This window comes from Ascidiella aspersa, chromosome 5 (genome assembly GCF_963924565.1).
Source record: "Ascidiella aspersa chromosome 5, kaAscAspe10.2, whole genome shotgun sequence".
Classification (NCBI taxonomy): Eukaryota; Metazoa; Chordata; class Ascidiacea; order Phlebobranchia; family Ascidiidae; genus Ascidiella; species Ascidiella aspersa.
In genome coordinates, this window is record NC_139451.1 from 32,837,533 (window position 1) to 32,977,594 (window position 140,062).

At 35.8% G+C, this 140,062-nt stretch overlaps 11 protein-coding genes, 1 non-coding gene and 1 pseudogene across 14 annotated transcripts; 9 read left to right on the forward strand and 4 right to left on the reverse strand.

Annotated features, from left to right (window-relative positions):
• Positions 1-13,583: 13,583 nt before the first annotated feature.
• LOC146146416 (complex III assembly factor LYRM7-like) lies at positions 13,584-13,976 on the forward strand. Its single transcript, XM_083390755.1, has one exon. The coding sequence runs from the start codon at positions 13,590-13,592 to the stop codon at positions 13,974-13,976; it is 387 nt and encodes a 128-aa protein (XP_083246881.1). The 5' UTR covers positions 13,584-13,589.
• A 382-nt stretch (positions 13,977-14,358) lies between these two features.
• On the forward strand, positions 14,359-15,098 carry LOC146146417 (cyclin-dependent kinase 2-interacting protein-like). Its single transcript, XM_083390262.1, has one exon. The coding sequence runs from the start codon at positions 14,409-14,411 to the stop codon at positions 15,033-15,035; it is 627 nt and encodes a 208-aa protein (XP_083246388.1). The 5' UTR covers positions 14,359-14,408; the 3' UTR covers positions 15,036-15,098.
• A 315-nt stretch (positions 15,099-15,413) lies between these two features.
• On the forward strand, positions 15,414-20,262 carry LOC146146418 (uncharacterized; annotated as a pseudogene). Its single transcript, XR_014498726.1, has 6 exons — positions 15,414-15,569; positions 15,892-16,096; positions 17,700-17,803; positions 18,219-18,393; positions 18,804-18,856; positions 19,844-20,262. The product of XR_014498726.1 is annotated as an uncharacterized LOC146146418 (transcript).
• Positions 20,263-20,534: 272 nt separating this feature from the next.
• Positions 20,535-28,202, reverse strand: LOC146146419 (single-strand selective monofunctional uracil DNA glycosylase-like). Its single transcript, XM_083389561.1, has 10 exons — positions 27,590-28,202; positions 26,896-27,090; positions 25,302-25,379; positions 24,620-24,697; positions 24,035-24,187; positions 23,392-23,504; positions 22,613-22,734; positions 21,752-21,890; positions 21,244-21,334; positions 20,535-20,903 (listed from the first exon to the last, which is right to left on the reverse strand). Exons 1-10 carry the CDS (start codon positions 27,653-27,655, stop codon positions 20,814-20,816), a joined length of 1,125 nt encoding a protein of 374 aa, XP_083245687.1. The 5' UTR covers positions 27,656-28,202; the 3' UTR covers positions 20,535-20,813.
• A 1,457-nt stretch (positions 28,203-29,659) lies between these two features.
• LOC146146420 (uncharacterized) lies at positions 29,660-35,195 on the reverse strand. The gene is made up of 2 exons (XM_083390173.1): positions 32,837-35,195; positions 29,660-32,466 (listed from the first exon to the last, which is right to left on the reverse strand). The coding sequence occupies exon 2, from the start codon at positions 32,464-32,466 to the stop codon at positions 30,418-30,420; it is 2,049 nt and encodes a 682-aa protein (XP_083246299.1). The 5' UTR covers positions 32,837-35,195; the 3' UTR covers positions 29,660-30,417.
• Positions 35,196-35,786: 591 nt separating this feature from the next.
• LOC146146421 (complex III assembly factor LYRM7-like) lies at positions 35,787-36,595 on the forward strand. Its single transcript, XM_083389733.1, has one exon. The coding sequence runs from the start codon at positions 35,834-35,836 to the stop codon at positions 36,218-36,220; it is 387 nt and encodes a 128-aa protein (XP_083245859.1). The 5' UTR covers positions 35,787-35,833; the 3' UTR covers positions 36,221-36,595.
• LOC146146422 (cyclin-dependent kinase 2-interacting protein-like) lies at positions 36,595-37,278 on the forward strand. The gene has a single exon (XM_083389732.1). The coding sequence runs from the start codon at positions 36,652-36,654 to the stop codon at positions 37,276-37,278; it is 627 nt and encodes a 208-aa protein (XP_083245858.1). The 5' UTR covers positions 36,595-36,651.
• A 260-nt stretch (positions 37,279-37,538) lies between these two features.
• Positions 37,539-42,824, forward strand: LOC146146423 (uncharacterized). 2 transcript variants are annotated; one of them, XM_083389729.1, is made up of 7 exons: positions 37,539-37,838; positions 38,530-38,734; positions 39,464-39,567; positions 39,975-40,148; positions 40,559-40,611; positions 41,596-41,827; positions 42,135-42,824. In XM_083389729.1, the coding sequence occupies exons 1-7, from the start codon at positions 37,539-37,541 to the stop codon at positions 42,291-42,293; spliced, it is 1,227 nt and encodes a 408-aa protein (XP_083245855.1). In that variant the 3' UTR covers positions 42,294-42,824. The 2 variants fall into 2 exon arrangements, with proteins under 2 accessions (XP_083245855.1, XP_083245856.1); XM_083389730.1 differs by having other exon boundaries at positions 37,713-37,851.
• Positions 42,825-43,352: 528 nt separating this feature from the next.
• Positions 43,353-53,963, reverse strand: LOC146146424 (single-strand selective monofunctional uracil DNA glycosylase-like). Its single transcript, XM_083389418.1, has 10 exons — positions 53,693-53,963; positions 52,966-53,181; positions 51,115-51,192; positions 50,408-50,551; positions 49,832-49,984; positions 49,247-49,359; positions 48,412-48,533; positions 47,550-47,688; positions 47,191-47,281; positions 43,353-46,759 (listed from the first exon to the last, which is right to left on the reverse strand). The coding sequence occupies exons 1-10, from the start codon at positions 53,918-53,920 to the stop codon at positions 46,670-46,672; spliced, it is 1,374 nt and encodes a 457-aa protein (XP_083245544.1). The 5' UTR covers positions 53,921-53,963; the 3' UTR covers positions 43,353-46,669.
• A 4,677-nt stretch (positions 53,964-58,640) lies between these two features.
• Positions 58,641-79,922, forward strand: LOC146146425 (uncharacterized). The gene is made up of 13 exons (XM_083390756.1): positions 58,641-58,676; positions 58,860-59,481; positions 59,983-60,045; positions 60,538-60,600; positions 61,372-61,434; positions 61,586-61,648; positions 61,801-61,863; positions 62,027-62,092; positions 63,529-63,627; positions 64,097-64,186; positions 69,419-69,481; positions 75,704-77,035; positions 79,815-79,922. Exons 1-13 carry the CDS (start codon positions 58,641-58,643, stop codon positions 79,892-79,894), a joined length of 2,703 nt encoding a protein of 900 aa, XP_083246882.1. The 3' UTR covers positions 79,895-79,922.
• Positions 79,923-82,509: 2,587 nt separating this feature from the next.
• Positions 82,510-106,238, forward strand: LOC146146426 (ribonuclease inhibitor-like). The gene is made up of 8 exons (XM_083390757.1): positions 82,510-82,743; positions 84,696-84,851; positions 87,368-87,523; positions 90,756-90,911; positions 95,447-95,602; positions 100,621-100,776; positions 105,394-105,549; positions 106,161-106,238. The coding sequence occupies exons 1-8, from the start codon at positions 82,510-82,512 to the stop codon at positions 106,236-106,238; spliced, it is 1,248 nt and encodes a 415-aa protein (XP_083246883.1).
• A 10,121-nt stretch (positions 106,239-116,359) lies between these two features.
• Trnat-ggu (transfer RNA threonine (anticodon GGU)) lies at positions 116,360-116,434 on the reverse strand. Its single transcript has one exon. It is a non-coding gene; the product is annotated as a tRNA-Thr (tRNA).
• A 695-nt stretch (positions 116,435-117,129) lies between these two features.
• Positions 117,130-130,189, forward strand: LOC146146428 (uncharacterized). Its single transcript, XM_083390077.1, has 14 exons — positions 117,130-117,225; positions 118,011-118,073; positions 118,225-118,287; positions 118,439-118,501; positions 118,654-118,716; positions 118,869-118,931; positions 119,083-119,145; positions 119,298-119,360; positions 119,513-119,575; positions 119,739-119,804; positions 120,913-120,972; positions 122,106-122,160; positions 125,963-127,294; positions 130,083-130,189. Exons 1-14 carry the CDS (start codon positions 117,130-117,132, stop codon positions 130,160-130,162), a joined length of 2,193 nt encoding a protein of 730 aa, XP_083246203.1. The 3' UTR covers positions 130,163-130,189.
• Positions 130,190-140,062: the final 9,873 nt, after the last annotated feature.

Consider the following 140,062-nt stretch of genomic DNA (forward strand, 5'->3'; position numbering starts at 1 on the left):
TTCTAAAGTTTGCTAAGGCTGTTCAACTTTTTAAAACATTTTTAAATGAGATGTGTTTTGGCAGGGTTCGATCCATGGACCCTGAGAACAAGTTACCTCAACTGTTAAGTTTTAATCATAGCATTAATCTAGCAATAATAAACCAACACTAACTTAATAAGTTAAACACACGTAGGTCTCATGGCGGCCAGTAATAATGCAACAGCGTTCCAATTCCTTATAATTAGGCCGCAATGACATAAGTTTCTGTTTATTATGTTGCTCATTTAGATAAGAACTGCGAAGAATATTCTTGGGTCTAAGGCTGATACCCCAAACCAGTTACTCGTCCGATATTTAAAGCGTTGAATCGGCGCCAAATTGATACAAAACTTTAAACTTCAGCTGACGGTAGAATCTAACCATATTGTAAAAACATTCTGCTTTGCCCATTTATAAAAAGTAACTTTCCAGAGAATCTCGGTGCTGTCTGCTATCTTAATTTTTCAATAATTTAAACTAGGGACACTCGATACCTGTCTTTTATTCCAAAACCACAAGTATCGCGATGTCATTAGACACCACATGACGTCACTACTATGCCCAAATGAGCTTCAAAGGTAAGCTAAAATTTGCTGACGGGAAACATATTGATAAAATGCACTTAAAGCTTTATGTTGGCGTTTGCGTAATTCATAAACGTATCAAAGAGGTGAAAATGCTTTACATAGAGCCAAGTGGTCGGATTGAAACACAAAGTACTAGACGGGACTTAAATCGTATATTTTACGGTTGGGACAAAATAAATGTTAAATTAAACTAATTTTAGCGTCGGCCATAGATTTAACCTGATATATTTGTTTTTCTTAGCAAAGCAACGTTTTTTACTGAAAAATATTAAATAGCAAGTATTAGATAAACCTAAAAACAACCACAGCAGCATTGAACTAAGTCGCACATCTTACGATAGTAATTGGACAAAAGTAATCTGTTTGATTTGCTGTTGGTGTCATTAATATAGTCTACTCCCCTTCCAAAAACTATTGCTTAATTTGCCTTTCTAGTAAAGCAGAAATATATGCCCGAAAAACAGCGTTTAAATTGAAAAACAAAATAGAAGTCAAACCTTAAAGCAACAGCAAAATGTCAAGGGGTGACAAAGTACATCTTACGATTTCAAAGGTGAAATCAACATCTGTGATCAGTTGGAGCTCAATTCTCGCTCGTGAATCAAGTCAACAAACTCTGGCGCTCAACAATCGTGGTTAATAAGTAACCAGGGTCGCGACACCTTTGTGCTCTATTGTGACACAATAATCGGCAATAATGGAATGGATTAGGGCGTTTTGTTGGTTGATACCACACTGACTTGTAAAGAAAGTTGAACCGGAGGTTATACGTTCGAAAGCTGATTGCAATCTACAGTAGACTGTTCAGTATCGTTACATGTGAAAAGCACGTTTAGGATTGTTAATTCCCTCCTATTTTTGAAGTAACATTATAGGACAATATCTGCAATCAATATTAAAAAAAAAACAATAAAAAATGACACAGAAATATATGTTTAAAATTACCAATAAAGAATTCTATCAATAGTAGTTAGAGCTGCTATCTGAAAGTATATTTAATAATTACACCTTGAAAAACGTTTTACGGTAACGTTTCATACAAAAGCTTTACAAGAAACCCTTTCTATATTATGCATTTTTGTTAGTTTTTATGCTGGCCAGCCAGTTGATTTATACAGACCAGCTATACGCTGTTTTCGAATTGTGATTAATTTGGGCTTAAAGCAGGAACATCTCACTACAACCAGATGTCCCTTTGAACGAACAAGCCCTAAAGTACATAATTCACCACATAGACCGGGTTTAATCTAGGGATGTCCTATATTACCGGTTCGTGGCATCAATACTCGGGTAATATTCGATACTACTGTGCCTGCTGAAAATTTAGTGAATTTCGACGAAATGTTATTTTTAACGAGAAGTTACTTTTTCACGAAAAGTTTCTTTTTCACGAAAAGTTTCTTTTTTACGAAATGTTACTTTTTTACGAAAAGTTACTTTTTTACGAAATGTTACTTTGTCACGAAATGCTACTAATAACAACATATAGCCAAGTCTACAGTTGGGGCACAAAAGCCTGTTTTGATTTTCAGTATAAAAACAAAGCGTTACTCCAGTTACTACATTTCTTTAAACGCCCAGTTTAAATTATATACCAACTATTTCCACCAACTTTCCAATCAAGCAGATACGCTACATAGACCAGTCGCATAACTTGCTTATACGCCTAGAAACACTTTTTAAACTAACCTAAAAACGAAGAATATTAACTTGCTTCTTATGTCTGTGGTAAAAATGATCTGATAACTAAACGACATATATAGCAACACATAGCTCCTGCCAGTTCACAAAACGAGACTTTTTTTGCTTTTCCAACAATTTCGGGCCAAAAATCAGCAACAACTTTTCGCTGCATTTTGTCATTTCCCTTCGTAATAAAACTGCTTGTTCGATGCGTGAGGCTTTTGTCGCCAAATTGCATTCCAGGCTTAAGCAGACAAACTCACATCGATCGCAAGAATTGCAAGCGGTCAGCCCAATGCAAGATTGGCTTTCCATCTATCGACCAGGGGTTCGGTTTCAAAGCAAGGTTGCCGACAAAAACACGCGCCAGAGATCAAAAACAAACAAAATCGGCGACTTTTGGTGAGCGTGGAAAAGCACAGATGAAGCCACAACGCCAATTTCAACTGTTTTACCGAGATTTTATTTTTGAATTTATTGTTTGTTTTAAAGTGTTAACTGTTTTAACCATCAACATTTTTTTTTCTATGGCTAAAATCGCGTCAAAAAAGTAATTGGGCGTTTTCAACAAGGAATCATAAAGTAAGTTTGTCACCTTTAATCATTTAAAAGTGGATGATCCCAGATATGCATATGGTCAACTTCATCTTAAACATGCTGAGTAACCGTAGCTTTCAGCTCCACACAAGTAACGGTCAATGCAGTAGGACTCGAAAGCTGAGGAATGGCGTACCACAAGGTTCCGTCCTTGCTCTTATGTTATTTAACATATATATTCACGACTTACCCGCCACCCAGTCGAAGAAATATGGCTATGCAGATGATCTTGCAATTCTACTCAGCAAGCCAACATGGGGCGAAGCCGAAGAAGGTCTCACCGCAGACATGGGGATCCTGTCGTCCTACTTCAAGAACTGGAGACTAAAATTAAGCATGGGGAAAACTATGGCCACAATGTTCCACCTAAATAACAGGGAAGCCAAGCGTACTACAAACATCCGAGTCAACAATACGTTGTTGCAGCATAATGCTAGCCCCACATACCTCGGGGTCAAGCTTGACAGAACGCTGACGTTCAAGCATCACGTCGACAGCGTCAGGGCGAAGGCAACCGCTCGCATTGCGCTTATACGCCGCCTGGCCGGTACTGCGTGGGGAGGCTCAACTAAGGTGCTGCGTATATCTGTCCAGGCACTGGTGCTATCCGCTGCTGAGTACTGTGCCCCCGTGTGGTGCCGAAGTAGCCACGCTAAGAAGGTAGACACTTGCGTATCATATCTGGCTGCCTACGTGCCACGCCAACCGAGCAGCTGCCCGTGCTGGCCGGCATAGCACCGCCTGACATCCGCCGAGAGGCAGCGACCCTAGCCCTATGTAGAAAAGCGCCCTGCAACGAACAACATCTACTGCACAGAGTTCTCACTATTAAGACTTGCCATCAACGTCTAAAATCGAGGCACTCCTTTGCTGCCCAGGCAAAGACGATGCTACAGGTCGTCAGAGATGGCATGTCCAAGGACACCTGGGTAAAGAACCGGTGGACGGAGAGGTGGTCAGCAGCACCACAAACAAGATTACATCGCTACATAGACAGCCCTTATGAAGTAACAGGCCTGGACCTTCCACGGCGACAGTGGGTTAATCTTAACCGCCTCCGCACTGGAGTCGGCTGTTTCGGAGCGTCGATGCTGAAGTGGGGCTTGACCGACAATCCGGCTTGCATATGTGGCGCCCAACACCAAACTGCGGACCACATCGTGGAGGAATGTACCACCCACCGCCCACCCCATGGGGAACGAGGCCTCAGAGACCTCGACAATGACACTCTGAAATGGCTCTCGTCAACAGAGCTCCGTGTTTGACACACGAAAGAAGAAGATTTAAAAGTGAATAAGTATTCAGTATTCGAAGAGCTTTCAAATTCTGGCGATGTAAAAATACATTCTAGGTCTATTAAAGCATGAACTTTTATCGATTTGTGGTTTTGCTTTAATTAGAAATGTCCGGTAAAATTTGCGAAGCCGATATACGATTTCAAGTGGTAGTATCGGTACTCGTCCAATACTGGTTATATCGGTACTCGTCCGATACTGGTTATATCGGTATTCGTCCGATACTAGGGTGGTATCGCTACTCGTCCAATACTGGTTATATCGGTACTCGTCCGATACTGGTTATATCGGTACTCGTCCGATACTAGGGTGGTATCGGTACTCGTCCAATACTGGTTATATCGGTACTCGTCCAATACTGGTTATATCGGTACTCGTCCGATACTGGTTATATCGGTACTCGTCCGATACTGGTTATATCGGTACTCGTCCGATACTGGTTATATCGGTGCCAATCTCGTTAAAAAGGTAAATTTCTTAACGATAAAGCAAATTTTAGCCTAAAAACCAAGAAAAAAAAACGTAAGACGTTTGAATTTTATCGGTTTTCTTACTTGTTAAAAGTAATGACAAATTGGTTCCAGAACGTGATACGTCAAGTATGGGACATCCCTATACTTTGATTGTTTCGTGGCACCATAAGTAAACCCTAAACACCAGTAGCCTCCAGCCATTAATAATAAAACCTAAAGTAGTTTAAAATCATTCACGTTAATTGGTTTACCCGCCAAGTTAGACGGTAAAATGACGCGAGACAAAAATCAATACAAGGAACTTTTAATTAGCACAATTGTTGCAAAGCGTGATCTCTTGGGGTTGAACAGCAGCACGCACAGATTGCAAAGCACCCAGAAAAAGCAGGATTGCTCTTACGGATGTCCGATAATATCAGATCCCAGCCGATACCCGATAACTCTAGGCTTGTGTCCCAGTTGATCCGACACCAACTTGAGCTTTTTAGTTATGGTTTGCGAAATAATCTCGTGTTTCCCACTTTAAAAGGTATTTATTTCTTAGCAAATAACATATGAACAATAAAGCTAACTAAGTTTTGAATCGCTAAAGCATATTTTTGCTTAAACAACTCGGAAAGCATTACGTTTGTACGTTCCAGTTGCCAATTTTGTTTATTTTACCACAATAATGACGTCACTTGGTTAGTTTTGCCAAAATTTCGAGTAAAAGACTATCGGATGAAACACAAAGTACCAGGGATTCTAACTTATATTACGGAGCGTTAAGAAAGCCTTGCCTTCAGCGGGAATAGGAAGTACCAGGGATTCTAACTTATATTACGGAGCGTTAAGAAGCCTTGCCTTCAGCGGGAATAGGAGGTGATTAAGTGGAGTTGTGCATACGCTGGGTGCGGAAGGCACTTGGTTTACAAAGGGCGAACACCTCAACTAGCTTTGATTGATTGTTTAAAACCTTCGCCCTTAGCACACGTTGTTAACCTGGAGGTGCTACTGCCATGTTTCTGGGCAACTCTGCTTTTCAGTTTTGTCAAGTTACTATTTCATTGTTTTAAGTTTTTTAAACAATTGCTGCCATTGATAATCTGAATACGTTAAAACTGCAATATTCATAAGCTGTTTTATGGACAAAAAGGCAGTTTAAATATACAAAAATCCAACAACAATTTATAGCTACAACTTGTTGTTCGCGGTCACATTGCCAGCTTTGTTGTAGTACGCATGTGTGCATTATTACGAAGATTGTAACGCTGTACGAAGCACAATAATTCACCGCAAGGTTCCACGTTTGGTAAAGGTTAAAGGTCGAGCGTTCGTGGTTAATTTGGGGTCAAAAGGTTACAACAGATTCCAAATGTGTTTGACTTTAATATCTAAACAATGCTTTTTTGAAAAAAAAAATTAACTTACTATTTCGAATCGGTAATGTGTACAACTATACACCAAAAACGAAGCTGAACTTAAACATCGATAATTTCATTTCATAACATTCACTTTTGGTTCAAGAAATATGCACCACGATGCTTTTTACGACAGGCAATTCAGAATATATATTAAAATTAGACGAATTCTGCTGCAGTTCTTTGAATGATTCAAGAATTATAAGTTGTCCATCTGGTTTTGATTTACGTTTAGCTATAGAACACCTTCTACAATCTCAAAAGAACCATAATCCAACATGGAAGTGTTTAGCGTGACGACCAAGTGCAAATAACAAACATGAAAGGAGTTAAATCGAGCTACTTTTGTTAGCGAACTTTTCGGTCAGATCTGGTGAATATATCGATCACACACGATGTTGTCATGACAGGCTTCCTAACACAAGGCACCACACTTTGCCGCAGGTGACAATAACCAGGCTAGACTAAGTTAAGTCGCTTGATCATAAGCTCACGTATCACGGTATTTCATCACGTATCGCATTGCTTTTCACGATTCACCAAGTGATTTCACGTATTACTTAATTTTTATCACGAACAACATTATCACTTTTCACATGAACAATCTTAGATATAACGGTCTATGTTAATCATAAATTGCAATTTTTAGAACGTATCACAAAATATAATCACGAATCACGCAGCAAATAAATATATCACAAAAAACTTTCGTGTCACGTATATATTATTCTCTCGTATAATAAATCGACTTAATCACGTTTAACAGAGTATTCACATCTATCATGGAAGAATATCTTGTTTCACAAAATATGTTTTAGGTTTCACAAAAATGTTTAGGTTTTCACAAAAGAATATCTTGTTTCACAAAATATGTTTAGGTTTTCACATTTAATCTCGTATTCGTCTTTTCGGAGGCACGAAGTAATCTCAAGAGAAAGGGGAAAGTCACGAATTAACAATTTAGCGCAAGGGATCATAAACTCGCGACATATTTTGTCGCAAAGTTTGAAGGTAAGCGATTAAAATGATTCTGACACAAAAAATAATTTAACTTCAACAGCAGCGGTTTTGATTTTTAGAGCACATCAATAAGTCACTTGCGATCCATTTTCGTGAGCTTTTTTGTTTACTTTTAATATCCTTTGTTTTTTACGACAGGTTGAAGTTTACACGAGATCCTTTGGTTTTGATTTATCTTGCTACGTGGGTCATGCTTGACTGCACGTATTCAGCCAACCGTAAAGTCCGTATGATATCGCCCGTTTTAGTTGGCCATCCCAAAATGACGGGTTTCATTTTTCCACCTTTAAAAAAAAAAAACAAAAAAAAAACGTTTTTTGAAAAAACGTGACTATTTTTCCCGAAAACATCAAAGGTTGAAAACAGATTAGCCGGTTGCTTTTATAGAGAGCAAAAAATTAACAAGCTAGATAAAAAATGCTAACGAATACATGAAACGGTGGCCCAAAAAAGTGCAGACTGAATTTACGTATTCATACCAAAGTTTTGATAACAGGTAAAAGCCCAGTCGGAAAAAAAAAGTCACAAGAGGAAGAAAAATGTAAGAGGAAAAAAACGAAGGCTTTGTTTGAAGCCACAAAATAAAATCTAAAGGGTAAAGAACGGAGACTGCTGACAATGTCAAGGTGTCGGAAAAATGTTCCCACAAAACTAAAGTTTTTTTGGCTGAGCTTTGCGTTAATCCAGTAAGCAAGCCTGGGCTTAACCACCCAAGCGCTTGCAACAAAAAGAAGCAGACAAAACAGACGTGCGTGAGTCTGGCTTACGTGATGCGATTTCAAACGAAAAGCATTCAGCGCGCAGAAATTAAAATGGAATTAGTGCACAGAGAGGTTTGTGTGCGAGATGAGGCTATTGTAAGGAAAGTTTACAGCACGGCTGAAAAAATACAGGCGGGTTGCGGTTTAAAAACTTGTCTAGACCAAGTTAAAAGTGGAATAAGCACACAAAAACAAGTAGATTTTATACTGGATTACCTAAAACTAAACCTTTTTGTAATATGATCATTTTTCTTAGTCTTTCTATGGAATACATCAACATTGTGAACAAGTCATTTTGAAGAACAGCGCCAAGCCATTCACAACAAATAACTAGGGAATTCCCAGACCAATTGCTTTTGCAAAGTCAGTTTCAATTTCAGTCATAACCATGCATTCCATATCTAGCAATATATCTCATAATCAACAAAACAAACAGTAAGCACACTCAATATTATTTTACACTCAAAATTAAAGTGAATATCACAAATTTATTGCAATTCTTCAATTAAAATACCTAATTTTGATAAGACTTAAGTCAAGTAAAGTATACTGGAAAAAATTAATTAGAAAGAAACGTGTGACTACAGTTATAAATGTTGGATGTGAAAAACTTGAAGTGTCATGTTTTTAAACAGTAAAATCCACAGTAACACAAATTTTGTACGCCCATAAATATGTATTTTAAAGCACTGAGGATCTTTTAAGAACACTGTAAAATAATAAATTATAAATATGGATGCTAGATCTGTCTAGTGTATACATACATTAAAGCTCATTACTTTTACAAATATTCACAATCACAAATAACAGAAACAAATACACCCTTTGATTGTGCCTAATTTGGCATGAATGCAAAAAGAACAAATTTTGACATTAAACAAAATTTAATATAAATATAAGTTTAATAAATCATTTAAAGCAACAATAGTTCCATATTACAAGACACAAATTAATATTGCACTAAATATGTTTTCATTTAGCTGTGATTGGGTATAATGTCAACACAATATTTACTATGTTAAATAAATCATAAATTGCATGTATAGTATAGAATATGGCCTCTTAATCATTCACAAAGTAACAGTGTGAATTGTGATACTTCAAAAAGCAATTCCAGGTACTTGACAAATCATTAAGTGATACTGAACAGTTCCTCAATAAATTATAAGTACAGAAGCTTTTAATGAAGAATGTTCACTTTACTCCGGTGAATCAAAATAACTTGCCAAACATAATTTACAGGATCTTAACACCTTGACAAAGTATTACTTGAATGCTGCTTTAATCATATCGATCAAAAAATTACAGGCCAAAACATTTTATAAGTTGTACTTTTAAAGCTGTACAACAGAACTTTGTGACATATTCTACAAAGTGCTGTTAAAATTAACTTGCCTTTTCTTTCTTATGAAGAAGGATGGCTGTAAGTTGAATATCAAGCACACAAGTGTGAAGCGTACAGTGTAAGCTCTTGACAAACTAAACTGGTTGTTTCTGTTGTAAAATATTACTACATTAAAAACTATTATTATACCAAAAGCCATTGCAGACTCTTCACCGAATCTGTCGATCAATGCTGCAAGCAGAGCAGGCTAGAAAAACAAAGGGGCCGAGACCGTCGCTCTACCAACTGAGCTATGCAGGCTCAGAGAGGAGCGAGTCGAGAAACAACCATACGCCAATGCTTGCTCAATCTGTTAGTACAAGCAACCTCATTTAAAGGGATCCACAGTACCATATTATTTATTCAATGAAACATATGCACACACATATGTGTGTTTATAACTGAAATCTAGACTTTCTGAAGCTTCGTTTTGATCAACGATTACGGCTTACATATTATTAGTATAGCTATGTAAGCTGTAATCGTTGGTCAAAAAGCAGCTTCAGAAGGGCTAGTTCAGATTAGAAACTATCCATATGTTTGAATAAGCATTGATAAAACATATATCTCCCAGCGGTATGTATCCGACAGTTAAGAAGCCAAACCATGCAGGGCATTTGCATTTAATGTGTATCCTGTTTTCACAAAATCTTATTCAACTTCTATAATAACAGCTCTGCATCCGGCAAAATAAAGCCAAAGAAATCACAATAGGAACTACTCATGGTGTGGAAGTGAATTGTAAAGAAGTGTGGTAAGCAGCAGAACCGAAACAAACGTTTCAGACAGCCAACATTGGCCCTTTGCCAGCAAAAGGCCCTCCAGGCTTGCAACCTTAAATGTGGCAATTAGAGACCAAGGTATCACTGATCTCTTGCATGACTAAACTTTATGAATTGTAACAGCAGTTGACTTGGAGCTGCATGACCTTTTATATTAAAACGCTTTGGTAAAATTTTCTGAGTAAAATATTATTTGGTGGCACACTTTTTTATACACTGTTTTACATTATTGTTTTACACTTTTACAAGGTTTTAAAAACATTAATGTTAACAAAAATGTTCAAATTATGTATTTTTAACTATTTTTTTTCAACTGACTATGCTTTTGAAAAATAACTTTAAACCCCATAAACAAGAACAATTTAAAAAAAATATGAGGTATGTACTCAACTTGTTAAAGGTTAAAAAATCTCAATTTAACAAATTTATATTTACATTTATCACGAAAAAGTATTTGAGCAGCCTTGGTCTTCCTTAAAATATTCACAAAATAATTCATCTACTATCTGCACAAAAATCTTGTAATTAGCAATTTCCTTCCAACACACGAGCAAAGTTGTGCATTTCACGTCAGATAAATCTTTTTGATTAACATTGACTTTCTGGGCATACTAATCAGCTTTTAAAACACAAACATGAATATTTTATTTTCTTAACAAAGGAATATACCGTAGTGTAGTCTACATTTCCTTTTTATAGAACTGGCTTTGTCAAAAACAACAATTTTAAACGAGGAAAAACAGATGCTTCACAAGATAATGTCAGTTAACACTTTAAGCATATGACAAAATAGGGTAGGATTTTTATACCTGTTTCAGTTTCAGTAAACTAAGCAAAACTTATCACAAAATTTAAATGCAATAACTTTTAATGCTTGTGGCACCCTAAAGAAATAGTTTAGTGATTTTCTGTAAGGTCACAATAAACAAGATTGCAACAGCACATATTAATTGCACACAAGGTTAAAAAAGCATGGTGTAGACCGATAAGACATTGGTCTTTAAGGCGAGAACCTACGGCTGTGTATAAATCTCTTACACCTTCCTTGTATGTATATTTTACTCCAAAGAAGCAGGCCGCTAAACTTAATTGACGCCTGGTAAAACTTTCTTATTACTCTTTAGACAATTTAACAAACAAGGATATAATTTAACAAAAAAACCTTAATGATTGCAAAAAAATTCTGAATAAAATTTGGGGTTTAACTTAGTTTTACTGTCCACTGATTTGGGTTTACACTTTATTATAATAACAACATAGTTATTTTATTAAGTATCATTATAAGTTATAAATGGGCTAGGAAGATATATTTCTTAACACACATTTCCAAAACAATACATTCCCAAGCATAGGTTGTGACAATATAAAAAAGAAATAGTGCTACACAATTCTTTCACCAATACAGAATTAGACTTGAACATATAAATAATTATAACAAAACCAAATGTCCACAACACCACTTCAAAAAACAAATATGACACAGCTCTTTGCTTGACTCTGAGAAAAAATTTAAAACAGAGATCACGTTCTGTGAAATTTGAAAGACATATCTCATAAATAGTAATGCTTATAAAAATTTAATAGAACAAAATGTGATACATACTTCTTGTGACGACTTGAAATTACACTTCTACATAGAAAAACACAACTAAAACATGGTATAACAACTTGTCCCGAAGAAATATCAAGAATTTTGCCAATGCACTTAACAACACAATTCAAGCAGAAGATACAGCACTAACAAAATATTGTGCTTCAAAGTAGCATCAAAAAAATGAACTTCACACGTAAAACCATAAGTTGTAACCACTAATGAAGATTATTTAATACTAGCACACTAAACAACACATTTGAAAACATATGTTATCACAAACAGTGTTTAAAAATATGTTTAAAATAGTGCACCACGCTCTGCAAGACTGCTCTAGCATACTAAACAACATCCTTCAAAAAACAATGAAAAAATAATGTGTTTCAAAGACTTCCACCTGTCAGTATAATAAAACACGTTTTAAAACATTAGACATTACGATTAGAAAAAATGTGTTTAAAATAGTGTACCACACATCTTAAAACATAAAATGCACACTCTAGCATATTTTAAGACTGCTAGCATACTAAACAACATATTTCAAAATATTCAAAGTCACAAGTAGGAAAATGGGTTTGAAGCACTAAACGGAAAACTAAACAAGCATTTCAAATCACAAGATGTAAAGGCAACATAATAATGTTGTTTAGTATGCTAACATAAACTAATAATGTTCAAACAAAACCACACATTTCAAAGCATATTATTTTTACAAGCACTTAATCCCCCTAAAAGGCTGCTATTGGCACTAATCAGACAAACGAGCACACACTAACTGGCATGCTGCATTGATGTGTCTGACATGACAGGGTGTGTCTGTGTAACGTGAAATGTGACTTTACACAGCATATGCTGGCCACCACACACTGCACGGGAAAGCAATGTCGCAAGATAAGCATGATGTGTAAGCGACCAAACCCTCGAGAGGCGTTGTGAAACGGGATTTCAATGTTTATTCGATTCCTGGCCCAAGGCTACTAATCTACACGTTAGTTTAGCGAAGCATTTTTCGCCGCTGGTCTACAATCCCATCACATTATTGTCTTGGTGTTTATATTGCCAACATTATTTGGGTTAAGGTGCTGGTTAGCGTTCGGCTTTGGGTGGGTCAAGTATGTATTCTACCATAATTCTTTCTTTCTTTCAATTTCATTTTTGAAAACTCGTTTCGTAACTGCAAATAATTGTGGTAGGATTCAAGCCGCTATTTTTCGTATCTTGCTCTTTATTTATATGATCGTCTAAGCTCTTATATCAACCTAAAAACTTGAAATATGGATTCAGACTGGCCTACAAGCTACAGTTTGTTTGTTTAAAGTCGTACTCAGCTATAAACAACACTAAAACGAGCTTAAAATTGCGCACACAACTCACTTTGCTTGCAACATCAGGCGATTACTTCGGCTCGCTCATGTTTTTTTTGCGAAAAAATGGCGACGTCACGATTTCTTCAGAATAGCTCCATGCCGCCGCTTTAAATACAGTGGCGAGATTGAAAGATGTTAAATTTCTCGCGGCGCAAAATTAAGCGTCACGTTGTTTTTAACTTTTTATAGCTCCTTAAAAGAACTTTTTTTGTGTGCTACAACCTCCTGATCATTTTTGTTTGCCTTTTGTGCTACAGCCCCCAGATCGTGAATCTCAGGCTGCGCCACAAATTATGGAATGCAGTTGGATGAAGTAATAAAAGTAAACCAACCAAAGAATTGCAAGAAATGTACTTGTTTTCCAACTACTGTACTTTTTCTTGAATATGTTAACTTTCCAAAACTCAAATTCTATCGGCCCTGTGGTCATGTAATAAATATTTAAACGCATTGTTTAGGATAAATGCAGGTTTTTAAAACTTTATCAAAACTGCATTATTTAATAGAAACTTTAAAACACCAACACACATTCTCATCGAGGGTTATTCACCGTGGGAACTTATGTTGTTCAATGCGTAATGTGAAAAAGTCATTTTTTTAGCGTCTGTATCGTAATATTTACTTAAAAATGGCGGCTTCGCAAGAGCTACGGCGCAGAGTGCTTGCCGCCTTCAAAGACCTGCACCTTGCGAGGCTCCAAACCTTTCGCGGCGACCAAAGAGCTTTAGTGGCCGGGCGGGCAGAAATCAACGACAATTTCCGCAAGAAAAAGGACGTTAGTAACCCGGCTGAAATCGAGGAACTGATCACGATCGCTGTTGATTCGGCGCGAATTCTGCGCCAACATGTTGTTCAACTGGAGGAGGTCGGTGATAAGAGGTTCAGGGCAAACGTGACCGAAGATACTTTCAAAATCGACAACGCAGAGTTCAGGGAAGTGACTGAGAGCGAGTTGTTGGGCGCAAGCAAAATGCGGAAACGGAAATGCGCCGACACTAAAGATGAAGCAAAATGAGATCAATTTGTGGAAAAACTGGGCACCTTGATTTTATGCCCGGTGTTCAAAGACTCTTAAAAACCACCTAATTTTTGCAACTTACATGTTATTCGTAGCCCCAGTATACAGTTGGATTGAGGAGCAAAAATGCGTTGGCATAATATAATGCTCTGCATAATGTCATCAAAAAGCCATAATTTTACCGAAATGCTAGGGATTTTTTAATTACCCTATTTTATACTTTCCTACCCAGCTACGACTAACCATAGCCTGGAATTTCGGCAGCGTTTTAGGAGTTCTATCAACACATAAAAAAACTTAAAAGGCATTTACAATTAAGAAACGGTTTTTGTGTTTTGATATTTATCGATTTATTTTAATGTTTATTTTTCAGGGTTTTTATTTTGGTAATTGTTGTGTTCCTAAAGCATTTGCTTGTGAGGATCCGAAATGCCGAAGAAAAAAAGCCTCGGGCAAATACAAGGCCAACTTACTGGTCTGCCACGGCAGGTGAAAGACTTGGTGGCCGACCTGCACAACCTCGTCCTTAAGTGGGATCGACTCAATCTACAAGGTTTTCAAAACCTTAAATCAGTCTCTGACCTAAAGATTCAGCTTCTGGGTAATTCGGATAGTAGTGTTCCACCAGAAGGGACCGAACATTATTCTACAGCTCTGGAAACTTCCTGTGGCGCTCTTTGCAGGACTTTAGATGAAATGGACTCGTTGTCTGAAAAACTTGTAAAAGCAAGTCAAAAACTGCTGAAGTTGCAGAAGCTTTCGACTGACGGACCCCCGTTTCTATCCTGGAATGTTTCGAGCTTTGCAAGTTGTGCAAAAGAAATATCTGACATGCACACCAAGCAGCTTCAGATGTTAAGATGCATTGTTGAGAATGCAGCGCACATAGAACACTTTGCAGCAGCGCCAGAAGAAAAGGGGGAATTTCCTCAAAGTTGCCGGGACGTTTTGATGTTTTATTCGTCGTGTTGGTTGCATCAGCCATATATTAACGAATCACAAAGAGATCTTTTATTGCAGGAAATGCTGATGGAATCGGGCCACACTCAAGTTTGAACTTAAATCTCTAATTAATGTTGCTTTTTACGCTTCCATTTTTTTAATATTGTTTCTAAAAATGTTGGGCATTTTAGGTGTATTATGTTTTTCAGTTGCGTTATAAATGACCTAACAGTAAATAGAGTGATATGCTAAAATTACATTTTTGGGATAAATTACATCCCTGATATGTTACTAACTATAGCAAAAGGCCTAAGTATTAGTTTAATTTGATTGCAAGATTTTCTCTGCAAAATAATACATAGTAAAAATACATCGATGTTTACTTTCTTTCAACTAAGCTGGACAATTATTTTAAGTAAAGAGAAATTAAACTTGTATTTTTTGTACTATTTTCACAGTTTAAAGTTAGGAAAGTGTAACAATGGCATAAAAATGTTGTTAAATTTCTCAGCGCAAACCGTTTGGGTTGCCAAGTGTCCTCACCAGTTTAGCACGGTTGCGTTTGGGAAACTTTTTGGAAGCAGCGAAGACTCGTTAGTAACAGCAGGAGAAGATGGAATTGTGAGGATTTTCGCTTGCCCAAAAAGAGTCATGTCAAATCCTTTCCTTCGCAGGTTGTTTTAAAAGGTTAACCATTGGTTGTTATTTGATGGGTAAAGATCCTTAATTTAAATCTGTAGTTTAGTCATAATTTTTTATAATTTTAATAAATAGCGAGATTGATAAAAAAGTTTGGTTAAAGCAGGACTAGATAGTCATTTTGAAACAGCTGGAGTCTGAATCCTTTGGTTAGAGTAATCCATTCAAAGGGTGTCGAAAAAATGTTGCACACTATGCAATCCCACCTTAAGATGTTCAACAATATTGGTTCCAACAAAGATATGCCAATGCATTTTTTTTTATTTTTTAGCTAAAACGTTCACTGGAAACAAAATGTGGTCCGGCCTTGCACGTCAAACTTAAAGACTTGACACGACTCTCGCCTTGCGACATGCTGGTGGCTGACACTAGAGGCACTGTTGTGCTGTTCTGTGATGGACAAATACTGAATCGGAGGGGTGTGTCAGGGGGCGTGGCATCACAGATCACTGCCATGGAATTACAGGAAACCGCAAGTAAATCAAATTTCTCGTCCGATTGCCTTTGAGATTTATGGGGTGTGTCCGATTAATGAGTCTTCATTTATATAATTGCCAAGATGAATCGACCACACTCCTACAAGATTTGAGATGGCCTGTCTTCGTGAGGCCATTCAGGTCCAATTCTTCCCTTTAGTTCAGATACATGAACAGTCAATTTTTGCTGTCTTCAGTCAAAGCTGTAAAAGCCTCCTCTGCACTAGGCAGTACTGGGTGATACTGGTTGATACTGGTTGATACTGGTTCAGTCACAAAAGCACTCAAGTTTGCTGTCTGAGTAGAAGCTATAAAAGCCTCTATCTCTTTATATTGATTGAACACGCTATTTATAGACGAGAATCAGTTAAGAAAATTTCTGCGATAAAGAAAGATTTACGTCATTAATTCTTATAATACTTAACAAAATATCACGTGATAACAAGGCGTGGTCTAAACCTTTTTCACACTTATTTCTGACGCGAAACATACAAATTTTACGTCAAAATGCGATTGCGAAACAGCCTCTGCCTCCAGTTAAAATGTCAACAGTTTGAAAATCACACAACCGGGGAAACCGACTAATGTTCAGACCGCGGTGTTTTGAAACATATACAAAAAAACGGATGTAAATACCTTGACGCATAAAAATTGGTGTCAGCAATTTGAATTTTTTTGCAAATTCGCTGCAAATATTATGTGGTTGCAAGAAATCTACGTAACGGAATTTTACCGAAAACTTTCCGCTTATCGTTTGCACATTGGCTGCAAGGAGTAACGTAAACATTAGAATATGGTTACAAAGAATTTAGGCCATAGATTTTTACTGAAAATTTTCCGTTACGACACATCGATTAAAAACAAAAATTCTCTGTGTAAACACAATATGACAAAATGGCTTCTACAGATTAAACAACCAATTAATTATTAACTTAGTAGAGTTTGAAAGATTTTTTTATCTTTTGACAAATAAATTACTTTAAATGAAAACTGGTTATTCTTTACACATAACTGAAACCTATTAAAATATTATTGGGAATGTAACATCCCAGAGAATAGTAAAACACTTTTTGAACGAATAAATGTTGAAAAAAGAATAGATATTCAAACATTCAAAATGTTACTTATTTCTGTATAAGCTTTAATATTTACCTACTGTGTCTGTCCAAAACCTCCAACTAATAAAGTTTGTTTTTTTATGGATGGTATTAGAATTAGAAAGCTGGTTATTTCATTTTATAACAAAAGTATTTTGTATAATTCTTTCTGAACATTAACTGCTATAGGTCACTTTCACACTTTCCATCCACCTTAGCTTAGGCAAGGAAAATTTGAAAAAAAAATTTTGGACCAATTTTTTGGCAATTAAGCCTTTTAACGAAAAAAAAAGATTTATGCAAAATGTGCATGCCAGGGTGTTGAAGCTGCTTAGTATTAATATTGGCGATTGTGTAAAAATCTAAAATTCTTGTGAAACTTCTTAGCAGTCAGTAAATCATAATTGTCAACTTTAAAGCACTACAATTTTACTCTTGCTACCATTTCTGTGCCTTGTAATTACCCATTGAATATTATACACCAATAACATTTGTTTGTTGTTCAGTGGGACTTGTAAATAGCATCATCGGATACGACAACGGTGAACTGACTTGTTTCAACACTTTCTCAAACCTTTGGCATCTCCGACTTGGTGATTCATCCATTCAAGTGAGTTTAACAAGATGCTTATGAGCTAATACTTAAAATGTCAGGGGTGTCTAACTACCGTCACTCTGTGGGTTTTTGATATTTTCGATTGCTAACAGCAAGTTTCACTATTTTATTTAAAATTGAAACGTCAATGTTATGCTTGTAATACAAAGCTAATTTAAAAATTTGCCAGATGCTTTTATGAGCCTGTGTCAAACTGTCAGGTTAAATTTTACTAAACAGATTTATTGGAATTTATTGGCTAGTTAGTTATTCTTTGCTTGATTAGTTTGAAATATTTCAAATCTGGAACAGCTCAAGTGCAATTTTTATTCAGCCTAACTTAAAAAAAAAAAAAATGATCGTTAAATAAAAAAAGTTTTGTTTTTGTTTAGAAAAGACAAACTTTCCCAAAAAACTGTTTTGTGTCCAGAACAAGGGGAATTACCCTTCTGTGACGTGCATTCTGGCACTCCCAGTGGTTACCCAAGATTCGGGGGAGGGGGGGGAGCGATTACGTCATTGTGGCCGACTCCCGTAGCAACCTCTACGTCATCCAAGACGGACGAATATTACGCGTCATCAGAACTCCTGTCCCCGTCACAACCGTGAGTAGCGAGGGAACGCGAACATACGCGAATATGCGCGAACATGTCCGAAGCATGCGAAACTATTCGAAAATACTCAAAAATGTGAAGAATTTAATGAAATTGTGCGAAAATGTCCGGATGGGACTACAGCCTCGAATATTTTCCAAGTGCGCAAAACAAACTGTGTAAAACGCAAACAAAATAAAAATGGTCGAATTTGCGCAAAATGTGCAAAAAACAAATAAAAATTAGTTTTTAGTTAATCAAAGAGGCGCAAAAATAAAAAATAAAAACTGTCTGTCGTAAAACGCAAACCGTAATTGTTCCCTCATTAATCCATATTAACGAATCAACAGTTGAAATTTATAACCCAGAATTATGGGTTTTAAGTTGTTTTAACGTGTCTACGACTCTTTTGTATTTTTCAGATGACCGCTGGTCGATTTTTGGATGTTGAAGATGGAAATGCCAGCAGCAAAAAGTAAGTTGTTGCTTGTATTTGTATGTGCAATAAGTTTAGCAAAATCTATCACACTATTTGATAAACTGAACTACTCAGAAAACTGAACAACAAAACAATCTAAAAATAAAACTGTTTTTTTAATAATTTTTATAGAAATCTTACTGAGCGTAAGACAACTTTCCATGGCGTACCAGTTAAGAAACGCTGATATAAACCGGTGCTAGATTTTGCTTCTTTTGTTCAGTTTGTTCCATGTCAATTTCCTTATGTAGGCATATTATCAAGCCATTTAAACTTAGTTTTGCGTCATTTTTCTAAAATAAGCGCGCCTTCGATACCAAGGTTGCCGCTCCGCAAAGATATTTTTGAGGAGACCAGTGTTAAAAGTTAAACTGCTTCTCTACACCAGGGGTCGCCAGAGCACAACACGCGGGTCAGATTTGACCTCAGAGTTAACTTTACTGACCGCGAAATCTATCCTAAGTTATAAATATAAAGTACAGTTGGAGCGTTGTCGGGTGCAATTTCAAACTATATTTTGATGAATTATTAAGCTGAAAGACAACATATTAAAGCTTTAACATTTTTTGTTGCATGGTTATTGGTTATTAACGTAAGTGTATGACTTATAAATTAATCTACAATCTTTACAACCATGTTTCAATATTGTTTACTTAGCCTCCATTTCCTCAATGTCCTAATTTAAAAATCATAAAAATAGTGTTTTTATAAGCAACACCTCTGTGTGATTAAGTGTATGACAACCTGCACAATCATGTTTCAAGATTATTTACTGGAAATTATCTACTTGCAGTTTAACGCAAATAGCTTTGGTTGCTCCAACAGTTTTGCAGAATCTGGTTGTGCGTTGACTTCCTTAATGCTCAATGCAAAAAGATGGAATATAAAAAGCAGTTTTTCAGAGCAACACCTCTGTGTGTTTAAGTGTATGACATATAATCTACAATCTTTACAATCATGTTTCAATATAATCCTCGATTGCAGTTTAACGCAGATAGCTTTGGGTTGCTCAAACGGTTCTATCTGGTTGTGTGTTGATTTCATCATCGACCCCCAAGGTCCCTACGCTGACGTCAGTTACCCCATCACCCACATCAGGGGGGTACCGGCCCGAGGTAACCACTCCGGGTGGTCTGTGGAGGGGAATTCCCGGCGCTAGTGGTTCTTCAATACGGAAAGGTGGGAACCTTGGCCTAGAATTTGTTTCCACCTCAGTGAAGGGCTGGGCTTAGACCACTGCTGAATTGCTCAGATATTTCCGGCCTCTTCTTGGACAACTAGATAAATTCATTGAATTAGAGCGGAATGCGGCTAATTCTTATTCTAATCTAATTTATGAATTGCCTGTGTGCTGTAATTCTAGTTCTAATCTAATTCGAATTTTTCCAAAACTGCTACTTTGTCCAACGGTATTTTAGTCACTCAGTTGAAACACAGAATTTTAATTAAAACTCTTTGGTTGGAACGACTTGTATTCACATTGTTATAAGAATACTTGCTAGTTCAAATTCTAATCTAATAGAAAAACTAAAATGCTCTAATTTCAATTCTAATCTAAATTTAAAAAGCTAAAATAAATCTAGTTGTCCAAGTCTGCTTCTTGGCCAATGAAGGAATCCAGCTAATTTCTTTACTTTTACTTACTTTCTCTTAGTTAACAATTTTTTTTCTCGTTATTAATATTATTTTTGTAATCTAGACCTGTTGTGTATTGCAACATGAACAATTCTTTTTTCACGAATAAGTAAGTTTAGTTTGTTTTTCGCTTTTAGTAACCCTACACCCTGTAGTGTATTATATCTAAAAAAAATTAACATTATTGCAAGTAAAAAAAAGGGGGACGTAATATATTCTTTGGAACCGGAAAGTTATTATAAATGTGCACAAAATTATAAGACGCTTTATGAAATCCGGGGAAGATGAGTTGGAACAATGGTAGGAGGTTGCTGGAGGATTATGTTGAAGAGCAGGAGGAGGTGATGAACTGTAGGATGCCACTCTCGCGCAGTTGCCTAGTAACCACTTCCTCCCAGCCGCGGTTGGCCTGGCAACGAAACAGAATTATTAGTTAAACGGAGATAAGTGAGTGTGTTTATTTACCCTTAAGTTAAGCCCTAATTGCCAATTTGTGTGATTGTGGGAACAACACAATGACCAATAAGCTTTTCTTGGACATAATCTAAAATTATAGTCAGTAATTTAACAAAACACTATCTCGCAAGAAAAAAAATGCCAACATTAAATTGGTGTAAACAAGCAAAAAAATATCGTGGGCAAGTTTAGTAATTCCAGTTGTAACATAATTAAGAGTATTAAATAACTGGAAGCAAATGTCAGCTCTTATCAAACAATAAAGCCACACAGTTACGTCATAATAGGTTTACCTGGGGCGAGGCGGGGGAGGGGTGCAGGATTCTCTCGACCCGAATACTTGCTAAAGATTCGTCGCCCGAGGAACGGAGCACGTGGGCCGCTCTGTTACACATACACGCACATTAGGTGGGGTAGCGAGTTGTATTTTTAACAGATTCAGATTCAGATTCAATTTATTTTTGTGCATGTTTGCAAACATCGAAAAAAAACAAAATAACATAAATAATAACACAAGGACAGCGAAAGGACCATTCGGTCATCGAGTCGAGCTGCCCCTCAAAAATAAATAAATTTAGTGGCAATATTGAAAGTTACAATAATTGGAAACAAAAAGTGCGTAGATAAAAAGTATGTAGATTTTAACGGTTTTATATAAATTTTTGAAATAAGAAATGGATACGAAAAAGCAACACATACACAGTATATATACAGTAGCGATTGTAAACGTTATTTAACATATACACACACAGTTATTACCCTTATACAGACGTAATAAGACTTACTGAAGATTATTATTACCTGTCGGCCGCGTACTTTCCAACTCCGACGATGATCTGAACTCGCAAGAGCCTTATAACCTCAAGTAGTGCGCTGTCGCAAACCGCCTCCAATGCTCTACGGTTTTCTGCTGGGAGCGCAGCAGGTGTCACGTTCTTACCTGGAGGAATTATATTAGGTTTTTCACAAACCTAAATGTATGCGGAAAATCAAGACTACATTTAGAGCTGTACATAGGTGTTGAAAAATGAATGAAGATATATTTGAAACGTTTGAAATGTTATGTACTTTGTTATGGGATTCGATATTTCGACTAAGTCCAACTAAATTGGCCTTTTACATAACTCTTGTTTTGCTTTATTTTTGTGGGAGAAATGTTACTAGGTAGAGGCACAATAAAACTGCCCAGGCTAATAAAAAACATCCAATTGAAAAACATTTTAGTGTATTAAGATAAAACATGAATGACTACACTTGAAAATACAATTTCCTTAGGTTAATAAACGTGCCAAATTCAAAAAAGTTTGTATGTGGAGCAATTGAAACATAAACACAATGACTAATAATATTGTATCAGAGTCAATACGAGATGCCAAGTGGTAGTATCAGTGTCGATGCGATACTGAAATGATTAAAGCGTTTCAGACATGATTCATGGTCCAAATAGTATTTTTAACTAGGGAAACAATACTAAAAAAAATTAATAGAAACATTAAAAAAAAAAAAGGCAGCTATAGCTTCACTTTGATTGTGTTGCCATAGTAATGACGTCATTTCGTTTCCATTTTGCCAAAAAAACAAGGGTAATGGGTGAGGAATCGAACCACTGAACACCCCTAAGTATAACAAACTATTTGGAAGGTGTATCATCAGGTAGCCAACCTGTTTTTGTGATCAACACTAGTGGGCAGTAGTTTTGTACGAAGCAGTTCTCGAAGAATTTATCCGGTGTTTGGCAAATCTTCGACATATAAGCCCAGAACCTCTCTCCACTCACTTCTCTCCTGGAAAAATCAAGATGGAAAGTGAATGTTAAATTATTGGAGGTAAAACGATTTTAAGAAATAAAGAGTATGTAATGAGCTAGTCTTAAATATTTTAAATAATTATTTTGATATAGGTTTACACCAATTTATATTACAAAACAATGTGTAAGGGTTGTTTACATTTTTATCTGACTGTTTCAGTTCAAATCCTGTGAGGCTACAACTTGCTTTAAATTAAACAAATTTTGAACTTTTAATGGGTTTTAATAAAGTTATGTCTTAATTTGTATACTTTTGAGCAAAAGCCAAACAGCTAAATGCAATCTGGACCATTTATATTGCGGTCTGGCAATTAAAGGTTTATAAATATTGATAAAGAAATGGAAATGAATTATGCATGAATTGTTGCACACATGTTATCCCTGAATATGGTGAAAATGGCAAACCTAATAAAATAACACTAAAGTATGGACAAAAAAGGGCAAGGCACTTTACAATCAAACCTTTGACCTTAAGCCATTGAATACTCACACAACTGTATATGTGTGAGTATTCTATGGCTAGAAAATAGAATACTCACACAACTGGTATTAATTACTCTTGAAACATCGATTTTGAAAATTGCAAAGCTGAAAGCGTAAAATTATTTTTACAACACAATGATAAAATGCGAACCTTGTACATTCGAGGCCTTGGATAAGTCGTTTTGGATGTTGGTTTTCTGGCGATCCAACATGCCCACTGATGTTCAACCAATTTTTCACAAATCGAGTGTCACCAAATGGAACCTTTGTTAAAGCAGAAAAAAAGGTTTATGGTTTTTCAGAGAGGTTTTCTACACATTTATTTCTCCTTAAAAATAATTGAGTTAAGTTTTACAAAGTTAGATTTTTGTCACATAATACCAGGCAAGATATGCTTTTTTTTAAGAAAAACTTGATTTTTATTTGTATTTAAACAGGATTAAGTGAGTTTTCCTCTGAAACATACAATATTATGAAATAATCGCTTTTAGAGGGGTAGTGGGAGGGGGGATTTATATTTTTACAAAATAATATCAACTAAGTTTTTGTTTTCAAAGCAACAGTGTTTGTCTGATAACACATTAAAATCAGAACATCATAAAATTGTCAATATTCGGTACCTCTGGAATGTCAAGTTCCATATAGGAGTTATCACAGAATTGTAGTAATGCCATTTAGTTCAACAGAGTAAATCAGTATGACTTTGTTAAAAAGGTAGATTAAAGTTTTTGTACACACAAGTGTATTATAGTTTGAGTATCTTCTATTATGGAACCAAAATCCTGCATTCATACCCCATTTTGAGCCATGCCGAATGGTCCGGGGTTCATTCCGAGGAATAGAATTGACTTGGTGCCGCAATACTTGCTAACGTAGTGTGCATGTGGGTTAGAGGCATATTCCAGGGGATTATAGATGTACGACACTCGATCGCAAAATGACAGGTACTAAAAGCACAACAAGGAAATAAGGTTATTTTTTAGTGACACAAATGTGGGTAAAACTATTTCTATGAAGCAGAATTTATTTTAAATAAATAATTACATTTTTTTAAAGCATTTTTGTGCAGAAAATATTTCATGTTTCAAGTATTTGACATATTAACAACAGTTTAAATTTTGTAGGCACCCACACATATATTATGATCAAATAGATTTATTAGAAGTAACCAGAATTACCCATTTTACAAAGTAATTACCCCATTTAGAATGAGTATATACACATTTTTATGCAAATCATACAGATAATCTGAAGTCTTTAATGAAACTAAGCATACATCAATGCTCCCCTAATTGCATTGTGATTTGCGATTTTCTGATGACCACTGATTCTAGTTAAAACTTATATAGCCTATATAAGCGTCATTTTTTGCTTGTAACCTTGAGCCTTGCACAGAGTTTGGCTTCAATCTCTAGAAACGCAGCTACTTGTTCCTGGTGCTGGTTGATTATGGCGTCCTGTAAGAAAAACATTAAAACATGAGAACTAGAGCTTCTAAACTACCACTTCGTATTATGTCTCCTATATACAATAGTAATGAACATTACTTATTGAAGGTCTTAGTGCTAAGCTCTTGTGCAAAAGATATAAACCTGTTTTTTACGATTACTGGACTAAAACCATGATGTGTCTTTATTTAATTAATGAATATGCTGTTATTTAAAACCTTAATTTGTTTATTTGCTCTGCTTTATGGATGCCAGCTAGGTGGTAGTTCAGTTTGGTTACGCTATGCAAACTATTTTTTAACCATTTGCATGAAAACAAAATTGAGGTTTTTAAAGGTTACTATTTAAAAAGTAATATTATTACATACCATTTTTTTTTTTAATTTTTTTTAAACAAAAACAAATAAGTTGCCTCTGCTAAAATAAAATCAGCATTTTAATGCCATGGTCCTAAAACTAAGCGTGAAATATGAGAAACAATTAAACCAAGCATAAATTAAGTATAACATCATATAAGAACATGATTTACAACTGACTATTTCCCATAAAACGACTGTTTCCAGTAATAATGCCTCATCAATTATTTCAACTTAACCAAAAGTGTAACTTGTACCTGATGGCTCGCGTAAGGGAGAACATTTGTTCCAGAGTTGCTTCCCATGTTAAGAGGATTTATCGAACTGTATTTCGCCTGTTTAAAAAAAACAGTAAAACCACTTGCCAATAATGTAAACGATAAACTAAACTGAAAATATTAAAAGTAGCAGTGTATTATATTTTAAACAAATATTTTCTGATAAAATGTAACTCTATTAATAAAAGATATATTTCATTGAATTCAAATTTAGAACATTTTTGTAATTTGCACAATAATTAAACAAAGTTATATAATTGATTATTTGTGTTGTTTTACCAGAAATGGATTAAATATTTGCTAAAAAGCCCTAATAATCACAACACAGCAGTCAGAGCCTAATTCGTTATAAGGCAATTTTTTTTTTACAAATGATCAACCAATTTATAACTGAAAGTCAAAACAGTAGTATTTTGGGGAATTTATTGAGATATAATTTCATCCAGCATAAAAATCAAGAAAGTTAACCATAGTGTTGGAAAAAATTAACTATAGAAACCTTTGAGACATAAAAAATATTTTTACTAATACAAAAGTTTACTGGTTGCATTCTCAGGCTAAATACTGGGCCAATTTTTATTTTCATGTGTCCCCATCACAAGACTTATCAAAGATTTATGAGGTGCATTTTAACCGGCTGGTGTCCATTGAAGCCCACACACATATGAGTGGCACTGTTTAATAGTGCTTAGGAAATTACAAATCATCTTGACAACTAAAAGCAAAATCTTTGCAATTACAGTCCTTCCCTTATAAACATAGATTTGGATTGCCCCTTGAAACATTTTGCCCAATTGTAAATAAACCGTATATATCTAATTTTAAGATCAATTGTTTTAAAACACAAACTTTTTTGGCATGCTAAGAATATTAATATTCAGGCTCACTTCTTACAAAGCCACTATATTATAACCTGACAATTGCCCATTAAATTAATACAAAGAAATAGGTAAATACGATAATATAATTAGTTGCAAAAATAAAAGTATTTTGTTCAGTCTCGTATGACTATTTGTAACACGAAGAAGATATTCTCCTAAATCTCAACATTTCACAGCACATCTAAGATTCTCTTGAGGCACAGTAATAAAAAAGAACTTTTTACATAGTGCATACCCAAAGTTATGTTTGACAAATTAAGAGTAATTTAGGAGCCTAATGGTTGGAGGTTGTAGTTAGATGTAGTAAGGATATCAAAGTCATACAGAAGTAGGTAACATGAAAAACGTTTCGAATATCTTTTACAAAAATGAATAAAAATCCATTTGAAACATTCATAATGCACCTACTTCTGCATAGGATTTGATATTCTTACTAAACTAATTTAGTTTTACGATTTATTCTTGAAGCAATCTATTTAACTGATGCCAATGATCCAGAAACGCGTAAAATATATATTTTTTGGCTTCAACTTCAGTTAAATACATTCTAACGCTGATGAACAAAAACATGAGTTTCTGAGATCGCTACATTAAAAAAAAATAATAGCTTCTACCTCTTAGAACAGAAATATCAACTGAACATGAGAGTAGTTTTTAACACTTGAAAACAAAACAAGCTGACAACAACGTACGTTCATGGTGTCGTGTTGGAACCTAGCATAGTGCTCATTAGCTGCTGAGTTGTTACTTTGGATGTACGACGATGGAAATGCGTTGATTTGCGATGGCGCCAACATGTTAAACGAGTTCATACTTGGGTGATGTTGTCCGAAGTTGTTAGCGTTGTATGGCCATTGACCGGGAGTACCACCCATTATCACCGATTGCTGGTTAAAAAAATAAGGTTTCATTAGCAGGATAAGTTTTTTAAATTTGAGGTATATGACGGCCTGCTTGAAAGTGGGGAAGACTCTTAACGAGATGTGGTGGTGCACGGCTAAATATTGGGGTAACCGGGCTCAACTAAGGTTAAAAATGAACCGCACTACTACAAATAAAAAAACATTGGGTACATATGTATTCATTTTGGGAAGTTGCAGGTTTAATCTTTTGAAAAAAATCGCAGGTGCATTAGCCAAACTTTTTCCTAATTTTCCACATGTGTAGATCACAGATAAACAATTGTGCATTGTAAATGCTGAAAAACCTTTAGTGTTACGACAGTTTTGCGCGTTTAAGCGATTTTTTTATTTTACATGAAATGCGTGGCTATGACCGCGATCGAGCAGGAAACTGTGCGGGGGATAAATCCACATTGCCGGCAGCCACCTGGGCTAAATGAGAAAAGGAGGCAAAATCTAGGCCCGGCGTCAGACCGTAATCAACCTGCTGTTGCTGCTGCTGCATTTGCCTTTGCTTGGCAAAAGCGTTGTGGCAATAAGAAGCATTCATTTTTGTCACTGGAACTTGAATCTTGGGCTTTGAGCTCAAAGTTGCAAGAATTACAGCCAATCACCTTATACAGATATTACACAGAAAAACTTTGCAGGAACATCCTTTAAAGCATAAAATGCTGTTTTTAATCAACTAAAATACGGGTGCTGGTCTGGAATCCTACCTTGGGTTAAGGTGCTGGTTAGCATAGTATTATTATATTTATTCTCCCTGTTTTACTTTCAGGCTTTTTGAAAAAATGGTTTGGTTACTGTTTGTGAAAAAAGTCTAGACCAGCGACAAAATATAAGAGTTAGAATTCTTAAAAAAATTAAAACATGTTTTAAGTTTTAAATATCGCAATTCTTTTCATGAAACGTCAATTGCATTTTTTGGTATTTTTTTGAATTTTTTTTACATCAGTTTACCACAATACATTAACGTCTCTTTTTTGATACTTACTTCAAAATAAGCTGAAAATTGCAGAAATGCGAGTCTAAACATATTTCATTTCAATGACATTGGTCTCTAACTCTACCCATTCACCGTTTTCCAACGAAATAACTTTTTCGAAGACTAATTGCTGCGAATTACGCAAAATAACGCCACCTAACCAAGTTTAGCGAACAACAAATATTTTTCCTTATTGCAGAATGAGCTGAAAATTGCAGAAATGCAAGTCTATACATCTCTCATCTAAATGACATTGGTCTCTAACTCTACCCATTCACCGTTTTCTAACGAAATACCTTTTTTGAAGACTAATTATGGCAAAAAACGCAAAATAAAGGCGGTGAACCAAGTTTAGCGAACAACAAATACTTTTCCTTATTGCAGAATGAGCTAAAAATTGCAGAAATGCAAGTCTATACATCTCTCATCTAAATGACATTGGTCCCTAACTCTGCCCATTCACCGCTTTCCAACTAAATAACTTTTTCGAAGACTACTTAATGCAAATTACACAAAATACGCGAATTAGCGATGGCTTACCAAGTTTAGCGAACGACAAATATTTTTCCTTATTGCAGAATGAGCTGAAAATTGCAGAAATGCAAGTCTAAACATCTCTCATCTAAATGACACTGGTCCCTAACTCTGCCCATTCACCGCTTTCCAACGAAATAACTTTTTCGAAGACAAATCACTGCGAATTACGCAAAATAACGCCACCTAACCAAGTTTAGCGAACGCCAAATATTTTTCCTTATTGCAGAATGAGCTGAAAACTGCAGAAATATAAGTCTAACATCTCTCATCTAAATGACACTGGTCCCTAACTCTGCCCATTCACCGTTTTCCAAAGAAATAACTTTTTTGAAGATTAATTGCTGCGAATTACGCAAAATAACGCCACCTAACCAAGTTTAGCGAACAACAAATATTTTTCCTTATTGCAGAATGAGCTGAAAATTGCAGAAATATAAGTCTAACATCTCTCATCTAAATGACATTGGTCTCTAACTCTACTCATTCACCGTTTTCCGACGAAATATTTACTGGACTACCTAAAATGAAACCTTTTTGTAATATGATCTTTTTTTTTCTATGGTATACATCAGTGGTGTTAACAAGTAGTTTGGAAGAACAATGTCAAGCCATTCACAACAAATAACCAGAGAATTCCCGGTCCAATAGCCTTTGGTAAAACTTTCTTATTACTCTTTAGACAATTTAACAAACAAAGATATAATTTAACAAAAAAACCTTAATGATTGCAAAAAAATTCTGAATAAAATTTGGGGTTTAACTTAGTTTTACTGTCTACTTATTTGGGTTTGCACTTAATTATAATAACAACATAGTTATTTTATTAAGAATCATTATAAGTTATAAATGGGCTAGGAAGATGAAGCGTAGAGGGATAGTTGGGAGCTATAAGAAGGCTGCTGACCCTATAGACGAGGGCCGACGGCTGCCTAAGTCTCTTACAAGTTCTTAATCCGACTCCAAAGGAGCAGGCCGCTAGAATACCTGTCCTTAACTTGTTGTACTTTAAGCAAAGACAATCCACTCAGTAGATAGTTGCTCATAGAGTATATTCACAAATCTCAGAAATACAGCGATAAACAGAGCGGTGATTCAAGCCGCTAATCAGTAAGACGTATAAAGTAGAATGAATTGTCAAATGCGGAAAAGCAATTCGCTAGGTGCGGCGGTCACACGTCAGTGGACAATGGTCACGTGATAGTGACGTAAAAGTAGGCTATATGCTACAGAATTCCCCTTCCAATGAACAAGTCAGACGTAGAATGGGTTGTTCATTAAAGAAAAAAAGAGATCTGAAAGATTGATATTAGTATTTGGTTTGGGTGCATGTCCAAAAGCTGTGGGACATGAATAGAAATAGCATGCAAAAATGGCGAGCGAAAAACAAGCGTGGCGTTATAAGAAAACAATATATTTACAACTCAAGAGAGCAACGTTTTATGGGTGTTTTTATAATTTTTTTTTTTTTTTTTTTTTTTTTTTTTTTTTTTTTTTTCCGTGATATATATGTGCACAAACGATTGAAAATGCAATACAGGAAGCAATTAATGTTTGGCCGGGCTCTTTTAAGCTGCGGCAACTCAAATGAACAGCTGAAGGCTGTCTGTTTGATAAACTAAGTTTGAACGAATATTTTTCTTGGTCGCTCGGACCCTTTGTGACACAAATAAATTTCAGGCGTACATTGATGAAATGCGATTCATCGAATTATAGATACATGGCGATAAATTTCATGCACAATTCGGTAAGCTTAGCGTTTGGCTTTAAAGTTATTGTTAGCAAACGTTAATTTAGGTCTCTGTGTCGCTGTTCGCGCTGTCAGAGATCGAATTTGTCAACGGTCTTGCCGCCGACTGTAGGTTAGGGGTGGGGGTTTGGGTAGGGTTATTTGTGTTGTTTTGTAAGGGTGGCATATTCGGGTCTCTCCTAGCAATATTGCGTAGGCGACTGCGCCACTCTGAGATGCGAATCCGCATGTTCGCCATTCGTTGTTCGAACGGGTTGTTAGGGAAACGCTGTTGAAGCCTTTCTGATAGAGCTGCGATGGTCAGTTTCATTCCCCAAATGCACGCTTGAATTTCAAGGAAGCAAATTATTCCCTGTATCCAAGGGCTTGATATAGATGATATCATGCTTATCAGCGCGTTGTCTAGAACTTTTGCAAGGTAGCTTAGTTTTGCGCCTGTTCCGCCTGACGACGTGGTGTTTGCCAGGTCGGTGAAGTAAGCTTTCATTGTTTCAGCAATATGACGTGATTCCTCTATGGAGTTCACGAGAGTGCTGAGGTCGGTTGAACTCGAAGACATTGAAGCAAAAGTGTGGAGCGTGTCCACGTAGTCTTGAGCTGTGAAGTTCAACGCAATTTTTGCGAAATGCATTATTAGCGTTGTCGTTGGGGCGTTTTCGTATTCCAACGTGTAGTTCTTGAAGATGTAAAGAACTTCTTGTATGACAAATTTTTGTACTCTGTTCGGAACGTAATCTTCGAGGGCTTCCACTTGGTCGTATGCAAAGCCATCGTAACCTAGCTGTGCTGTTCGAGTGGTACCATCGGGGTGACGATAACTTATCAGCGGACGCCTCGCGAACCTGCCGTTGTATGTCAGAGAAGTGATCAGTTTCCCATCTATTGTTCGGCAAGAAAGTTGGCTGATTGTGTCCGAATTTGATAGCCCCGCTGAGTTTGTGTCCTTCATGGTTGAAAGAACCTCGCTGGGGTAGACGCGTGAAAGCATCTTTAATGTCATAGTTGCACTTCGTTTTATCTGACACTCGAGCAAATTGATTTCGCTTACTATTCGTGTCAGCTGTGATTCGACGTTGTCCTGTAGGTTATTGAGCGCTCGACCCACAGGAGAGTATCGATCCAGTGTAAAGTTTTGTGGGGGTTGAAAGTCTTTCGTTGGGATTTTGCAGCGTTGTGGGGCGAAAATTAGTCCGCCCAGGTCACAGAAAGCTGTGGGAACTCGAAGGCATCTCAATGTATTTTCATCACACAGGTTCCACGTGTGTAACGACATGGCGAGGCTTCGGAATTCCAAACGGAAAAGCTTCTTTTGAGTGTTGAAGTGGAGAAGCATCTTTTCTTCTCCGATGGTGGTTAGTTTCGGGCATCCGATGTTTTGCGGAACTTCCCAAATGAACCGATATGTTCCAGATAAGCAATTGCCTTTTGCAACGTGGCAATCTTGTAGTGAAGTTAGTGTGCTGCTTATCCTTTTCTTTATTGGGTCGTATAAAATTGTCACTTGTGTCAAAATTGCGTTCTGTACTGTTCCGGTGGATTTGATTGGCCAGACGTATCGGAAATTTGGTTTGTTATTTGTCAACCACTGGTTGGGCGTTTTCTGCGTTAGATGTCCAAATTCAGTCTGTTTTGTTCTTGACCATTCTTGACAAAGATTCCTGCTTGGTGCTGCTTTGAAAGCGGTGTGTTGTTCTTTGGTCTTGGCGCCAAAGAAATACAAGACAGTTGAGTAGGTTGTTACTGTTTGTTGACAGCTGTATGCAGTTAGTTGTTGAAGATGCAAGTCCGGATTGTAAACTTTTGCTGAGCAATGCTTGATTGACCCTGTTTCGTGATAGACGCATTGCTCTGGCGTCTTGATGACGTAATCTTGTGAGATTTGAGCCTTATTGCAAAGGCGTAGATTTGTTAGCTGTATGGGGGTTGCTAACGGCAAAAACAATATATACAATATCAACAGTACGAACGAAAAATTAGTCTGTTTGCGTGATGCGTTAATCACGGTATCTGGCTGGGAGGCGGATGTTTCGTCCTCTTGCAGTAGTCCGTTCCGTCTCAGGTGGCGTTTCAGTGTCTTCATCTTCGGAGACATCTGTTGAAACATCGTTAGGTGACGGTTGTGTTGGAACAGTTAGAATAGCGTAAACAAGCTTTTATGCCGGTCTCGGTTAAGCGCGGTTTAGAGCGTGAGAACCGGAAGCTATTTTGGTGTTAGCCAAATTTCGCTGTGCCTGCCGTTACGGTTTAAGCGTTTTATATTAAGCAGTTACTCGAAATATAAAAATGCCAATCCAACAGTCATTCAGCACAACACACAACATTCAATGGGCGTAAACTTATTAATGCAAATTATGCGATAAATTTGCACAATTATTTTGCAGGAAAATTCGACGATTTTTATTTGAAAATTCGACAAGCGAACTATCAGTTATTTTCGAACGAAAATCCCTTGTCTATCTTACTAATTTTATAGTTGTGACGTGAAGAAAATCGCACGTCCTTCTGAAGTTCCCTGGGGACAAGATCGTACACGAAGCCGGTTCCGTTCCTCCAAAATAATCCTTTGACGCTAGGTCGTCTTTAAGGTCGCACGCTGCCGGTGCGGGGAATGTGAAGGAATTTTGGGCTGTTCGTACGAGAGGATCTTCCCGGGGGCCGTTGAAAGGGCGATGTATCTTCTTCGGAGAGAGACGATTGACTGTCGTCTCTATAATTGTCGAGATATTTAGTCCGTTTTTTTCTGAGACTTGCCTGCTTTTGATTGCAATGTTCTGTCTTCAGATATCTTCCGAAGAACAAGGAGGTCACCAGTGAAGCGTAGAGGGATAGTTGGGAGCTATAAGAAGGCTGCTGACCCTATAGACGAGGGCCGACGGCTGCCTAAGTCTCTTACAAGTTCTTAATCCGACTCCAAAGGAGCAGGCCGCTAGAATACCTGTCCTTAACTTGTTGTACTTTAAGCAAAGACAATCCACTCAGTAGATAGTTGCTCATAGAGTATATTCACAAATCTCAGAAATACAGCGATAAACAGAGCGGTGATTCAAGCCGCTAATCAGTAAGACGTATAAAGTAGAATGAATTGTCAAATGCGGAAAAGCAATTCGCTAGGTGCGGCGGTCACACGTCAGTGGACAATGGTCACGTGATAGTGACGTAAAAGTAGGCTATATGCTACAGAAGATATATTTCTTAACACACATTTCCAAAACAATACATTCCCAAGCATAGGTTGTGACAATATAAAAAAGAAAAGAAATAGTACTACACAATTCTTTCACCAATACAGAATTAGACTTGAACATATAAATAATTATAACAAAACCAAATGTCCACAACACCACTTCAAAAAACAAATACAACACAGCTCTTTGCTTGACTCTGAGAAAAACTTTAAAACAGAGAGCACATGTCTGTGAAATTTGAAAGACATATCTCATAAATAGTAATGCTTATAAAAATTTAATATAACAAAATGTGATACTTATGACGACTTGAAATTACACTTCTACATAGAAAAACACAACTAAAACATGGCATAACAACTTGTCCTGAGTATCAAGAATTTTGCCAATGCACTTAACAACACAATTCAAGCAGAAGATATAGCACTAACAAAATATTGTGCTTCAAAGTAGTATCAAAAAAATGAACTACACACATAAAACCATAAGTTGTAACCACTAATGAAGATTCTTTAATACTAGCACACTAAACAACACATTTGAAAACATATGTTATCACAAACAGTGTTTAAAAATATGTTTAAAATAGTGCACCACGCTCTGCAAGACTGCTCTAGCATACTAAACAACATCCTTCAAAAAACAATGAAAAAATAATGTGTTTCAAAGACTTCCACCTGTCAGTATAATAAAACACGTTTTAAAACATTAGACATTACGATTAGAAAAAATGTGTTTAAAATAGTGTACCACACATCTTAAAACATAAAATGCACACTCTAGCATATTTTAAGACTGCTAGCATACTAAACAACATGTTTCAAAATATTCAAAGTCACAAGTAGGAAAATGGGTTTGAAGCAATTGGGAAAACTAAACAAGCATTTCAAATCACAAGATGTAAAAGCAACATAATAATGTTGTTTAGTATGCTAACATAAACTAATAATGTTTAAACAAAACCACGCATTTCAAAGCATATTATTTTTACAAGTACTTCAATCTTCTTAAAAGGCTGCTATTGGCACTAATCAGACAAACGAGCACACACTAACTGGCATGCTGCATTGATGTGTCTGACATGACAGGGTGTGTCTGTGTAACGTGAAATGTGACTTTACACAGCATATGCTGGCCACCACACACTGCACGGGAAAGCAATGTCGCAAGATAAGCATGATGTGTAAGCGACCAAACCCTCGAGAGGCGTTGTAAAACGGGATTTCAATGTTTATTCGATTCCTGGCCCAAGGCTACTAATCTACACGTTAGTTTAGCGAAGCATTTTTCGCCGCTGGTCTACAATCCCATCACATTATTGTCTTGGTGTTTATATTGCCAACATTATTTGGGTTAAGGTGCTGGTTAGCGTTCGGCTTTGGGTGGGTCAAGTATGTATTCTACCATAATTCTTTCTTTCTTTCAATTTCATTTTTGAAAACTCGTTTCGTAACTGCAAATAATTGTGGTAGGATTCAAGCCGCTATTTTTCGTATCTTGCTCTTTATTTATATGATCGTCTAAGCTCTTATATCAACCTAAAAACTTGAAATATGGATTCAGACTGGCCTACAAGCTACAGTTTGTTTGTTTAAAGTCGTACTCAGCTATAAACAACACTAAATCGAGCTTAAAATTGCGCACACAACTCACTTTGCTTGCAACATCAGGCGATTACTTCGGCTCGCTCATGTTTTTTTTGCGAAAAAATGGCGACGTCACGATTTCTTCAGAATAGCTCCATGCCGCTGCTTTAAATACAGTGGCGAGTTTGAAAGATGTTAAATTTCTCGCGGCGCAAAATTAAGCGTCACGTTGTTTTTAACTTTTTATAGCTCCTTAAAAGAACTTTTTTTGTGTGCTACAACCTCCTGATCATTTTTGTTTGCCTTTTGTGCTACAGCCCCCAGATCGTGAATCTCAGGCTGCGCCACAAATTATGGAATGCAGTTGGATGAAGTAATAAAAGTAAACCAACCAAAGAATTGCAAGAAATGTACTTGTTTTCCAATTACTGTACTTTTTCTTGAATATGTTAACTTTCCAAAACTCAAATTCTATCGGTCCCATGGTCGTGTAATAAATATTGAAACGCATTGTATAGGATCAATGCAGGTTTCTAAAACTTTATCAAAACTGCTTTATTTAATAGAAACTTTAAAACACCAACACACATTCTCATCGAGGGTTATTCACCGTGGGAACTTATGTTGTTCAATGTGTAATGTAAAAAACTCATTATTTTAGCGACTGTATCGTAATATTTATTTAAAAATGGCGGCTTCGCAAGAGCTGCGGCGTAGAGTGCTTGCCGCCTTCAAAGACCTGCATCTTGCGAGGCTCCAAACCTTTCGCGGCGACCAAAGAGCTTTAGTGGCCGGGCGGGCAGAAATTAACGACAATTTCCGCAAGAAAAAGGACGTTAGTAACCCGGCTGAAATCGAGGAACTGATCACGATCGCTGTTGATTCGGCGCGAATTCTGCGCCAACATGTTGTTCAACTGGAGGAGGTCGGTGATAAGAGGTTTAGGGCAAACGTGACCGAAGATACTTTCAAAATCGACAACGCAGAGTTCAGGGAAGTGACTGAGAGCGAACTCCTTGGCGCAAGCAAAAAGCGGAAACGGAAATGCGCCGACACTAAAGATGAAGCGAAATAAAATTAACCTGTGGAAAGATTGGACACCTTGATTTCATACCAGGTGTTCAAAGACTCTTAAAAACACCAAATTTTTGCAACTTACATGTTATTTGTAGCCCCAGTATACAGTTGGATTGAGGAGCAAAAATGCATTGGCATTATATAATGCTCTGCATAATGTCATCAAAATGCCATAATTTTACCGAAATGCTAGGGATTTTTTAATTACCCTATTGTAAACCTTCCTACCCAGCTACGACTAACCATAGCCTGGAATTTCAGCAGCGTTTTAGGAGTTCTATCAACACATAAAAAAATTTAAAAGGCATTTACAATTAAGAAACGATTTTTGTGTTTTGATATTTATCGATTTATTTTAATGTTTGTTTTTCAGGGTTTTTATTTTGGTAATTGTTGTGTTCCTAAAGCATTTGCTTGTGAGGATCCGAAATGCCGAAGAAAAAAAGCCTCGGGCAAATACAAGGCCAACTTACTGGTCTGCCACGGCAGGTGAAAGACTTGGTGGCCGACCTGCACAACCTCGTCCTTAAGTGGGATCGACTCAATCTACAAGGTTTCCAAAACCTTAAATCAGTCTCTGACCTAAAGATTCAGCTTCTGGGTGATTCGGATAGTAGCGTTCCACCAGAAGGGACCGAACATTATTCTACAGCTCTGGAAACTGCCTGTGGCGCTCTTTGCAGGACTTTAGATGAAATGGACTCGTTGTCTGAAAAACTTGAAAAAGCAAGTCAAAAACTGCTGAAGTTGCAGAAGCTTTCGACTGACGGACCCCCGTTTCTATCCTGGAATGTTTCGAGCTTTGCAAGTTGTGCAAAAGAAATATCTGACATGCACACCAAGCAGCTTCAGATGTTGAGATGCATTGTTGAGAATGCAGCGCACATAGAACACTTTGCAGCAGCGCCAGAAGAAAAGGGGGAATTTCCTCAAAGTTGCCGGGACGTTCTGATGTTTTATTCGTCGTGTTGGTTGCATCAGCCATATATTAACGAATCACAAAGAGATCTTTTATTGCAGGAAATGCTGATGGAATCGGGCCACACTCAAGTTTGAACTTAAATCTCTAATTAATGTTGCTTTTTACGCTTCCATTTTTTTAATATTGTTTCTAAAAATGTTGGGCATTTTAGGTGTAATATGTTTTTCAGTTGGGTTATAATGACCTAACAGCAAATAGAGTGATATGCTAAAATTACATTTTTGGGATAAATTACATCCCTGATATGTTACTAACTATAGCTAAAAGGCCTAAGTATTAGTTTGATTTATTTGCAAGTTATCTCTGCAAAATAATACATAGTAAAACTACATAGATGTTTGCTTTCTTTCAACAAAGCTGGACATTTATTTTAAGTGAAGAGAAATTAAACTTGTATTTTTTGTACTATTTTCACAGTTTGAAGTTAGGAAAGTGTAACAATGGCATAAAAATGTTGTTAAATTTCTCAGCGCAAACCGTTTGGGTTGCCAAGTGTCCTCACCAGTTTAGCACAGTTGCGTTTGGGAAACTTTTTGGAAGCAGCGAAGACTCGTTGGTAACTGCAGGAGAAGATGGAATCGTGCGGATTTTCGTTTGCCCAAAAAAGAACCATGTCAAATCCTTTCCTTTGCAGGTTGTTTTAAAAGGTTAAACATTGGTTGTTATTTGATGTGTAAAGATCCTTAATTTAAATCTGTAGTTTAGTCATAATTTTTTATAATTTTAATAAATAGCGAGATTGATAAAAAAGTTTGGTTAAAGCAGGACTGGATAGTCATTTTGAAACAGCTGGAGTCTGACTCCTTTGGTTGCAGTAATCCATTTCAAAAGGGTGTTGAAAAAATGTTGCACACTATGCAATCCACCTTAAGATTTTCAACAATATTGGTTCCAAACTTTTTTTGCTTAATGTTATGTGTATGTTATTTTTGACTTGAATTTATTGTTCATAGTCGGACAAGTTTACCAGTTTTATTTTTATGACAAGGACTTGACTTCTTCCAATTATGACCTGACTTGGGAAACCGATGACTTGCACTGGACTTGTTATTTAATCGAAAAGACTTGAATGGGGACTTAAGTAATTTCAAAATGACTTGTTTACAACACTGGTATTTTCTAGTATATTTTCAACATCTAGATAAAGGTATATTAACAAAAAAAAACAATCATTTTGAAAAAATTACATGTTGTTGCATTTTTATTTTTAGAAAAAAAATCATTAGTTTTGCTTACAATTATATGTTTGACAGGGGAGTTGTTAAGTTATTTTTTCCATTTCACAAAACACAAAGATATGCCAATGCATTTTTTTTATTTTTTAGCTGAAACGTTCACTGGAAACAAAATGTGGTCCGGCCTTGCACGTCAAACTTAAAGACGTGACACGACTCTCGCCTTGCGACATGTTGGTGGCTGACACTAGAGGCACTGTTGTGCTGTTCTGTGATGGACAAATACTGAATCGGAGGGGTGTGTCAGGGGGCGTGGCATCACAGATCACTGCCATGGAATTACAGGAAACTGCAAGTAAATCAAATTTCTCGTCCGATTGCCTTCGAGATTAAACAACCAATTAATTATTAACTTAGTAGAGTTTCGAAAGATTTTTTTATCTTTTGACAAATAAATTACTTTAAATGAAAACTGGTTATTCTTTACACATAACTGAAACCTATTAAAATATTATTGGGAATGTAACATCCCAGAGAATAGTAAAACACTTTTTGAACGAATAAATGTTGAAAAAAGAATAGATATTCAAACATTCAAAATGTTACTTATTTCTGTATAAGCTTTAATATTTACCTACTGTGTCTGTCCAAAACCTCCAACTAATAAAGTTTGTTTTTTTATGGATGGTATTAGAATTAGAAAGCTGGTTATTTCATTTTATAACAAAAGTATTTTGTATAATTCTTTCTGAACATTAACTGCTATAGGTCACTTTCACACTTTCCATCCACCTTAGCTTAGGCAAGGAAAATTTGAAAAAAAAATTTGGGACCAATTTTTTGGCAATTAAGCCTTTTAACGAAGAAAAAAGATTTATGCAAAATGTGCATGCCAGGGTGTTGAAGCAGCTTAGTATTAATATTGGCGATTGTGTAAAAATCTAAAATTCTTGTGAAACTTCTTAGCAGTCAGTAAATCATAATTGCCAACTTTAAAGCACTACAATTTTACTGTTGCTACCATTTCTGTGCCTTGTAAAACCCATTGAATATTATACACCAATAACATTTGTTTGTTGTTCAGTGGGACTTGTAAATAGCATCATCGGATACGACAACGGTGAACTGACTTGTTTCAACACTTTCTCAAACCTTTGGCATCTCCGACTTGGTGATTCATCCATTCAAGTGAGTTTACCAAGATACTTATAAACTAATACTTAAAATGTCAGGGGTGTCTAACTACTGTTACTCTGTGGGTTTTTGATATTTTCGATTGCTAACAGCAAGTTTCACTATTTTATTTAAAATTGAAACGTCAATGTTATGCTTGTAATACAAAGCTAATTTAAAAATTTGCCAGATGCTTTTATGAGCCTGTGTCAAACTGTCAGGTTAAATTTTACTGAACAGATTTATTGGAATTTATTGGCTAGTTAGTTATTCTTTGCTTGATGAGTTTAAAATATTTTAAATCTGTAACAGCTCAAGTGCATTTTATTCAGCATAACTTAAAAAAATTATCGTTAAATAAAAAAAGTTTTGTTTTGGTTTAGAAAAGACAAATTTTCCCAAAAAAAATGTTTTGTGTCCAGAACAAGGGGAATTACCCTTCTGTGACGTGCATTCTGGCGCTCCCAGTTGTCACCCAAGATTCGGGGGAGGGGGGGAGCGATTACGTCATTGTGGCCGACTCCCGTAGCAACCTCTACGTCATCCAAGACGGACGAATATTACGCGTCATCAGAACTCCTGTACCCGTCACAACCGTGAGTAGCGAGGGAACGCGAACATACGCGAATATGCGCGAACATGTCCAAAGCATGCGAAACTATTCGAAAATACTCAAAAATGTGAAGAATTTAATGAAATTGTGCGAAAATGTCAGGATGGGACTACAGCCTCGAATATTTTCCAAGTGCGCAAAACAAACTGTGTAAAACGCAAACAAAATAAAAATGGTCGAATTTGCGCAAAATGTGCAAAAAACAAATAAAAATTAGTTTTTAGTTAATCAAAGAGGCGCAAAAATCAAAAATAAAAACTGTCTGTCGTAAAACGCAAACCGTAATTGTTCCCTCATTAATCCACATTAACGAATCAACAGTTGAAATTTATAACCCAGAATTAGGGGTTTTAAGTTGTTTTAACGTGTCTACGACTCTTTTGTGTTTTTCAGATGACCGCTGGTCGATTTTTGGACGTTGAAGATGGAAATGCCAGCAGCAAAAAGTAAGTTGTTGCTTGTATTTGTATGTGCAATAAGTTATTCACGAGTTGAAACGTTAGCAAAATCTATCACACCATTTGATAAAACTGAACTACACAGAAAACTGAACAACCAAACAATCTAAAAATAAAACTGATTTTTAATAATAAATCTTACTGAGCGTAAGACAACTTTCCATGGCGTACCAGTTAAGAAACGCCGATATAAACCGGTGCTAGATTTTTCTTCTTTTGTTCAGTGTTTTCCATGTCAATTTCCTTATGTAGGCATATTATCAAGCCATTTAAACCTAGTTTTGCGTCATTTTTCTAAAATAAGCGCGCCTTCGATACTAAGGTTGCCGCTCCGCAAAGATATTTTTGAGGAGACCAGTGTTAAAAGTTTAACTGCTTCTCTACACCAGGGGTCGCCAGAGCACAACACGCGGGGCAGATTTGACCTCAGAGTTAACTTTACTGACCGCGAAATCTATCCTTATAAATATAAAGTACAGTTGGAGCGTTGTCGGGTGCAATTTCAAACTAGATTTTGATGAATTGTTAAACTGAAAGACAACATATTAAAGCTTAAACATTTTTGTTGCATGGTTGTTAACGTGAGTGTATGACATGAATTAATCTACAATTTTTACAACCTGGTTTCAATATTATTTACTTAGCCTCCATTCACTCAATGTCCTAATTTAAAAATCATAAAAATAGTGTTTTTTAGAGCAACACCTCTGTGTGATTAAGTGTATGACAACCTACACAATCATGTTTCAGGATTATTTACTGAAAATTATCTACTTGCAGTTTAACGCAAATAGCTTTGGGTTGCCACAACGGTTTTGCAGTATCTGGTTGTGCGTTGACTTCCTTAATGCTCAATGCAAAAAGATGGAATATAAAAAGCAGTTTTTTAGAGCAACATCTCTGTGTGTTTAAGTGTATGACATATAATCTACAATCTTTACAATCATGTTTCAATATAATCCTCGATTGCAGTTTAACGCAGATAGCTTTGGGTTGCTCAAACGGTTCTATCTGGTTGTGTGTTGATTTCATCATCGACCCCCAAGGCCCCTACGCTGACGTCAGTTACCCCATCACCCACATCAGGGGGGTACCGGCCCGAGGTAACCACTCCGGGGGGTTTCCCACCGACGGAACCGGGCCTGCTGATTTGCTGGTCTGTGGAGGGGAATTCCCGGCGCTAGTGGTTCTTCAATACGGAAAGGTGGGAACCTTAGCCTAGAATTTGTTCCACCTCCGTGAAGGGCTGGGCTCAGACCACTGCTAACTGAAAATTCCCGGCCTCTCTTGGCCAATGGGAAGTGCCACAACCTTTAACTAATTTCTTTACTTGTACTTTTTTTTTCGTGATTGCGCTTTAAAAGTTTTAGAAGTGTCCTCTTTTTTTAAACGGTCCTAAAACACTTTATTGCAATATCTTGGTATAGTCTTTAAAATTTAAATCTCATCAACCTATTTTTTGGTTTCGCCTTACGATTCAGTGTTCTCAAATTTAACCTTTGACCTTTCAGGTGATCTGTCGTCACGACCTTTCCTCGTGGCCCGTCACGCTCTGCTGCCCAACCGACCACCTCGGCATGGTGGCAGCAGAGAGCGCCCCGCACGAACTACGTCATCAGTTGTTAGTCGGATGCCAGGACTCGTCATTGCACTTCATTTCATTCTCGTGACGTCATCAAAATCGGGGTATAAATGACGTCACGATTGGTTGTCCCGTTTTATGCGCCTATTACTAAACGTCTAATTCAGTTCAAAATAAAACAAAAAACAAAGCGGAGTTGGTGGGATTCGAACCCGCGCCCTGGTAACTTCGACTCTACAACATCCCACCAATTTATGTTATTCAAACCGAGTGGGCTCACCCACCAACATAACCTTGGTAGAAAATATTCCACCTTAACAAACTTGCTACTGCGCAAGTCGGCCTCCAACCAAATAAGTGATCCCGACTCCCAGCTCTAGGTTGACTCGCCGATTTATGATGTAGGTGTTTTTTTGGTCGAGTTTATTAAGAAAGCGTACTGCTTTTTATTGCAACGTCGAGTTTATGAACAAAACGTAATTTGCTTACTAAAAAATATATAATGTTTGACTTTTTGGAAAACAACTTTTTGTTAAAAAGCCAAGAAAATTGTGTCATACTGATCTTACAGTCGTATAACTGCTTTTTCACCGTGTAATAAATTTGTAGCAACTTACAATGTGGCAACAAATTACCTTAAACTCAATGAAAACAATAGCAACGTACCTAATGTTTAACAAAAAATACTGGGGACAGACTTTGAAGAACAGACTTTGAGAGCAGAAGATTCTAGCAAAGCTAGTAATTCAGGTCGGACACTGTTTATAGATGTTAAAAGATATATGAAATGTTTAGTCGAATTCTATATACTGACAATGCCTTTGCCGCTGAAATATATATGTATATATCTTTAGTATATGGCCTGACCATTCTGCTGTTACTGATCAGGAATTAAGGTCCACATTTATCTTGCAAGCGCCAAGGTGATTTCCAATATCAAATATTCAGTCCAACAATGGCCGACTTTCGATATTAATATCATTCCTACAACATTATACAAAGTATTTTCAATGCATTGTGGAGGACAGCAGAAAATGGATTTTTAGACTTTCTAAGCAAAATCAATTTGGCTGTATATTTATGAGCTCTCAACAAAGCGATTTTTTAAACTTTTTGTCTAAACACCAGGAAACCGTTTGGTTTCTGGTTTTGAATGTTGTAACTTGTAAGGAAATATTTCCAAATTATACTAAACCATGCCGATGATGGTAAGACCTTACAAGCACTGTTAAACACAACTGTTTATTTTGTTGGACAGTGGACAGACAGAAATACGTTTATTAATATATCATTGAAATAATCAATCTTTTAAGAAACACCTTTAAAATTGGCTTCAGCTGGAAAATCGGCTTCAAAATATACAGACAGGGTTAAAGTGGAATAATTTTCTTCCCGGACCACATGGAAATTTTAGAGATGACGTCACAAGATTACGTCATAACTTGAAGTTGAAAACAAGTAACTTATGAAACCGGAGGCTATCCTTAAAAATAGCGTTCAGCAGTGCACCCAAAGAGGCAAAAACATAAAAAATACGACAAGAATAGCAATTCTAGAAACGGCATGCTGTTTACAAATTACACGTGGAACATTTAGTGGCACCTGCGAGTAACAAAAGGTCAAGTAGAGGTCATATCTGAGGGCAAGTATAAAAAAGTTTGAGGCATTTTGTTACCGGCAGAAAAACGATAGGCGCGAAATAAAAAAGTTAAAGTAAAAACGCAAGAAATTTCACAAAACAAAGTAAGTTTGGAACCAGGAAGTTATTTGAAGAGAGTGGGAAAATACAGAAGTTTGTACAAAAGTAGCAACATATTTTAGATTTCTAATGAACCAACGACATAATATTTCAACAAAAGTCAACAATCGCGAAATTTCTTTATAGATTTTTTTTAAACAGGTTTATTGCGAATGTAAAGGCGTATTTTTTAGCTTCATCACAATACAAATGTGCACAAAATTATAAGACTCTTTATCAAAACATTTTCGCTCAAAGGCGATAAAATAAAAAAATAAAAATGAAATTTTTTTTGAAAAAGCACCTTTTTTGAAACGTGAAACAAATGTAATATGCCTAAAATTAAAAACAAGTAAGTGACTTTAAATGATTTAATGGATAAACTTTTGCAACAAAGGTAAACTATTCAGGCCAGTGTTGTTAATTTGTTTGCCAAAATACAATTCATGTGGGCGCAGGTTTAAAATCTTAAAAAAATCCACAACTATTTGTTAAACGCAATCTGTTTGTATTTGTGTGGGTCAAGTATTTTATTATTATATTATATTTATTCCCCCATATTTATTTCTACCTCGCACGTTCAGTTTAACAACTCATTTGTTGCTGCAAAAAGTGGTAGTTCCAGAGCAGTTCCGAAAAATGTACAACATCACGTTACACTTATTTGAATATTACAGTTAACTTCTTAATCTGTGTTCTGTATACGAGCTGTGTGATTGATTAATTATTATTAAACTTAAATGAAAAATAAAAAAGACTGCAGTGATGGTGATATAAGGTCAAATAACTTGGACAGAACCTAAGCCTTTTAAATCACGTCCAGATTAAGATTCTTTCAAAAAAGCGAAACCACGAAGAAACAACACATTTAAGTGCAACAATTTTGTTAGAGTTTTGATTTAAATGTTTTTCCCGTGAGCAAATTTTATAATCATTTTGCTCAACGAGTGGATTTTAGTAAACTGAGGTTACAAACAAATCACATAAATTGAGGTTTTTACAGAAAGGAAAAGGCGCAATGATGCTGCATCAGATTTTGAAGCTCAATAAAACGTGTAAGATCCAAATAACAAAAGATATCAGACTAAAAAAATTACCTAATTTGAATTCATTATTTTTTTACAAAATGGAAAATATGCGGCGTAGAATTCGGTGGCGATGCTAAACAAAATGTGGGTCAAAAAACAAATAAATTGCTGCTGAAACTTTGTCGGGCGTTGAAAACACGATTGCAACGTAAAAGGCGATGTTCATTCACAATTAACCGGAGGTTTTAAAACAATTTATCATTAGAAATGGGTATATGGTGGAAAGTACTAAGGAATAAGGATGTCCGATAATATCGGATCGGAGCCGATACCGGAAGTCAAGTTGTGGTATCGGTACTCGCCCGATACTAGGGTGGTCTTGGCGACGATTTGATATTAAATTAGTAGAGATTTTTCAGTGACTATTTACAATCCAACCCAGCTGTTTTTGCTTTGAAAGGTAAAATTATCAAAACATAGAAAACGACAACCTAATAAGACTTAACTTCCAACAAGTTTGAAAAAAAAATACTTTGAAAATAAACCTGGAAAAAAATCCCTTTTTAATTTTATCTATTTTGCCAGTATGATCATAATAATCACGTCATTTATTATCGATACTTTTTGGTCGACACATTCGGTTTCGGAATATTTGTTTTAAGTATCTGACATCCCTAGTAAGCATCTAACAACTTGTTTAGTAAAGTTTGCCAAGAAACGTGAGGCTTACAATCGTTACGAGTTAGTTTAGAGATAAAAAAAACATCCACGTTATTCAAAACATTGAGCTTTGCACAACTGAGCACGGGAAATAACTGCACTAGGATTAGTCTAAAAAGCAACACAAAAATAAAATTCGGCAAAACAGGTAGAAAGTTGTGGCAGTGAAGCTGTAGGGTAAATTACACACTAAAGATGGTACAAAAAAATAAATTGTTCAATACAAACGAGGGATTCATATTTCTAAGTTATGGAATCGCCATTCTCTGCAAAAATAATCACTTTTCATCATCAACAATCTTTACGTGACAGACTGTGATTTTAAATACTTCACTTTTATATTTGTAAATGGCCATATTAGTTGAATTCTAAATAAGGACGAATTGTATTGAATTTGAAGTTAGCTTCCTCAAAAGAGCTTGTGGGGAATTCAATACAATTCGTCTTTATATAGTGCCACCTGATAACCCGATTAACTTGGATATATCTTGCATTTATTTTCTCGCACAAAATGTTGGGCTTTTGTTATAAGCACGTGATGTGATATCGGAGCGGAAGACCAAACTTTTCGCACAAAATACCCGGGTATTTAATAATAAACTACTTCTGTTGGCAAGCGGGAAAATATAAAAGTACATTTAAGACGACCTTCACATGACTTTAAGGTCAACTACCTCGATGTAACAATTTATTGAAAAAGGTAAAAATTTCAACGAAGTATCGTCGATATATCGTTTATCGTAAATTATCGGACAAATTCATACAAACCCGCCAAATAACTCTGGAGGACAGCGACAGGCGGTGCCATCTTGTCCACGTAGAATGCAGAGTCGAAACAAGAGGCAAATTGAGGGGAGAAATAATCCGTGTCGGTACAGCCTTTACCAAGGTCACCCGTAGAGGTCAAATAGTAAAACAATGCTGGTACTGAATCCACGAAGAAGAGTTGGAACAATGGTAGGAGGTTGCTCCGAAGGATTATGTTGAAGAGCAGGAGGAGGTGATGAACTGTAGGATGCCACTCTCGCGCAGTTGCCTAGTAACCACTTCCTCCCAGCCGCTGTTGGCCTGGCAACGAAACAGAATTATTAGTTAAACGGAGACAAGTGAGTGTGTTTATTAACCCTTAAGTTAAGCCCTTATTGCCAATTTGTGTGACTGTGGGAACAACACAATGACCAATAGGCTTTTCTTGGACATAATCTAAAATTATAGTCAGTAATTTAACAAAACACTATCTCGCAAGAAAAAAAAATGCCAACATTAAATTGGTGTAAACACGCAAAAAAATATCGTGGGCAAGTTTAGTAATTCCAGTTGTAACATAATTAAGAGTATTAAATAACTGGAATAAACATTTAAAACCAAAAATGAATTAAATCATTGGAAACATGTTTAAATGCAAATAAGTTACCAACCAGATGCGGTAGAAAAAGCGCTTCAAAGCAAATAGCTTCATCAAACCATTGAGTCACACAGTTACGTCACAATAGGTTTACCTGGGGCGAGGCGGGGGAGGGGTGCAGGATTCTCTCGACCCGGATACTTGCGGAAGATTCGTCGCCCGAGGAACGGAGCACGTGGGCCGCTCTGTTACACATACACGCACATTAGGGGGGTTAACGATAAGGCGTGTTTAACACATACACACAAATTTAACACACACACTCATTGGCGGGAGTAGCGAGTTGTATTTTTAACACATACACGCACAGTAGGTGAAGTATCAAGTTTAAACGTTCTTCAACACATACACACAAAGTATATAGAGTAGCCATTTTAAACGTTATTTAACATATACACACACAGTTATTACCCTTATACAGACATAATAAGACTTACTGAAGAGCAATGTTACCTGTCGGCCGCGTACTTTCCAACTCCGACGATGATCTGAACTCGCAAGACCCTTATACACTCAAGTAGTGCGCTGTCGCAAACCGCCTCCAATGCTCTACGGTCTTCTGCTGGGAGCGCCGCAGGTATCACATTCTTACCTGGAGAAAATATACTAAGTTTTGCACAAAAATAAGTGTATGTCAAAAATCAAGACCCTACATTTAGAGCTGTACATAGGTGTTGAAAAAGAAACCAAGAGAAATGTTCAAAATGTACTTCGTCACGGCAATCGATATTGCTACTATATCCAACTAAATTGGCCTTTTACAAACCTGTTTTGTTTTATTTTGTGAGGGAAATTTTGCTTTGTAGTGGCACACACTAATAAAACTGCTCAGGCTAATAAAAAAAAATCAATTGAAAAACATTTTAGTGTATTAAGATAAAACATAAATGACCACACTTGAAAATACAATTTGCTAAGGGTCCCTGGGGTAATAAACGTGCCAAATTCATAAAGGTTTGTATGTGGAGCAATTGAAACATAAACACAATGACTAATAATATTGTATCAGAGTAAATACGAGATGCCAAGTGGTAGTATCTGTGTCGATGCGATACTGAAATGATTAAAGCGTTTCAGACATGACTCATGGTCCAAATAGTATTTTCAACTAGGGAAACAATACTAAAAAAATTAATAGAAACATTACAAAAAAAGGCAGCTCTAGCTTCACTTTGGTTGTGTTACCATAGTAATGACGTCATTTCGTTTAGGGTGAGTCCTTTTTGCCAAAAACAAGGGGTAATGGGTGAGGAATCGAACCACTGAACACCACTATGTATAACAAACTATTTGGAAGGTGTATCAGGTGGCCAACCTGTTTTTGTGATGAACACTAGTGGGCAGTAGTTGTGTACGAAGCAGTTCTCGAAGAATTTATCCGGTGTTTGGCAAATCTTCGACATAAAACCCCAGAACCTCGCTCCGCTCACTTCTCTCCTGGAAAAATCAAGATGGAAAGTGAATGTTAAATTATTGGAGAATTGGGGATTTTAAGAAATAAAGAACATGTCATGAGCTAGTCTTAAATATTTTAAATAATTATTTTGATATAGGTTTACACCAATTTATATTACAAAACAATGTGTAAGGGTTGTTTACATTTTTAACTGACTGTTTCAGTTCAAATCCTGTGAGGCTACAACTTGCTTTAAATTAAACAAATTTTATCAGGACTTTTTAAAGGGTTCTAATAAAGTTATGTCTTAATTTATATACTTTTGAGCAAAAGCCAAACAGCTAAATGCAATCTGGACCATTTATATTGCGGTATGGCAATTAAAGGTTTATAAATATTGATAAAGAAATGGAAATGAATTATGCATGAATTATTGCACACATGTTATCCCTGAATATGGTGAAACATAATCCAAAATGAGTGATGATGCGAAAAATTCAAAATGGCAAACCTAATAAAATAACACTAAAGTATGGACAAAAAAGGGCAAGGCACTTTACAATCAAACCTTTGACCTTAAGCCATTGAATACTCACACAACTGTATATGTGTGAGTATTCTATGGCTAGAAAATAGAATACTCACACAACTGGTATAAATTACTCTTGAAACATCGATTTTGAAAATCGCAAATGAAAGCGTCAAAGTTTGAAAGCGTAAAATTATTTTTACAACACAATGATAAAATGCGAACCTTGTACATTCGAGGCCTTGGATAGGTCGTTTTGGATGTTCGTTTTCTGGGGATCGAACCTGACCACTTATCTTCAACCAATCTTTCACAAATCGAGTGTCACCGAATGGAACCTTGGTTAAAGCAGAACTAAAGGTTTATGGTTTTTCAGAGAGGTTTTCTACACATTTATTTCTCCTTAAAAATAATTGAGTTAAGTTTTACAAAGTTAGATTTTTATCACATAATACCAGGCAAGATATGCTTTTTTTAAGAAAAACTTGATTTTTATTTGTATTTAAACAGGATTAAGTGAGTTTTCCTCTGAAACATACAATACAATTAAATGATGCTTTTAGAGGGGAAGTGGGAGGGGGGATTTATATTTTTACAAAAAAATCAGAACATCATAAAATTGTCAATATTCGGTACCTCTCGAATGTAATGTTCCATATAGGAGTTATCACAGAATTGTAGTAATGCCATTTAGTTCAACAGAGTAAACCGGTATGACTTTGTTAAAAAGGTAGAGTACAGTTGTTGTACACACAAGTGTATTATAGTTTGAGTAGCTTCTATTATGGAACCAAAATCCTGCATTCATACCCCATTTTGAGCCATGCCGAATGGTCCAGGGTTCATTCCGAGGAATAGAATTGACTTGGTGCCGCAATACTTGCTAACATAGTGTGCATGTGGGTTAGAGGCATATTCCAGGGGATTATAGATGTACGACACTCGGTCGCAAAACGACAGGTACTGAAAGCACAACAAGGAAATAAGGTTATTTTCTAGTGACACAAATGTGGGTAAAACTATTTCTATGAAGCAGAATTACTTTTAAATAGAAAATCACATTTTTTAAAACCTTTTTTGGGCAGAAAATATTTTCATATTTTTGAGAATTTTACATATTAACAAGAATTTAAATTAGATTTCAAATAGATTAAGTAACCAGAATTACCCTGACACTTTACAAAGTAATTACCCCAGTTGGAATCAGTTTTTATATATATATATATTCATTTTTTATGCAAATCATACAGATAATCTGAAGTCTTTAACGAAACTGAGCATACATTAATACTCCCCTAATTACATTGTGATTGGTGATTTTCTTGTGACCACTGATTCTAGATAAAACTTATATAGCGTATATAAGCGTCATTTTTTGCTTGTAACCTTGAGCCTTGCACAGAGTTTGGCTTCAATCCATAGAAACGCAAGGACAAGTTGTGAATTGAAGCTTGCTCCGTTGAAGTTGGATGCTGAGGCAACTTGCTCCTGCTGGGCGTCAAGTTCCTGGTGCTGGTTGATGATGGCGTCCTGTAAGAAAAACATTAAAACACGAGAGCTAGAGCTTATAAACTACCACTTCGTATTATGTCTCCTATACAATAGTAATGAACATTACTTATTGAAGGTCTTAGTGCTAAGCTCTTATGCAAAAGATACAAACCTGTTTTTTACGATTACTAGACTGAAACCATGATGTGTCTTTATTTAATTAATGAATATGCTGTTATTTAAAACCTTAATTTGTTTATTTGCTCTGCTTTATGCATGCCAGCCAGGTAGTACCATTTGCATGAAAACAAAATTGAGGTTTTTAAAGGTTACTATTTAAAAAGTAATATTATTACACACCATTTTTTTTAATTTTCTTTAAACAAAAACAAATAAGTTGCCTCTGCTAAAATAAAATCAGCATTTTAATGCCATGGTCCTAAAACTAAGCGTGAAATATGAGAAACAATTAAACCCAGCATAAATTAAGTATAACATCATATAAGAACATGATTTACAACTGACTATTTCCCATAAAACGACTGTTTCCAGTAATAATGCCTCATCGATTATTTCAACTTAACCAAAAGTGTAACTTGTACCTGATGGCTCGCGTAAGGGAGAACATTTGTTCCAGAGTTGCTTCCCACGTCGAGAGGATTTATCGAACTGCATTTCGCCTGTTTAAAAAAAACAGTAAAACTACTTGCCAATAATGCAAACGATAAACTAAACTGAAAATATTAAAAGTAGCAGTGTACTATATTTTAATTCTTTTCAGAAAAGATTACAAATATTTTCTGATAAAATGTAACTCTATTGATAAAAGACATATTTCATTGAATTCAAATTTAGAACATTTCTGTAATTTGCACAATAATTAAACAAAGTTATATAATTGATTGTTTGTGTTGTTTTACCAGAAATGGATTCAATATTTGTCAAAAAGCCCTAATAATCACAACACAGCAGTCAGAGCCTAATTCGTTATAAGGCAATTTTAAAGCTCAAATTGCTCAATTTGCCAACAAAATCATTTTTTTTTACAAATGATCAACCAATTTATAACTGAAAGTCAAAACAGTAGTATTTTTGGGAATTTATTGAGATATAATTTCATCCAGCATAAAAATCAAGAAAGTTAACCATAGTGTTGGAAAAAATTAACTATAGAAACCTTTGAGACATAAAAAAATATTTTTACTAATACAAAAGTTTACTGGTTGCATTCTCAGGCTAAATACTGGGCAAATTTTTATTTTCATGTGAGAAGGCAGGCAGAAAATCAATTGATGTCCAGTCCCCATCACAAGACTTATCAAAGATTTATGAGGTGCATTTTAAACGGCTGGTGTCCATTGAGGCCCATACATTGCTTTGGCACTGTTTAATAGTGTTTAGGAAATTACAAATCATCTTGACAACTAAAAGCAAAATCTTTGCAATTACAGTTCTTCCCTTATAAACATAGATTTGGATTACCCCTTGAAACATTTTGCCCAATTGTAAATAAACCGTATATATATAATTTTAAGATCAATTGTTTTAAAACACAAATTTTTTGGCATGCTAAGAATATTAATATTCAGGCTCACTTCTTACAAAGCAACTATATTATAACCTGACAAACGCCCATTAAATTAATACAAATAAATAGGTAAATACGATAATATAATTAGTTGTATATATATACATATATATATAATAAAAAGTATTTTGTTCAGTCTCGTATGACTATTTGTTACACAAAGAAGATATTCTCTTAAATTTCAACGTTTCACAGCACACTTAACAATCTCTTGAGGCACAGTAATAAAAAATAACTTTTTACAGTGTTTAAAAATGTTTAGCTTGTTGTTAAAAGTCAAAACTATTTACTGCCTTATAACAATCTTTACCAAAGCACAGCATAATGTCTGTAGATAAATTAAATATATCAATATTGTAAGAAACTGTTTATTGTGCAATGAATGACTGCATAGTGCATACCCAAAGTTACGTTTGACAAATTAAGAGTAATTTAGGAGCCTAATGGTTGGATTGGAGGTTGTAGTTAGATGTAGTAAGGATATCAAAGTCCATACAGAAGTAGGTAACATGAAAAACGTTTCGAATATCTTTTACAAAAATGAATAAAAGTATATTTGAAACATTCAAGATGCTACCTACTTCTCCATGGGATTTGATATTCTTCCTAAACTAATTTAGTTTGACGATTTATTCTTGAAGCAATCTATTTAACTGGTGCCAATGATCCAGAAACGAGTAAAATATATATTTTTTGGCTTTAACTTCAGTTAAATACATTCTAACGCTGATGAACAAAAACAATAGTTTCTGAGATCGCTACATTTAAAAAAAAGAATAGCTTCTACTTCTTAGAACAGAAATATCAACTGAACATGGGAGTAGTTTTTAACACTTAAAAACAAAACAAGCTGACAACAACGTACGTTCATGGTGTCGTGTTGGAACCCAACATCAGGCTCATTAGCTGCTGAGTTGTTACTTTGGATGTACGATGATCGCACTGCGTTGATTTGCGATGCCGCCAACATGTTAAAGTCGTCAGGAGAAAGGTCATGGGAGGTCATACTTGGGTGATGTTGTTCGGAGCTGTTAGCGTTGTATAGCGGTTGACCGGGAGCACCACCCATTATCACCGATTGCTGGTTAAAAAAATAAGATTTCATCAGGAAGAAAAGTTTTTAAAATTTGAGGTATATGACGGCCTGCTTGAAAGTGGGAAAGACTCTTAACGATATGTGGCGATGCACGGCTAAATATTGGGGTAACCGGGCCAACTAAGGTAAAAAATGAACCGCACTACTACAAATAAAAAAACATTGGGTACATATGTATTCATTTTGGGAAGTTGCAGGTTTAGTCTTTTAAAAAAATCGCAGGTGCATTAGCCAAAATTTTTCCTTTTTCCACATGTGTAGATCACAGATAAACAATTGTGCATTGTAAATGCTGAAAAACCTTTAGTGTTACGACAGTTTTGCGCATTTGAGCAATTTTTTGATTTTACATGAAATGCATGGCTATGACCGCGGTCGAACAGGAAACTGCGCATCCCCCATGCAGGCCTTACTTTCCAACCTGGTCCAGACTCACACAATATATCCAACAACAGACAAACACACCACCATTCATAACAAACAGCCATATTTTCACCTGGCGCTCTTTCCAGCTGCTTTCGTTGTAGTAATCCTGTGTAATTCCAGAAGCCAGCACAACCTGTTTGCCCATCATGGCAGCTGGTGCCACATTGCCGGCAGCCACCTGGGCCAAATGAGAGAAGGAGGCAAAGTCTAGGCCCGGCGTCAGACCGTAGTCAACCTGCTGTTGCTGCTGCATTTGCCTTTGCTTGGCTAAAGCGTTGTGAAAATAAGAAGCATCCATTTTAGTCACTGGAACTTGAATCTTGGGCTTTGAGCTCAAAGTTGCAAGACAGCCAAATCACCTTATACAGCCAATCACCTTATACAGATATTACACAGAAAAACTTTGCAGGAACATCCTTTAGAGGAATAAAATGCTGTTTTTAATCAACTAAAATACGGGCGCTGGTCTACAATCCTACCTTGGCTTAGGGTGCTGGTTAGCGTAGTATTGTTATATTTATTCTCCCTGTTTTACTTTTAGTTTTGGAAAATGGTTTGGTTACTATTTGTGAAAAAAATTCTAAACCAGCACCGAAATATGACAGGCTAGCATTCTTACAAAAATTAAAACAAGTTTTAACTAACGCAATTCTCTTCATGAATCGTCAAAAATTGCATTATAGCGAAACCTGCAATGTAATGAGTTGTGCAACAATCATAGATTTATGTGTGTGTAGAATTATGGTAATCATACAACGATACTTAACAATGGGCAAGCTTAAGTTATCCTAGCCATAGTTTGGTAAAAAAATCGAACAATTTTGCTTTACTATAAAAGTAGGCTTTAAAAAAATAGTTTTGTTCTAATCCTAGCTGACCTAGCAAGTAGTTTACTATTAAAGGTGGTAAAAGCTTTTTTTTGTAAAATTTTATTGAATTCTAAACTAATAAATTAGCGACATTTAAGAACTCTATGAGTTCAGAAAGATTTTTCATCATGCAACAGATTTTTAAAGAAGGAATAACTAAATCATTGGGGGCCAAGCAGGAATGGCAATGATTAATGACCTAAGCCATTGACTTAACTTAGTGAACTAAGTCACCTCTTTAAATTACTTGACATTTTAGCGAAATTTCACTTCAGTTTAATAGACAAACGATTTGACTTTGACTTAAACACACGGTGACCCGGCGGCCGTACGGCCGCATTATCAAAATGTGTATGACAGTGGTAGGCAACCTACGGCCCGCGGACCGGATCGGATCGCCAATGCAATTTATCCGGCTAGCGGCCTCTTTGGACAAACTATAGACACGAGTCCATTACAAATACTTTGACTATTTTAACTAGGCAAGTGCGTAAAATTTTTCGCGCTTCGCGCGAATGATATTTCTACGTCCGTTTCGTTTACGTTTTGAGGCTGTCTTTTGAACTAGATCAGCGCTTCTTCACCGCCGAACAGTGGAAGGCTGAGAAGTGGGTTGCTGACAAAAGGAAACCGTATTCAAAAATATTGGGCATATTTTTTTAATTTTTGGCAATGTAATAAAAACTTGCACGAAATTTAAAACAAATGCCAGTATAGAAAAAAATGCTGAATTTGGAACTTTGAGACATGTCTAAAATTAGACGGGGTTTTTATTTTATAGGCCAGCCAGACATTCGTCTATAGCAGCCACTTCGTCATAATGTGTTTACACGGAGAATTTTTGTTTTAATCGATGTGTCGTAACGGAAAATTTTCAGTAAAAATCTATGGCCTAAATTCTTTGCAATCCTTTCAATGTTTGCGTTACTCCTTGCAGCCAATGTGCAAACGATAAACGGAAAGTTTTCGGTAAAATTCCGTTACGTAGATTTCTTGCAACCACATTCTAATGTTTGCGATATCCTTGCAGCGAATTTGCAAAAATTCAAATTGCTGACACCAATTTTTATGCGTCAAGGTATTTACATCCGTTTTTTTGTATATGTTTCAAAACACCGCGGTCTGAACATTAGTCGGTTTTCCCGGTCGTGTGATGTCTTTATCGGCAACGCTTGTTTGTATTTCGTGTTTCGAATTCCAAGCAAATGCTTTGCTGACGCTATGGAGCGTCTCTTCACGTATCTTTCGATGAGATTATTTTCTTCTAAAGCTGGCTTCTTGCAAGTTCCAAACATGACAGTTTTTAGGCGGTCGCTTGTAGCTGGAAGGCACATCTTTTCTTGTACATATGCGTGAAATTTGAGTTCTTCGATCCTCACTCGGGTCGCGCCAAATCTTGTAGGAGTGTGGTCGATTTATCTTGGCAATTATATAAATGAAGACTCATTAATTAGACCCACCCTCTACACGTCTACCGTTGCTGGTCAATAGATTGGCTAAGAGCATTAGAGCAGGCCGCCTAAAAATATTATTTTTGACAAATTTCAATGCAATGCCTAAGCCCATTTCGATTGAATTAAAAGTTTTGCCAAATCTAAACGTATCAAACGCATTTTTTTTTGCGCTTCGCGCGATTAATCTACATTTAGGTTCCATATTTTAGTTCGTTAGACATAAAACGTCTTTTTAAGATTAATTATCTTATGACGTCACGATTTGACAACTTTTTGAGTCATTCCTATAAAAATATAACTTGCGGCCGTGAGGAAAATAAGACTGTCAATGCGACCGTCAAGAGCTGAAAGGTTGGACACAATTGAGGGTGGAATTCATAAACTTGAATAAAAACTCTGATCTATCCGATTTTATGAATTCCACCCTTCATTAAAGTCAATGTAAATCGATGACTTCAAATGACATTTTCAAACAGACATCGCCTTGTATGTTATGTCGTTCTCGTATCTATCGCTAAAAAACCGAACGTCTTTACACGATCCTTTTGAACTGAGTCACTTGTTTGTTTTTGATCATTGCGTATTATAACTAGGGCGATTATTTTTTGACCAAAAAAATTAGAAATTTTGACTTTAAAAAATTTAATTTTTTGGCAAAATTTTAACCTATTAAAAATACATTGATTGAAACATCAAATTGTTGTATAAAGTATTAAATTAGTGTCTTGGTTAGTCGTCAACCACATAATTTTGATGTTTGTCGAACACAAATCAGTTATTTTTTCAGGTTTATGCAAACTCATAAAATTGCTTAATTGATGTTTTTGTCACTTCAAAAAGACAAACAGCGATAAAATACCAAAAAAAAAAAGACGCTGGTTATTTTAGAGAAATGTTGGGAAAACAGTTGAAATACCAGGTAAAAAGAATTGCAGAAATTAACAATTATGACCTAGTATATTATCCAAATAAGAAATAGGATAATTGCAAATCACAAGCGATAAAAAGGAAATCAGAAAAAAAAAAAAAAAAAAAAAAAAAAATAATCGCCCAAATTATAACATTTTTGTGCATACGACAGCATAAAGCGGCGACTTAATTGATTTACGTATGAAATCGAATAACATTTACACGTGGGGTGTTCAAGCGCACACGTCAGCAAACATCAGTGACGTACAATATAAAATTTATATTACGCAAGGTTGTAGAATTACACCAAAGGCTAGTCCGCATAAATAAATTTTTTTAGATATGTTTAACGCCAAATAAAAGAACAAATTTACGTAAGGCTACCACCGATCTAAGAACGGACATTTGGACAGTATTTTCTTCAACTTTTGAAAAAAAATTAAAAGATATTTTAATTTCAATATTAATATTCGCGATTAAAATCAAAATAAAATTTCATCCCAGGATGGAACCAAAAACAGCATAGGCATCGATCTTACCTTTCCAACGGTGCCTCGCTTGGTAGAAATTTGTTGTGGAAGTAGTTTAAATCGAAAAAAAAACGGCATCAATATTCATAACCGATAGTATATGCTCAATGTAAATCAAAATAGAACAAAACTTTCGCACGATGATTTTAAATTACGTAGTTTGTCAAAAGGAAAATGTTTATTTTGACGGTAAAGTTATACCAATTATTTTGCTTAATAGCCTTTGGCAAGAATTCGTGGAGGTAATACAAGCAAAGTGCTGCCGTAGGTACAGCGAAAAACTATTTCGTTAAATTGTCTCTAATCTATAGATTTTAATTTAATTTTTTAATTTTCCTAAACGATGCACGACCATAGAATACTTAGTATTACTTGACCGTAACCTGGTGTGTGCCTAGCAACATAGAAATCAACGCGATCTTACAAATAAAACCAAAGTGCCATGATAAATAAGTTGTTAAAAACTCTGCATCATCTGCGTTTATTATTGAGTGTTCATGATGCAGTTCGCGATAAACTTCATAAGAAATTCAATTAGTGTGTGTATTTTTTATGAATTATAACACCCTGTCAAAATAAAACCTATTTTCAATAAACATTTAAGGTCGTACGTCACATCCTCCAAATTGCGGAAGAAGGAACTAATTCCACGTGGGTTGGCAGTCGCAACTGCAAGTTTTAGTGTGGAATCAGTAGTTATTAAAAACATTATTTTTAGTAAGCGATGAGCTCGTTTATAGTTACGGGTAAGACGGCGCCGGTTGTTAATAGGAGAGCCGACGGCTGCCGAAGTCGCTTTTCAAATTAGGCAAAATCGAATAATTTTGCACTGCTACATAAGTGAGTGTTTAAGTCATGTTCTACTTTCTCTGTTGTTGTGTTTGTAAAACTCTTTTTTAATTTTTTAACAGCAAATACAAACCATGAAAGTGGTAGCTTCAGAGATTTTAACAAGTACTATATTTTTTATAAACAACAGACAACAAACTTGTTATTTAAATATTCACAACTAGTAAAGAGCAATGTCTTCAATTACCATTGATTGATGTTCCGAAAAAAAACTTTCTTTCCAACTGACCACCATTTAAACACTGCGCGTTTCTTTACAATAATATAAGCATAAATTTTTAAAGGTGTTGTTTAGCAAAACATGTTTATTTCATACGACTCACTTGGCTACAGCATATTGATTTTGTTTTTTAAGAAATGTAAATAGACTAAGAAGTCCAGGCATCTTTATTTTGTCAATAGTTCAAATGACCGAAGAACAAACAACCAACATCTCTTGCAGAGTAAGTTTGTTTTAAATACTTAGTTTCTAATTTTAGGAATATTTCCAATTTGGGTTTACTAAAACTGTTAGCAATAAAAAAACAACAATACATATAAATATATACTTTTTGGTTTTGACCAATATTATACTGAGTTTTAGTCTACTTTTCACATGAAACCTATACTTTTTGTTATTTATGTAGGATTTTATTGCTGGTGATCAACAAATCGAACACCAAGATGCACAAATCGAACATCAGACTGTTGCAGGAATGCACGAACAGAGAGCACAAATAAATAGTCAGAATGTAGAAGAATTACAACAACAACAAGCTGTTATCCAACGTCAAGATGTGAGTGGGCTGCAACATCAACATGCGATGATACAACATCAGGCAGTAGAAGGACTACAACAACAACGAGCTGTTATCCAACGTCAAGATGTGAGTGGGCTGCAACAGCAACATGCAATGATACAACATCAGGCAGTAGAAGGACTACAAGAACAACGAGCTGTTATCCAACGTCAAGATGTGAGTGGGCTGCAACAGCAACATGCGACGATACAACATCAGGCAGTAGAAGGACTACAAGAACAACAAGCTGTTATCCAACGTCAAGATGTGAGTGGGCTTCAGCATCAACATGCGATGATACAACATCAGGCAGTAGAAGGACTACAACAGCAGGCCAGTATCCAGCATCAGACAGTACATCAGACGGTACATCAGCAATTAAGCATTCAACAGAATGTTACAGTGGTAGTGCCACAATCTGCCATTCAAGGAGAAACCCTTCCAAGCATTGAACAACTTCTTGAACAAGGTAAATTACTTAAGTTTTCAGCTACCCATGTTTACAAATTATACTAGCATAGCAAGCGAACTTTTTTATGTATATACACTTTTTGAACCCATTCTATTCCTCACAATTGTACATAGCAAAAAATGCAGGCATGTAGCAAGCAAACTGTTCTATCTTTTTAAAATTATGTTATAAATATACTGATTTTAGTACACCGAAAAGCCATCACAGACTTGCCGAATATGTCTATATGATGCAACCAGAGTAGACCAGAAAAACAACTGTGAGGTTCGAACTCACGACCTTCGGTCATACCGGGACCGTCGCTCTACCAACTGAGCTATACAGGTTCAGAGAGGAGCGAGTCGAGAAACAACCATACGCCAATGCTTGCTCATTGATACAGAAGCTGCAATTGTTGGTCATATAGCAGCTTCCAAAGGGCTAGATACTAGTTGATATTAAACACATATGTGTGTGTGTCTTTTAAATGCTGATTTTATTAACTTTTATTTACAACAGTGCCACAACTCACCGCTAAAGGTAAAGGCCCTCTCAGCATGCAACCTTCAACTTCTCAACAAGGTAAAAAGTTAATGCATTCAAATTAGTCATTTCGAACCCTGTACCTACGGCTGCCTAAGTCTCTTACACGTTCCTTCTATATATCTGATTCCAAGGAGCAGGCCCCTAAAATATTTGTCCTTAACTTCTTGCACTCTAGACAGAGTCACTTCACTCAGTTGATATTGCTCGTTGAGAATATATTCACAAATCTCAGAACACACAATAAAAGAACACAGTTAAGTAGAATCGCATCAAGTATAATGAATCGCGAAACGCCAATACCACTCAGTTCGGCTGCTGGTCACACCTCAGTGGACACCGGATGTAAATTAAGCAACAAAGTGTAATAATTCTTGATAAATGCTACATCATTTAAATTAGTCATTTTGAACCCTTTTTATTCCACACAATTGTGTATAGCAAACTATGTAGTGGTCATTTAGCAAAATGTTTTATGTTTACAAAATTATGAGAAATATGCTGATTTCATTAACTTGTATTGTTCAACAGTTCCACAACCTGCGATTCAAGATGCAAGCCCTCTCAATAATGAGCCATCGACTTCTCCGCAAGGTAAAACGTATTTATTTAAATTCAGGGGCGTATCCAGAAATCCAAAAAGGAGGGGGTTACGAATTTTTAATTTAGGCAATTCCCTGTTTTTTCGTCTGACGTATTATTTTATGACGTCATAAAATAGTGATTCTAATGACGTCATTTTAACTAAAAAACTAATCAGAAATCGTTCATCAACGGCCAGCAAAAGCAAAACTTTAGACGCAAAGCAAACAGGTGCATTGTTGACACTCCGCCAGGCTCCAGCTACGAAACCGCTTTGTGTGCAATAGTTAACTTTGGGCAAGAAACTAAACCAAGACTGTGAAATATGTGTAATTGATTTTGGTAGATACATGTACAGGATTACGCTAAATTTCAAGCACGTTTCTCTCCACCTACAATCGTAAATGAAGATCGTTTTCCTGGGTGTTTCTCGATTAGCGCATATCTGCGCCACGCTGTGTGCCAAGTCAGCTTAAATACAAGCACGTCTTGCAGACACACCATATCGGATATTAGCGCAGATAGCGAACATCGAGGAACATCAGCTGCGCCTAACTCAACGTTTTTAGCGAGAAAAAACGAAAACTGCTTAATTTATTGTTTTTCAAATGTCCGGACACCCAAACCCTCCCCCCTGGATACACAACTGTTTAGATTAGTCATTTTGAACCCATTCTATTCCTCCCAATTGTGCATAACTATGTAGTGGTCATTTAGCAAACTGTTCTATGTTTTTAAAATTGTTGGAAATATGCTGATTTTATTAACTTATATTTACGACAGTGCCACAACCTGCAATTCATGGTGCCGGGTCTCTCAGTAATGAGCCATCAACTTCTCATCAAGGTAAAATGTAATTATTTAAATTATTCATTTTGAACCTATTCTATTCCACACAAATGTATAGCAACCTATGCTGTGTTCATTTAGCAAAATGTTCTATGTTTACAAAGTTATTGGAAGTATACTGATTTTATTAACTTGTATTGTTCAACAGTTCCGCAACCTGCGATTCAAGGTACAAGCCCACTCAGTAATGAGCCATCAACTTCTCATCAAGGTAAAATGTAATTATTTAAATTTGTCATTTTGAACCTATTCTATTCCACACAAATGTATAGCAACCTATACTGTGGCCATTTAGCAAAATGTTCTATGTTTACAAAGTTATTGGAAATATACTGGATTTCATTACCTTGTATTGTTCAACAGTTCCACAACCTGCGATTCAAGGTACAAGCCCACTCAGTAATGAGCCATCAACTTCTCAACAAGGTAAAAAGTAATTGGCTGGACGCATTTTTATTTCGTCATTTTTCAATTTCACACATATTTTGCATTGCATATAATGTACTGCACATGTAGCTCAAACATTTTGTATATATGTTCACAAAATAAAGGAAAATATGCCAATTTTATTAACTTTTGTTTACAACAGTTCTGCAACTTACCACTCAAGGTGCAAGCCCTCTCAGTATGCAACCTTCAACTTCTCAACAACAAGGTAAATATTGTTGTTATATGTTTGTCATAAAAAACGGAATACATCGGCGAAAAAATTATAGATTAGTTGAACTTTCATTTCAGGGAGTTCCATTCTATAAAAACTTCCACTTAGATATAGGGCAGGGATGGAGAACCACTGACCTGCGAGTCACAAATTGACCCACCACAGTTTTTAAGTGACCCACTTGTCTTTCTAGAAATACCTAAAGGTTATCAATCATTTTCAGGAAAGAATAAATGTAATTAACTTTTTTTTGTTAAATAGCATGGGTCATGCAAAAGTAGGGGTGATGAGTAGGGCTACATCACTGCACTTCAACAAATGTGTGGAGAAAAGCAAACAATCAAATGCATTTGTTTATTGCTGTAAAATGTAAAGGGTGGCGATTCTTTAAGGAAAATTAAGAGTTTGCAAACTAAAAAAAATTCTAAATACCCTTGTTAAATCGTTCAAAAAACTTTTTGCTTAACCGTAATCCCATGTAAAATGCTGCAGCACTATTTAGGTTAACTATTTTGTTAACTATTTAGGTTCGTAATATTCGTGGGCATTCGAATTTGAAAATCGTGAAAAAAAAAACACCAAATCTAGCAAATGACACTTGAAGCGACATAGCAGCAAAGATTCGCATAAAATTACCAATCTAGCAAATGACACTTGAAGCGACATAGCAGCAAAGATTCGCATAAAATTAGCATGTAACTAAATATATGACGCACTTGTGCATTTTTAAGGATTTAGGTTGTGTTTGTGACCCGCACAATGAAAAGGTTCGCCAACCCTGATAAAGGACATAGGAATATAGCTTCCATGCGCACACAGTGCCTTTGGTCTAAGAAGACCTTCTCAAAACTATATACTTAAAAGGCAAATACAATCCTGCAGGACACGGCTTGCCAACACTTGTTTTGGAAGTTTAAAACGCTTTTTTTCACATTAGTCAGTGGAAATTCATATTCTTTGTCAAACTGTAAGTCAAGTTACTAGCATAGCAAGCAAACTGTTTAATATGCATATTTTGAAACCATTCTATTTCACACAATTGTGCATAGCAAAAATGTAAAACAACGGGGAATTCCCTAAGTTTAAAATTCGGAACCCCCCTTTTTTAATTTCTGGATACGCCCCTGCTTAAATGTATTGTTTGATATTGTCAACAATGACAAAAAACCTTTGCTTAGATTGGATGATAAATATAATTATCGTATTATCCACACTAATAACATCAAAAAATGTAATCATGCAGTCTTTGTAAAAATCTAATACCTACCTAAAGTGTTTGTTTATCTGTCTATTTGATGAAATACTATTTTTAGTTTTAGGAAATGATTGGCACCGGTAGTTCTTCTTTAGGAAATTATGTGTTACCATTACTATTTAATCAAACTTTAAATAGGATTTATTGTTTTTTAAATTAAATTACTCAATTACAGACAATGCCCAGCAGGCTGGGAGGGATATCAACAAAACTGACAACACTTACAACACTTACAACACTTACAACACTTACAACAACCCTCATAATACAACGGGTAAGTAGTTTGGTAAAGTGTTAAACTTTGTATTTCATAAAAACTAAAATATCTATAACCTACAATAAATGTTACATTAAACATTGAATTGTTTTAATAAACCACAAAGTACAAAGGGTGACTAAATAATATTTTTGTTTGGTTGGCTAGCTCTTTAAAGAAATGTGTAAAAATACATAGATGTTAAGGTTATTACACAAACTGTAAAGAACACTGTGTTTCATTATGGTGAGACATGTAACAAGGTCTATCCATAGTAACCACGTTTTAAACAAATCATATCTGTTTTTACCATTCTATATTATTTTAACGATGCTATTGTATTGTTTTAATTCTTTGTAAAAACGGGTAACATGATTAGCTTAGCTTAGGTTTTTTTATTAAAGAATGTAAATCTTTGTCATAACTTTCATTATTTTGCAATTAATGTGTTTGATTCACATATGTTTCTAACATTTGCAAATTTCAGTGGAAGGCAGCACGGTAAAAGATTCAATATTTGGAAATCGAAATGTCAAGGTAGTACATCACCATCATTACCCACCAAAGCCCACCTACTGTAAGTGTTTGGCATTGTTTAAAGATAAAAAAAAAATCATAATATAAAACAGAAAAAAGATTGAAAATTAATCAGGAACTTTTTAAAATAAAGTTAAAGTCAAATTTTTTTGAATAAATAACAAGTCAAGTCCAAATCATCAGTTGCTCAAGTCAAGTGATTATGGGAGAAAGTAAATCCATTGATATAAAACTGGTAAACTCTTCTGATTATTAGCAATTTCTTAGCTAAAAAAAAATCAAATATATAGAAAGCAAATTGTTTTTAGTGCAAAAATTAAAACAACCATTTCAGTAATAAATGTTTAATGAAAAGTTTTAATTTTAACCAAAGTTATTTAACAAAATGACTTAAGTCCAAGTCAAGTCATTTTGGTCAACAGATTTAAGTCAAGTTATTTGAAAACACTTAAGTACATAAAAGGCATGTCATTGTGAAGTCATAACAACATTGGAAATGGATCGAATGATAATGACCCATACTGCTTAACATAAGTTGTCCTACACCAGGGATGGCGAACCACTGACCCGCGGGTCACAAAGTGACCACAGATTTTTAATGACCCACTTGCCTTTCTAGAAATATCGAAATGTTGTCAATCATTGTCAGGAAAGGATAAATATAAAAAAAAAATCGTTAAAAAGCAGTACACTGTTTAAATTAGGGCTGCCCAATCTGTGGGTCGCGCAAAATTATTTTAAGGGTGACCAGTAGGCCTAGTAGATTAACTGCACTTTAACAAATGCGTGCAGAAGAGCAGAAAGCTAAAAGCATTTCGTTTATCGCTGTAAAACCTAAGTGGCGATAATTTTAGGGAACTTAAGAAATCGCAGACTAAAATTTTTGAAAACCCTGGTTAAACCATGCTAAAAAGTTTTCTCTTGAACTCCTGTAATCCCATAAAAAATGCTGCAGCATTTGTTAACTATTTAGCTTCTTAATATTCGTGGGAATTCGAATTTGGAAATCACCCAAAAACCTTGAATTACGAACTCAAGACAATACCACTTACAACGACGCAGCAACAAAGTTTTGCATCAAATTATAATATATTACAATATAATGACCCACTTGTGCATTTTGCAAGGATTGAGATTGCGTTTGTGACCCGCGCGATGAAAAGGTTCGCAATCCCTGTCCTACACCAACTAAGTGAATTTCTCGCCGAGCCACTCACCAGTTGGGCGAGTGGGTTTCAATCAGCATGGAGCGATTTTTTACTCGCATTGGCGAGCGGTCAAGTGCGTAATCCCAACCCTGTATAAGCTGTATTATACAGCCAGAGTTTTCATATTAATATTAACAGGACCAAAATCAGACAGTGCAAAGAAGTGTTAAAAATGTAAAATCTAGTAAATAATGCGTTTGGTGTATTTTGTTTTTTTCACTAAATGTTAGTTTTGGAATTGTGTTAATCAGCATCTACAGCAGGGTTTCCCAAACTTTTTGGACCATAGACTACTATTTTTGAATCTATTTTTTCGCGGACCACAATACAAAGCAAAAAATAAATAAAACTGGATTTTATCTATTTACAAAACTGACAACATCAATGGACGGATGCGATTGCTTCTTTCTGGTTTGTTTTACTAACTTTTACCTAGGCAAACGGTTGGAATAACCTCAACAAAACCGCAAATTCTGAATGGCGATAAGAATATATGATAACTAGGGCGATTATTTTTTAACTTGTCACAAAAGTCAATATTTTTTGAAAATTTACTCGCCAGGTCAAAATTTGTCAAAATTCAAAATAGGTTTAAAACAAACATAATTTGTTTACAAAATCAAAAAAACTATAGTCAGCCTTTTGAAATTGTCTTTCAGTTAAAATTTTATCAAAAAAAGTTTTGAGTTAAATTCAATGACATTTTAAAGGTGTTATATCTTCATTAGAGCAATACGATATATGCGAACTGGCAAAATTGGGCTATATAGTTTTTATCTCTGATTTAGACAAATTTATTGAACAGCATTTGCTGTCTTTTTTTTGCTTTAACTTGCAATTGTCCTATTTCCAGGGTTACCATCTGCTCAGACCAAAAAATAAGCATGCTACTCCAAAAAAATAAGCACGCTCAGGGACAGATCCAGAACTCCGGGTGTGAAATCCAAGGTTTCAGAAATAACGTTATAAAATCAAATAAAAACTTGAAAAACAGCTATTTTTGTATGCACAAACGTAGCTTAATCGCGCGAAGCGCAAAAATATGCATTTATTAGGTTAAAATTGGCAAGTTAATCACCCTTATTCAATGCAATCTCTGTCAATTTTTTCGCGTCAGAGCGAACCAGTTATACTTTTAAAGTTTAAAAGGAACCATGTGGCATGGCAGCATGAAACGCTTAATTCTGACCCTGCCTGGTAGTTAAGTTTGGTTCACTTGGCAGAGTTATGCTTGTAATAAAATTATTCATTGAATGATTTACTGTGATGCATCTAGCAATTTTTTTTGTAGTAACATTGTGTTTTCCATAGCCTCTGGACCGATTTAGCATTTTGTCTGTACTGACACAAAAAAGCCAGTCCTCACGTCAAGCTGAAAGTTAACTTGATTGCTAAAGCAACCTACCACACTTCTATAGACTACAATGTACTTTTTAGATTTATAATAAACAATCACAATCCATTGTTATTATGTAACTTAATGCATTACTGTTATAATCTGGGTTAAATAACTTGGTAAATATAAATAAGAAATTGATAAAGAACGCTTTTAGAAACTTAAATAAGACAAACTAAGCACACAACTCTAAAATAAGCACGTTTCTTAGAAATAAGCACATTTGCTTTTTCTAAGACACTGCGCCCAAAAATAAGCACAAATCTTAGAAATAAGCACGGTATGGTAACACTCCCTATTTCCTATTTTGATACCTAGGTCTTTGCTAATTTTCTGCGGTGTATTTTTAAAATGACAAAAGTATCACCTAAACATTTGCACAAGTTTTGCATAAAACTGAAAAATAACTAATTTGTGTTCGACCGGTATAGTTGGTAAAACATCAAAAACGTGTGGTTAACGACGCCAAGAAACTAATACTGTACTTCAAGCAATAATATGTTGCTTAAATCAATGTATTTCTAATAGGTCGAAAATTTTGTCCAAATTTTAATAATTTTTTTTAGGTAAAATTTCTCATTTTATAGGTCAAAAAAATATTCGCCCTAATGATTACGCCATAGACAAGGAATACAATAATTTTTCATAATTACCTTTTTGTCTCCAACGAGCTACAAGTAAGATTTACGATACTGGATAGCAAAAGCTTTCAATCATTAGGTTGTAAAAAGCTGCGGCAATTATCTTTGAAAGGGCACAAACTGTACAATGTATATGTGTGACCTTTTAATTTTTTGTCATTTTGCCACAGACCACTTGTGCAGTCATCGCAGACCACCATTACATCCTTTTTAGTTTGGGGGGGCATGGCCATATCGACCGTTTTAAGGAAATGTATCAGCCCAAACATGCAAAAACACAAATTTACACGCTTTGCACATAATAAAAATAATAAATGAGGTCAAGATTACTTGCATATTTGCGCATGAGTTCACTCTGGAAGAGCGGGTGTTTATAAGATAAGATATTTTATGACTTCACGATATGACATTACTTATGACGTCACCCCTTTAATTTAATTTTGCGGCCCATCAAAATTAAAAAAATGTGGCAATGCCGCCCATTCTGTGCTAAAGGGTCGGACATCCCTGTTTTAAACCATTAGAATCCCACACATGAATTGCGTAGGAAATAATCCACTAGACCAGTGTTTCCCAGCTTTTTTATACTAGTGCCCCCTTGGACTCCCATAATATTTATATCGCCTCCTAAATTAATGACGTGCATAACTTAAAGTACACACTGGTGCAAGCTACTCTACGCTACTGCAATTAAAATGGCTGACAATTCAACTTGTTTCATGCACTTAAACGTAACACTACACTAACTTGAGAATGCAACCAGTTTTGTCGTTGGCTCAACATCAAAGATTACTTGCGCTGGTCTAGAACAGTGCTCCACAAAAATTAGGCGGCACACCTATGAATAATATGTCCACAGACAATAGACAACATCAGCAAAATTCCGAGGCAGCTTATAGAAAAAGAAGCGAATGATGATTAAATACCAAAAATTGTATTTATCATAAAATTACACCTGGGGATTATCCAAAAGATTAAAATACCTGCCTTGATATGATATGTTACGTTAATTCGACTGATTAAACAGTACCCTTAAAAATGCAAGTAACACACCTCAGCGATTGTTGTGGCATACTTAACATGGTTACGCGGCACAGTGGTTGCGGAGCACTGGTCTAGAATCCTACCAGAGCGTTGAAACAACTATAAATGACGCATAACATTTGGGTTAGGGTGTCGGTTAGTTTTTGGGTGAGGGTTAGTCAAGTAGAAAACGTAACAACAACCAACAACCTTACATAAGAAAGCCAATTGTTACGTCAGAATTTAACAATGAGTGGGTAACTTCTACCTTAAGTTGGGTAACTTAAGTTCTCAGTGGGTAACTTAAGTTCTCAGTACAAAGTTGCCATTTAATCTTAAATGTTACATACAGAATTACAGTGCTGTTTGATACTATTTTTGTGTAAAATGTTTATAAAATTTTACGTAAAGTACTTTTACATAGCGCCTCCTTATGTGCGTTCCTAAATGAGCCAAAGACCCGAAATGCCCCCTTGTAACTCTCCCACGCCCACAAGGGGGCGGTACCACCCACGTTGGGAACCGCGGCGCTAGACCAATGGCGTATACAGAAATCCAAAAGGAGGGCCTGAATTGTCAACTTCGGGAATTCACCGTTTTTACGTCTGACATTATTAAATAATGACGTCCTAAAATAATGATTATAATGACGTCATGAATAGAAAAAGCTTGATTTAGAGTTGTCAATCAGCCAACCTGAATGAATAGCGAAAGAGAAATAAATATCCTGCGTTGATGGTTGACCAAACAAGAGACGGAGAATGGCGTTTTGATTTTGGTTTTGCATTAGTGTAATACGCATGCCCCAATTACATTAAAAACATTCCACTGAAGAAGTTAAGGTAAACCTGAAAAAAAACGATAATATAACTTACAAAATTGGGGCGAGGTCCGAACCCCTTCCCCTGGATATGCCAATGCACTAGACATATAGCAAGTAAACTGTTTCAAGTTCCAAATATATTAAAAAATATACTGATTTTTTAACTTGTATTGTTCAACAGTTCCACAACCTGCAATTCAAGGTGCCGGGTCTCTCACTAATGAGCCATCAACTTCTCAACAAGGTAAAAAGTAATTGGCTGAACGCATTTTTATTTAGTCATTTTCAACCCTTTATTTCACACATATTTTGCATTGCATATAATGTACTGCACATGTAGCTCAAACATTTTGTGTATATGTTCACAAAATAAAGGAAAATATGCCAATTTTATTAACTTTTGTTTACAACAGTTCTGCAACTTACCACTCAAGGTGCAAGCCCTCTCAGTATGCAACCTTCAACTTCTCAACAACAAGGTAAATATTGTCATAAAAAACGGAATACATCAGCGAAAAAATTGTAGATTAGTTGAACTTTCATTTCAGGGAGTTTCATTCTATAAAAACTTCCACTTAGATATATGGCAGGGATGGCGAACCACTGACCTGCGAGTCACACATTGACCCACCACAGTTTTTAAATGACCCACTTGTCTTTCTAGAAATACCTAAAGGTTATCAATCATTTTCAGGAAAGAATCAATGTAATTAACTTTTTTTGTTAAATAGCATGGGTCATGCAAAAGTAGGGGTGATGAGTAGGGCTACATCACTGCACTTCAACAAATGTGTGGAGAAAAGCAAACAATCAAATGCATTTGTTTATTGCTGTAAAATGTAAAGGGTGGCGATTCTTTAAGGAAAATTAAGAGCTTGCAAACTAAAAAAAATTCTAAATACCCTTGTTAAAACCGTAATCCCATGTAAAATGCTGCAGCACTATTTTTAACTATTTTGTTAACTATTTAGGTTCGTAATATTCGTGGGCATTCAAATTTGAAAATCGTGAAAAAAAAACACCCCAAAACAAATACCAATACAGCAAATGACACTTGAAGCGACGTAGCAGCAAAGATTCGCATAAAATTAGCATGTAACTAAATATATGACGCACTTGTGCATTTTTTAGGGTTTAGGTTGTGTTTGTGACCCGCGCAATGAAAAGGTTCGCCAACCCTGATAAAGGACATAGGAATATAGCTTCCATGCGCATACAGTGCCTTTGGTCTAAGAAGACCTTCTCAAAACTATATACTTGAAAGGCAAATACAATCCTGCAGGACACGGCTTGCCAACACTTGTTTTGGAAGTTTAAAACGCTTATTTTCACATTAGTCAGTGGAAATTCATATTCTTTGTCAAACTGTAAGTCAAGTTACTAGCATAGCAAGCAAACTGTTTCATATGCATATTTTGAAACCATTCCATTCCACACAATTGTGCATAGCAAAAATGTATTGGGCATATAGTTAGCAATATTTTCTATATTTACAAAAGAATGTAAAATATGCTGATTTCATTAACTTTTATTTCTGACAGTGCCACAACCTGAAATTCAAGGTGCAACCCCTCTCACTGTTGAGCGAACTTCTCAACAAGGTATTTATAAACAATTTGCTAAATTTTAGGGATTTTGTGGGAAAAAATATTTGTTGAAATCATGGTCGTTTAAAATTAAAAAGTAACCATTCTCTTAGTTTTGAGAATATAGCCGATGTTGTTATGCTATTTTACAAGGTCCAGTTCAAGGCAAATTGAATTTATTTACCATTTATGATTTATCAAAGCTTTAAACAGCCCAATTTTGAAAATCCGTAATACCAAAACATTTATAACAATGTTTTTCAAAGCTCAAAAAAATATGCTTTGTATTAATCCACTCCAAGCAAAGTCGTACCTGCTTTAATAGACAGATAAATGCTATTACTTCGTGGGCCAAATTAAAAGGTTGTAACACAAGAACAGTGTAGTATCCCGGGGGTTTTGGGCATTCGGACCCATCACTATTTTATGACGTCATTATTATAATAGGGTAGTTCCTTAAGTGGAAAATTCGGGACCCCGTCTATTTGAGTTTCTTGGTACACTATATTTTAGCACACACTTGAAAACTACTCTCAAGCAGTAATGACAATAAAGCTACAATGCAAAACAATATCTCCTAAGTACACCGATTACATCTGTAAAAAACTTTGTGCAAGTGTGTAATTTTTTCCGCGAGCCATATTTAGCTCTTTTTTATGACACCATATGGCTCTTTTGATGAAATAATTTGCTTGCAGAAAATCTGTCCATTATTTCTCAGCATGATCTAAATAAAACTGTCACAGTCACAGCCGCTTTCCTAACTTTATATTTACTTTTTTATTACACATATTACACAGTAGCAATTTTTTGGCGCTTTGCGCGGATCCTATTTGTTTTTCGAAACTGTTGTCCCATTTGAGAGAATCTCTTAAAATCCAAAAGGCTGAATCTTTCAACGAAACTTCGTAATCAAAGTTTTGCAAACTTACCTAATAAATTTCTGGTGCACAGCATGTCCTGCCTTAAATGAGAACAATACAAACAGCCCTGCAATTTTACATTTTTTGCCAACATATAACTATACATATTAAATGGACTTAGGGTCTAATAGACTTTTACAACACCAATCATTACAGTTAAATAAGGTTTTTGTTGCATTTAACAGATTAAATAACTTCTTTTTTTATCCATTTTTCCTCCCCAATTAGGTCTTGGTCACTTGCGGGGCGCTGAACGCACATTAGGGGGAGTTATATTAAGGTACTTTTCGCAACATTTTATAAAAAGTTTACATTAAAATAGTACCAAACAGCACTGTAGGTAACATTTAAGCTTAAATGGCAACTTTTGTATTGTGAACTTGTAGTAGTTTTCTGCCTAACTTGTGATGTAACAATTGACTTTCTTAAGTAAAGTTTGGCAACCCCTAGGTCAGTGGTTTTCAAACTTGAAAAAAAATTTCTTAACGGCCCTCCAGCAATTTCTTTAATGTCCACTTGCATTGCTATCATCTCAGCTTTACGAATCACTTTATTTAAGTCAAGCAATCACGAACAGTTTTAAAACCATGGCCGTAGTGCCCACAGTGGCAGCGCAGCAAGCTGTAAAAACGTAAATCTCATTAGAACAATGCAACACTATGACGTCACAAAGGACAATTCAACTTAAAGCGTGCAATAATGCGAATGAGCAACTAATCAATTTGGATTGTAAAAGTAAGTTGCCTGATAAATTTTATTGCACAAAAAATGTTGTTCTTCAGGAGCATCGTGCTGATTTTTATGCGGTGCTTCGCGGTCCCAGAAAATTGTCTTGCGGATCCCAGTTTGAGAACCACTGCCCTATGTTACGCCCCGCCGCGACCTGTGCACTGGGGCTTGGCCCCTGACCCCATACAGTTGCCCGGCGGGACGCAACCTCGCGAGTTCTTGGTGTTTGCAAAGGTTTCTGGTTAGATATGCTACCTGTCATAACCACAACTAAAATTCCAATCAAAAGTATATTGTTACAACGAATTAAAACGTTATCAAATAGCATTAGTGAACGTAAATTTATTTTCAAGTTAATGTGAGACAGACAGCCACCGCCTATTGCAGCGACTGTCGGCTAAAACTTCGCAAAAGACTTCTCTAGAGAAAAAGCCTAAAGCCGCTAATAAACGACATGTATATAGCCAATACGTAGGAAGAAAAAGAACACGAAAGTTACGTCATATTTGGCCAATAAGACTGGCCAGCACTCTGAAAACATGGCTTAGGCATTACAGCGGCCATTCTAAGGCCAATTGCAGCGGGAGTCAGACGCCAGCAAAACAAGTGGCTTGTTTTGCAGAACGTGAGAACACCGACTGTAAGACTGAAAGTTATAGATTACGAGATTAATGGTTACTTGTCAAGTTTGAAACGAGGCGAACTGAAGCAGGAAAACACAGGAATTTTACACACTACAATACGGAAAACTTTACATCATCAAATATGATATTATGTAACTGAAGAATATATTTGGCAAATAAAAATAAAAAAAGCGGAAAACGCGTAATCTAAAACCCTATTTATCACATCATAAAATAACTTAACGAACTCTAAGATTTGGCTTATGGCAGTTAATCAATTTGGGTGTTTAAGTGTTGATAAACACATAACATCTAGGTCGTCGTATTCGGCCTGCCGCCTCTTTGACAACTAGACACGAGTTCATTGTAAATACTTTTAGACTATTTTAACTACATACATGTAAAAAAAATTCGCGCTTGGTGAGAGTGATCTTTCTGTGTCCAATTTGTTTACGGTTTGATTCCATCTTTTGACCTTTATCAGTGCTTCTTTAGCGCTGTGCCGGCGCTGAGAAGTGCGTAGCGGACAAACAGATAACGTATTCAAAAATATTGGACATGTTTTTTAACATTTTTTTGCGCAATGTAATAAAAAGTAGCATGTACCCCTGTCACAAATTTAATTATTGTATCCCTTTGAAGCATAACTAATGTGTTAGGCCGCGGTAACTGCCGTCCGGGTTGGCTACCCGCCGCCACGGTTTCCCCTCGGGGATAGAACTTTGTGTGAGTTTCGTAGCCTCCCTTTTCTCAGCGCTGCGTGATATCTTTGTGTCGATTTCGTTCGCTATTGTGTGGTGTCGTTTTGGTATTATTCGTCGGGTGTATACCGAGAGAATCGGATGCATTTTGAGCACAGTTTGCAATCTCGTTGGTTAGAGACAAGCTGTAGCCTTATGCGAGCACTTGGTGTACATGGTTATTTGCCGTACTGATTGTTGTTCTGTCCAATAAACCTCTTGCTTGAGAAAGTAAAGTCATTCCTATCCTTAGCAGCTACTTTGGGGATTGTGTCCCGACCTAGTCTGCAACAACCCCCCAAAAAATCATGCTTGTTTACTCGCCAGGTGTGCCAGACTCAAAAACATTAACAATCACTGAACTAGATTAACTATTAAGGTTACCGCGTTTTCTCAAAGTAGTTTTATTACACTTTTCATTAGTAGAATGGATGACGACGTGTGGACTCAAATTTTAAACCATACAAACGTTGTTTTTTTCTAATCCGAGGCCCGCCTGATTCACAGTTGTTCTAACATTTTAGAACACAATTCTTAGTTAACATTTTGTGCGGCCTGCAGAGACCTTTCTGAGTTTGGCTGGTGCTCGCGACTAAAAAACTTTTGCCGACCTTTGATTTAAAGTCTTGGTGCAGGAGTTCTTTTTTCCTGTTAATGACATAACCTTGTCAAATAATGTATGTATATTAAGAATTAATCTTTTATCTTTAGCTAACGACAAAACTGGATTTCATTATGAAACAATATGTTGAATTGTCAGATATTTTAATTGTAGAAGCGCAAAGTAGTTTGCACAAGTGTGTTTAAACCTTTACAATTATTGTTGTATGTAAATTATTTGTTCTGTTACCTACATGCCTTAGTTTTTTAATAGGGACCGGCGTCATTACCTTACTTCAATTTATACACATGTTCATGTAAATTATTTTAGTGAATGTATGTTAGACAACCTAAAATATGACTGACAGCTCATCGAAATGAAATTATATTGCTAGACAACGATTAAAAAATAAAACTTTACTGTAAAGCAAGATGAGGGGGCGATATGAAATAATATGAAGCACAAGGGGGCACTAGTGTAAAAAAGGGTGGAAACACTGTGCTATAAGTAGCTTTTTTTTAGGTTGGAGTTGAAACAAATCTTTGCATTATCACCTGCAACAGATTAATGCAGGAATCTATATATTTATCCTTATGTTGTCTTCAAACATTTTTGTAACAGCAATCACTATGGCGATTTTGTTTTATTAGAAAATGAGGAATTTTTATCTATTATAAATACATTGATTTAAACAACACATTGTTGTATAAAGTATTGCATTATGGTGTCTTGGCGCGTCTCCAGTTACTTGATGATTTAAATTTTTTGCTGATGGTACAAATGTCAGTTATTTTTTCAGTTTTATGTTAATGTTTTAAAAATGCTTAATTGATATTTTTAGCATGTCAAAACAAGAAGTAACTTAAAAATGTCTGAGAAAAACAAAATAGCTGGTTGTTTGAGAAAATTGTTGAGTAATAGTAACAGCTACTTAACAACCTCCATATTGAAATACAACATAACAAAAATTGCAAAAAATTAGCACAACCTAGCATATTATGGAAATGGTAAATGTAATAATTGTGAATATATAATGGAGTTAACACGTTTTTACCTGCAATTCAAAACAAAATTTTGATAAAATTTTAAACTAAGCGACCATTTCTAAAAGCTCGTTACAGTTTTTGTACATTTTGTAAACGATTTTATACTATTGTATAAATTTTGACAAAATTTTGCCTTTTTTGACTAATCAAAAAATAGTTGTATTATTTCTGAATGTTTGTTCTGTATAATACATCTAGCAAATAAAACATCTTTTTAGATACTCCTGAAGATATTTTGCTTAAAACTATAAAGGAAGATCTCAAGAGACCACAGCAAGAAGTTGTTCCCCTCGGGCTAAACTACGAGCAGGAAAACTTTCCCTGTGTTCATCCAGTTCTAAGGAAAGAGGAAAACTTTTATCGAGGTGGAGCTGGTAAAACAGAGAACTATAAGCCTTCCACACAACAAAGGTATGTCGATTCTGGTTCAAAGAAGATCAGTTTTAAGCAATTGCACGATAGCGTAGTAGCTCATCGCTACACAGCCTTAGTTGGGGCTCCTGGTTCTGGGAAATCTACTATTGCCAGACGACTGTCAAACAACTCTTGCATAACGTGGATTCTCCTGTTGTGCATGAACATGCTCTATGGGTCAGAAAAAGTCACTCTAAGGCAGGTTGTGGTTGATCATGCATACCCATGGTTAAGCGAAAGAAAACGAAACGCCATATTTGCAGCAATGATGAAGTTCCCAGAGAAATTTGGGATCATACTTGATGGTTATGATCAGGCAACTTGGTCACTTGATAATGTAAAGCCTAGAAATGCGTCATATGATACTCCCATGTTAGTTGAAGAGGTAGTAGCAAATTTATGCAACGGAAAATTCTTTCCAGGCATTTCTATTGTTTTGACTTCCAGACCACATTCTATAGTCACCCTCCATGAATTACTTCGCCCCAAGGAAATTGTTTGGGTACATGAGCTTACACCAGAAAATATGAAAAAACTATTCTTAGCATTTGCTAAAAATGAAGCCCAGAGAATATGGGATAGCTTTACCAATTTTGCACCTGTGCTACTTGACTTTTGTCTTACCCCAATCATGCTTCAATTGATCCTGTCAGCTGCCTTGGGCACAGATAATCTCACTGAACTTTGTAACATCACACAGATTTTTATAGTTTTACTTGAAAACCTGAGACGCTCAGAACATGCCAAGGGTTGTGACATTAACCTAATCAAAGTTGAACTTACCCAAATTGCTTACAACGCTACAAAGAATTCAACTGTCATTATGACCTTTCCACAAATGGCTGAGCAAAGTTTAAGTGATGTCATAGTCCAGGATATTATAATCGCAGTACCTGGGTATTCTCACTTTAACCAGAAACTTTTTGATGGGGACAAAAAGTTTTATTTTTCACATCAGTTACTTCAAGAATTCTTTACGGCTGTCCATATTAGCCAGAATATGAGTTTAGATGAGTTTAGTCAGATCGTTATGAAACTGGTCAGTGTTCCTCACTGGGCGATGGTGAGGAGATTTCTATGTGGATCTCTACTCTTCAAAAATTTCATTGTTCCAAAGTCAACGATTAAGGACAAAGGTATGTTTTAACATTTAGGATGTATATAAAAAATATGTATATATCTGTATGTTACATACCATAACACACTGACGGCAGATGAAATATTGTACGGATGTAGCGGTCGTTATTTTAATATTTTTGTTTGTTTTCAGCAACACATACACTTTAATATGTTGTTTATAAAAAGTGTATGTGTGGTAAAAATGTACTTTGGTGAAACCTTTCTGTGTTCACTATTGGTTCCTAACCTATTCTAGCCCTTACCACCTACAGAAATTTTAATGTCGCTGTGATCTACTTGGTTTCAAAGCAACTTTAATTCACATTTACATGTTTTTGTTAAAGACCAAATATAAACTAAAACCTTACTTCTAACTTCATCAACAGAGTTGAAATTAGAGGGTAATATTTGCTGTTCGCCTACCAACTATTAAGTCCTTGTATCCTACAGTTAAACACCACTACTCTAAATAAACAATTAGTTATTTTGACAATTAACACTTTGGGGGCTGCACTGTCTGCACAAATTGTTTTATGGGATGTTGACCTTTTTTATTAACATTATTAATCAGGGATACGAAGTCGGTAAAAAATTGAGTGACACTCTAAAAAAAAGTTATGTCTAACTCCGGCCACATTTTCTACTACGTTGAGTTCCAAGTCCGGCTACAAATCTACAGCCCCCGTCTATGTAACTAACATAGGGTAGATATACTCCAGTCCACTCATAGGAATGTCGTTTAACCCATATGCGCCAAACGTGGGTGTGCAAAGCGTATTTTGATGCCATGGATTTCTTGCAGGGCGTCAAAACGCCCTGAAATTCGACTAGGTTTCATGTGCAATTAGTGTGCAACTCCAATTCTGTGAAGACTATGCTAGTGCTATGTACACCACTGGTAGCACAATCGTGGTTCGATAACAGTATGCGCGACTTTCCTGAATTACATGGGGAGATCTGCGAAAGTGTTTGTTTGCACCTATTTAAACCGAAACGCTGAAAATACTAAATACCAGGTTGCGCTAACGTAGGTCAAACTTAAGATGGTGGGAAATTTGTGTTTAGAAAAAAAATCTTATATGTGATATACAATGTGTCAAGCCAATTACTGAGGCTGAAATAGACAAGCGTTGACATGTTTCCTAACTTTTAAACGCTGTATAACACAGTGCTTCGTCTAGCGTCAAAATTCCTAATGTTAAATATGCTGGGATATTTAGTCACCTAAATAGATAAATAAACGTATTTCCGAACTTAAGCTTGTAAACGCCAAACAAATATAAAAATCCTTGTTCAATAATGCCGACTCCTCTTGCACAAGTCTCTTCAATATTTAATATCGGTATAGCCCCCAAAATTCCGCCCTCTCTTCGTTCGCCCCTTTTGCACGAAAGCTATGGCGGATAATAACTTACGAAACACTGCTGAAAGTAAATTTGCAATAACCATCGGACCACCCCCCCGCAAGTGATATTAGTGATATTATCACATTTGGTTCGTCTTTGTCAGGGTTTAACTCACCATCTGAAAAAGCAATGTTTTTAATGTAATTGGTTCATGTATCTTAAGGATCTTAACGAAACCAAAGTGCGCAGATTTTCTTAATTAAAAGGTGGTCTAGCTGTGACTAGTTCAAGTCACCTTTTATGTAATGCTAGTTACCGCAAAATTATTCTCTATAAGCATATTCAAAGACCATGTGTTTGGTGTGCAATTAACACAACTTATTTTCTCTCAACCTCAGCTTGTATTTTAGTTGACTTGGTACACTGCTTGACGCAGATGTTGCGCTAATTGGGTATAATAAGACCTGCGAAAAATGATCTTTTTTTTTAGTATTGCAGGTGGCGAGAGACGTGCTTGTAATTTAGCCTAGTCTTGTACATGTAACTTGGTAAACTGCGTTGCTAATAGTCTAACGCGCTTCTACTAAAATCAATCCCACATATTTGGCGGTCTAGGTTTAGTTTTTCGTCTGAAATTAACGATTGCACACTCAGTGGTTTCAAAGCACAGGTTTGCGTAGCGTCTTAAAGGTTCGCTTTTGCTGGACGTTAATTGGCTGTGTCTGGTTATATTTTTTATGACGTCATTGCAGTCACTATTTTACGACGTCATTATTCATTATCGTCAGATGGAAAATAAGCTGAAATTTTTGGGACCCCCTTGGTGATTTTCCTGATACGCCCCTGGTAATGAGTAAGGACTGTTTTAAAAAATGCCCTGGGATTTTGAAAGTTCGGGGCCTATGGTTAAACCACTTTTATGATTTACAGTGTGTGTTCTTATCGGTTTGGAATTTGGGAATGCGCATTGCAGACTAGGGACTCTAGTAGCCCTATTCAAGTCATAAAAAGTCGCATATTTCTGGGAATAATAGTTTGAAAATCATTTGCTAAAAATCGCTCAGTTTTGCTATCATTTATTTCTGATAAATATTTCTTCATTATAATATAGGCAACCTGCTTTTATTCCAATTGAACTAAAATCAAACTGATTAAACAAACCATTTACTATTTTTATCATGTGCATCAATAAAACAATTTAACATAATTACTTCATTTATTGCAAAATATTACAAATTCTAAAACTAGCTGACAAGCAAGTCATATGAAAAACAGCTATAAACAATTGAGCAGTGTGCAAAAAGACATGCCCTGATCGACTAAATTCATGTGTATTTTCAAGCATAATTTAAACATTAAGAAATATTACTAATTTTTTGTTTTTGTTGAGAAATTTGTTCTGCTACTGTAAAAATACCTATAAAATTCATTTGTGGTTTTACACTGGTAGAAACCAGACAACAGACATCTACGGCATCAGGACAGATGACACTGACACTAGATGGCACATCATCAACACAACAAGTATGAAAACACAGTCTGAGATATTTACATTACATTGCAGATATTTTAAAGTATTTAACAATTACTGATTTAAAACACGTTTTACTAATTAATAGAGCGATTATTTTTTGACCTAAAAATATATTTTTTTAACAAACTTTTGACTTATTAAAAATACGTTAATTTTAACACCATATTGTTGTTGAAGCGCATTGGTGTCTTGGCGTCGCCAATGAAAATGCTTAGTTGATATTTTTGTCATTTCAAAAAGACAAACCACTATAAAAATGCCAAAGAAAAACAAGACGCTGGTTATTTTAGAAAATTGTTATATAAACAGTTGAAATACAAGATAAAAAAATTGCAGAAAGTTAAGAAAACCGAGCATATTATCAAAATACAAACTGGATAATTTCAAATCACAAGTGAAAAAAGACCGAGCTAATAATGTTGAATAGATTTGTCCAAATGAAGTTCAAGCTGAACCTTGTGCGATTAACTAGACCTGGATAGTTAATTCTGAGGGCTCGCTTATACCGTAATATTGTTCTGTTGAAGACATAGTTCAATTAAAACGTCAGTGAATATAACTCAAAACTAAATTTGTTAATCGATTTTGACTTGAAATAGTTTTGACAGATTTTGACCTAACATGTGAATTTTGACAAAATTTTGACTTTTTAGGATAAGTCAAAAAATTTTGCCCGGCTAATCATTCATAAATTAATGTTTATTTAAACTTTTTATCATTTCACAATTCACTGGCATTTTAAAAGGCAGTTTTAACTAAGGTGTTGTTTTTAAGTTGTTTTGGTGTACTTATTTGAGAAATATTGTTTGTTTACAGCTTGCTAACCGGCCACCAGCAACCTCACTTGCTTCTCAACAAAGTCAAATCACTACTTGTAAGTTGTACTTTCTGAGTGTTATCTCTTTAGCACACATTACTTAAAAGTTAATAAGTCATTTCATTATCTGTTTCTAAGTTAACCGTTTGCAGTTCAAGTTTATCCCTTAGATCTGTGGTTCTCAAAGTTTTTTTTCATATTCCTTTCTTCAAGAGCAAACATTGTCAATTCCCCCCAGAAAAAAACACAAAGTACACCACCTGTTATATTTATTATTTTGATGTACCCTGCTAACAGAAAATCAAACCTACGAAAACAGAGTAAACAAATTTCAAACAAATATGTAAAACTACCATAGCCGCATCTGCACCAAAAGCTAAGACTTGTCACAAAATTTAGATGCGCTGACCGTCCGTAAGTTAACTTTGTTTGAATGTATAACTTGGGTTTTAATTTTGTACGTTTGTAAAAATGCCTGCATTCGTGTATATTTCTTAAATGGCTGTAAATGCGAAGAAACAACAGACAAATATGTAATTGTGAAATAACAATAGACTAAAATGTAACTGTGAAGAAACAACAGACTTCTATTATGGGCCCAAGAGACTATTTGCAATTCCAATCATTACAGTTAAATAAGTTTTCTATTGTATATAACCGATTAAAATTTAAATTTTTTTAATCATTTTTACTCCCCAAGGGAGCCAAGTGACTGAAAGTAGAATATTTAATTTTTTACGTTTTTCTTTTCTAAATTTTTTGATAACGACCGCCTTAGACGATGTAACTTGCCGGTAAAATGTCATCTGACGGATGTTTAAAGTACATATACATTTCATTTTCATTAGTTGTATACCTGGTTTTATAACTATTGGTTAAAGTCCATGGGAAATATGCTAGGGGCTTGGGAGTTGTGGCACAGCCAGCATTACACACATAAAAATATTTCAAAACCCACACCACATAGCAAAATTACAAACTGTAAACAGATGTTTGTGGCATTGTATCTGAGTTTGCTTGTTGTTTATTTAAATTATAAAATATGTTCCCAGTTTTGTGCAGGATTTTATTATAACATTGTGTGAACTAACAAAGGTTATCAAGTTTAAGTATTTTAAGTATTTATTTCACAGGTCTGAATCATTTGCACAAGTTTGTGTCAAAACTTATGTATTAATACCTGACTAAATAAATTTGCCATGTTTCAAAACTTTATTCCTAAATCAAAATAAAACTGTGTAATTTATATTATTAGGAGTAAAAATAAATAACAAATAAAAAAAAATTGCATATGTTTAACAAATAGTTAGGCAGCGAACGAAAAGTGCTTTGGCGAAGTGACATGAAGATCCATTAATCTGCTGCTTATCTTTAAACAGACTTGTGAATAACCAGTGACATTAACAGTCATATCGTTTACATCAGAATGCACATGTGGATGTGATTAACACTACAATATCACTTGAGCGGTTTGTTGTCCTTTTAAGTGATTTTCTAATTTTATAACATCCACCTAAAAGGATAATAAATAGTTTTTTAAGCTAAACTATATTTATTGTCATATTCCCAGGCAAGGCTACGATGTTCTACGAATACTTGGTCCAAAAATTTAAACAAAATCCTAAAGGTAAGTTTATAACATTTATTTTAGTTTTTGCGACATTTGCACCAAATTAAACTATTGCTTTCGCATTTGTGACGTCACAATGCCAATTACTTGTTCCAACCTACAATTATTATTTTTGTTGTATTTTTTAGAATTTGTTGAATAGAAAACTGTGTTTAGACATTGGAATGATTGTTGATTGGCAAGAATGCAATGAAGCAGTGCTCCAGTCTTTCGCAAAGCACTTCCCTGTGGAGGCTGATTTTATCGGCCAACCCATCGGGACAAGTTCATGCCACGCTTTGGGGCGGATGCTCCAGCATGTCGACAAACCAATCGAGCTGTTGAATTTGTTCAGCTGCAAACTGACAAGTCAAGGTTTCGAACACATTTGCGAAGGAATCGGGAAAATGGCTCACAAGGTAAAGTGACATAATTATATGCAACTTAGCGATCTTACTACGATATTTAGATGTCGTTGTGCCAGTTTTCAACTTTATAAGGCACTGGTGCAACTAAAATGGCTGAATGAATGCATTCCCGTAACTTTGCTAGGTTGTTGCAAAGTAATAGATTCTTAATATTAGAATTTAAAGATATTGCCAAACCAGCCACTGGAATAACTTTAAATTACATATTAAAATCATAATATTTCACTTTTCCAAAAGGGTGCATCGTTGAAACTAAACCTAGTTCAAAGCAAAGTATTAACAGCAAATCAGACATTGTAAATAATACAAGAGTTTAGCGTTTAGCAAACGGACCGGTTGTAATTGTTAGGTGAAAGAACTATGTGCTGGCCACCCCTGTGCTATTGTATCATCCAGAAGTACGTTTGCTTTCTTAAGGCGAGATTTAAGACGATTGTAGGTTTTTGAAAGAAAAAAGAAGCCCCCTGTACCTTAAAAAATTAGTGAAAATCACATACGTATGGCCCCTCCTATAAACTCAGTCGATGTTTTCGATCATACTAAAAATAAGCTCATCTGGCCATTTTGTAAATAACAACGGTTGCTTAACCATTCGGGAACCAGCTTGTATTAATGGATGTAACTAAACTCGTTTATGCTTAGGTCGTCACTTTGGAAATGTGGAATGAAATTTGTATAAAAACACAAGATTGGTAAATGTAATATTTAATGTATAAGAAACTTTTATTAAGTCTCACCAAAATATAGCCTTTGACCATCACTAGTATAATTATGTAAGCATATATAAGTTTTTTAAAGTTATTGGAGGGGTTAGGTTTTTAAAAAAATTTTTTTTTTTCAAAATGTCGGTTGGCGGAGACATAGGGTGTATTTGTGATCGATGTCTGGTTCTGACCTCTGAATAATTTTGTTATAAATACATATATTACTTAAGGTGGTCGCAAACTTGTTTTTGTGTTCATATTTTGTCGGAAAGAACCCTCTTTATAATTAATATAATGCCTGGTAGCAATAGTATATTCATTCGGCAAAACGTTCTTCGTTAAGTATTGCAGGTGACGAAAGACGTGCTTGTAATTTAGCGTACAGTCCCGTAAGAACTACGCTGCTGATAGTCGAAACATGATTCTACCAAAATCAATCCCACATATTTCACGGTCTTGGTTTAGTTTTTGTCTGAAATTAAATATTGCACACTGTTTCGCAGCTGGCACTTGGCAGGAGTGTGGACGACGCACGTGTTCGCTTTGCGACTAAAGGTCGCTTTTGCTAGACTTTCATTGGCGATTTCTATTTGTTTTTTATATTGTCACATATTTAATCAAGATATTTTGTCACATAATATTTTGCAAAACTAAATGAGAATTTGAGTTTTACTAAAGCAAAAAAAATATTTTTTATGATAATTACGATACAACGTTAGGCGAGTAAATGCCGGTTCAACACAGACCTATAAATCTAGACGCAATCACCGGCAAACAGGAACGACCAGCGCCTTTGATGTTTTACGAATGAGGTAAAATGCTTGTATATAGAGAAACACAAAAAATATTTCGAGTAATATGAAACTTCTATAAACCGAACGTGTAGCTCCATGTAATGCAATGTTTAGGAAAAATAAAAATGTAAGGCCATTTTAAACAATATTTTTTTATTATTGAACTCTCTAACGTAGATGTTATGTCATCCGGTAAAACATAATTGATTGAAATAATCTAAAAAATACAACAGCAAAAGCCCCATAACTGCAATATAAACAATAATTTTTAATCGAGCCAGTATTTCAAAATGTCAGTTGGCGGAGACATAGGGATGTATTTGTGATTGATGTCTGGTTCTGACCTCAGAATTATTTTGTTATAAATACATATATTACTTAAGGTGGTCGCAAACTTGTTTTTGTGTTCATATTTCCACCAACTTATATTTGAGTTGTTGTTTAGTTGAAAGAACTTCACCTCAGCGGGAACAATTTGGGAAACGTCGGTGTCCAACATTGGTCGAAGATAGTTGACAAGGTCGAGATGTTGGGGTTGAGCAGTTGTGACATCACAGACATCAGTGAACTAACCGAGGCAATCGAGAACAAACAGTGCAAAGTAAGTAACTAATATTTTTTGATGAATAATTATATTTCCATGGAGATAGTTAACGAGCGGTGCTTTTCTGGTGGCTGTAATGTTTGTTGCAAAGTTTGTTTAAATGTTGACTTTAGGCACATGGGCGGAACTAAGTTAAAAAAAGTATTTAGAAAAGTTAAGTTTCACCTGAATTGTTGGACACGGTTAAAATGCTGGTCTATGTTTTTAATTATAATTCCACTCACAATTGACCCAATACCTTTGGAAAGCGCAAACAAATTTTAAAATGTCTTTATTTGTTAAATAAGTGGTTGTCGGATTATACCGCGGCACATTTGATGAGCACTGTTCTAGAGGTATGACGTCAGTAAAAAATTCCACTAACAATTTTTTGTCAAATCGTTCTGGTGCTTTCCCCTACGTTATTTTTGTATTTTAGAGTAGACTAATACCTCATAATCATGGACCAGGATGTTATATAATATAAAAAGTCTAATTATTATCCAAAGAAGGTCACGCGGTGTTTGTGCGAAGCTCGAAAAAATGTGTTTTGTTGTAATTAACAAGCAAACCTTCTCATTTAGATTGAAACATCTGCTTCGGGCTGTGTGCCCAGTCAGCTAAAGCACGTCTTGCAGACTTACACCAACATCGGATATTAGCGCAGACAGCGAACAGCGAGAAACACCAGTTGCGCCTAACTCAACGTTTTTAGCGAGAAAATACGAAAACCGCATTGTCTAATGTAAACCAACACAAATTACTAAACACGGCCGCTTCCCAGCCCAGCCATATGAATGATGCATGTTATAATTGTTATAGTTCATGTTTGTCTGGCGTTGAGCTCGTTACATGGCTGGCAATCCCGAAGAATGTTTCATTTATATAGGGCCTGTATACTCTCGCCTCGATGTTATCCCATATTAAAAGACGCAATGTACTCTTATACCATTGGAAAGACGCAATGTAATGTTAAGCCACATTTAAAAGACGGAATGTATTCGCGCAAAGTGCGATAAAATGCTTTTGTTGTGGACTACTTACGCAAAATTTCATTGAAAAGTTCCATTGCATGAGAGGGTCTTTAGGTTGAGCATTTGAGCACGTTCACAACAACGCAAACATACGATAAAGGCAAACCAGGTTTTGTTACTACAGCCAAAACATATGGTTACCTCGTGTCCGGTTTGCAAAAGAGGCGGTCGGCCGTAGGTTGCCTGCTTCAGACAGCTGAGCGGAACATAGTTTTTAGAATTGTTCAAATATTTAGAAAAGTTCATAAGGTTACACCTGGGTTATTGAATACGGTTAAAATCAGTGACGTGCGGTGAGGTTCCTTGATGGTGAGGCACTCATTTTTTCAAGCCACGCTTATCTTTAACAAACACAAAAACGGCATTGTACTAATAAAGATAAAAATAACAGCATGCTTTCACGTTTATTAGAAAAAATGAAAACAAGAAACAGGGAAAGTAGAAAAGGCGATTTTTTTAAAGCACAGCCACCGGTAGCCTAGCTAGCCGAAAATTTAGGGAGGTGGGGGGCTGGGCAAAAAGTTTAAACTTTTGTTGTTTAGCTTTTGCCATTGTATGAACTGCGTATCGAACACAAACAAATATGCTAGCAAACCGTTTCAAGCAGCAACTTACTGAGTTTTAGCGCAATACTCAAAAATCGACTTTTTGTGGACTGCTCATAAATCCTACAAAACAAAAAATAGTTATAAATTTTTAGGTGGTTATGGCCTCTGTGGCCCCCTGGCTAAGCCTATGACAGTCGCACATCCACTCCGTTTTCACCAATCTCTTTGAAAGTTGCGTGTTATTTATTTGTCCAGTCGTCGGATGCAAACCTTTTAAATAGGAAACAGATTTGCCTTTATTTATGACTCTAACTTTAGATTGATTGAAAGTGTAAGTTACTATGTGCTGGCCACCCCTGTGCTATTGTATCATTCAGAAGTACGTTTGCTTTCTTAAGGCGAGATTTAAAACGATTGTAGGTTTTTGAAAGAAAAAAATAAGCCCCCTCTACCTTTGTTTTCTTAAAAAAAAATACTCAAAATCACATACGTATGGCCCTTCCTATAAACTCAGTCGATGTTTTCGATCATACTAAAAATAAGCTTATCTGGCCATTTTGTAAATAACAACGGTTGCTTAACCATTCGGGAACCAGCTTGTATTAATGGATGTAACTAAACTCGTTTATGCTTAGGTCGTCACTTTGGAAATGTGGAATGAAATTTTTATAAAAACTCAAGATTGTTAAATGTAATATTCAATGTATAAGAAACTTTTATTAAGTCTCACCAAAATTTAGCCTTTGACAATCGCTAGTATAATTATGTAAGCATATATAAGTTTTTAAAGTTATTGGATGGGTTAGTTTTTTAGAAAGGGGTGTGTTTGTGATCGATGTCTGGTTCATGACTTCTAAATAATTTTGTTATTAATACATATATTACTTAAGGTGGTCGCAAACTTGTTTTTGTGTTCATATTTCCACCAACTTATATTTGAGTTGTTGTTTAGTTGAAAGAACTTCACCTCAGCGGGAACAATTTGGGAAACGTCGGTGTCCAACATTGGTCGAAGATAGTTGACAAGGTCGAGATGTTGGGGTTGAGCAGTTGTGACATCACAGACATCAGTGAACTAACCGAGGCAATCGAGAACAAACAGTGCAAAGTAAGTAACTAATATTTTTTGATGAATAATTATATTTCCATGGAGATAGTTAACGAGCGGTGCTTTTCTGGTGGCTGTAATGTTTGTTGCAAAGTTTGTTTAAATGTTGACTTTAGGCACATGGGCGGAACTAAGTTAAAAAAAGTATTTAGAAAAGTTAAGTTTCACCTGAATTGTTGGACACGGTTAAAATGCTGGTCTATGTTTTTAATTATAATTCCACTCACAATTGACCCAATACCTTTGGAAAGCGCAAACAAATTTTAAAATGTCTTTATTTGTTAAATAAGTGATTGTCGGATTATACCGCGGCACATTTGATGAGCACTGTTATAGAGGTATGACGTCAGTAATAATTTCCACTAACAATTTTATTACATTATTTTTGTATTTTAGAGTAGACTAATACCTCATAATCATGGACCAGGATGTTATATAATGTAAAAAGTCTAATTATTATCAAAAGAAGGTCACGCGGTGTTTGTGCGAAGCTCGAAAAAATGTGTTTTGTTGTATTTGGCAAACAAACCTTCTCATTTAGATTGAAACATCTGCTTCGGGCTGTGTGCCCAGTCAGCTAAAATACAAGCACGCGTTGCAGACTTACACCAACATCGGATATTAGCGCAGACAGCGAACAGCGAGAAACATCAGTTGCGCATAACTCAACGTTTTTAGCGAGAAAAAATAAAAACCGCTTGATTTAATGTTTTTAATTGTCAAACACACTTGCTGATCAGCCAACCCGAACGAATAATAATAGGGAAAAAATCTTGCGTTTACGGTCGACCAGACAAGAAACGAAAAACGGCGATTTGCGTTGGAATTTGGTTTCTCATCATCTTAAGATGCGTGACCTAATTACATTAAAAATAATACCACTAACGAAAAGGGGGAGGGGGGTCCTGGACCCTCACCTCAATACGCCACTGAATCAAGTGGCATTTATTAATACTATTTTGGCAAAACAGGAATTTTGTGACGTCAGTTACCCCACAGATTGAGGCTGAACAGAAAATAGTTGACGGGGGCACTAAAACATTGCGCTTGCCTTGTTAAACTTTGAGAGAGGTGTTACTTACGTGTTACGGCTTACGTCCGTTATTAGCTAACCCTAATATGAATACTAACTAGTAGATTCTGCCTTCATAAAAGTGGACACAAACAGGCGTGAGTTCGTGGTATTTTCCTAACTTGATCTTGTTTAAAACTTGTAATACAACACACACCACTCAATTCCAATGGATAACTTAATTGTATTAAAGTTATTTTCCATGCTTATTGGCAAACGAATCGATTGTTGTTCACAAGACATCATGGTATTACATTTCCGAGTATTCTAAAATATCACGAATGACAACCATTAAATTATAACTGATGATTGATATTTATTGAAAACTTACAAGCGATCACTTAACATGTCATTGTCTAATGTAAACCAACACAAATCACTAAACACTGCCGCTTCCCAGCCCAGCCATATGAATGATGCATGTTATAATTATTATAGTTTATGTTTGTCTGGCGTTAAGCTCGTTACATGGCTGGCAATCCCGACGAATGTTTCATTAATATAGTTTTTTGTATATTTTGAATAGGGCCCGTATACTTGATGTTATCCCATATTAAAAGAGGCAATGTACTCTTATACCATTGAAAAGACGGAATGTAATGTTAAGCCATATTTAAAAGACGGAACGTATTCGCGCAAAGTGCGATAAAATGTGGAGTACTTACGCAAAATTTCATTGATGAAAAGTTCCATTGCATGCGAGGGTCTTTAGGTTGAGCATTTGAGCACGTTCACAACAACGCAAACATACGACAAAGGCAAACCAGTTTTGTTACTACAGCCAAAATATATGGTTACCTCGTGTCCGGTTTGCGAAAGAGGCGGTCGGCCGTAGGTTGCCCTGCTTCAGACAGCTGAGCAGAACAAAGTTTTAAAATTGTTGAAGTATTAGAAAAGTTCATAAGGTTACACCTGGGTTATTGAATACGGTTAAAATCACTGACGTGCGGTGAGGTTCCTAGATGGTGAGGCACTATTTTGTTCAAGCCACGCTTTTCTTTAACAATCACAAAAACGGCATTGTACTAATAAAGATAAAAAAATTAGCAGCATGCTTTCACGTTTATTAGAAAAAATGAAAACAAGAAACAGGGAAAGTAGAAAAGGCGATTTTTTTAAAGCACAGCCACCGGTAGCCTAGCTAGCCGAAAATTTAGTAAGGTGGGGGGCTTGGCAAAAAGTTTAAACTTTTGTTGTTTAGCTTTTGCCATTGTATGAACTGCGTATCGAACACAAACAAATATGCTAGCAAACCGTTTCAAGCAGCAACTTACTGAGTTTTAGCGCAATACTCAAAAATCGACTTTTTGTGGATTGCTTATAAATCCTACAAAACAAAACATATTTATAAATTTTTAGGTGGTTATGGCCTCTGTGGCCCCCTGGCTAAGCCTATGACAGTCGCACATCCACTCCGTTTTCACCAATCTCTTTGAAAGTTGCGTGTTATTTATTTGTCCAGTCGTCTGATGCAAACCTTTTAAATAGGAAACAGATTTGCCTTTATTTATGACTCTAACTTTAGATTGATTGAAAGTGTAAGTTACTATGTGTTGGTCACCCCTGTGCTATTGTATCATTCAGAAGTACGTTTGCTTTCTTAAGGCGAGATTTAAAAACGATTGTAGGATTTTGAAAGAAAAAAAGAAGCCCCCTCTACCTTTGTTTTCTTAAAAAAAAATACTCAAAATCACAAATGTATGGCCCTTCCTATAAACTCAGTCGATGTTTTCGATCATACTAAAAATAAGCTCATCTGGCCATTTTGTAAATAACAACGGCTGCTTAACCATTCGGGAACCAGCTTGTATTAATGGATGTAACTAAACTCGTTCATGCTTAGGTCGTCACTTTGGAAATGTGGAATGAAATTTGTATAAAAACACAAGATTTTTAAATGTAATATTCAACGTATAAGAAACTTTTATTAAGTTTTACCAAAATTTAGCCTTTGACAATCGCTAGTATAATTATGTAAGCATATATAAGTTTTTTAATGTTATTTGATGGGTTAGTTTTTTAGAAAGGGGTGTGTTTGTGATTGATGTCTGGTTCTGACCTATAAATAATTTTGTTATAAATACATATATTACTTAAGGTGGTCGCAAACTTGTTTTTGTGTTCATATTTCCACCAACTTACATTTGAGTTGTTGTTTAGTTGAAGAAACTTAACCTCGGCAGGAACGATTTGGGAAACGTCGGTGTCCAACATTTGTCGAAGATAGTTGACAAGGTCGAGATGTTGGAGTTGATCAGTTGTGACATCACAGACATCAGTGAACTAACCGAGGCAATCGAGAACAAACAGTGCAAAGTAAGTAAACGAATATTTTTTGATGAATAATTATATTTACTATGAAGATAGTTAACGAGCGGTGCTTTTCTGGTGGCTGTAATGTTTGTTGCAAAGTTTGTTTAAAATGTTGTCTTTAGACACATAGGCGGAACAAAGTTAAAAAAAAAGTATTTAGAAAAGTTCGTAAAAGTTTCACCTGGATTATTGGACACGGTTAAAATGCTGGTCTATGTTTTTAGTTCTAATTCCACTCACGATTAACACGGTACCTTTGGAAAGCGCAAACAAATTTTAAAATGTCTTTATTTGCTAAATAAGTGATTGTCGGATTATACCGCGGCACAACATTTGATGAGCACTGTTCTAGAGGTATGACGTCAGTGATAAATTCCACTAACAATTTTTTTGTCAATTAATTCAAGTGCTTTCCCCTACGTTATTTTTGTATTTTAGAGTAGACTAATACCTCATAATCATGGACCAGGATGTTATATAATATAAAAAGTCTAATTATTATTCAAAGAAGGCGACGCGGTGTTTGTGCGAAGCGCGAAAAAATGCGTTTTGTTGTATTTAACTAAAAAGCAACATTCTTCATTAAGAACAAAACGTGGCGCATTCGGCACACAAAAGGTGCGCATATTTTTAATCAAGTGGCATTTATTAATATTATTTTGGCAAAACATAACTTTGTGACGTCAATTACTCCGCAGAATTATGGCTGAACAGAAATTTCGTAAAAAGTTGACGCGGGCACTAAAACATTGCGCTTGCCTTGTTAAACTTTGGAGAGAGGTGTTACTTACGTGTTACGGCTTATGTCCGTTATTAGCTAACCCTAATATGAATACTAACTAGCAGATTCTGCCTACATAAAAGTGGACACAAACCGCCGTGAGTTCGTGGTATTTTCCTAACTTGATCTTGTTTAAAACTTGTAATACAACACACACCACTCAATTCCAATGGATAAGGTAAAAAGTTAGTTTACATACCTTTTGCCAAACAAATCAAACGAATTAATTGTTGTACACAAGCAGGGCTGGATTAACCAATAGGCTAATAAGGCTATAGCCTTAGGCCCTGGAAAAAAAAAAGTTAAGAACTATTTACGTTCTGTGCTATCACTTTAAATAGGACACACAATAAAACCTAAAAAGGAACAATACCTAAAGCAAAAAAAATTCTAAAACCCATAGAATAAAGACCAATGACATAAAGCTTAATTACGCAGATTACTGCCCAGTACAGAATGAGATTAAAATCGTCTGAATAAGACCTAAATCTGTCAAAATATGTCCTAAATGCATCTTAATATTGCCTTAAATGGGCAAAATAATACCTGAAACTGTAGGGAGAGGTATGGGTCGATCGGGCGCTGTGTTTGGTCTGGCATGGGTCGTTTTGGTGTCGACGTTCGGACGCCTTAGTTTGGCCTGCGCCATTAGGGCGCCGCTGTTTTTGCATTGGATTTTTGGCCTTGTTTAGGGTTATTGGTGGGTAATGGGTGGGGTTATAAAATGGATAGGGGTTAAAATTGTTAGGGGAGTTAGTGGTGTACTTAGGGGTGGGTTTGAGGATAGGTAAAGGCTGGAGTCCCTTTTAAGCATAGATAGTGATGTTTTTAGAGGTTTGAATGTCGATAACGTCATTCATAAGGTTGGTTCACACTAGACGCGTCTGGCGTTAACGTAAAACGTTTTTAAAATTTCGGTTGTGGAAGTTGAAACAGTTCAACTTTGACGCTTTTGGTTCTGAACGAGGAAATTTGCCGTTAACGCTAGCAACCGTTTAAGTGTGATCTGGACAACGCTAGCGTTTTGCGACAGACGCTAACGCTAGAAGCAAAACGCATTTAGTGTGAACCAACCTATATATAGGTATGCTAGCTGTAAGGCAAGGAAAATGTAATTTTACATATAAGCTACATTGTAATAGGGGAGAAGTGGGACCAGTGACTCGAGAGCTGTTTTCCTCTTTCCATTTAAAATAGTTTTTGACTTTTTGACTATACGAGAGTGCGAAAAAGTTTCGCGCTTCGTACGAATGGCTTTCTACGTCTGGTTTCTTTAGGTTTTGATGCTGTCTTTTCAAATAGATCTGCGCTTGAAAAAGGTTAACAAACGCTGAATAGATTAACTATTAAGGTTATTGCCTTTCCTGAAAGTAGTTTTATCACATTTTTTATAAGTAGTATGGATAACGAGGTTTGGACTCGAATTTTAATTTGCGCCAACACTTTACTTCCTCCGTAAACGTAATTAAACACATCTTTAGGTGCAAAAAAGATCCGAGACCCGCCTGATTCACAGTTGTTCTAACATGGTAATAACACAATTCTTAGTTATCATTTTGTGCGGCCCGCGGAAGACTTTCTGAGTTTGGTTTTGGTCCGCGACTAGAAATAGGTTGCTGTCCCTGAGCTAGCTTATGCACAGCGTATTTGCCAAACAATAGTAACGCATTATTAAAATAAAAATCTAGGAATCACCTCGGCGAATTTAGTGACAAAACATTAGTCGAATACAAAAAACCTCGTCGGAGTCCAAAAACAAGCCTGGCAATGACTACCTGAGTTAGTTTAAAACGACTGATTTTTTAAATAATGGGAGCACTTATTCAAATTTTCTCTTCTTACATTTTGAGTTAAATGCTGTGGTATGTTGAAGGGTAGATTAAACTTCACGTTACCTCAAAATCCTATTTTACGAGGTAAATAAAAAACCTGCAGATGCAAAAACGTCAAAAGTGACCCACTGGTCCCACAGCTCCCCTACAATGAGTCTATGGCACTTAATTACATTGATTACATGTTTTTATATTATGTTTGTGTTATTTTGCAGTAGCCTAAATAATTTCAACTTTTCATGTAGGTAATTTTACTACTTTTTGTATCCTCGTTTGCAAAATTAGGCCCTTCCCTTGTAAATAGCCTTAGGCCCACAGTACCCTTAATCCGGCCCTGTACGCAAGTCATGGTATTACATTTCCGAGTATTCTAAAATATCACGAATGACAACCATTAAGTTATAACTGACGATTGATAATAATTGAAAACTTACAACCGATTACTTAACATGTCGTTGTCTAATGTAAATCAACACAAATCACTAAACACGACCGCTTCCCAGCCCAGCCATATACGAGTTTTTAATGTAATTAGGTCACGCGTCGTAAGCCAATGATGCAAAACGAAAATCAAACGCAAAACACCGTTTGCCATTTCTTCTTTGGTCGACCGTAAACGCAGGATGTTTTTTCTCATTCGTTATTCGTTAAGGCTGGTTGATTAACAAGTATGTATTCAACAATTAACGATTGACAACGCAAGTTAAGCCTTCTTTCTTGAGTTAATAGGCGCATTTATTCCTCGCTGTTTGCTGTTTACGTTAATATCTGATGTTCGTGTAACAACGACACTTTTTAACTAAAGCAGATTCCCTTAAAAGTTGGTCGAAATCTGACTGCCGTGCGCGTTTTAAAGTCGTCTTTTTTATGTAATGCTAGGTACCGCAAAATTATTTCCAATAGGCATATTATAAGTCCATGTGTTTGGTGTGTAATTGACACAACTTATTTTCCCTCAACCGCAGCTTGTTTTAGCTGACTTGGCACACAGCGCGGCGCAGATGTTGCGCTTATCGTGGCATTACAACAAGTATTGCAGGTGACGAAAGACGTGCTTGTAATTTAGTGTACAGTCCCGTAAGAACTACGCTGCTGATAGTCGAAACGATTCTACCAAAATCAATCCCACATATTTCACGGTCTTGGTTTAGTTTTTGTCTGAAGTTAAATATTGCACACTGTTTCGCAGCTGGCACTTGGCAGGAGTGTGGACGACGCACGTGTTCGCTTTGCGACTAAAGGTCGCTTTTGCTAGACTTTCATTGGCGATTTCTATTTGTTTTTTATATTGTCACATATTTAATCAAGATATTTTGTCACATAATATTTTGCAAAACTAAATGAGAATTTGAGTTTTACTAAAGCAAAAAAAATATTTTTTATGATAATTACGATACAACGTTAGGCGAGTAAATGCCGGTTCAACACAGACCTATAAATCTAGACGCAATCACCGGCAAACAGGAACGACCAGCGCCTTTGATGTTTTACGAATGAGGTAAAATGCTTGTATATAGAGAAACACAAAAAATATTTCGAGTAATATGAAACTTCTATAAACCGAACGTGTAGCTCCATGTAATGCAATGTTTAGGAAAAATAAAAATGTAAGGCCATTTTAAACAATATTTTTTTATTATTGAACTCTCTAACGTAGATGTTATGTCATCCGGTAAAACATAATTGATTGAAATAATCTAAAAAATACAACAGCAAAAGCCCCATAACTGCAATATAAACAATAATTTTTAATCGAGCCAGTATTTCAAAATGTCAGTTGGCGGAGACATAGGGATGTATTTGTGATTGATGTCTGGTTCTGACCTCAGAATTATTTTGTTATAAATACATATATTACTTAAGGTGGTCGCAAACTTGTTTTTGTGTTCATATTTCCACCAACTTACATTTGAGTTGTTGTTTAGTTGAAGGAACTTGACCTCAGCAGGAACGATTTGGGAAACGTCGGTGTCCAACATTGGTCGAAGATAGTTGACAAGGTCGAGGTGTTGGAGTTGTTCAGTTGTGACATCACAGACATCAGTGAACTAACCGAGGCAATCGAGAACAAACAGTGCAAAGTAAGTAACTAATATTTTTTGATTAATAATTATATTTACATGAAGATAGTTAACGAGCGGTGCTTTTCTGGTGGCTGTAATGTTTGTTGCAAAATTTGTTTCTAATGTTGACCTTAGACACATAGGCGGAACAAAGTTAAAAAAAATGTATTTAGAAAAGTTCGTAAAAGTTTCACCTGGATTGTTGGACACGGTTAAAATGCTGGTCTATGTTTTTAGTTCTAATTCCACTCACGATTAACACGGTACCTTTGGAAAGCGCAAACAAATTTTAAAATGTCTTTATTTGTTAAATAAGTGATTGTCGGATTATACCGCGGCACAACATTTGATGAGCACTGTTCTAGAGGTATGACGTCAGTAATAAATTCCACTAACAATTTTATTGTCAATTCATTCAGGTGCTTTCCCCTACCTTATTTTTGTATTTTAGAGTAGACTAATACCTCATAATCATGGACCAGGATGTTATATAATATAAAAAGTCTAATTATTATTCAAAGAAGGCGACGCGGTGTTTGTGCGAAGCGCGAAAAAATGCGTTTTGTTGTATTTAACTAAAAAGCAACATTCTTCATTAAGAACAAAACGTGGCGCATTCGGCACACAAAAGTTGCGCATATTTTGAAAAAAGTTGCATTTATTAATATTATTTTGGCAAAACATAACTTTGTGACGTCAATTACTCCGCAGAATTAAGGCTGAACAGAAATTTCGTAAAAAGTTGACGCGGGCACTAAAACATTGCGCTTGCCTTGTTAAACTTTGGAGAGAGGTGTTACTTACGTGTTACGGCTTATGTCATTATTAGCTAACCCTAATATGAATACTAACTAGCAGATTCTGCCTACATAAAAGTGGACATAAACCGCCGTGAGTTCGTGGTATTTTCTTAACTTGATCTTGTTTAAAACTTGTAATACAACACACACCACTCAATTCCAATGGATAAGGTAAATGTATTGAAGTTAGTTTACATACCTTTTGCCAAACAAATCAAACGAATCAATTGTTGTACACAAGCAGGGCTGGATTAACCAATAGGCTAATAAGGCTATAGCCTTAGGCCCTGGAAAAATTCGGCCCTCAATTTTTTTAAGGTTAAATTTTTGTAAGGCTTATAGTGATACAGAACCAGTATCAGTACAATACAGTTTTTGCTTAAAAACTAATAACCGAGTCGAGTCAATATGTGCCTTGTGTGTGAGTAGGTAAATAAATCGTTTTATTTATGCTGCAAACGAGTTAAGAACTATTTACGTTCTGTGCTATCACTTTAAATAGGACACACAATAAAACCTAAAAAGGAACAATACCTAAAGCAGAAAAAATTATAAACCCATAGAATAAAGACCAATGACATAAAGCTTAATTTAGCAGATTACTGCCCAGTACAGAATGAGATTAAAATCGTCTTAATAAGACCTAAATCTGTCAAAATATGTCCTAAATTCATCGAAATTTTGCCTTAAATGGGCAAAATAATACCTGAAACTGTAGGGAGAGAGTATGGGTCGATCGGGCGCTGTGTTAGGTCTGGCATGGGTCGTTTTGGGGTCGACGTTCGGACGCCCTAGTTTGACCTGCGCCATTAGGGCGCCGCTGTTTTTGCATTGGATTTTTGGCCTTGTTTGGGGCTATTGGTGGGTAATGGGTGGGGTTATAAAATGGATAGGGGTTAAAATTGTTAGGGGAGTTAGTGGTGTACTTAGGGGTGGGTTTGAGGATAGGTAAAGGCTGGAGTCCCTTTTAAGCATAGATAGTGATGTTGTTAGAGGTTTGAATGTCGATAACGTCATTCATAAGGTTGGTTCACACTAGACGCGTCTGGCGTTAACGTAAAACGTTTTTAAAATTTCGGTTGTGGAAGTTGAAACAGTTCAACTTTGACGCTTTTGGTTCGGAACGAGGAAATTTGCCGTTAACGCTAGCAACCGTTTAAGTGTGATCTGGACAACGCTAGCGTTTTGCGACAGACGCTAACGCTAGAAGCAAAACGCATTTAGTGTGAACCAACCTATATATAGGTATGCTAGCTGTAAGGCAAGGAAAATGTAATTTTACATATAAGCTACATTGTAATAGGGGAGAAGTGGGACCAGTGACTCGAGAGCTGTTTTCCTCTTTCCATTTAAAATAGTTTTTGACTTTTTGACTATACGAGAGTGCGAAAAAGTTTCGCGCTTCGTACGAATGGCTTTCTACGTCCGGCTTCTTTACGTTTTGATGCTGTCTTTTCAAATAGATCTGCGCTTGAAAAAGGTTAACAAACGCTGAATAGATTAACTATTAAGGTTATTGCCTTTCCTGAAAGTAGTTTTATCACATTTTTTATAAGTAGTATGGATAACGAGGTGTGGACGCGAATATTAATTTGCGCCAACACTTTACTTCCTCCGTAAACGTAATTAAACACATGTTTAGGTGCAAAAAAGATCCGAGACCCGCCTGATTTACAGTTGTTCTAACATGTTAATAACACAATTCTTAGTTAACATTTTGTGCGGCCCGCGGAGGACTTTCTGAGTTTGGTTTTGGCTCGCGACTAGAAATAGGTTGCTGCCCCTAAGCTAGCTTATGCACAGCGTATTTGCCAAACAATATTAACGCACTATTAAAATAAAAATCTAGAAATCATCTCGGCGAATTTAGTGACAAAACATTAGTCGAATACAAAAAACCTCGTCGGAGTCCAAAAACAAGCCTGGCAATGACTAACTGAGTTAGTTTAAAACGACTGATTTTTTTAAATAATGGGCGCACTTATTCAAATTTTCTCTTCTTACATTTTGAGTTAAATGCTGTGGTATGTTGAAGGGTAGATTAAACTTCACGTTACCTCAAAATCCTATTTTACGAGGTAAATAAAAAACCTGCAGATGCAAAAACGTCAAAAGTGACCCACTGGTCCCACAGCTCCCCTACAATGAGTCTATGGCACTTAATTACATTTATTACATGTTTTTATATTATGTTTGTGTTATTTTGCAGTAGCCTAAATAATTTCAATTTTTCATGTAGGTAATTTTACTACTTTTTGTATCCTCGTTTGCAAAATTAGGCCCTTCCCTTGTAAATAGCCTGAGGCCCACAGTACCCTTAATCCGGCCCTGTACGCAAGACATCATGGTATTACATTTCCGAGTGTTCTAAAACTTTACTTAACATGTCGTTGTCAGCCCAGCCATGTGAATGATGCATGTTATAATTGTTATAGTTTATGTTTGTCTGGCGTTGAGCTCGTTACATGGCTGGCAATCCCGACGAATGTTTCATTTATATAGTTTTTGGTACAATTTGAATAGGGCCTGTATACTCTCGCCTCGATGTTATCCCATATTAAAAGACGCAATGTAATGTTATGCCATATTTAAAAGACGCAATGTAATGTTATGCCATATTTAAAAGACGCAATGTACTCTTATACCATTGGAAAGACGCAATGTAATGTTAAGCCATATTTAAAAGACGGAACGTATTCGCGCAAAGTGCGGTAAAATGCTTTTGTTGTGGACTACTTTGGCAAAATTTCATTGATGAAAAGTTCCATTGCATGAGAGGGTCTTTAGGTTGAGCATTTGAGCACGTTCACAACAACGCAAACATACGATAAAGGCAAACCAGGTTTTGTTACTACAGCCAAAACATATGGTTACCTCGTGTCCGGTTTGCAAAAGAGGCGGTCGGCCGTAGGTTGCCCTGCTTCAGACAGCTGAGCGGTACAAAGTTTTAAAATTGTTGAAGTATTAGAAAAGTTCATAAGGTTACACCTGGATTATTGAATACGGTTAAAGTGAGTGACGTGCGGTGAGGTTCCTAGATGGTGAGGCACTATTTTGTTCAAGCCATGCTTTTCTTTAACAATCACAAAAACGGCATTGTACTAATAAAGATAAAAATAGCGGCATGCTTTCACGTTTATTAGAAAAAATGAAAACAAGAAACAGGGAAAGTAGAAAAGGCGATTTTTTTAAAGCACAGCCACCGGTAGCCTAGCTAACCGAAAATTTAGCAAGGTGGGGGGCTGGGCAAAAACTTTTGTTGTTTAGCTTTTGCCATTGTATGAACTGCGTATCGAACACAAACAAATATGCTAGCAAACCGTTTCAAGCAGCAACTTACTGAGTTTTAGCGCAATACTCAAAAATCGACTTTTTGTGGATTGCTCATAAATCCTACAAAACAAAACATATTTATAAATTTTTAGGGGGGTTTAGGGGGTTATGGCCTCTGTGGCCCCCTGGCTAAGCCTATGACAGTCACACATCCACTCCGTTTTTACCAATCTCTTTGAAAGTTGCGTGTTATTTATTTGTCCAGTCGTCTGATGCAAACCTTTTAAATAGGAAACAGATTTGCCTTTATTTATGACTCTAACTTTAGATTGATTGAAAGTGTAAGTTACTATGTGTTGGTCACCCCTGTGCTATTGTATCATTCAGAAGTACATTTGCTTTCTTAAGGCGAGATTTAAAAACGATTGTAGGTTTTTGAAAGAAAAAAAGAAGCCCCCTCTACCTTTGTTTTCTTAAAAAAAAATACTCAAAATCACATACGTATGGCCCCTCCTATAAACTCAGTCTATGTTTTCGATCATACTAAAAATAAGCTCATCTGGCCATTTTGTAAATAACAACGGTTGCTTAACCATTCGGGAACCAGCTTGTATTAATGGATGTAACTAAACTCGTTCATGCTTAGGTCGTCACTTTGGAAATGTGAAATGAAATTTGTATAAAAACACAAGATTGTTAAATGTAATATTCAATGTGTAAGAAACTTTTATTAAGTCTCACCAAAATTTAGCCTTTGACAATCGCTAGTATAATTATGTAAGCATATATAAGTTTTTTAATGTTATTTGATGGGTTAGTTTTTTAGAAAGGGGTGTGTTTGTGATTGATGTCTGGTTCTGACCTATAAATAATTTTGTTATAAATACATATATTACTTAAGGTGGTCGCAAACTTGTTTTTGTGTTCATATTTCCACCAACTTACATTTGAGTTGTTGTTTAGTTGAAGAAACTTAACCTCGGCAGGAACGATTTGGGAAACGTCGGTGTCCAACATTTGTCGAAGATAGTTGACAAGGTCGAGATGTTGGAGTTGATCAGTTGTGACATCACAGACATCAGTGAACTAACCGAGGCAATCGAGAACAAACAGTGCAGAGTAAGTAACAATTATTTTTTGATTAATAATTATATTTACCATGAAGATAGTTAACGAGCGGTGCTTTTCTGGTGGCTGTAATGTTTGTTGCAAAATTTGTTTAAAATGTTGACTTTAGACACATGGGCGGAACAAAGTTGAAAAAAAGTATTTAGAAAAGTTCGTAAAGTTTCACCTGGGTTATTGGACACGGTTAAAATGCTGGTCTATGTTTTTAATTATAATTCCACTCACGATTAACACGGTACCTTTGGAAAGCGCAAACAAATTTTAAAATGTCTTTATTTGTTAAATAAGTGATTGTCGGATTATACCGCGGCACAACATTTGATGAGCACTGTTCTAGAGGTATGACGTCAGTAATAAATTCCACTAACAATTTTTTTGTCAATTAATTCAGGTGCTTTCCCCTACCTTATTTTTGTATTTTAGAGTAGACTAATACCTCATAATCATGGACCAGGATGTTATATAATATAAAAAGTCTAATTATTATTCAAAGAAGGCGACGCGGTGTTTGTGCGAAGCTCGAAAAAATGCGTTTTGTTGTATTTAACTAAAAAGCAACATTCTTCATTAAGAATAAAACGTGGCGCATTCGGCACACAAAAGGTGCGCATATTTTGAAAAAAGTTGCATCTATTAATATTATTTTGGCAAAACATAACTTTGTGACGTCAATTACTCCGCAGAATTATGGCTGAACAGAAATTTCGTAAAAAGTTGACGCGGGCACTAAAACATTGCGCTTGCCTTGTTAAACTTTGGAGAGAGGTGTTACTTACGTGTTACGGCTTATGTCTGTTATTAGCTAACCCTAATATGAATACTAACTAGCAGATTCTGCCTACATAAAAGTGGACACAAACCGCCGTGTGTTCGTGGTATTTTCTTAACTTGATCTTGTTTAAAACTTGTAATACAACACACACCACTCAATTCCAATGGATAAGGTAAATGTATTGAAGTTAGTTTACATACCTTTTGCCAAACAAATCAAATGAATCGATTGTTGTACACAAGCAGGGCTGGATTAACCAATAGGCTAATAAGGCTATAGCCTTAGGCCCTGGAAAAATTCGGCCCTCAATTTTTTAAAGTTAAATTTTTGTAAGGCTTATAGTGATACAGAACCAGTATCAGTACAATACAGTTGTTGCTTAAAAATTAATAACCGAGTCGAGTCAATATGTGCCTTGTGTGTGAGTAGGTAAATAAATCGTTTTATTTATGCTGCAAACGAGTTAAGAACTATTTACGTTCTGTGCTATCACTTTAAATAGGACACACAATAAAACCTAAAAAGGAACAATACCTAAAGCAAAAAAAATTCTAAAACCCATAGAATAAAGACCAATGACATAAAGCTTAATTTAGCAGATTACTGCCCAGTACAGAATGAGATTAAAATCGTCTGAATAAGACCTAAATCTGTCAAAATACGTCCTAAATGCATCGTAATATTGCCTTAAATGGGCAAAATAATACCTGAAACTGTAGGGAAAGGAATGGGTCGATCGGGCGCTGTGTTAGGCCTGGCATGGGTCGTTTTGGTGCGACGTTCGGACGCCCTAGTTTGACCTGCGCCATTAGGGCGCCGCTGTTTTTGCATTGGATTTTTGGCCCTGTTTGGGGTTATTGGTGGGTAATGGGTGGGGTTAGAAAATGGATAGGGGTTAAAATTGTTAGGGGAGTTAGTGGTGTACTTAGGGGTGGGTTTGAGGATAGGTAAAGGCTGGAGTCCCTTTTAAGCATAGATAGTGATGTTGTTAGAGGTTTGAGTGTCGATAACGTCATTCATAAGGTTGGTTCACACTAGACGCGTCTGGCGTTAACGTAAAACGTTTTTAAAATTTCGGTTGCGGAAGTTCAAACAGTTCAACTTTGACGCTTTTGGTTCGGAACGAGAAAATTTGCCGTTAATGCTAGCAACCGTTTAAGTGTGATCTGGACAACGCTAGCGTTTTGCGACAGACACTAACGCTAGTAGCAAAACGCATTTAGTGTGAACCAACCTATAGGTATGCTAGCTGTAAGGCAAGGAAAAAGTAATTTTCCATATAAGCTACATTGTAATAGGGGAGATGTGGGACCAGTGACTCGAGAGCTGTTTTCCTCTTTCCATTTAAAATAGTTTTTGACTTTTTGACTATACGAGAGTGCGAAAAAATTTCGCGTTCGCGCGAATGGCTTTCTACATCCGGTTTCTTTACGTTTTGATGCTGTCTTTTCAAGTAGATCTGCGCTTGAAAAAGGTTAACAAACGCTGAATAGATTAACTATTAAGGTTGTTGCCTTTCCTGAAAGTAGTTTTATCACATTTTTTATAAGTAGTATGAATAACGAGGTGTGGACGCGAATATTAATTTGCGCCAACACGTTACTTCCTCCGTAAACGTAATTAAACACATCTTTAAGTGCAAAAAAGATCCGAGACCCGCCTGATTTACAGTTGTTCTAACATGGTAATAACACAATTCTTAATTAACATTTTGTGCGGCCCGCGGAGGACTTTCTGAGTTTGGTTTTGGCCCGCGACTAGAAATAGGTTGCTGCCCCTGAGCTAGCTTATGCACAGCGTATTTGCTTCGTCGGAGTCTAAAAACAAGCCTGGCAATGACTAACTGAGTTAGTTTAAAACGACCGATTTGTTAAATAATGGGTGCACTTATTCAAATTTTCTCTTCTTACATTTTGAGTTAAATGCTGTGGTATGTTGAAGGGTAGATTAAACTTCACGTTACGACCTCAAAATCCTATTTTACGAGGTAAATAAAAAACCTGCAGATGCAAAAACGTCAAAAGTGACCCACTGGTCCCACAGCTCCCCTACAATGAGTCTATGGCACTTAATTACATTTATTACATGTTTTTATATTATGTTTGTGTTATTTTGCAGTAGCCTAAATAATTTCAACTTTTCATGTAGGTAATTTTACTACTTTTTGTAGCCTCGTTTGCAAAATTAGGCCCTTCCCTTGTAAATAGCCTGAGGCCCACAGTACCCTTAATCCGGCCCTGTACGCAAGACATGGTAATACATTTCCGAGTATTCTAAAATATCACGAATGACAACCATTAAGTTATAACTGACGATTGATAATAATTGAAAACTTACAACCGATTACTTAACATGTCATTGTCGAATGTAAACCAACACAAATCACTAAACACGGCCGCTTCCCAGCCCAGCCATATACGAGTTTTTAATGTAATTAGGTCACGCGTCTTAAGCCAATGATGCAAAACGAAAATCTAACGCAAAACGCCGTTTGTCATCTCTTCTTTTGTCGACCGTAAACGTCGGATCTTTTTTCTCATTCATTATTCGTTAAGGTTGGTTTATTAACAAGTATGTATTCGACAATTACCGATTGACAACGCAAGTTAAGCCTTCTTCCTTCAGATAATAGGTGCATTTATTCCTCGCTGTTTGCTGTTTACGCTAATATCTGATGTTCGTGTAACAACGACAGCTTTTAACTAAAGCAGATTTCCTTAAAAGGTGGTCGAAATGTGACTGTCGTGCGCGTTTTAAAGTCGTCATTTTTATGTAATGCTAGGTACCGCAAAATTATTTCCAATAGGCATATTATGAGTCCATGTGTTTGGTGTGCAATTGACACAACTTATTTTCCCTCAACCGCACCTTGTTTTAGCTGACTTAGCACACAGCGCGGCGCAGATGTTACGCTAATCGTGGCATTATAACAAGTATTGCAGGTGACGAAAGACGTGCTTGTAATTTAGCGTATAGTCCCGTACATGGAACTTGGGTAACTACGCTGCTGATAGTCGAAACATGATTCTACCAAAATCAATCACACATATTTCACGGTCTTGGTTTAGTTTTTGTCTGAAGTTAAATATTGCACACGGTTTCGCAGCTGGCACTTGGCAGGAGTGTGGACGACGCACGTGTTCGCTTTGCGACTAAAGGTCGCTTTTGCTAGACTTTCATTGGCGATTTCTATTTGTTTTTTATATTGTCACATATTTAATCAAGATATTTTGTCACATGTTTTATAAAACTACATGAGAATTTGAGTTTTACTAAAGCAAAAAAACATTTTTTATGATAATTACGATACAACGCTAGTCGAGAAAATGCCGGTTCAACACAGGCCTATAAATCTAGACACAATCACCGGCAAACAGGAACGTCCAGCGCCTTTGATGTTTTCCGAATGAGGTAAAATGCTTGTATATAGATAAACGCAAAAAGTATTTCGAGTAATATGAAACTTCTATAAACCGAACATGTAGCTCCATGTAATGCAATGTTTAGGAAAAATAAAAATGTAAGGCCATTTTAAACAATATTTTTTTATTATTAAACTCTCTAACGTAGATGTTATGTCATCCGGTAAAAAATAATTGATTTAAATAATCTAAAAAAATACAACAGCAAAAGCCCCATAACTGCAGTATAAACAATAATTTTTAATCGAGCCAGTATTTCAAAATGTCGGTTGGCGGAGGCATAGGGATGATTGTAATCGATGTCTGGTTCTGACCTCTGAATAATTTTGTTATAAATACATATTTACTTAAGGTGGTCGCAAACTTGTTTTTGTGTTCATATTTCCACCAACTTACATTCGAGTTGTTGTTTAGTTGAAGGAACTTAACCTCAGCGGGAACGATTTGGGTAACGTCGGTGTCCAACATTTGTCGAAGATAGTTGACAAGGTCGAGGTATTGGAGTTGGACGATTGTGACATCACAGACATCAGTGAACTAACCGAGGCAATCGAGAACAAACAGTGCAAAGTAAGTAACAAATATTTTTTGATTCATAATTATATTTACCATGAAAATAGTTAACGAGCGGTGCTTTTCTGGTGGCCGTAATGTTTGTTGAAAAATTTGTTTAAATGTTGACCTTAGACAATTAGGCGGAATAAAATTAAAAAAAGTATTTAGAAAAGTTCGTAAATCCTGGGTTATTGGCCACGGTTAAAATGCTGGTCTATGTTTGTAATTATAATTCCACTCACGATTAACACAGTACCTTTGGAAAGTGCAAACAAATTTTAAAATGTCTTTATTTGTTAAATAAGTGATTGTCGGATTATACCGCGGCACAACATTTGATGAGCACTGTTCTAGAGGTATGACGTCAAAAAACAGTTGTTTACATCATTGATTTGTGTCTCGGCGGGCAGTAATAATTTCCACTAACAATTTTATTGTCAAATCATTCAGGTGCTTTCCCCTACATTATTTTTGTATTTTAGAGTAGACTAATACCTCATAATCATGGACCAGGATGTTATATAATATAAAAAGTCTAATTATTATCCAAAGGAGGCGACGCGGTGTTTGTGCGAAGCTCGAAAAATGTGTTTTGTTGTATTTAGCAAGCAAACCTTCTCATTTAGAATGAAAGATCCGCACCGGGCTGTGTGCCAAGTCAGCTAAAGCACGTCTCGCAGACTTACACCAACATCGGATATTAGCGCAGACAGCGAACAGCGAGAAACATCAGTTGCGCCTAACTCTACGTTTTTAGCGAGAAAAAACGAAAACCGCTTGATTTAATGTTTTTAATTGTCAAACACACTTGCTGATCAGCCAACCCGAACGAATAATGACGGAGAAAAAATCTTGCATTTTCGTTCGACCAGACAAGAAACGAAAAACCGGCGATTTGCGTTGGAATTTGGTTTCTCATCATCTTAAGACGCGTGACCTAATTACATTAAAAATAATACCACTAACGAAAAGGGGGAGGGGGGCCCTGGACCCCACCTCAATACGCCACTTAATCAAGTGGCATTTATTAATATTATTTTGGCAAAACAGGAATTTTGTGACGTCAATTACCCCACAGATTATGGCTGAACAGAAAAAAGTTGACGCGGGCACTAAAACATTGCGCTTGCCTTGTTAAACTTTGGAGAGAGGTGTTACTTACGTGTTACGGCTTATGTCCGTTATTAGCTAACCCTAATAGGAATACTAACTAGCAGATTCTGCCTACATAAAAGTGGACACAAACCGCCGTGTGTTCGTGGTATTTTCCTAACTTGATCTTGTTTAAAACTTGTAATACAACACACACCACTCAATTCCAATTGATAACTTAATTGTGTTAAAGTTATTTTCCGTTCTTATTGGCAAACGAATCGATTTTTGTTCACAAGACATCATGGTATTACATTTCCGAGTATTCTAAAATATCACGAATGACAACCATTAAATTATAACTGACGATTGATAATTGAAAACTTACAAGCGATTACTTAACATGTCATTGTCTAATGTAAACCAACACAAATCACACAACACGACCGCTTCCCAGCCCAGCCATATGAATGGTGCATGTTATAATTGTTATAGTTTATGTTTGTCTGGCGTTGAGCTCGTTACATGGCTGGCAATCCCGACGAATGTTTCATTTATATAGTTTATGATGCAATTTGAATAGGGCCTGTATACTCTCGCCTCGATGTTATCCCATATTAAAAGACGCAATGTACTCTTATACCATTGAAAAGACGCAATGTAATGTTATGCCATATTAAAAATGTAAAGCCATATTTAAAAGACGGAATGTATTCGCGCAAAGTGCGATAAAATACTTTTGTTGTGGACTACTTTGGCAAAATTTCATTGATGAAAAGTTCCATTGCATGCGAGAGGGTCTTTAGGTTGAGCATTTGAGCACGTTTACAACAACGCAAACATACGATAAAGGCAAACCAGGTTTTGTTACTACAGCCAAAACATATGGTTACCTCGTGTCCGGTTTGCAAAAGAGGCGGTCGGCCGTAGGATGCCCTGCTTCAGACAGCTGAGCGGAACATAGTTTTTAGAATTGTTCAAATATTTAGAAAAGTTCATAAGGTTACACCTGGGTTATTGAATACGGTTAAAATCACTGATGTGCGGTGAGGTTCCTAGATGGTGAGGCACTAATTTGTTCAAGCCACGCTTATCTTTAACAATCACAAAAACGGCATTGTACTAATAAAAATAAAAAAATTAGCAGCATGCTTTCACGTTTATTAGAAACATGAAAACAGGAAACAGGGAAAGTAGAAAAGGCGATTTTTTTAAGCAGAGCCACCGGTAGCGTAGCCAGCCGAAAATTTAGTAAGGTGGGGGGGGCTGGGCAAAAAGTTTAAACTTTTGTTGTTTATTTTTGCCATTGTATGAACTGCGTATCGAACACAAATAAATATGCTGGCAAACCGTTTCGAGCAGCAACTTACTGAGTTTTAGCGCAATACTCAAAAATCGACTTTTTATGGACTGCTCATAAATCCTACAAAACAAAAAATATTTATAAATTTTTAGGGGGTTATGGCCTCTGTGGCCCCCTGACTAAGCCTATGACAGTCACACATCCACTCCGTTTTTACCAATCTCTTTGAAAGTTGCGTGTTATTTATTTGTCTAGTCGTCTGATGCAAACCGTTTAAATGGAAAACAGATTTGCCTTTATTTATGACTCTAACTTCAGATTGATTGAAAGTGTAAGTTACTATGTGTTGGCCACGCCTGTGCTATTGTATCATTCAGAAGTACGTTTGCTTTCTTAAGGCGAGATTTAAAAACGATTGTAGGTTTTTGAAAGAAAAAAAGAAGCCCCCTCTACCTTTGTTTTCTTAAAAAAAAATACTCAAAATCACATACGTATGGCCCCTCCTATAAACTCAGTCGATGTTTTCGAACATACTAAAAATAAGCTCATCTGGCCATTTTGTAAATAACAACGGTTGCTTAACCATTCGGGAACCAGCTTGTATTAATGGATGTAACTAAACTCGTTCATGCTTAGGTCGTCACTTTGGAAATGTGGAATGAAATTTGTATAAAAACACAAGATTGTTAAATGTAATATTCAATGTATAAGAAACTTTTATTAAGTCTCACCAAAATTTAGCCTTTGACCATCGCTAGTATAATTATGTAAGCATATATAAGTTTTTAAGTTATTGGATGGGTTAGTTTTTTAGAAAGGGGTGTATTTATGATTGATGTCTGGTTCTGACCTCTGAATAATTTTGTTATGAATACATATATTACTTAAGGTGGTCGCAAACTTGTTTTTGTGTTCATATTTCCATCAGCTTACATTTGAGTTGTTGTTTAGTTGAAGGAACTTCACCTCAGCAGCAACGCTTTGGGAAACGTCGGCGTCCAACATTGGTCGAAGATAGTTGACAAGGTCGAGGTGTTGGAGTTGGACAGGTGTAACATCACAGACATCAGTGAACTAACCGAGGCAATCGAGAACAAACAGTGCAAAGTAAGTAAACAAACATTAACAAATATAATGTTGCTGCCAGACAATTTTTACTAAATGCTCTTCGGGACGTTTATCCAAAGGTTTTTACATTTCATATCCTATTTTTTTACACAGCCTATTTTCCTATTCTTATTCGGCTGTCCAACAGTAATTGCCCACCACTGGTCCATAAAAGCAAAAACATTTATTTGAATAAAAACGTGTTATGCATTTAATATGTAGTAAATAAAGTTGGTTGGAACCGCAAACACCACGAACCAACTAATAATATTTTCACTTTATGTACTAAGTCAAAATCTATTTCACCCATCAATTTGTTGTTCCAGATCAAGCAGCTGTATCTGGATGATAACCGCATCGGCGACGAAGGAGCTCTTAAGCTTTCTGGCGTCCTCCCAAACATCGAGCAGTTGTGGGTAGATAATTGTGACATCACTGAGGAAGGCGAGGAGGTCATCAGATTGAAACTGAGAGAACTTGGACTTCCCGTGAGTAACAACAATAAATAAATAGAAAGCCCACATCACTGACACGAGAACCCCCTGTGTTACGTCACAATACCAGTTCTCTAATTCAGTGATTCCTAATTTATTTTTTTTACTTTCAACTGTTTTTACGTGTTTTTTATGTTCAGGGCAAAACTAGGTGACTTTGCTGCTTTCATAAAACTGTTATGTTCTCGCCCCAATATTACGTCATGACATTGGAGGCTTTCTGTCGGAATAAGTCGCACAAACATTTAAAATTACGTTTTGTTCGAGCAGATCGAAGCACAATCGAATAAACCGATTTTTATCGATAGAAGTAAATCTCTCTTTTTCGGCTTGAGATTGGGAAATAAAACAGTTGATGTTTTGCACATCTGACGTCACAATAGCCTTTTGTATCGTCTTTAATTAGTCATTTGTACACACTGACGTCATGGTGGCCTTTTGTCGTCGAAAGTTAAAAGTTTTAAAACCAACCACCACTAGGGCTACCATATTTTCAGCACCAAAAAAGTGGACATTTTTTGCCGACACATAAAACGAAAGTAGAATTGTTACTTTTAAGTTTACGCTGATTTTCGGGATGTTTGGTTGTTTTGGGATTCTCGTATTAGATTTCGATAGGAAATTTGGTGTTGCTTGCGACTGAGCGCTATTTGTTGCGAGCGCGATTGTTTTGCTGTTGGCGGCTACGGAAAGACTTATAAGTGACGATTTAAAATCCTACGGTTTAAAATGAACAATCACACACCTTTGATTTATTAATGGGCCTTTTTACATGTGAGGTTCGGTTGCAATTTTTCTGGCGCAATGTTTGTAATAACAATTAAGAAGGTAGGCCGGTAGGGCAATTTGTTAGAAAACCTGTTTTAAACCAGCAATTCAGCATGTTTCATTGCTACAGTATTTTTTTGGAAATAAATACAACGTCAAAAGTCTTGTTAAAAGTATAAGCAACTAACTCAAAATGCGAAAAAAAGGACATTTGGGCATTTTTGAGCGTCCTCGGAGAACCATTCAGTTTTCTTGAAAAAAGAGGTCAAATCCTCCTAAAAGAGGACATATGGTTGGCCTAACCACCAGTCCAGTGCCTGAAGAGATATTAGGTGACCAAATACCGTCATATAAGTGCTACAAACCACAGAAGTGCGACACACAGGCAATAGTTGATTTTAGCCTGTACTTATTGGCCTGTTCCTCTTATCAGCAGAATTATTGCTTTCACATGAAATACCTAACCAGCTTACTACTACTTTTATGTTTTTATTGCCACACAAACAAGTTTCTTTACCAGCAGTATTGAAAAATATTTCGCATTAAATCGCAGAAAAAGAATAGTAAACACACAAAATCTGCCAGACGTGTTTCAGCGTTTAAAATTTCTTTACATATTGTGCTTTGCAGGAGGACAGAGTGCAGCTTTGAAGTTTTACTTCGAATGCTCCGAGCGACAAAGAATCAATCGTTTGACTTCTCGTGTTCTTTTCCAGCAAAACTTTTAATCATATTTACTTTTTGTATTTTTAATTGTGATGTTTATTACCATTCAGACGAATTTGGTTTCACGCATTTGAAACATTTAAGTTGAATACAAACATATTTGTATTTTCAATCCACCAATGAACCTTTCATCAGAGCAGCAACATATTTAACTGACCTTTTCAACACTCAACATTGTATCTGTGTTCAACTATGCAATGAACTCCTGTATTATTGCTCGCATGCAGTCCTCGATGAAACAATGGAGATATTATTTACGTAATTGGTGTTTTATATTATACTCGTCCATATTTCGGCTGGTATGTCATAAAAGTGCCAATATCTTTCAAATTAACTTGCTTCGTTGTTTGTTTGGAACAAAGACATAAGGTTTGCGCACAGCTTTTGTTTTGAGAAACGATTGTGGTTCGCAACTAGTTTTGGTGTTTTAGTCTTAGGCTTCATAGAATCGATTGTATTGTTTTTTTACTAAAGTTACTTTGTATTTGCTGAATTTGCAAGGTTCGTGTTTTTCTACTTTTCTACTTGATGTTTTATCAACCCATGTTGCTTCACTTATTAACCACTTAATTGCCTCCTTGTGTGTATATAGGCGCGCAATTCCAATATCACTTCAAGTGCAGATAACATTTGTTTGCCGTCTTTCAAATTTTGTTTTTTGGCGAATAGTTTAATTTTTGCTTTACATATTACACCACCAGTTAAATGCCTTTTTTATATCTTCTAGCTTTAATATCGCCCTATTTAATTTTGCATTTGTGTGTCTGCAGAGGCAGTGTACACACGTTATATACTCACATGCACACCAGAAATCACGTTAAGAATCACTGAGTTACGAGCTCGAATCTTTGCAAGGTGAAGTCAAGAAACCTGCTATCATTAGACAAAATGATTAAAACATATTAACTAGCATTTTTTAAGGAGACGGTTTTACGAATAGCTGCAGTCCGTTCACACATAAACAAACCTACCAAATTCTTAATGAAATAAAAACAAATTGTTTTAATCCTAGCAAGTAGTTTACTATTAAAGGTGGTATAAAAAAGATTGTTTTTTTCTTAGAATTTTATTGCATCCTGAAGTAAAAAACATATCGGCATTTAAGAACTACATAAACTAAGAAAGATTTTTCATCATGCAACAGATTTTAAAAGATTAGGGATTGTAATGATTGATGACGTAAGCAGGGGCGTAGAGACATATGCGTCAAGGTACAGGGGCGCCAAAATGAGGCTGCCTCTTCTTTAAATACAATGTTCTATTAAAATTATAATTGTTTTTTCGTGTAAAGTAAGGTAAATTATGTTATTGTAATAGAAAATGTGACTAAACATGGAGGAAGGGGCGCCATTTTCAAGTTTTTCCCCGGGCGCAAAATACCCTGGCTACGCCTCTGGACGTAAGCCATTGACTTAACTAAGTCACCATCTTCAAATTACTTGACATTTTAGCGAAACTTGACTAAGTTTAATGGACAAACGATTTGACTTGGACTAAAATTATTGAGCCAAATGGCGTGGGTTGAAATTAAGGGTGGAATTCATAAACTTGAATCAGAACTCTGATCAATCCGATTTTATGAATGTCACCCTTCGTATAAAGTCAATGTAAATCGATGACGTCAAATGACGTTTTCAAACAGACCAATGAAAAAATGCCATTGTTTTATTGTCCAATCAGGGTTCAAATATAGTTTTTTTAGTACTTTTTTTTAGAATTGCGAAAAAAGTTTTTTTGTGCAGGTTTTTGTGTCAATCCTGTCCGCGGATTTCAAGGTATTTTCTGTCGCATTCACGGGATTGCCACAACATCTTGAAATGTATTTCATTTAAGTTTCGTAGTAATGATGAAGTTTAACAAGGTATGTTCGGAACCTAAAATTTGTTTCCTATGCCTGATATTTTTGACAAAAAGTACCGCGGTCCGTTACCTAATGACGTCATTACTATGCTCAGCAAAATCGATGAAAGGGAAACGTTTAAAGAGAATTTTTCCAGGTAATTTGGTCAGCAATTCGTGGCTTTTCAAGTTTGTATAATAATAACATCAGCACAACCATCACCCTAACATCTGACGAGCACCACTAGTCGCACTTGACGTCGGTATCGCCTTGTATGTTATGTCGTTCTCGTATCGTTGAAAAACCGAACGTCTTTACACGATCCTTTTAAACTGAGTCACTTGTTTGTTTTTGATCATTGCGTATTATAACTAGGGCGATTATTTTTTGACCAAAAAAATTAGAAATTTTGACTTTAAAAATTAAAATTTAATTTTTGGACAAAATTTTGACCTATTAAAAATACATTGATTTAAACATCAAATTGTTGTATAAAGTATTAAATTAGTGTCTTGGTTAGTCGTCAACCACATAATTTTGATGTTTGTCGAACACAAATCAGTTATTTTTTCAGGTTTATGCAAAACTCATAAAATTGCTTAATTGATGTTTTTGTCACTTCAAAAAGACAAACAGCGATAAAATACAAAAAAAACAACAAGACGCTGGTTATTTTAGAGAAATGTTGTGTAAACAGTTGAAATACCAGGTAAAAAGAATTGCAGAAATTAACAATTATGACCTAGTATATTATCCAAATAAGAAATAGGATAATTGCAAATCACAAGCGATGAAAAGGAAATCAGGAATACACAACTATATAAAGCGTAAGAAGTTCGAGATGAACCTAATGCGATAAACTAGACCTGGGTCGTTAATTCTGCAGACTCGCGTATACACAATATTGCTCTAGTGAAGATTTAATACGCTTAACATGTCGTTGAACGTCATTAAAAACTAAATTGTTATGATAAAATGTTAACTGAAAGACAATTTAAATTGCTGACTATACGTTTTTTTTTAATTTATAAACGATTTATGTTCATTTTTAAATGATTTTGACTTTTTTTGACAAGTCAAAAAATAATCGCCCAAATTATAACATTTTTGCGCATACGACAGCATAAAGCGGCGACTTAATTGATTCGCGTATGAAATCGAATAACATTTACACGTGAGGTGTTCAAGCGCACACATCAGCAAACATCAGTGAGGTACAATATAATATTTACATTACGCAAGGTTGTAGAATTACACCAAAGGCTAGTCCGCATAAATAAAATTTTTTTAGATATGTTTAACGCCAAATAAAAGAACAAATTTACGTAAGGCTACCACTGATTTAAGAACGGACATTCGGACAGTATTTTTTTCAACTTTTGAAAAAAAATTAAAAGATATTTTAATTTCAATATTAATATTCGCGATTATAATCAAATTAAAATTTCATCCCAGGATGGAACCAAAAACAGCATAGGCATCGATCTTACCTTTCCAACGGTGCCTCGCTTGATATAAATTTGTTGGGGGGTAGTTTAAATAAATAAAAACGATATCAATATTCATAACCGATAGTATATGCTCAATGTAAATCAGAATAGAACAAAACTTTCGCACGATGATTTTGAATTACGTAGTTTGTCAAAAGGCAAAATATATTAAATTCTGAATTTATTCTATAAACATTCCCAATATCGCGATTTTTTATCCCAAAAACATCTGTTTTTTATCCCAAAAAAACAATTTTACTTTAATTTTTTAATTTTCCTAAACGATGCTCGACCATAGAATACTTAGTATTACTTGACCGTAACCAGGTGTGTGCCTAGCAACATAGAAATCAACGCGATCTTACAAATAAAACCAAAGTGCCATGATAAATAAGTTTTTAATAACTCTGCATCATCTGCGTTTATTATTGAGTGTTCATGCTGCAGTTCGCGATAAACTTCATAAGAAATTCAATTAGTGTGTGTATTTTTTATGAATTATAACACCCTGTCAAAATAAGGTCGTAGTCACATCCTACAAATTGGGGAAAGAGGATCTAATTTTACTTGGTTGGCAGTCGCAACTGCAAGTTTTAGTGTGGAATCAGTATTTATTAAACACATTATTTTTAGTAAGCGATGAGCTCGTTTATAGTTACGGGTAAGACGGCGCCGGTTGTTAATAGGAGAGCCGACGGCTGCCGAAGTCGCTTTTCAAATTAGGTAAAATCGAATAATTTTGCACTGCTACATAAGTAAGCGTTTAAGTCATATTCTACTTTCTCTGTTGTTGTGTTTGTAAAACTCTTTTTTAATTTTTTAACAGCAAATACAAACAATGAAAGTGGTAGCTTCAGAGATTTTAACAAGTACTATATTTTTTATAAACAACAGACAACAAACTTGTTATTTAAATATTCACAACTAGTAAAGAGCAATGTCTTCAATTACCATTGATTGATGTTCCGAAAAAAAACTTTCTTTCCAACTGACCACCATTTAAACACTGCGCTTTTCTTTACAATAATATAAGCATAAATTTTTAAAGGTATTGTTTAGCAAAACATGTTTATTTCATACGACTCACTTGGCTACAGCATATTGATTTTGTTTTTTAAGAAATGTAAATAGACTAAGAAGTCCAGGCTTCTTTATTTTGTCAATAGTTCAAATGACCGAAGAACAAACAACCAACATCTCTTGCAGAGTAAGTTTGTTTTAAATACTTAGTTTCTAATTTTAGGAATTTTCCAATTTGGGTTTACTAAAACTGTTAGCAATAAAAAAAACAACAATACATATAAATATATACTTTTTTGGTTTTGACCAATATTATACTGAGTTTCAGTCTACTTTTCACATGAAACCTATACTTTTTGTTATTTATGTAGGATTTTATTGCTGGGGATCAACAAATCGAACACCAAGATGCTAGAATCGAACATCAGACTGTTGCAGGAATGCACGAACAGAGAGCACAAATAAATAGTCAGAATGTAGAAGAATTACAACAACAACGAGCTGTTATCCAACGTCAAGATGTCAGTGGGCTTCAGCATCAACATGCGATGATACAACATCAGGCAGTAGAAGGACTACAACAGCAGGCCAGTATCCAGCATCAGACAGTACATCAGACGGTACATCAGCAATTAAGCATTCAACAGAATGTTACACTGGTAGTGCCACAAGCCGCCATTCAAGGAGAAACCCTTCCAAGCATTGAACAACTTCTTGAACAAGGTAGATTACTTAAGTTTTCAGCTACCCATGTTTACAAATTATACTAGCATAGCAAGCGAACTTTTTTATGTATATACACTTTTTGAACCCATTCTATTCCTCACAATTGTACATAGCAAAAAATGCAGGCATGTAGCAAGCAAACTGTTCTATCTTTTTAAAATTATGTTATAAATATACTGATTTTAGTACACCGAAAAGCCATCACAGACTTGCCGAATATGTTTATATGATGCAACCAGAGTAGACCAGAAAAACAACTGGCCTGCAGTGAGGTTCGAACTCACGACCTTCGGTCATACCGGGACCGTCGCTCTACCAACTGAGCTATGCAGGCTCAGAGAGGAGCGAGTCGACAAACAACCATACGCCAATGCTTGCTCATTGATACAGAAGCTGCAATCGTTGGTCATATAGCAGCTTCCAAAGGGCTAGATACTAGTTGATATTAAACACATATGTGTGTGTGTCTTTTAAATGCTGATTTTATTAACTTTTATTTACAACAGTGCCACAACTCACCGCTAAAGGTAAAGGCCCTCTCAGCATACAACCTTCAACTTCTCAACAAGGTAAAAAGTTAATGCATTCAAATTAGTCATTTCCAACCCTGTACCTACGGCTGCCTAAGTGTCTTACACGTTCCTTCTATATATCTGATTCCAAGGAGCAGGCCCCTAAAATATTTGTCCTTAACTTCTTGCACTCTAGACAGAGTCACTTCACTCAGTTGATATTGCTCGTTGAGAATATATTCACAAATCTCAGAACACACAATAAAAGAACACAGTTAAGTAGAATCGCAAAAAAGTATAATGAATCGCGAAACGCCAATACCACTCAGTTCGGCTTCTGGTCACACCTCAGTGGACACCGGATGTAAATTAAGCAACAAAGTGTAATAATGCTTGATAAATGCTACATCATTTAAATTAGTCATTTTGAACCCTTTTTATTCCACACAATTGTGTATAGCAAACTATGTAGTGGTCATTTAGCAAAATGTTTTATGTTTACAAAATTATGAGAAATATGCTGATTTCATTAACTTGTATTGTTCAACAGTTCCACAACCTGCGATTCAAGATGCAAGCCCTCTCAATATTGAGCCATCGACTTCTCCGCAAGGTAAAACGTATTTATTTAAATTCAGGGGCGTATCCAGAAGTCCAAAAAGGAGGGGGTTGCGAATTTTTAATTTAGGCAAATTGTTTTTTCGTCCCTGTTTTTTCGTCTGATGTATTATTTTATGACGTCATAAAATAGTGATTCTAATGACGTCATTTTAACTAAAAAACTAATCATAAATCGTTCATCAACGGCCAGCAAAAGCAAAACTTTAGACGCAAAGCAAACAGGTGCATCGTTGACACTCCGCCAGTCTCCAGCTATGAAACCGCTTTGTGTGCAATAGTTAACTTTGGGCAAGAAACTAAACCAAGACTGTGAAATATGTGTAATTGATTTTGGTAGATACATGTACGGGATTACGCTAAATTTCAAGCACGTTTCTCTCCACCTACAATCGTAAATGAAGATCGTTTTCCTGGGTGTTTCTCGATTAGCGCACATCTGCGCCGCTCTGTGTGCCAAGTCAGCTTAAATACAAGCACGTCTTGCAGACACACCATATCGGATATTAGCGCAGACAGCGAACATCGAGGAACATCAGCTGCGCCTAACTCAACGTTTTTAGCGAGAAAAAACGAAAACTGCTTAATTTATTGTTTTTCAAATGTCCGGACACCCAAACCCTCCCCCCTGGATACGCAACTGTTTAGATTAGTCATTTTGAACCCATTCTATTCCTCCCAATTGTGCATAACTATGTAGTGGTCATTTAGCAAACTGTTCCATGTTTTTAAAATTGTTGGAAATATGCTGTTTTTATTAACACATATTTTTTATGACAGTGCCACAACCTGCAATTTATGGTGCCGGGTCTCTCAGTAATGAGCCATCAACTTCTCATCAAGGTAAAATGTAATTATTTAAATTAGTCATTTTGAACCTATTCTATTCTACACAACTGCATAGCAACCTATGCTGTGTTCATTTAGCAAAATGTTCTATGTTTACAAAGTTATTGGAAGTATACTGATTTTATTAACTTGTCTTGTTCAACAGTTCTACAACTTGCAATTCAAGGTACAAGCCCACTCAGTAATGAGCCATCAACTTCTCAACAAGGTAAAATGTAATTATTTAAATTAGTCATTTTGAACCTATTCTATTCCACACAAATGTATAGCAACCTATACTGTGGCCATTTAGCAAAATGTTCTATGTTTACAAAGTTATTGGAAGTATACTGATTTTATTAACTTGTCTTGTTCAACAGTTCTACAACTTGCAATTCAAGGTACAAGCCCACTCAGTAATGAGCCATCAACTTCTCAACAAGGTAAAATGTAATTATTTAAATTAGTCATTTTGAACCTATTCTATTCCACACAAATGTATAGCAACCTATACTGTGGCCATTTAGCAAAATGTTCTATGTTTACAAAGTTATTGGAAATATACTGGATTTCTTTAACTTGTATTGTTCAACAGTTCCGCAACCTGCGATTCAAGGTACAAGCCCACTCAGTAATGAGCCATCAACTTCTCATCAAGGTAAAATGTAATTATTTAAATTAGTCATTTTGAACCTATTCTATTCCACACAAATGTATAGCAACCTATGCTGTGGCCATTTAGCAAAATGTTCTATGTTTACAAAATTATTGGAAATATACTGGATTTCATTAACTTGTCTTGTTTGGCAGTTCTACAACTTGCGATTCAAGGTACAAGCCCACTTAGTAATGAGCCATCAACTTCTCAACAAGGTAAAATGAAATTATTTAAATTAGTCATTTTGAACCTATTCTATTCCACACAAATGTATAGCAACCTATACTGTGTTCATTTAGCAAAATGTTCTATATTTACAAATTATTGGAAATATACTGGATTTCTTTAACTTGTATTGTTCAACAGTTCCACAACCTGCGATTCAAGGTACAAGCCCACTCAGTAATGAGCCATCAACTTCTCAACAAGGTAAAATGTAATTATTTAAATTAGTCATTTTGAACCTATTCTATTCCACACAAATGTATAGCAACCTATACTGTGGCCATTTAGCAAAATGTTCTATGTTTACAAAGTTATTGGAAATATACTGGATTTCTTTAACTTGTATTGTTCAACAGTTCCACAACCTGCGATTCAAGGTACAAGCCCACTCAGTAATGAGCCATCAACTTCTCAACAAGGTAAAATGTAATTATTTAAATTAGTCATTTTGAACCTATTCTATTCCACACAAATGTATAGCAACCTATACTGTGGCCATTTAGCAAAATGTTCTATGTTTACAAAGTTATTGGAAATATACTGGATTTCTTTAACTTGTATTGTTCAACAGTTCCACAACCTGCGATTCAAGGTACAAGCCCACTCACTAATGAGCCATCAACTTCTCAACAAGGTAAAAAGTAATTGGCTGGACGCATTTTTATTTCGTCATTTTTCAATTTCACACATGTTTTGCATTGCATATAATGTACTGCACATGTAGCTCAAACATTTTGTATATATGTTCACAAAATAAAGGAAAATATGCCAATTTTATTAACTTTTGTTTACAACAGTTTCGCAATTTGCCACTCAAGGTGCAAGCCCTCTCAGTATGCAACCTTCAACTTCTCAACAACAAGGTAAATATTGTTGTTTTATGTTTGTCATAAAAGACGGAATACATCAGCGAAAAAAATTGTGGATTAGTTGAACTTTCATTTCAGGGAGTTCCATTCTATAAAAACTTCCACTTAGATATAGGGCAGGGATGGCGAACCACTGACCTGTGGGTCACAAATTGACCCACCACAGTTTTTAAATGACCCACTTGTCTTTCTAGAAATACCTAAAGGTTATCAATCATTTTCAGGAAAGAATAAATGTAATTAACTTTTTTTTGTTAAATAGCACCACACTGTATAAATCAGGGCTGCCCAATTTGTGGGTCATGCAAAAGTAGGGGTGACGAGTAGGGCTACATCACTGCACTTCAACAAATGTGTGGAGAAAAGCAAACAATCAAATGCATTTGTTTATTGCTGTAAAATGTAAAGGGTGGCGATTCTTTAAGGTAAATTAAGAGATCGCAAACTAAAAAAAATTCTAAATACCCTTGTTAAAACCGTAATCCCATGTAAAATGCTGCAGCACTATTTTGAACTATTTTGTTAACTATTTAGGTTCGTAATATTCGTGGGCATTCAAATTTGAAAATCGTGAAAAAAAACACCCCAAAACAAATACCAATCTAGCAAATGACACTTGAAGCGACATAGCAGCAAAGATTCGCATAAAATTAGCATGTAACTAAATATATGACGCACTTGTGCATTTTTAAGGATGTAGGTTGTGTTTGTGACCCGCGCAATGAAAAGGTTCGCCAATCCTGATAAAGGACATAGGAATATAGCTTCCATGCGCACACAGTGCCTTTGGTCTAAGAAGACCTTCTCAAAACTATATACTTAAAAGGCAAATACAATCCTGCAGGACACGGCTTGCCAACACTTGTTTTTGAAGTTTAAAACATTTTTTTTCACATTAGTCAGTGGAAATTCATATTCTTTGTCAAACTGTAAGTCAAGTTACTAGCATAGCAAGCAAACTGTTTCATATGCAAATTTGAAACCATTCTATCCCACACAATTGTGCATAGCAAAAATGTATTGGGCATATAGTTAGCAATATTTTCTATATTTACAAAAGAATGAAAAATATGCTGATTTCATTAACTTTTATTTCCGACAGTGCCACAACCTGAAATTCAAGGTGCAACCCCTCTCACTGTTGAGCGAACTTCTCAACAAGGTATTTATAAACAATTTGCCAATTTTGGGGGATTTTGTGCGAGAAAAATATTTGTTGAAATCATAGTTGTTTAAAATTAAAAAGTAACCATTCTCTTAGTTTTGAGAATATAGCCGATGTTGTTATGCTATTTTACAAGGTCCAGTTTAAGGCAAATTTAACTTATTTATCAAAGCTTTAAAGAGCCCAATTTTGTTAAAAATCCGTAATACCAAAACATTTATAACAATGTTTTTCAAAGCTCAAAAAAATATGCTTTGTATTAATCCACTCCAAGCAAAGTCGTACCTGCTTTAATAGACAGATAAATGCTATTACTTTGTGGGCCAAATTAAAAGGTTGTAACACAAGACCAGTGGCGTATCCCGGGGGTTTTGGGCATTCAGACCCATCACTATTTTATGACGTCATTATTATAATAGGGTAGTTCCTTAAGTGGAAAATTCGGGACCCCGTCTATTTGAGTTTCTTGGTACACTATATTTTAGCACACACTTGAAAACTACTCTCAAGCAGTAATGACAATAAAGCTACAATGCAAAACAATATCTCCTAAGTACACCGATTACATCTGTAAAAAATTTGTGCAAGTGTGTAATTTTTTCCGCGAGCCATATTTAGCTCTTTTTTATGACACCATATGGCTCTTTTGATGAAATAATTTGCTTGCAGAAAAATCTGTCCATTATTTCTCAGCATGATCTAAATAAAACTACACAGTCACAGCCGCTTTCCTAACTTTATATTTACTTTTTTATTACACATATTACACAGTAGCAATTTTTTGGCGCTTTGCGCGGATCCTATTTGTTTTTCGAAACTGTTGTCCCATTTGAGAGAATCTCTTAAAATCCAAAAGGCTGAATCTTTCAACGAAACTTCGTAATCAAAGTTTTGCAAACTTACCTAATATATTTCTGGTGCACAGCATGTCCTGCCTTAAATGAGAACAATACAAACAGCCCTGCAATTTTACATTTTTTGCCAACATATAACTATACATATTAAATGGACTTAGGGTCTAATAGACTTTTACAACACCAATTATTACAGTTAAATAAGCTTTTTGTTGCATTTAACAGATTAAATAACTTCTTTTTTTATCCATTTTTCCTCCCCAATTACTCCCTAAGGGAGCCAAGTTGCTCACTTTGTCTACAACGTTATGCTATAGCAGAGGTTCCCAACGTGGGTGGTACCGCCCCCTTGTGGGCGTTGGCAAGTTACAGGGGGGGGGGGGGGTAGGGGGGGGCGTTTTGGGTCTTTATCACTTGCGGGGCGCTGAACGCACATAAGGGGGAGTTATATTAAGGTACTTTTCGCAACATTTTATAAAAAGTTTACATTAAAATAGTACCAAACAGCACTGTAGGTAACATTTAAGCTTAAATGGCAACTTTTGTATTGTGAACTTGTAGTAGTTTTCTGCCTAACTTGTGATGTAACAATTGACTTTCTTAAGTAAAGTTTGGCAACCCCTAGGTCAGTGGTTTTCAAACTTGAAAAAAAATTTCTTAACGGCCCTCCAGCAATTTCTTTAATGTCCACTTGCTTCTTTGCTATCATCTTAGCTTTACGAATCACTTTATTTAAGTCAAGCAATCACGAACAGTTTTAAAACCATGGCCGTAGTGCCCACAGTGGCAGCGCAGCAAGCTGTAAAAACGTAAATCTCATTAGAACAATGCAACACTATGACGTCACAAAGGACAATTCAACTTAAAGCGTGCAATAATGCGAATGAACAACTAATCAATTTGGATTGTAAAAGTAAGTTGCCTGATAAATTTTATTGCACAAAAAATGTTGTTCTTCAGGAGCATCGTGCTGATTTTTATGCGGTGCTTCGCGGTCCCAGAAAATTGTCTTGCGGATCCCAGTTTGAGAACCACTGCCCTATGTTACGCCCCGCCGCGACCTGTGCACTGGGGCTTGGCCCCTGACCCCATACAGTTGCCCGGCGGGACGCAACCTCGCGAGTTCTTGTTGTTTGCAAAGGTTTCTGGTTAGATATGCTACCTGTCATAACCACAACTAAAATTCCAATCAAAAGTATATTGTTACAACGAATTAAAACGTTATCAAATAGCATTAGTGAACGTAAATTTATTTTCAAGTTAATGTGAGACAGACAGCCACCGCCTATTGCAGCGACTGTCGGCTAAAACTTCGCAAAAGACTTCTAGAGAAAAAGCCTAAAGCCGCTAATAAACGACATGTATATAGCCAATACGTAGGAAGAAAAAGAACACGAAAGTTACGTCATATTTGGCCAATAAGACTGGCCGGCACTCTGAAAACATGGCTTAGGCATTACAGCGGCCATTCTAAGGCCAAATTGCAGCGGGAGTCAGACGCCAGCAAAACAAGTGGCTTGTTTTGCAGAACGTGAGAACACCGACTGTAAGACTGAAAGTTATAGATTACGAGATTAATGGTTACTTGTCAAGTTTGAAACGAGGCGAACTGAAGCAGGAAAACACAGGAATTTTACACACTACAATACGGAAAACTTTACATCATCAAATATGATATTATGTAACTGAAGAATATATTTGGCAAATGAAAATAAAAAAAGCGGAAAGCGCGTAATCTAAAACCCTATTTATCACATCATAAAATAACTTAACGAACTCTAAGATTTGGCTTATGGCAGTTAATCAATTTGGGTGTTTAAGTGTTGATAAACACATAACATCTAGGTTGTCGTATTCGGCCTGCCGCCTCTTTGACAACTAGACACGAGTTCATTGTAAATACTTTTAGACTATTTTAACTACATACATGTAAAAAAAATTCGCGCTTGGTGAGAGTGATCTTTCTGTGTCCAATTTGTTTACGGTTTGATTCCATCTTTTGACCTTTATCAGTGCTTCTTTAGCGCTGTGCCGGCGCTGAGAAGTGCGTAGCGGACAAACAGATAACGTATTCAAAAATATTGGACATGTTTTTTAACATTTTTTTGCGCAATGCAATAAAAAGTAGCATGTACCCCTGTCACAAATTTAATTATTGTAGCTCTTTGAAGCATAACTAATGTGTTAGGCCGCGGTAACTGCCGTCCGGGTTGGCTACCCGCCGCCACGGTTTCCCCTCGGGGATAGAACTTTGTGTGAGTTTCGTAGCCTCCCTTTTCTCAGCGCTGCGTGATATCTTTGTGTCGATTTCGTTCGCTATTGTGTGGTGTCGTTTTGGTATTATTCGTCGGGTGTATACCGAGAGAATCGGATGCATTTTGAGCACAGTTTGCAATCTCGTTGGTTAGAGACAAGCTGTAGCCTTATGCGAGCACTTGGTGTACATGGTTATTTGCCGTACTGATTGTTGTTCTGTCCAATAAACGTCTTGCTTGAGAAAGTAAAGTCATTCCTATCCTTAGCAGCTACTTAGGGGATTGTGTCCCAACCTAGTCTGCGACAACCCCCCAAAAAATCATGCTTGTTTACTCGCCAGGTGTGCCAGACTCAAAAACATTAACAATCACTGAACTAGATTAACTATTAAGGTTACCGCGTTTTCTCAAAGTAGTTTTATTACACTTTTCATTAGTAGAATGGATGACGACGTGTGGACTCAAATTTTAAACCATACAAACGTTGTTTTTTTCTAATCCGAGGCCCGCCTGATTCACAGTTGTTCTAACATTTTAGAACACAATTCTTAGTTAACATTTTGTGCGGCCTGCAGAGACCTTTCTGAGTTTGGCTGGTGCTCGCGACTAAAAAACTTTTGCCAACCTTTGATTTAAAGTCTTGGTGCAGGAGTTCTTTTTTCCTGTTAATGACATAACCTTGTCAAATAATGTATGTATATTAAGAATTAATCTTTTATCTTTAGCTAACGACAAAACTGGATTTCATTATGAAACAATATGTTGAATTGTCAGATATTTTAATTGTAGAAGCGCAAAGTAGTTTGCACAAGTGTGTTTAAATCTTAACAATTATTGTTGTATGTAAATTATTTGTTCTGTTACCTACATGCCTTAGTTTTTTAAAAGGGACCGGCGTCATTAATTTAGTTCGATTTATACACATGTTCATGTAAATTATTTTAGTGAATGTATGTTAGACAACCTAAAATATGACTGACAGCTCATCGAAATGAAATTATATTGCTAGACTACGATCAATATAAAACTTTACTGTAAAGCAAGATGAGGGGGCGATATGAAATAATATGAAGCCCAAGGGGGCACTAGTGTAAAAAAGGGTGGGAACACTGTGCTATAAGTAGCTATTTTTTTAAGTTGGAGTTGAAACAAATGTTTGCATTATCACCTGCAACAGCTTAATGCAGGAATCTATTCATTTATCCTTATGTTGTCTTCAAACATTTTTGTAACAGCAATCACTATGGCGATTTTGTTTTATTAGAAAATGAGGAATTTTTATCTATTATAAATACATTGATTTAAACAACACATTGTTGTATAAAGTATTGCATTATGGTGTCTTGGCGCGTCTCCAGTTACTTGATGATTTAAATTTTTTGCCGATGGTACAAATATCAGTTATTTTTTCAGTTTTATGTTAATGTTTTAAAAATGCTTAGTTGATATTTTTAGCATGTCAAAACAAGAAGTAACTTAAAAATGTCTTAGAAAAACAAAATAGCTGGTTGTTTGAGAAAATTGTTGAGTAATAGTAACAGCTACTTAACAACCTCCATATTGAAATACAACATAAGAAAAATTGCAAAAAATTAGCACAACCTAGCATATTATGGAAATGGTAAATGTAATAATTGTGAATATATAATGGAGTTAACACGTTTTTACCTGCAATTCAAAACAAAATTTTGATAAAATTTTAAACTAAGCGACCATTTCTAAAAGCTCGTTACAGTTTTTGTACATTTTGTAAACGATTTTATACTATTGTATAAATTTTGACAAAATTTTGCCTTTTTTAACTAATCAAAAAATAGTTGTATTATTTCTGAATGTTTGTTCTGTATAATACATTTAGCAAATAAAACATCTTTTTAGATACTCCTGAAGATATTTTACTTAAAACTATAAAGGAAGATCTCAAGAGACCACAGCAAGAAGTTGTTCCCCTCGGGCTAAACTACGAGCAGGAAAACTTTCCCTGTGTTCATCCAGTTCTAAGGAAAGAGGAAAACTTTTATCGAGGTGGAGCTGGTAAAACAGAGAACTATAAGCCTTCCACACAACAAAGGTATGTCGGTTCTGGTTCAAAGAAGATCAGTTTTAAGCAATTGCACGATAGCGTAGTAGCTCATCGCTACACAGCCTTAGTTGGGGCTCCTGGTTCTGGTAAATCTACTATTGCCAGACGACTGTCAAACAACTCTTGCATAACGTGGATTCTCCTGTTGTGCATGAACATGCTCTATGGGTCAGAAAAAGTCACTCTAAGGCAGGTTGTGGTTGATCATGCATACCCATGGTTAAGCGAAAGAAAACGAAACGCCATATTTGCAGCAATGATGAAGTTCCCAGAGAAATTTGGGATCATACTTGATGGTTATGATCAGGCAACTTGGTCACTTGATAATGTAAAGCCTAGAAATGCGTCATACGATACTCCCATGTTAGTTGAAGAGGTAGTAGCAAATTTATGCAACGGAAAATTCTTTCCAGGCATTTCTATTGTTTTGACTTCCAGACCACATTCTATAGTCACCCTCCATGAATTACTTCGCCCCAAGGAAATTGTTTTGGTACATGAGCTTACACCAGAAAATATGAAAAAACTATTCTTAGCATTTGCTAAAAATGAAGCCCAGAGAATATGGGATAGCTTTACCAATTTTGCACCTGTGCTACTTGACCTTTGTCTTACCCCAATCATGCTTCAATTGATCCTGTCAGCTGCCTTGGGCACAGATAATCTCACTGAACTTTGTAACATCACACAGATTTTTATAGTTTTACTTGAAAACCTGAGACGCTCAGAACATGCCAAGGGTTGTGACATTAACCTAATCAAAGTTAAACTTACCCAAATTGCTTACAACGCTACAAAGAATTCAACTGTCATTATGACCTTTCCACAAATGGCTGAGCAAAGTTTAAGTGATGTCATAGTCCAGGATATTATAATCGCAGTACCTGGGTATTCTCACTTTAACCAGAAACTTTTTGATGGGGACAAAAAGTTTTATTTTTCACATCAGTTACTTCAAGAATTCTTTACGGCTGTCCATATTAGCCAGAACATGAGTTTAGATGAGTTTAGTCAGATCGTTATGAAACTGGTCAGTGTTCCTCACTGGGCGATGGTGAGGAGATTTCTATGTGGATCTCTACTCTTCAAAAATTTCATTGTTCCAAAGTCAACGATTGAGGACAAAGGTATGTTTTAACATTTAGGAAGTATATAAAAAATATGTATATATCTGTATGTTACATACCATGACACACTGATGGCAGATGAAATATTCTACGGAATGTAGGGGGAATTATTTTAATATTTTTGTTTGTTTTCAGCAACACATACACTTTAATATGTTGTTTATAAAAAGTGTATGTGTGGTAAAAATGTACTTTGGTGAAACCTTTCTGTGTTCACTATTGGTTCCTAACCTATTCTAGCCCTTACCACCTACAGAAATTTTAATGTCGCTGTGATCTACTTGGTTTCAAAGCAACTTTAATTCACATTTACATGTTTTTGTTAAAGACCAAATATAAACTAAAACCTTACTTCTAACTTCATCAACAGAGTTGAAATTAGAGGTTAATATTTGCTGTTCGCCTACCAACTGTTAAGTCCTTGTATCCTACAGTTAAACACCACTACTCTAAATAAACAATTAGTTATTTTGACAATTAACACTTTGGGGGCTGCACTGTCTGCACAAATTGTTTTATGGGATGTTGACCTTTTTTACTAACATTATTAATCAGGGATACAAAGTCGGTAAAAAATTTGAGTGACATTGTCTAAAAAAGAGTTGTGTCTAACTCCGGCCACATTTTCTACTACGTTGAGTTCCAAGTCCGGCTACAAATCTACAGCCCCCGTCTATGTAACTAACATAGGGTAGATATACTCCAGTCCACTCATAGGAATGTCGTTTAACCCATATGCGCCAAACGTGGGTGTGCAAAGCGTATTTTAATGCCATGGATTTCTTGCAGGGCGTCAAAACGCCCTGAAATTCGACTAGGTTTCATGTGCAATTAGTGTGCAACTCCAATTCTGTGAAGACTATATTAAAGCTAGTGCTATGTACACCGCTGGTAGCACAATCGTGGTTCGATAACAGTATGCGCGACTTTCCTGAATTACATGGGGAGATCTGCAAAAGTGTTTGTTTGCACCTATTTAAACCGAAACGCTGAAAATACTAAATACCAGGTTGCGCTAACGTAGGTCAAACTTAAGATGGTGGGAAATTTGTGTTTAGAAAAAAAATCTTCTATGTGATATACAATGTGTCAAGCCAATTACTGAGGCTGAAATAGACAAGCGTTGACATATTTCCTAACTTTTAAACGCTGTATAACACAGTGCTTCGTCTAGCGTCACAATTCCTAATGTTAAATATGCTGGGATATTTAGTCACCTAAATAGATAAATAAACGTATTTCCGAACTTAAGCTTGTAAACGCCAAACAAATATAAAAATCCTTGTTCAATAACGCTGACTCCTCTTGCACAAGTCTCTTCAATATTTAATATCGGTATAGCCCCCAAAATTCCTCCCTCTCTTCGTTCGCCCCTTTTGCACGAAAGCTATGGCGGATAATAACTTACGAAACACTGCTGAAAGTAGATTTGCAATAACCATCGGACCACCCCCCCGCAAGTGATATTATCACATTTGGTTCGTCTTTGTCAGGGTTTAACTCACCATCTGAAGAAGCAATGTTTTTAATGTAATTGGTTTATGTATCTTAAGGATCTTAACGAAACCAAAGTGCGCAGATTTTCTTAATTAAAAGGTGGTCTAGCTGTGACTAGTTCAAGTCACCTTTTATGTAATGCTAGTTACCGCAAAATTATTCTCTATAAGCATATTCAAAGACCATGTGTTTGGTGTGCAATTAACACAACTTATTTTCTCTCAACCACAGCTTGTATTTTAGTTGACTTGGTACACTGCTTGACGCAGATGTTGCGCTAATTGGGTATAATAAGACCCGCGAAAAATGATCTTTTTTTTTTAGTATTGGAGGTGGCGAGAGACGTGCTTGTAATTTAGCCTAGTCTTGTACATGTAACTTGGTAAACTGCGTTGCTAATAGTCTAACGCGCTTCTACTAAAATCAATCCCACATATTTGGCGGTCTAGGTTTAGTTTTTCGTCTAAAGTTAAAGATTGCACACTCAGTGGTTTCAAAGCACAGGTTTGCTTAGCGTCTTAAAGGTTCGCTTTTGCTGGACGTTAATTGGCTGTGTCTGGTTATATTTTTTATGACGTCATTACAGTCACTATTTTACGACGTCATTATTCATTAACGTCAGATGAAAAATAAGTTAAAATTTTGGGACCCCCTTGGTGATTTTCGTGATACGCCCCTGGTAATGAGTAAGGACTGTTTTAAAAAATGCCCTGTGATTTTGAAAGTTCGGGGCCTATGGTTAAACCACTTTTATGATTTACATTGTGTGTTCATATCGGTTTGGAATTTGGGAATGCGCATTGCAGACTAGAGACTCTAGTAGCCCTATTCAAGTCCTGAGTATAAAAAGTCGCATATTTCTGGGAATAATAGTTTGAAAATCATTTGCTAAAAATCGCTCAGTTTTACTATCAATTAGTTCTGATAAATATTCCTTCATTAAATTATAGGCAACCTGCTTTTATTCCAATTGAACTAAAATCAAACTGATTAAACAAACCATTTACTATTTTTATCATGTGCATCAATAGAACAATATTTGACATAAATACTTCATTTATTACTAAATATTACAAATTCTAAAACTAGCTGACAAGCAAGTCATATGAAAAACAGCTGTAAACAATTGAGCAGTGTTCAAAAAGACATGCCCTGATCGACTAAATTCATGTGTATTTTTAAGCATTATTTAAACATTAAGAAATATTACTTAATTTTTGTTTTTGTTGAGAAATTTGTTCTGCTACTGTAAAAAGACCTATAAAATTCATTTGTGGTTTTACACTCGTAGAAACCAGACAACAGACATCTACGGCATCAGGACAGATGACACTGACACTAGATGGCACATCATCAATACCGCAAGTATGAAAACACAGTCTGAGATGTTTACATTACTTTGCAGATATTTTAAAGTATTTAACAATTACTGATTTAAAACACGTTTTACTAATCAATAAAGCGATTATTTTTGACCTAAAAATATATTTTTTTAACAAACTTTTGACTTATTAAAAATACTTTAATTTTAACACCATATTGTTGTTGAAGCGCATTGGTGTCTTGGCGCCGCCAATGAAAATGCTTAGTTGATATTTTTGTCATTTCAAAAAGACAAACCACTATAAAAATGCCAAAGAAAAACAAGACGCTGGTTATTTTAGAAAATTGTTATATAAACAGTTGAAATACAAATAAAATAATTGCAGAAAGTTAACAGAAACCAAGCATATTATCAAAATACAAACTGGATAATTTCAAATCACAAGTGAAAAAAGACCGAGCTAATAATGTTGAATAGATTTGTCCAAACAAAGTTCGAGCTGAATTTTATGCGATAAACTAGACCTGGATAGTTAATTCTGAGGGCTCGCTTATACCGTAATATTGTTCTGTTGAAGACATAGTTCAATTAAAACGTCAGTGAATATAAGTCAAAACTAAATTTGTTAATCGATTTTGACTTGAAATAGTTTTGACAGATTTTGACCTAACATGTGAATTTTGACAAAATTTTGACTTTTTAGGATAAGTCAAAAAATTTTGCCCGGCTAATCATTTATAAATTAATGTGTATTTAAACTTTTTATCATTTCACAATTCACTGGCATTTTAAAAGGCAGTTTTTAATTAAGGTGTTGTTTTTAAGTTGTTTTGGTGTACTTATTTGAGAAATATTGTTTGTTTACAGCTTGCTAACCGGCCACCAGCAACCACACTTGCTTCTCAACAAAGTCAACTCGAAACTCGTAAGTTGTACTTTCTGAGTGTTATCTCTTTAGCACACATTACTCAAAAGTTAATAAGTCATTTCATTATCTGTTTCTAAGTTAACCGTTTGCAGTTCAAGTTTATTCCTTAGATTTGTGGTTCTCAAAGTTTTTTTTCATATTCCTTTCTTCAAGAGCAAACATTGTCAATTCCCCCCAGAAAAAAACACAAAGTACACCACCTGTTTTATTTATTATTTCGATGTACCCTGCTAACAGAAAATCAATACTACGAAAACAGAGTAAACAAATTTCAAACAAATATGTAAAGCTACAATAGCCACATCTGCACCAAAAGCTAAGACTTGGTACAAAATTTAGATGCGCTGACCGTCCGTAAGTTAACTTTGTTTGAATGTATAACTTGGGTTTTAATTTTGTACGTTTGCAAAAATGCCTGCATTCGTGTATATTTCTTAAATGGCTGTAAATGCGAAGAAACAACAGACAAATATGTAATTGTGAAATAACAATAGACTAAAACGTAACTGTGAATAAACAACGGACTTCTATTATGGGCCCAAGAGACTATTTGCAATTCCAATCATTACAGTTAAATAAGTTTTTTATTGCATATAACCGATTAAAACTTAAATTTTTTAATCATTTTTCCTCCCTAAGGGAGCATAGTGACTGAAAGTAGAATATTTAATTTTTTATGTTTTTCTTTTCTAAATTTTTTTATAACGACTGCCTTAGACGATGTAACTTGCCGGTAAAATGTCATCTGACGGATGTTTAAAGTACAGATACATTTCATTAGTTGTATACCTGGTTTTATAACTATTGGTTAAAGTCCATGGGAAATATGCTAGGGGCTTGGGAGTTGTGACACAGCCAGCATTACACACATAAAAATATTTCAAAACCCACACCACATAGCAAAATTACAAACTGTAAACAGATGTTTGTGGCCTTGTATCTGAGTTTGCTTGTTGTTTATTTAAATTATAAAATATGTTCCCAGTTTGGTGCAGGATTTTATTATAACATTGTGTGAACTAACAAAGGTTATCAAGTTTAAGTATTTTAAGTATTTATTTCACAGGTCTGAATCATTTGCACAAGTTTGTGTCAAAACTTATGTATTAATACCTGACTAAGTAAGTTTGCCATGTTTCAAAACTTTATTCCTAAATCAAAATAAAACAGTCTAACGTATATTATTAGGAGTAAAAACAAATAACAAATAAAAAAATTGCATATGTTTTTCGACACAAAAAACAAATAGTTAGGCAGCGAAGGAAAAGTGCTTTGGCGAAGTGACATGAAAATCCACTATTCTGCTGCTTATCTTTAAACAGACTTGTGAATAACCAGTGACATTAACAGTCATATCGTTTACATCAGAATACACATGTGGATGTAATTAACACTGCAATATCACTTGAACGGTTTGTTGTCCTTTTAAGTGATATTGCAATTTTATAACATCCACCTAAAAGGATAATAAATAGTTTTTTAAGCTAAACTATGTTTATTGTCATATTCCCAGGCAAGGCTACAATGTTCTACGAATACTTGCTCCAACAATTTAAACGAATTCCTAAAGGTAAGTGTATAACATTTCTTTTACTTTTTGCGACATTTGCAGTTAATTAAACTATTGTTTTCGCATTTGTGACGTCACAATGCCAATTACTTGTTTTAACCTAAAAATATTTTTGTTGCATTTCCTAATATTTGTTGAATATAAAGTTGTGTTTAGACATTGGAATGATTGTTGATTTGCAAGAATGCAATGAAGCAGTGCTCCAGTCTTTCGCAAAGCACTTCCCTGTGAAGGCTGGTTTTAGCAACCAACCCATCGGAACAAGTGCAGGACACGCTTTGGGGCGGATGCTCCAGCATGTCGACAAACCAATCGAGATGTTGAATCTGAAGTACTGCAAACTGACAAGTCAAGGTTTCGAACACATTTGTGAAGCAATCGGGAAAATGACTCAGAAGGTAAAGTGGCATAAGTATATGCAATTTAGCGATTTTACTACGATTTTTAGATATTGTTGTGCCAGTTTTCATAGAATATATCTTCAAAACGGCAGCAATACATAGCGACAAATACGCTAATATTCACTATATACATAACTAAGCATTTACTATAACAATTATATACTATATACCTAATCCTATCACAATTACTATTCCAATTACCATCTCTATTGATCCAATAATTACATTATCTACACAATAAACGAGTGATATCACATGCTAGTCATACACTGAGTGGCGAGGTAATATCGTGGTAACCGGCGCCTATGAAATGCACGAATGTTTAAAACGCATTGGGGTTCTGAGTGTTAATTTAGTATTCCTTAAGTAATTACTAACGGCTAAAGATGTTGCAAGACCGCAACAAGGGAGTTGCCGACCCATGGTTAGCATATGCGTTTATAGTAGAACAAATTTTACGCTGTTACGCCAAGATATTTTGTCACATATTTTGCAAAACTACATGAGAATTTGAGTTTTACTTAAGCAAAAAAAATATTTTTTATGATAATTACGATACAACGCTAGACGAGTAAATGCCGGTTCAACACAGACCTATAAATCTAGACACAATCACCGGCAAACAGGAACGACCAGCGCCTTTGATGTTTTACGAATGAGGTAAAATGCTTGTATATAGAGAAACGCAAAAAGTATTTCGAATAATATGAAACTTCTATAAACCGAACATGTAGCTCCATGTAATGCAATGTTTAGGAAAAATAAAAATGTAAGGCCATTTTAATCAATATTTTTTTATTATTGGACTCTTTAACGTAGATGTTAAGTCATCCGGTAAAAAATAATTGATTTAAATAATCTAAAAAATACAACAGTAAAAGCCCCAAAACTGCAATATAAACAATAATTTTTAATCGAGCCAGTATTTCAAAATGTTGGTTGGCGGAGACATAGGGATATATTTGTGATTGATGTCTGGTTCTGACCTCTGAATTATTTTGTTCTAAATACATATATTACTTAAGGTGGTCGCAAACTTGTTTTTGTGTTCATATTTCCACCAACTTACATTTGAGTTGTTGTTTAGTTGAAGAAACTTAACTTCAGCTGCAACGCTTTGGGAAACGTCGGTGTCCAACATTTGTCGAAGATAGTTGACAAGGTCGATGTGTTGAGGTTGTACAGTTGTGACATCACAGACATCAGTGAACTAACCGAGGCAATCGAGAACAAACAGTGCAAAGTAAGTAACTAATATTTTTTGATGAATAATTATATTTACCATGAAGATAGTTAACGAGCGGTGCTTTTCTGGTGGCTGTAATGTTTATTGCAAAGTTTGTTCTAATGTTGACTTTAGACACATGGGCGGAACAAAGTTAAAAACAAAAGTATTTAGAAAAGTTCGTAAAAGTTTCACCTGGGTTGTTGGACACGGTTAAAATGCTGGTCTATGTTTTTAATTCTAATTCCACTCACGATTAACACGGTACCTTTGGAGAGCGCAAACAAATTTTAAAATGTCTTTATTTGTTAAATAAGTGATTGTCGGATTATACCGCGGCACAACATTTGATGAGCACTGTTCTAGAGGTATGAAGTCAGTAATAATTTCCACTAACAATTTTATTGTCAATTCATTCAGGTGCCTTCCCCTACATTATTTTTGTATTTTAGAGTAGACTAATACCTCATAATCATGGACCAGGATGTTATATAATATAAAAAGTATAATTATTATCAAAAGAAGGCGACGCGGTGTTTGTGCGAAGCGCGAAAAAAGAGAAAAAATCTTGCATTGACGTTCGACCAGACAAGAAACGAAAAACGGCGATTTGCGTTGGAGTTTGGTTTCTCATCATCTTAAGACGCGTGACCTAATTACATTAAAAATAATACCACTAACGAAAAGGGGGGGGGGCCCTGGACCCTCACCTCAATACGCCACTGAATCAAGTGGCATTTATTAATATTATTTTGGCAAAACAGGAATTTTGTGACGTCAGTTACCCCACAGATTATGGCTGAACATAAAAAAGTTGACGCGGGCACTAAAACATTGCGCTTGCCTTGTTAAACTTTGGAGAGAGGTGTTACTTACGTGTTATTAGCTAACCCTAATATAAATACTAACTAGCAGATTCTGCCTACATAAAAGCGGACACAAACCGCCGTGAGTTTGTGTTATTTTCTTAACTTGATCTTGTTTAAAACTTGTAATACAACACACACCACTAAATTCCAATTGATAACTTAAATGCATTAAAGTTATTTTCCATGCTTATTGGCAAACGAATCGATTTTTGTTCACAAGACATCATGGTATTCCATTTCCGAGTATTCTAAAATATCACGAATGACAACCATTAAATTATAACTGACGATTGATAATAATTGAAAACTTACAACCGATTACTTAACATGTCATTGTCTAATGTAAACCAACACAAATCACTAAACACGGCCGCTTCCCAGCCCAGCCATATGAATGGTGCATGTTATAATTGTTATAGTTTATGTTTGTCTGGCGTTGAGCTCGTTACATGGCTGGCAATCCCGACGAATGTTTCATTTATATAGTTTATGGTGCAATTTGAATAGGGCCTGTATACTCTCGTCTCGATGTTATACCATTGAAAAGACGCAATGTAATGTTATACCATTGGAAAGACGCAATGTAATGTTAAGCCATATTTAAAAGACGGAATGTATTCGCGCAAAGTGCGATAAAAAGCTTTTGTTGTGGACTACTTTGGCAAAATTTCATTGATGAAAAGTTCCATTGCATCAGAGGGTCTTTAGGTTGAGCATTTGAGCACGTTCACAACAACGCAAACATACGATAAAGGCAAACCAGGTTTTGTTACTACAGCCAAAATATATGGTTACCTCGTGTCCGGTTTGCAAAAGAGGCGGTCGGCCGTAGGTTGCCCTGCTTCAGACAGCTGAGCGGTACAAAGTTTTAAAATTGTTTAAGTATTTAGAAAAGTTCATAAGCTTACACCTAGATTATTGAATACGGTTAAAATGCGAGTCTTGGTATTTCCAGTGTTAATTCTACTCACTCTAAAACGACATCTTTGGAAGAAAAAAAACAACTTAAAAAATAATGTATTTTTTTAAATAAGTGATTGTCGGATTGCACCGCGTTACGCGGTTGATGAGCGCTGTTCTAAAATAATGACTTACTAACCATTGATTACATATTTCGGGTTGGGTTATCAAAAGTTGTTCAGTTTTAAGGTATCTTTATATTTTGCGCTGATAACAAAATATTTTTAATATAGATTTTTAAGGATTTCTACCTTGGCTCCCATGACCATTTTTGCATTTAATCAGTTGAAAATATAATTGGACTTGAAAATATAAATTCTAAAATTACTTTCTTTTCAGATAAGGCACCGACTGACCGTCGCGTCGAATTATGTTGCAAAAAAGGCATTAGTTTTTTTACATTTTGTGATGTATAGCTCTGAAATATTTCTGAAATGAAAACTTGATCTGTCCATAACAATGGATTTGATGAGTGGATTGGTTTAGCACATAAACATTGTTGTGTTATGCCTGTCTGTAAAATAATCGCTTATCTAATTATTTTGAAACATTTTGGAAATAAACCTAATTTGTTTAAAAAGTCAGTTGATATAATCACATTTTCTACCAACTTACATTTGATTTATTATTTAGTTGAAGCAACTTTACCTCGGCGGGATGATTGTAATCGATGTCTGGTTCTGACCTCTGAATTATTTTGTTATAAATACATATATTACTTAAGGTGGTCGCAAACTTGTTTTTGTGTTCATATTTCCACCAACTTACATTTGACTTGTTATTTAGTTGAAGCAACTTAACCTCGGCATGAACTATTTGGGAAACGTCGGTGTCCAACATTTGTCGAAGATAGTTGACAAGGTCGAGGTGTTTTGGTTGGACTGTTGTGACATCACAGACATCAGTGAACTAACCGAGGCAATCGAGAACAAACAGTGCAAAGTAAGTTGACAAATATCAACAAATATGATGTTGCTGCCAGATAATTTTTACTAAATGTTCTTCAGGACTTTTTCAAACATTAATATTTTTTAATATTGTTAATAACGAACGGAGCTATAATATCCAAAGGTTTTTACTTTGCACATCCTATTTTTGAAGCACCTATTTTCCCATTCTCACGCGGCTGTCCAACAGTAATTGCCCACCACTGGTCCATAAAAGCAAAAACATTTATTTGAATAAAAACGTGTTAAGCATTTAATATGTAGTAAATAAAGTTGGTTGGAACCGCAAACACCACGAACCAACTAATAATATTTTCACTTTATGTACTAAGTCTAAATGTATTTCACCCAATAATTTATTGTTTCAGATCAAGTTGCTGGATCTGAGTTATAACCGCATCGGCGACGAAGGAGCTCTTGAGCTTTCTCGCGTCCTCCCAAACATCGAGGAGTTGCGGGTCGGTGGTTGTGGCTTCACTGAGGAAGGCGAGGAGGTGATCAGATCGAAACTGAGAGAACTTGGACTTGACGTGAGTAACAACAACAAATTAATTTTAAAAACCTACATCACTGACACGAGAAGCTTCTATCTTTTTTACGTGTTTTTTTATGTTCAGGCAAAGCTAGGTAACTTCGCTGCTTTCATAAAACTGTTATGTTCTCGCCGCAATATTACGTCATGACATCGGAGGCTTTCTGTCGGAATAAGTCGCACAAACATTTAAAATTACGTTTTGTTCGAGCAGATCGAAGCACAATCGAATAAACCGATTTTTAAAGAATAGAAGTAAATCTCTCTTTTTCGTCTTGAGATTGGGAAATAAAACAGTTGATGTTTTGCACATCTGACGTCACAATAGCCTTTTGTATCGTCATTAATTACTCATTTGTACACACTGACGTCATGGTGGCCTTTTGTCGTCGAAAGTTAAAAGTTTTAAAACCAACCACCACTAGGGCTACCATATTTGCAGCACTCAAAAGGAGGACATTTTTTGCCGGCAAGTAAAACGAAAGTAGAATTGTTACTTTTAAGTTTAATGATTTTTTACGCTGATTTTCGGGATATTTGGTTGTTTTGGGATTCTCGTATTAAATTTCGATAGGAAATTAGGTGTTGCTTGCGACTGAGCGCTATTTGTTGCGAGCGCGATGGTTTTGCTGTTGGCGGCTACAAGAGAGTTATAATTGACGATTTAAAATCCTACGGTTTAAAATGACACACTGTTGCGCCCCCGCCGCGACCTGCGCACTGGGGTCTGACCCCTGACCCCATACAGTTGCCCGGCGGGACGCAAACGCGCGAGTTCTTGTTGTTTGCAAAGGCTTCTGGTCAGATATGCTACCTGTCATAACCACAACTAAAATTCCAATCAAAAGTATATTGTTACAACGAATTAAAACGTTATCAAATAGCATTAGTGAACGTTATTTTCAAGTTAATGTGAGACAGACAGCCACCGCCTATTGCAGCGACTGTCGGCTAAAACTTCGCAAAAGACTTCTCTAGAGAAAAGCTCAAAGCAGCTAAGAAACCACGTGTATATAGCCAATACGTAGGAAGAAAAAGAACACGAAAGTTACGTCATATTTGGCCAATAAGACTGGCCGGCACTCTAAAACGTGGCTTAGGCATTACAGCGGCTATTCTAAGGCCAATTTGCAGCGGGAGTCAGACGCCAGCGAAACAAGTGGCTTGTTTTGCAGAACGTGAGAAAACCACCCGCAAGACTGACAGTTATAGATTACGAGATTAAAGGTTACATGTCAAGTTTGAAACGAGGCGAACTGAAGCAGGAAAACTCAGGAATTTTACACACAACAATACGGAAAACTTTGTATCATCAAATATGATATTATGTAACTGAAGAACATATTTGGCAAACGAAAGCTGAAACGCGTAATCTAAAACCCTATTTATCACATCGTAAAATCACTTAATGAACTCTAAGATTTGGCTTATGGCAGTTAATCAATTTGGGTGTTTAAGTGTTGATAAACACATAACACACACCTTTGATTTATTAATTGGCCTTTTTACATGTGAGGTTCGGTTGCAATTTTTGTGGCGCAATGTTTGTAATAACAATTAAGAAGGTAGGGCCGGTAGGACAATTTGTTAGAAAACCTTTTTTGAACCAGCAATTCAGCATGTTCCATGGCTACAGTATTTTTTTGGAAATAAATACAACGTCAAAAGTCTTGTTAAAAGTATAAGCAACTAACTCGAAATGCGTAAAAAAAGGACATTTGGGCATTTTTGAGCGTCCTCGGAGAACCATCCAGTTTTCTTGAAAAAGAGGACAAATCCTCCTAAAAGAGGACATATGGTTGGCCTAACCACCTGTCCAGTGCCTGAAGAGATATTAGGTGACCAAATACCGTCATATAAGTGCTACAAACCACAGATGTGCGACACACAGGCAAATGTTGCTTCGATACCACGCAACTGTAGTTCTGCTTCATTGGCCTGTTCCTCTTATCAGTGGAATTTTTGCTTTCACATGAAATACCTACCAGCTTACTACTACTTTATGTTTTTATTGCCACACAAACAAGTTTCTTTACCAGCAGTATTGAAAAATATTTCGCATTAAATCGCAGAAAAAGAATAGTAAACACACAAAATCTGCCAGACGTGTTTCAGCGTTTAAAATTTCTTTACATATTGTGCTTTGCAGGAGGACAGAGTGCGGTTTTGAAGTTTTACTTCGAGTGCTCCGAGCGACAAAGAATTACTCGTTTGACTTTCTCATGTTGTTTTCCAGCAAAACTTTTATCATCTTTACTGTTTGTATTTTTAAGTGTGATGTTTATTACCATTCAGACGAATTTGGTTTCAAGCGTTTTAAACATTTAAGTTGAATGCAAATATATTTGTATTTTCAATCCACCAATAAACCTTTTTTTAGAGCACCGACATACTTGGTGACCTTTTCAGCACTTAACATTGTGCTTGTGTTCAACTATGCATTAAACCCCCTGGCCTGTATTATTGCACAAATGCAATCCTCGATGAAACAATGCTGTGGATCGATTTTAGTCAC

What these genes read in the sequence shown, in the direction of transcription:
- LOC146146428 (XM_083390077.1), top strand. Translation starts at nt 117,130, where the DNA reads ATGCTGATTTCATTAACTTGTATTGTTCAACAGTTCCACAACCTGCGA. An exon ending in GCCATCAACTTCTCATCAAG is followed by an intron (nt 118,074 to 118,224) that starts GTAAAATGTAAT and finishes CTTGTTCAACAG; the next exon opens with TTCTACAACTTGCAATTCAA. An exon ending in GCCATCAACTTCTCAACAAG is followed by an intron (nt 119,576 to 119,738) that starts GTAAAAAGTAAT and finishes TGTTTACAACAG; the next exon opens with TTTCGCAATTTGCCACTCAA.
- LOC146146425 (XM_083390756.1), top strand. Translation starts at nt 58,641, where the DNA reads ATGACCGAAGAACAAACAACCAACATCTCTTGCAGA. An exon ending in GCCATCAACTTCTCATCAAG is followed by an intron (nt 61,435 to 61,585) that starts GTAAAATGTAAT and finishes ATTGTTCAACAG; the next exon opens with TTCCGCAACCTGCGATTCAA. An exon ending in GTCAACGATTAAGGACAAAG is followed by an intron (nt 77,036 to 79,814) that starts GTATGTTTTAAC and finishes TTACACTGGTAG; the next exon opens with AAACCAGACAACAGACATCT.
- LOC146146416 (XM_083390755.1), top strand. Translation starts at nt 13,590, where the DNA reads ATGGCGGCTTCGCAAGAGCTACGGCGCAGAGTGCTTGCCGCCTTCAAA.
- LOC146146421 (XM_083389733.1), top strand. Translation starts at nt 35,834, where the DNA reads ATGGCGGCTTCGCAAGAGCTGCGGCGTAGAGTGCTTGCCGCCTTCAAA.
- LOC146146419 (XM_083389561.1), bottom strand. Translation starts at nt 27,655, where the DNA reads ATGAATGCTTCTTATTGCCACAACGCTTTTGCCAAGCAAAGGCAAATG. An exon ending in TCCAACACGACACCATGAAC is followed by an intron (nt 25,380 to 26,895) that starts GTACGTTGTTGT and finishes TTTTTTAAACAG; the next exon opens with GCGAAATACAGTTCGATAAA. An exon ending in TCGGCATGGCTCAAAATGGG is followed by an intron (nt 23,505 to 24,034) that starts GTATGAATGCAG and finishes GCTTTAACAAAG; the next exon opens with GTTCCATTTGGTGACACTCG.
- LOC146146420 (XM_083390173.1), bottom strand. Translation starts at nt 32,466, where the DNA reads ATGTCTCCGAAGATGAAGACACTGAAACGCCACCTGAGACGGAACGGA.
- LOC146146417 (XM_083390262.1), top strand. Translation starts at nt 14,409, where the DNA reads ATGCCGAAGAAAAAAAGCCTCGGGCAAATACAAGGCCAACTTACTGGT.
- LOC146146424 (XM_083389418.1), bottom strand. Translation starts at nt 53,920, where the DNA reads ATGGATGCTTCTTATTTTCACAACGCTTTAGCCAAGCAAAGGCAAATG. An exon ending in TCCCTTACGCGAGCCATCAG is followed by an intron (nt 50,552 to 51,114) that starts GTACAAGTTACA and finishes TTTTTCTTACAG; the next exon opens with GACGCCATCATCAACCAGCA. An exon ending in TCGGCATGGCTCAAAATGGG is followed by an intron (nt 49,360 to 49,831) that starts GTATGAATGCAG and finishes GCTTTAACCAAG; the next exon opens with GTTCCATTCGGTGACACTCG.
- LOC146146422 (XM_083389732.1), top strand. Translation starts at nt 36,652, where the DNA reads ATGCCGAAGAAAAAAAGCCTCGGGCAAATACAAGGCCAACTTACTGGT.
- LOC146146423 (XM_083389729.1), top strand. Translation starts at nt 37,539, where the DNA reads ATGTTTGCTTTCTTTCAACAAAGCTGGACATTTATTTTAAGTGAAGAG. An exon ending in TCAAATCCTTTCCTTTGCAG is followed by an intron (nt 37,839 to 38,529) that starts GTTGTTTTAAAA and finishes TTTATTTTTTAG; the next exon opens with CTGAAACGTTCACTGGAAAC. An exon ending in CTCCTGTACCCGTCACAACC is followed by an intron (nt 40,149 to 40,558) that starts GTGAGTAGCGAG and finishes TGTGTTTTTCAG; the next exon opens with ATGACCGCTGGTCGATTTTT.
- LOC146146426 (XM_083390757.1), top strand. Translation starts at nt 82,510, where the DNA reads ATGATTGTTGATTGGCAAGAATGCAATGAAGCAGTGCTCCAGTCTTTC. An exon ending in TCGGGAAAATGGCTCACAAG is followed by an intron (nt 82,744 to 84,695) that starts GTAAAGTGACAT and finishes GTTGTTGTTTAG; the next exon opens with TTGAAAGAACTTCACCTCAG. An exon ending in TCGAGAACAAACAGTGCAGA is followed by an intron (nt 100,777 to 105,393) that starts GTAAGTAACAAT and finishes GTTGTTGTTTAG; the next exon opens with TTGAAGGAACTTAACCTCAG.